Source organism: Manis javanica, chromosome 10, assembly GCF_040802235.1.
Source record: "Manis javanica isolate MJ-LG chromosome 10, MJ_LKY, whole genome shotgun sequence".
Classification (NCBI taxonomy): Eukaryota; Metazoa; Chordata; class Mammalia; order Pholidota; family Manidae; genus Manis; species Manis javanica.
Window position 1 is genome coordinate 16,468,105 of NC_133165.1, and position 144,179 is coordinate 16,612,283.

General features: G+C 36.4%; 1 protein-coding gene, 2 non-coding genes and 1 pseudogene across 3 annotated transcripts; 1 reads left to right on the plus strand and 3 right to left on the minus strand.

The window, feature by feature from the left end:
• The first annotated feature begins 5,657 nt into the window (after window positions 1-5,657).
• Window positions 5,658-108,335, plus strand: PAWR (pro-apoptotic WT1 regulator). Its single transcript, XM_037010684.2, has 7 exons — window positions 5,658-5,876; window positions 6,227-6,862; window positions 74,890-75,021; window positions 84,962-84,996; window positions 99,513-99,660; window positions 101,287-101,391; window positions 103,522-108,335. The coding sequence occupies exons 2-7, from the start codon at window positions 6,362-6,364 to the stop codon at window positions 103,606-103,608; spliced, it is 1,008 nt and encodes a 335-aa protein (XP_036866579.1). The 5' UTR covers window positions 5,658-5,876; window positions 6,227-6,361; the 3' UTR covers window positions 103,609-108,335.
• Window positions 39,004-39,111, minus strand: LOC118970982 (U6 spliceosomal RNA). The gene has a single exon (XR_005059209.1). It is a non-coding gene; the product is annotated as a U6 spliceosomal RNA (small nuclear RNA).
• LOC118970983 (U6 spliceosomal RNA) lies at window positions 39,317-39,422 on the minus strand. The gene has a single exon (XR_005059210.1). It is a non-coding gene; the product is annotated as a U6 spliceosomal RNA (small nuclear RNA).
• Window positions 82,210-83,723, minus strand: LOC118970951 (large ribosomal subunit protein eL36-like; annotated as a pseudogene).
• Window positions 108,336-144,179: the final 35,844 nt, after the last annotated feature.

Sequence of the window (144,179 nt, forward strand, 5' to 3'; positions counted from 1 at the left end):
CCAATTATCAGATGTGCAAAATAAGCAGAGAATTCTGTTTTTGTTGACATCTAGTCAAAACTTAAGTTCTCTCCAATCAAGGTATACTTGATAAAACAGTACAAAATTATAATTGCCGAGTACATTATTTTCTTTTTTGATTTTAATAGTATGAAGTAGAATTTATCAGATGTCTTATATTTATGGTACACAAATCTATTTGTACCACAAATAGAGGATACATCTGTGTGTGAAGTCAGATATTTTATACATCAATTGACAATAATAATAAAATTAATAATAAAAAAAGCAAATAAAATAGTATAGAAATTTAGGTTTTTCTGGATTTTTGTGATGTTTATGGCATTTTCAATTTGTTAAAATTTATAATTTTTAAATCTTTCTTGCTCATTCTAAGTATTTATATTTTTGTATTCTCCATAAAGAAAGTTCCTGAGTTGTATAAGATTCAGGTACTAAACTTAGATCTTTCCTGGATAGGCCACAAATCTGGCCTAAGATTGCCCGCAGTTAATTGGAAAAGGGTAAGCTCACTAGCTTTGTAATACATAGTTTTACTATGGCTAAAAGAAACTAGTAACAAAAGGGATTTACAGCTATTCTTATTATAAATGTCAGACATTTTTTCCTAGGTTTTTAATAATAGGAACGTTATATAATGTAATGGGCCACATTTTCATATACAGCCTAGAGAAAATAAAACACATTTCACAGAACTCTTTCTAATAGGGTCAGTCAGTAGGGGCTTGTGATGTAATTCAGTGAGGAGGGACATAAGATGTACAGGTCTTTACTTATCTGGCTTCATCACAGATTAGATTTCAAAGTATCTGAAAATTTGCAAAATGGGGAGATTAGACTTCCTGTTAAACAAAACAGATTGACTACACATGTCTCTCTACTCCCTCAAGGAACTTCAGTACAAGTAAAATGATAAACTAGTAACAAAAATAGAATTGAAGATGAGAGTAAAATAGTGGAAACGGAAGATGGAAAGCAGACTTCGACAGAGCAGAGAAAGGTGAATCCTAACTACCTGCAACGTGCAAAGCTGACAAGAAGTAATCCTTTCTGTCCTGAAGAAAGCTCAGAGATTGGAGGCAGCAGCACGTGCCTCTGAGAGGAAGAAAACAGGGTTAGTTGAAGATCTACATTAGGAACAGTCAGATTCTCAAGTCCCCTCTGTAAGGACCAATAGCAAGGAGGCTGTTTCTCCTGGTCCCCACAGAGGACTGGAAGTTCAGCCTCTGCAGTTGGAGAATCACAAATGTACTGAACTTGAGTACAGAAGGTACACCGAGCAGGCACTGAGTGGAATCTGCATTTCGAGTAATGAGACTTCCTTGTCCTCTTTCCTTACCTCACACCTGAAACAGCTGACCACTGGCAACCTGGGCAGAAAGATTTTCTCAAGAAACTGATCTGGCCAAGAGAAACTCCCACTGATACTGACATTTGAAACATGCCTCCACAAAATGCCTGGGTCCAAACACCAGGGGCCTAGTTAAGGACTCTAAGGCAACAAGCTCTGCCTTTACGCAGAAGAGTGTCCGATCAACTTTTCAGTGCTTCATTCTTAAATGTGAGTGAATAGCAGACTGATGAGGAAATCCTCTATGATGGAAGATGAGGAATAAAAAAGAAGGAACATAGAAACATGGCATAGGACCAGTAGAAGAAAAGTTAAAGATATTTCCTTCAGGAGAGAAAAGACAATGAGTCTACGACACAAGAGTAAGATGATATGGAAAGAGAACATTTAGAAAATAAGAAACAGATCTTAGAAAAAATGGTGGCAGAAGTAGAAAACTCAATGGAAAGATTGGCATATGAGGTGAAGGAAATTTCACTGAAAGTAGAATAACATGCCAAGGAGATGGGAAGTAGGAGGGAAAAGATTAGACATTTATTAGAGAATGTTTAAAAGTCCAATATCTATTTAACAAGAGTGCCAGAAAGCAAGAACAGGGAAAATAGAAGGCAAGAATTATTAAAGACATAGGACAAGGAAATTTCCCAACTGAAGGGCAGATGGCAGATTGAAAGGGCCCATTAAGTGCCTAAAATAATGAATAAAGAACAAATCAGGGCAAATCCTCAAGACATTCCAGAAATCTTGGTTAAAAAGTTCCCAACTTTCAGAGAGAAATACAAAGGAATCAGAATGCCATTGGTTTTCTTAATAGCCACTCTGGAAACTAGAAACTGTGCAGTGGTGCCTTTGAAATTATGAAGGAAAATTATTTCTAATCCAGAGTTTTGTGCCCCACCAAATATTAATCAAATGTGAAGATAAATTTAGAATGTTTCCAACACGTAAAGTCTCCAAGAATGTGTAATTCTATCTCCAGAACATCCTGAAGATGTACTCCACTAAAATAAGGGAAAAACAAGAAAGAGGGCAAGATGGGATTCAGGAAATGTTTCCCACAATGTTAGGGAAGCATAATCCCAGGATGACCACAAAGTGATACACCTTAAAATCAGTCCAGACAGGGGCAGGGGATAGAGGGCTCCAGGAGAGATCTCCAGCGAAAAGAGAAATAGAACTGATAGATTCCCTAATGTGATTAACTGAATTGAGAGGAGGAAAGTTTGGGTTTAAATTTGTCACTGATACAAGGAAAATTAGCAGATGATTTTTTTAAAAAGGCGAGTTTTAACAGCAGGAAAAATAAATTGTGCAATTACAAAAAGAAATTGTAAAAAACGCAATCATAATACACTGTGTGGCTAAGCTGTGAAAAATATTTGCATGGTCATAACACTATAAACATTGTTTATTCAATGAAAATTGTGATATAAATATAGCAGGAGTTTAAGAGTAAGAAAAGAGTATATGTAGTTAGTGTAAGAGCTCAATTTTCTTCTATATTAGGAAGGCAATAAATTATGTCTAAAAATGGAACTCAAGTAGAACAGCAGAGAAGGGCATTAAAAAATAAATATGTAGTTCTTTGTTACCAAAAACAGTTATCAGAGTTCAAAGTTCTGGTTAGTATTTGGAAATGGGAAGGTTAGGTACGGAATTGCTGTCTTTTGCTAGAATCCTTGTGTAACTAAAAAGTATTTAATTTTTAAGACTATGTATGTATATTATATTGATTTTAGAGGGTTAATGGAATATGTTCCAGAAATACTTATACTGAAGGCAAAATGGTTATTTCTCAATATCTAATTAATTACTTCAATACATACAAATAGGCTAATTCACATCATGGCTAGTTCGGGGCCTGGAAACATTAAGTAAGAGTAACATTTAGAGTGAGTTTCACTCTGACATAGTAAAATGAATTTTTGTTTTAGCATCATCATACTTACCTTTATCATTAAGGGCAAGTGTACCACCACCATTAGTTATTTTAGGCTAGCTCACAGGTTCTCAACTGGGGAAGATTTTCCCCTCCAGAGAGTATTTGGCGAAGTCACAGCTGGAGCTGGGGGACAGCTACCGGTACCTCATGGGTAGAAGCCAAGGATGCTGCAAAACAGCCTACGATGGACGGAACAACCCCCGACATAATCATCCGGTCCCAAATGTGAATCGTGCCATGGTTGAGAAGCCAAGCTCTGAGTCTCGGAGGAATATTTCCTCAGAACACTGTACACAGAGATTGATGAGGCTCATTTTGCTATTTAGGACTGACTCAGCTGAGGATCTTGGTGCAATGTTGGAAGAAGTCTGGCTGTGAAATGTATGTTTGAGAATATTGAGAATGGTAAAGACAAAAGGTATAATAAATAATAATAATAATACACAGTGCTTTGCACCTTAATAATCTCTTTCATCCATGGTTTCTAGGGCATTTTATAGACTAATAATAACTAGTCCAGTATCCATATACTACATTTTACCCAAGGATCTCAGGCACTTCCACAACATTCTCACAGTGTAGGAAGTATTATTATCCCCATTTTATATGTAAGTAAATGGAAGCAGAAAGTTAGGCAACTTACCCAATGCCACACAAGTCAGTAGTAGCCAACATTCCTGACTCAGAGCCTATTGATACTGAGGGAATTGGTCTTAGAAACGCAGTGATACATTTATGTGACATAAGTTTTATCTTAGTTCATTCAAAGCCTATCATTTTAAAGTTAGTATTGTTTATTCAGTACTTTATCTTTTTTGTTTGCCTTTCTCCTCCCCCTCCCACTTCTTGAGACCAAGGATTCTGTATAAAAGGGACTATATTTATTGAGCACCTTGCATGCATCAAGCACACGTTGTCAATTATCATAACAGCTTTAAAAAAAAGTAAAGAATGCTGAGTTTCAGAGAATTTAAACATGCCCAAGATATCTCAGCTACTCCTTTGGTAAGTTACAAAGCATACTAATGGGAATCTGTTTAATGCCTAACCCTCTTTCTCCCCGCCTAAAGCTAAGAACACAAATTGTATAGAATCAATAATTGAGGAATTTCAGGTGGCACATCCAGATTGGTTTCAGCTAGGCTCAGTCTCTCAAACCACTTCTCATGGAAAGCCTTTATTTTTCTACGGATTTTTCCAGAACTCTCTCCTGTTTACTCCCATATTCACCCCAAAAGCCAGACCAAAGGCCAGAACCGGGTGACTTTCCCTCAGAGAAATAAATTGCATGTGTATCACTCTCTCCCTTCTCCTTCCTGTTGCAGGCACACACTAACTGCCCACCACCCACCATGTGCCACCTGGGCACATTCCTCAGCAAAACAGAAATACTAAATAGAAAGAAAGATTTATGGTAGGTAAGAGTGACTCAGGGCTCACCTAATTTTTACAAAATGATGACCAGGCATTTGTAATCTGCCACGGTGATGTGCCCCTGGCATTACTTGGATATCGGGAGGTCTGTCTGCTCAGGCGCCTGACAGTGAGACTCCACCCAGCCCTGCTCCAGAAATCTTACATGACTTGCATCTTGGGGTAAGATTTACCCGACGACGTGTTAAGAATAGAAAAACAGAGTTGATCACTGCTCCGCTCACAAATCAGCATCGATGCTGCTTGTGTACTTCCGTAGGGAGCTTTGCTGTGAACTCACCGTCTGTAGAGGATGCGTAGAGACGGTACTATGAGAAAAACTCCAAATAGGGCTGGGATAGCCAATACAACACATTGTCCAAAAGAGTTTCAAATTTTCTCCTGCAAGGCTAATATAATAGGAAGCCTTTGGTAATTCACGGACATTTATTGCTCTCCCTTCAGCCGATCCCTTCACCAGGGAACCGCAGAAGGGTTCAATTCGCAGAATGGGTTTGCTTCAATTCTTTCTCCTCTCCGGCCTGCCACCCTAGTAAATCTGAAAAGGGGGCAGCGACCTGGAAAAGTGACGCGCGAGTGTTTTCCCATCCTGGCAAGTCAGGCCCTGAATCATCACAAGTTGACTGCACTTTCCCCTCAGCCAGCAGCATTCAAAACTTTTTCCTCGAAGAGTATGTCTTGTACTTAAAAGGAAGAGTGGTGGGAGCCGGGAGAGGCAGAGAAGAGGCGCGGGCTGAGGCGCGCAGAGGCCCTGCCCTCCGGAGCGGGGGCCGCAGCCCAGGAACGCGCGGTCCGGCCGCGTACGCGGGGCGGGGCGGGGCGGGCGGCGGGGCCCGGCCGCGGAGCCGCGCACCTGAGCGCCGGGGGCGGGGCGTCGGCGGCACTACCCCTCAGCGGCCTCGCCCCTCGCGCGCCGCCTCGGCCCTTTCCGCCGGCGCTTCGGCGCCGCTCGGCTCCCCGTTCCCCTCCCGCCCCGCGCTCCCTCCCTCCTTCCCTCTGCTCCTCGCTTTCCAGAGCGAAAAGTCGCGAACTCCACGCGGCCAGTTTGCCGCGTCCCTTGCTCGCGGCCGCGCCGGCTCACCTGGGCGCCTCTCCCAGCCCCACGCCGCGTTCCCCCGCTCCTCCCGGGTAAGGGGCTGCCGGGCGCCAGCGGCGGCCGGGCACTGGGCCGGGCGCTTCCCGCCTCAGCCGGGAGCCGGCTGGGAGCTCCGCGCCGCGCCCCGGGAGTGGGCGGAGGTGGGCGCCCCGCGGGCCGGCAGGTGGCGGGGCGCGGGGCCGGGCGGGCCGGCGGGGTGGGGCAGCCCCTCTCTCCTCCCCCGAGGGGCGGTGTCCGGCCGGCCCGCGCGGAGGTGCGGCGGCGAACTTCGGAGGGTGGCGACTGGCCGCCGCTGCCCGTGGTCTGGTGGGCGCGTGCGGGGGCTGCGGGGCTGGCGGGACCTGACGCGTGCCTTCCCCGCCCCCTTCTGTGTTTCCCCCAGACCCGCCGACGGCCTGTGGCCGCGGTCGCCCAGCGTCCGGAGGTCGCGCCCTCGCATCCTTCGTCCCGTGCGGGGAGGTGGTGGCCGGAGCCGGGCGGGCAGCCTGAGGTGAGAGCGCAGCCGGCCCCCGGGAATATGGCGACCGGTGGCTACCGGGCCGGCAGCACCACAGACTTCCTGGAGGAGTGGAAGGCAAAGCGCGAGAAGATGCGCGCTAAGCAGAGCCCGCCGGGCCCGGCCGCCCCGGGCGGGGGCAGTAGCGACGCGGCCGGGAAGCCCTCTGCGGGCACCGTGGGCACCGCCGCCGCCGCGGCCAGCGAGCTCAACAACAACGTCCCGGGCGGCTCCGCCGCACCTGCCGCCCCCGGCTCGGGGGGCGCGAACTGCGCGGTCGGCCCCGCGGCGCTGAGCCGCCCCGCCCCCGGCCGCCGCGGGCCCGAGGATGAGCCCCCCGCCGCCGCCGCCGCCGCCGCGGGGCCGCCGCTGGCCACGGGCGACGAGGAGGAGCGGGACGGCCCGGCGGAGAAGGGCAGGAGTGCGGGGCCCAGCGCTAGGAAGGGCAAGGGGCAGATCGAGAAGCGGAAGCTGCGGGAGAAGCGGCGCTCCACCGGCGTGGTCAACATCCCCGCGGCCGAGGTGAGCGGGCGGGGCCGCGGCCGGACCTCGCGGACGGCCGCCTGCTGGTCTTCCTCCTCGAGGCGCCCGCGCCCTTCGGCTCCGGGGCCCGGGGCCCCCACGGAAGCCCACGCTTCTTCCCCCCGTACTGAGTTAGGCGGGCAGAGGGTGGTGTTTTGCCCCGAGTTAGGCGGGCAGAGGGTGGTGGAGTTTTCCTCGGAACAAATGCTCCTTGGGAAATTCCCCAAACCCAAAGTAGGGCTCGTGCTTTTAAGACATCCTGGCTAGTCTCAGACCCAGGATCCTTCTTCACAGTGGGAAGACAGCTTGTGGCTCCGGAACTTGCCCACCTAGAAGTGTTTGTCTCTGCTTGATCAGTTAGAGATTAATTAATGGCGATGACGACTTTCTCTAGTTTACTATTTGTCCCTCTTAAATGATCAGATTGTTTCTCTCTCTCTTCTCTTTAACAGTGTTTAGCACCTGCAAAGAAACTTGGCCTTCCCCACTATCCAAGACAGCTTTATCTTTCAGTGAACCCAAGATGAGCATACATCCAAATGAGTATATGCACAATTTCATAATATGAGCCAGTTTTTTGTAATGGTGCACCCCAACACACACACACACGAGTTCTGAGTGATTTTTCAAGACAATAGGAACGCTGTAGCAGCCCACAATTCTTTTTGCTAAAAGGGTCTGTCTTATTAAGCATTTGGCTCTGTGTATTTTGCAGAACACTTGTGATAGGGTTGTTTTTGTTTTCGTCAGTCTCAAAACATCTGTAGGCCGCTGCATCTTCCCATTAGAGTGACTGGTAAAACGTTTTTACTTAGTGTATACTGCACCTCTCAGTAAAACAGAACAACCCTGAACAAGGTTGAGTTACTTTAATCGTAGTAGCTCACGGGTTGGGGAAGTGATTGAACAACCTTGTTTCATCCAGAGTAGTTGGATCTTTTTCTCGTTGGTTTGTTAGCGTTCCCTTTTTTTCTTTTTTTTTTTTTTAACTCTTGGCCTTATAATTTACTCAATTTTGACACCCAGTAAATAAGAATTTAGTAACTTTAAATGTGGTTCAGGTCAAACTATTTGCTGTGTTAGGGCGTGTTTAAAACATACCCAAATTTTTAAGTTTGAAGTTTTAATTTTTAAGATACCCATATCTGGGAAGTCAGTTTGTCTTTGGGGGGTGTATTTTTATGCATGTTTCAGAGAGATTTTTATCAGCCAGCAAAATTGTCCTCTGTGGTTTGCTACTTGCACAAAAAGATCTGTTATTCATTAAATTGCTTTAAAAGGAATTCGTGAGAGTGGTAATCAAATTTCTAGAGGTTTTTTTTTTTTCTTTAGTTAAAAATATGAAGATTAAGGGGAAACTGAAGACAAGTCTTTGGAAAAGTTACATTCCTCAACTTTATTTTTAAAAGTAGCTGATGGTCCAAGTAAAAGAATTTGTCATTTTCAGTCTTTTACTCATTGTTCATCTGACAGGGGTCTTACTTTGGGAGATACTTGGCTGATGTTAAAGTTCATTTTTTGTCCAGCTGCTTGTGCTAAAATTGTTATTTCTCAAGTATCTTTTGTTTTTGCTTTTTAATGAGTAATTGTTACTGGGGGGAATAAGTGTGGTGTATCTTGTGAGATCCTAAGAACATCCTTTGTTAATACTGCTGCTCTGGGTAAGAGAAACATACTGCTGGGAATGTAGATGACTTCCCACTACAATTGAGTCTAATACTCTGGAATGTTTTTCGTTTGGGTGTTGGCAACTCCTAAATTTAATCTTCCTTAAAAACAAACAGCCCAGGGTACTATTTTTTGTGTCTGTGGAATTTGAACCTTCTTTATTGAATAGGGAATTTAGGGCTGCTTTCTTTTTGTGGTAACTGTGGCTCTATCTGTTTTATGCTGTAGGACCCAACACAACATGGTAATGTTTTAGCACAGTATGTTAATTGGCAGGCATACTTCTTGAGTGCCTTCTCTCTATCTTTTCAGTGTCTTTAAAAAACAAATTAAGGTATTTTAATAGCAGAAAAATCTATAACACAAAACTTAAAAGGTGAACCATTTTCATATTTTCAGGTTGTTGCTTTTTTAGAACTGAAAGCCATTCATTTCTCTTAGTTTCAACATTGAGAATGCCTGTTGAGTTTTTTGTGTAATACCACTTAGCACTCTTGCTTTAAAAAGTCATGTAATAGTTTATAAAATTTTCAGGTATGGTAATACTATAAAAGCAGAAAATCATCAATCTGTCAATGTTCAAAAGTAGACTTGTATTATATATAGTGTTGAGTAAGACTTATTTTCAGACAGGTTTCCCAACCAAGTTTAATTAGTAGATTAGAATGTAACTTGTATACAAAGAACCTACTTTAAAACACTGGTTGATAAAACATTAAGTTCCTTCAAGAAATATTTATTAAATGTTAGTGTGACATATTCATTGTGACTTTCATTAACCATTTTACTAATTACAGAGTATTATAAATTTTCTTGAATGTATCTGACAGCAGGTAAAGACACCAAAAGCAACTAGAAGATAGTTGTAGTAATTAAGGAAGCAGGTCAACACTGGAAGTGGTGGGTGGGGGTGGGATTACTGTGTCATGATGCCTGTAGTAAAAAGTGCAGATATACAGATGCTTATTAATGAGACAAACTGTTCTCATTTACTGAGAAAACTTTTTCAAAGCTCTTGTCTAATTTTTGGCTTTGTTTTGGATAATAGTCCACAGTGGATAATTTGGAAGTATGTACTTCCTGCCAGTAATTTCTGTATACATTTATTAGTCAGTTGTTCATTACATGTCTGTTCAAGGCACTATCATAAGAAGTGTATAGAAAATAAGAATAAAGAAGTGTATATTCTCAGTGAGCTAGACAAATCTAGAAAGAAGGATAAGGCATAATCACATGAAAAAAACTTGAAGTAATGTTATAACAGTTTAAAGGCTATCTTAATGCAGCATGTAACTATTTATTAGAAATAGTGTGTCTTTAAAGGGAAGAGATAATTGGGTTGAGAGAAGTTACTGACGGTGAGGAGCTTGAGCTGAGACTTAATATTTCTATACCTACACATTTATACATACATTCACATGTACCAGTATACAAACTTGTCTGTTTAACTGTGGTAGCACATTAATATCATGTGAGGATCTTAAAATGTTCCCTCATTCTGGTTACTTGCATTCTTCCTCCTGACCCCATTGTAATTTATTGGGTCTGGGATGAATCCCAGGCATTAATATTTTGATAAGCTTCCCATGTGCTTGTAATGTCGGTCAGGGTTAAGAACTATTGTGCTGCAGTCTGGGGTACAGAAATTAATAGACACAAGCCTTGCCCACAAGAGGCTATCAGATAATACAGGGAACTGTGGTCAGAACACTGTTAAGTCCAGCCAATTTCCTGAGCTGGGTACCTAACTCAAGAGGAGGAGGGTAGCTGAGGAAGGCTTCCTAGACAGTTATACCCTCATTTTCAGAGTGCTTGTGAAGTTACTGCCATTGAATAGGTTTGCATGAATGGGTTAATAGAGATGGTTACCATAGAAAATAGAATCTTTCAATAGGTAGAGGTCAAATGAAACTGAAGTTTTGATTTAAATATTAAAGTTAACATATATTGAAACTTACTGTTTTTACAGTGTTTGGCCATAGTTTGTGTTGTCTTAATGAGTGCTTAGAGCAATCTTATGTTTTTTTTTTTTTTTTGTAGTAATATGTGCATCTAGGGGAAAGGGAGTTCTTAAGAATTAACTTGTGTTATTTGCATTATTTGGTTTATTTCTCTGGATTTTTTCTGTAATTATTAGAGGTTATCTTAAACATCTGAATGGGGAAAACGGTGAAAGTGTGGAACTGAATAGATGTTAAGGTGAAATTTGTAGAGTCAGCAATTGTTCTGACTCACTAACCTGTGGGTTTGCTTGGCAAAATTTTGAACAGAGTATCATCAAAATACAAATCTGTTTTTGGCTAGCAGTTTGAAAATGTGCATCTTTGATTTTAAGTGGTACGTTGTTTTTCTGTCAAGATTGTGTTATAACACCTACTCCATGGTTTGAAGAGCATTTGATATATAGAAAGCATTTGTAAGAGAAAACAATTTAAGTCATAATTATTCAGCATATTTATTGAACATTATATAGGGCAAGTCCCACTTAGTAAACCTTATAAATCCAGGTAGATTAAGAAATGCCTTTCTGTATGCCCATTATATTCCAGACTGTCTACCTTTCTATGTGATGAGTCAGGAGAGGAACTAATAGTGACTCAGAGTTGGAGAAAATTGGACTTGTGAATAGAGTAGATAAAGCATAACACTCAGGCTTGTTAATACATTAAACCCAACTTTTCTAGATGTTTGTGCTCACTGATAGTAAACTGAAAATTTAGTATTACCAAGATTTGTAATGAGTTGTCTAAGTTGAGATGCCTTTTTCCATAAAAATAATAATTATGTAATTAAAGGAGATGACATTTATGGTGTGCCAGTTAAGTACCAGCCACTGTTCTAAGCACTTTACATGTACTGGTGCCTTTAATTCTCACCACAATCCTATGGGAAAATACAGCAAAGAGGACAAGTTACTTGCCTGAGGTCATACATGTGGTAAGCAGCAGAGTAGAAATAGTCTGCCTTCAAAGCCTAGTGCTTAATAACCATCTTATTGTATTTTAATATATATACTATATACCTAGTTTAAGAAAGCAAAGTTTATTTTAGTAGTAAAATACAAGATACTAATATAAAATAAAAGTATATTGGAGTTTGAAAATAGCCCTATTATGAAAGGCAGATGAAGTGGGACTTCATATAAAAAAATTTGAGAGCAAGTAAACAAAACAGTTGCATTAAAATTCTTAATCATTACGAAGCTAGTGGCCTTATTTGTATTCTTTATTATTTCTACATTGGTTTTTAGAGCCTGTGATGTAGGCCAGAAAATAATTAGCTATTTAATAGTATTTCTTATATGATATCTTAGAAATTTCAAATTGGCATATATTAAAGTTTTAAATTTTCTAAGTGCTTTTTTTCCTTTTTAAAAAGTAAGATATAATTGACATACCATAAAATAGACTCTTTTGAATCAAGTGTACTGTTCAATGATTTTAGTATATTCATAAAGTTGTGCTCTAAGTGCTTTTATGTTCTTATCATGTTCCTGGAATCTGTGGTCCCTAAGTTTTAGCTCCCCACTGCAGCAGTATTCAAACCATGAGAAGTTATTAAATTAAAATAATTTAATTTCAGCTTTTCCTGCATTTCACAGAGAAATTAATGGTAGACTCTCCTTAGTTTTTTGAGTTTCTTAAAACTTGGATACCTACTACCATTTGTTTGTACTGAAGTTTAATATAAGAGGTATTTGTCTTTCATGGAGGACTGCTCAGTTCTACCATCTACACATTGGGGAACTTTGTTTCAGAGTAAAAATGAGTTTTGACCACTTACAGCCTTGGTCATGTTACTTAACACAGTGTGCTAAAAGATATGGCAGGGAGGGGGGTGGGCACCTGTACCAGTATCACCTGTTGTTTATTTAAAATGCAAATTGCTGGGATCTACTTCATTCTGGGGGCAGGGAGGAGGGGATACCTGAGACTTCATTTTTAACATATTCGTGAGTGATTCTTGTGCACATTAACGTTTGGGAAGAATTGGTTCCTGATCTGTCAAATGAAATTGATACTCATTAACGGGATTGTTATGTAAATCAAATCAAATAATGTTTGTGAAATTGTTCTAAAAATAACCAAGTGATAAATTATTCTTTAGGTTACATTGATAACCATTTGCTAGTGTCAAATATCATTGAGATGTTAAACATTCTCATTTTTTCTTTCTAATTAAAAACTTTATATTTTAACACAGACAAGTTGAGCTACATAGAAATTCAAATACGTTTATGTAACATCATATATTTAGAGCAAAGTGTTGTATTTGTCTTGCTTCTTATCCGTAATTTGTTAGAAGCTTAGAATGTAGGGAAAAAAATCCTCTAACATTTAATGTGTAATTTGAACTTTATTTTCACTCATTTTTCATTTTTACATATCTTTAAGGAAAAGTGTATACTTATGTTTATAAATGTATTTAATGATTTAGGAGTTCAGCTCTTAAAATAGGTTTTGTCCATCCTACCAAAATATTCTCAAGTGTGAGACTTTCCCTTTTGTTTACTACTTTAGTATTTTATGAGATCTGTCAGTGTCCTTGGCTAGCCAGTTGATTCTTAAAATATTTGGTTATTGCTGAGGCAACATTCAGTTTAAATCTTAGGCATTTGTATTTATAGTCATTTACCTACTGTTACAGAATTGAGCCTCAGCCATCAGTTACGTTCTACTTAGGTTACTTAAAAATATGCTAGGGACCATGTCTGAATGAAAGTGTTAGAATATTTAATTTCTAAAAGCAGCAAAATTATGTACTTTGAAGGTAGAAACAGCTACCAGTGAGTTCAGAACTTAGCATGGGACTTGTCTCATGAACATTTACTCTGTGATAGTCTCTAGATATTTCCTTTGCCAGATTTTTACGGGTTACAATATAGTTTTCAATAATAGACTCAGTTGTTTGTTTGTTTTTTTTTTGAAATCATTGTTCAGTGTTTAATGGTTCATTTTTTTTTTTGAGAGGGCATCTCTCATATTTATTGATCAAATGGTTGTTAACAACAATAAAATTCTGTATAGGGGACTCAATGCACAATCATTAATCAACCCCAAGCCTAATTCTCAACAGTCTCCAGTCTTCTGAAGCATAACAAACAAGTTCTTACAGGGTGAACAAGTTCTTACATAGTGAATAGGTTCTTACATGGTGAACAGTGCAAGGGCAGTCATATCACAGAAACTTTCAGTTTTGATCACGCATCATGAACTATAAACAGTCAAGTCAGATATGATTATTCATTTGATTTTTATACTTGATTTATATGTGAATCCTACATTTCTCCCTTATTATTATTATTATTATTATTTTTAGTAAAATGCTGAAGTGGTAGGTAGATGCAAGATAAAGGTAGAAAACATAGTTTAGTGCTGTAAGAGGGCAAATGTGGATGATCAGGTCTGTGCCTATAGACTAAGTATTAATCCAAGCTAGACAAGGGCAACAAAACATCTATGGATGCAGAAGATTTCTCTCAAAACAGGGGGGTGAGGTTCTAAGCCTCACCTCTATTGATCCCCAATTTCTCACCTGATGGCCCCCCTGCAACTGTGCCTGTCTTAGGTTGTTCCTCCCTTGTAGACTCAGTTGTTTTATATAGGTGAATTTAAAGAAGAAGGGCTGTTGTATTCTATGAGTATTTTGTTAGGGTTTTTGCTGGGAAAAAAAACAATTTATGTTGTAGGTTACAGTTCTCTTATAGCTAAAAATGTGTTTTGTATGCTCTATGTAAACTCTAGGGGACTGACTGAATAAAATAAATAAAAAGAACATACAGTTTGAAATAGAGGATAAAAACATTTTGTAATAAAATTAACTTTGAAAGATATTGTTTAATCTGTGGCATGTAAGTCAGCTATTTAGTCTTATTTCTTTGAGAAATTTGGAGGTTATATAAAATATGAAATGATTTTTCTATTAATTTTGGAATCTGCAGAATATTTAGTAGTACTTAAAAGAATGAAATTTCAGTTATGAAGAATGAAACTAACATTCAGAATATAGTACTTGAGTAATATGAATAAGAAGTAAAATTATATTGGCTGAAACAGTAAAAGAAGTTACTTTAAGTTTCAACTTCTTGACAAGACTTTTAGATATCCTATAGTGCAAGCAAAAGTTGATCCAAACCAAATTTATATAATTATAAATTCATTCTTTTCTACTGATAGAAGTAATGTGTTAACACAAAAGGTAATGTGTTCATTATAGCTTCCTTGTGGAAACACAAGAAAAGATAAACTTCTCTGTCACCTGTTAATACATATTACTGTTTGTCTCTAATCCTTTTTCTGTGTATTTATCTGCAGAATGGAACTACACTGTACAGATTTGTGTATTAGCTCACTCATCATGAATAGTTTTATGGTATTATTCTTCCAAAACAGGGGCGGATGTTTTTTACTGTGGTAAAATACACATAACATAAAGTCTTAACTATTTTGAAGTATACATACAGTGGTATTGAATACATTCACACTGTTGTGCAACCATCACCCGTCCATTCCTGTAACTCTTTTCATCTTGTAAAACTGAAACTCTATACCTGTTAAACAATAACTTCCCATTCTACCCTCCCCCTGGCAACCACCATTATACTTTCTGTCTTAGGGATGGATATGTTTGTGTTATTTGATACTAAAATACTTAAGCATTACTTGATTGAGAAAGGAACCTACTGCTTCTGTGCCTTCTTATGTATCTTTCTGATTGGCAGATAAGTTGCCTTAAGATAAACAGCTGTTTATTTCTTTACATGTACTGTGTTTCCTATAACATTCTTTAAGAAAAATGTGGGTCATTTAGAATGTCTTACAGGTTCTAAACCTGATAATTTGTGAAGGAAGCCCAGAGTTGTTTGTGTGTATGTTTTTTTTTTTAAATCACCTCTGTAGCCTTTGATCTCAGTGGGAAATTGGTGATCAGAGCTGCAGTAATTTTAAGTGTGTATAAGCTATAACTCAACATACATACAAGTTCCTAAAACTCATCAGGGTATATAAAAATCACACAGCAAGAACCACATATAAAAAAAATGGAGTTTTGAGGCCTAACACTCAAAAGCTTTGTTTGTAACATGTGAAAAGATAGAAACTTAATAAGGACTAGCACAATTGTATATGCTAAATGGTTAAGAAATATGTAAGTACTACAATAAATATGACACTTTACCTTGAAAAAGACCTGAAGTTTGCTTATAAATGTGGTTGTTGGGTTATCTGAAATTGGACCAAAAATGTAACACCAGATGTGGATGGGTGTGGCTCATAACATGGCAGTGCACTGAGCTACCTTACCTGGCAGATGTTTGAGGACCTAGTACTTCTTGCAGTTGCACATAAGCAGGTGTCAAATTTGTGTTATGCTCAACTTGCTCCCTAATGTATCAGTTGCTTTGGAACAAATCCGTTTTCTAAACAAATACAGTGTATATGTATATACCCATAAATGTACATCTGTCTGTATGTTTATCTGCACATCCATCTAAAATACTAAAACAGTGGCTTGGGAAGATTAAGGAAGTAATGAACTAGAGGAAGGGCTATGGAGCAGACAGTGACTAGAGATGAGCAAGCCCATTTAGGAGTGCAGTGGTGATAGATAAAGAAATGGATGGATTTGAGAGGTATTTCATTGGTATTAGAAAATTACATAGCTGGAAGTTTTGAGCTGGAAAAGTCTTTAGAGATCATCTAGTCCACTATAAAGAAGTATTAACTTGGTTTTCCAATACTACTTTTATCTCAAAACTTAAGTTGGATTTTAACTTTAACGTTTCTTCTAGCTAAGTGTAGCATTCTTCCCTGCCAGGGCTAACTCTACCATGATTCCTATTATGTTCCAGAATCTCGCATATTTTATTCCTTCTTAAAATATTTGGCTTTTCCCTCTTGGTTCAACTTACTATGAAGAATGTTCCTTTAATTCTGCTTCAACTTCAGCGTAACTTTTCTGTCCTTAATTGCTCAACCTAAAGGCATTGTTTTCACCAGCTAAGTCCCATTTCATTGCTCAATTCCTACTACTTAATTGATAATGATTTTCTCCAAGGTTGCTTGTAACATAATTGCCAAATGTGACTGCTTATTTTCTGTTTTCATCCTGTTTGACTTCTCTGTAGCATTTTCCCTTGTCATTCCTCTCCATTGGTTGCTACAGAATTTTTGTTAGATTCCATCTCAGTTAGTTTACTCAGAAACATTTGAGTGTCTTCTCTGTGCCCCAGATTCAGTGCTAGATGATGCAAGTTGAATCACGGTTATGGAACTTCCAGTCTTCTCTCAGGGAAACACATATGTCTTACTTCAGGCTGCTGTAACAGAATACCATAGACTGGGTGGTTTATGAGCAGCAGAAGTTTATTTCTGTAGTCGGAAGGCTGGGATGTCCAAGATCAAGGGAGCAGCAGAATTAGACTCTGGTGAAGGCTTGCTTCTTGGTTCACTCTGTGTCCTCACGTGATGGAAGTGGTGAGAGAGCTCTCTGGGGTCTCTTCTCTCAGGGCACTCATTCCTTCGCGAAGGCTCTATCCGCACAACCCATGCTCCGCCCGAAGGCGCCCCCCCCTTCTAATATCACATTGAGGGGTAAAATCTCAACATAGAAATTTGGGGATACACATTGAGGTGTAAAATCTCAACATAGAAATTTGGGAATACAGAAATATTCAGTCCATAATAGATAACAAATAATTAGAATTTTGCATAATAAGAATTATGATGGAGAAAAGAACAAAGTACTGAATTAGCTCAGAAAAGGGAGCCCTCAATTACCTAAGGGAGTCAAGGAGGACTTTACACAAAATGAAGTGGTCCTAATCTCTGGATCTTGACTGATAAGAAAGACTTCCCACAGGGAGAGGGGGACACAGTGAATTCCAGGGAGAGTGAATAGCATGGTGAAGGCACAGAACTAGGAAATAATGGTATTGTATTGCATGCCTGCTGTATACCCAGCACTGTGCTGGGGCTTTTCATGTATTATTTCTAATCTTCACATTATCTCACAGGTACATTTTTTATATTCTTCATTTTACAAGATGAGGAAGTAGAGCCTCAAGGAAGTTGTGAATTGCCCAAAAGTCATATGGGCAGAATTTGGATTTGACTCCAGATTTGTTTGGGTGCCAGTGCCCAGCATTGGTTATCATTGTTGAAGGGAGGGAGGCATATATTCTAACAGAGGAAACGGTGGAGTGTGGAAAATTTATGGTGGGGAGTGGATGGAGAACAGCTAAAGAGGAATGCTATGGCCCAGTTTTGATGGATCTGAATGTCATGTCAAGGAATTAGGCCTTTATTCTGCTCTTTTTTGTTAGTATTGTTGGCTGGGCATTTCCTCCTGTTCATACCTGTTTATACAGTAACTGTGACAGCTTCTGGAATGGAAAAAGTTTTGCCTGCCTAATTTGAAGTTATAATTAGGATATTTTTCAGAGACAGGTATCGAAAGAATAGTAAACAATACCCAATCCTGTAAAAATAATATGCATTTAATAGAATTAATCATATTTCCACATGGCTAAAAAGAAACAGGAGAATAGGCTTTAAACAAAGTTGTACCAAGTGATTCTTTTTATTATAAAAATACTGTGCTGAAGATAGATGTGGAAATGACGTTTGGAGGGAGCAGGTGATACTAAATTGCCACATCTGCTCTGAGTGTAACCATGGAAAGGTTTATAGGTTAATATTGTCTCTGGATTTAGACTTTGCCCTGTACTTGATATTAAAGCAGGTGCTTAGTCTGTTCCCAGATTCTTCCAGTTCATCTTGGAATACAGGTACTAAAGAATGCGCATTGCCTTTGAATCTTTTCCCACATACTATTCATTCATTTCCTGCACTTTTCTTCCCTCCTTCCTTATGCCCTCTGTTACCTTAGAGGAAGTCAAGTACCCCTGCAAACCACATTTTAGGAATAGTGTTTATTTTTCTTTGATGATGTAAATTAATACCTTCTTAATTGTGGAAATTTAAAACAGTGAAAACAACTGTGTAATGATCAACTGTAGCTTGCTGTTATCAATTTGACATATGTTCTTACATCTTTATGCATTGGGATTTTATTCCATGTACATTTTTACAATTTTAAACTTGACATTATGTATCTTTCTAAACTTTTTTTGAAAGCAGAGATGTTAATTGCTGCATATTTTTTGTTTTGTAAACATAATTCCCACTATCCAATGATAACTTACTTTATAGTTTTGGTATGCAATTCTTTTTTCATGCATGCACGTAAAATATGTATCTGAAAATTTAATCATTCTACAAATTCCAATAACCTTTTTGTTATTAATATCTAATGACCATATTTTTGTCAGTAAATATTTATCTGTGTTGTTATTCTTAAAGGCTATAGAATATTCCATAATTTGGATTTCTAATAAGATTACAATACATTTGCTACCTTCTTAGTTCATATTACATCTTAGACACTGAACTGGGGCATTTGAGTTGCTAAATCTATTCTGTTACCAGCACTGCCAAGATTTGAATGAACTCTAACTCATGGTTTTGTTCATGAGCAATTTGTAATCTAATATAAACAAAATTGAAACAAAAAACCCCATTATTATAAAGTGTTAAATGTTATGCCATACTGTTAGTATGGAAAAGTGAGAGATCCCTAGAGGACTGAATGGTCCAAGAAGTTGCATGGAGGGAGTGTGAGATTTGAGCAGATCTTGAAGGACTGATAAGACATGGATGGATGAAGAAGAGAGTTGTATTTCAGCCTGAGAGAGCAGAGTGGGCAGTGGTAGAGAAGTTAGAGTTAGCAACCTGATTGGAATAGAGGGGTTATATTAGGAAATAATAGTAGGTGAAATTGGGGAGCAGAATTGGAAAGGACCTTAAAACCTTGGCTGAAAAAACAGAAGGAACAAAATAGCAGCAGATTCACAAAGAGAAGGGACTAGCAGTTACCAAAGGGAGGGTCGGTGGGGAGGGAGGGAAAAGGGGATGAAGGGGCACTATAATGCACACTCACAATACAGATAGACCACGGGGAAGGCAGTACAGCACAGAAGTAATGACTCTATAGATTCTTACTACACTGATAGTGACTGCAATAGAGGGGGAGAGGACTTGATAATATGGGTGAAATACTGAAACCACAGTGTTTATGTGAAAACATCATAAGATTGTATATTGATACTTTAATTAATGAAAATTTAGGTTTCTGTGTCAGCCTGTTAGAGGACTTGGACAGGCTATGTTCATATTTGTGAGATCAGGATTTTAACAAGATCAGCTATTGTAGGAGAAGGTTGTGCACAGTAGGTCAGAGGAAGGAGAGAACAGGCAGGAGCTGAGTCAGGAAGTTGCTGTCACACTGGTTGGGGAGCATGTGAAACCATTAGAACACAGTAATAGAATATAGTTCATTAGCATGTTCTCAGTTTTATGGCTTAGTTTAATTGACAGTGTCTTCAATTGGAGTGCCTAGGGAAGCTTACTATTATCTGAGTCACATGATAATCTCAAAGACAATAATTAAACCAGAAATCACTTAGTACTACAAGCTGGCTTTTAGAATATTTTATTGCTTTGACTATAGGTGGAAGAGGGGTATTTGTCTTAGCCATATTAATAAATAGATAACATTTGTGTGCTTACTGGGCCTGGAACTATTTTATGCTCTCTATGGGTATTAACTCATTAAATTTTTAGAAAACCTCTAGGGAGGGCAGTGCTATTCCCATTTTACTGGTAAGGAGAATGAGGCACAGAGAGGATACGCCATACTGAATTTCTGATTTGGGGAATTAATTGCCAACTTTGTCTCTGCCTCTTGATGTTCATTTCCCCCCATGCTTCCACCTTCACAGTCGGGTCAGCACTACCTTTCAGCACTAGCGTGAGCAAAGCTGATATCCTTATATTTAGCTTGCTTTCAGGTTTTTAATGAAATATTTTTGTTTTGGGAGTCCTTCTTTTCCTGAGGTGAAAGCTACATGCAAGAGAAGAGTAAGGAAGAGGCATAGTAAAAGGTTTGAAAAGACACCTGTACACTGGTCGACAGTGTTATCTCCAGATGGTAGAATTAAGGAGATTTTTGTTGTCAGAATGTTCTTTGTGGGATCTTTCTTGTTGAGATTTTTCTTCGTGACCTTATGCATGGGAAGTTTCTGTTGTTCCAGGGTGTTTGAAAAGGTTCTGTATTTTCTGGGTAAAGAATTCTGAATATTTTCTATTAAGCCAGTTTCCCAAATTGTGTTATTTAAATCCTCTAACCTTACTTACATCTGCTCTCTTTGATCTGTTGTTTTTAGAAGACATATTCATGTTTACTACTGTTGGCCTGTCAATTTCTTCTCGAACTTTTGATAGAATTACATTTGATAAGCTGAAGAAGCTTATTTATTCAAAACAAAATACTATAAAATCTCAACAATTTTTGGTTAATATTTTCATAAAATGGGTACAAATTCATTGGGTGTATAAAAGCTTTGAGAAGGTACTGTTGCTTATTTGATCATGTCAGTTAGAATATGTTGTTAAAATGAAATCACATTACTTTTTAGTTCATATTTGTAGGGTTGTTTTTTGTGTGTGTGTGTGTGTGTGGTTTTCCGTTAAATACCTGATCAGGTTTTTTCACAGAGAAACAAACCAAAATCTATCTTTAACTTTCCAAAGATCCTTAGAAAGGGATATTCATTTTTTATTGACTCAGTGAAACATCAGAAGGGTAAACATTCAGAGCGTAAGTGCTTTCTTTCTGCCTGGCTTTATTAATAAATAGTGATATATTTGAATTCAGAAATGCTACTTCCACTTTCAGTACACAGAACATAAGGCCTGTGTATCTAGCATATTGATTAAAAGCTTTCCTGTGTTAATGAAATCCATCCAAATGATTGTCCCACAAAAGGGATTCAATCTTGAGATTGGTGGAATATTTTAAATGGTAAATTGATTAGAGAAAAGGACTTCACTTAAAATCCTCAACATGGCTTTATTTTGTTGAAATCAGGTTTAAAACACAAAACAACTGTAGAGAGTATAGCTGGTTCTCAGATGGGTGTCTGAATGTCATGTTTTCTCTTTTTAAGCTTAGTCTTCCTTGAGAGCCCTTACCTTAGAATCCCTTAACAGTTCATTGCTTGCTATGCGGAATTAAGAATGTTTGTTAAGAATGTTTATTAAGAATGAGGCAAATATGTCTTGATGGAGAATAGATTTCATTTAAATTTTATTTTCGCCTAGATTCCTGCTCTAAAATAAAAAAATCATAAAAGGAGACTTAAAATTTGGAGTTATTGTGAATTATGGTTTTTAATATTGTTATTCATTCCAGTAAATAGTTGAACATAACAAATACTAGAAAATATCTGCCAAAAAATGTGTGTGGTTATAAAAGTGTCAATTATAGTAATTGCTGTTACCTTGATATTTTGTAAATTACTCCTTTGCAACATTTGCATATCTGAAATCTTTTTTTATATCAAATTGAAATTTTTCTGCATAAATCTGAATAAAGGATATTTTTAGCATTTTTGAAACCCACTGATTTTTCTTTTTCTTTTTTTTTTAAATTTTATTTTGGTGTCATTAATCTACAATTACATGAAGGACATTATGTTTACTAAGCTCCCCCTTCACCAAGTCCCCCCCACATCCCTGTTCACAGTCACTGTCCATCAACATTGAAACCCACTGATTTTTCTATGGAGAATTTTCACTCTAATTGGAATCTTTTGTTCAAGGAAAAAAATTGTAATAGTAGCACATAAAATGGGCATTCTAATGGTAACATGTATAACCTGTTTAATTTTATTTTGGTTCCTGGAACAGACTTGATAGTTTTTTTAATAGACTTTATTTTTTAGACTACTTTTAAATTGATAGCAAAATTGAGTGGCAAATAGATTTCCTGTGTATCTCCTGCCCCCATACCGTAGCCACCTTTATTATCAAGTTCTTGACCACAGTGATACATTGTTACAGTTGATGAACCTACACTGACACATCATTGTCACCTAAAGCCCATAGTTTATATTAAGGTTCATGCTTGCTGGTGTACATCCTTTGGTTTTGGACAAGCGTACAATGACATGTATCTATCACTGCAGTATTGTACAGAGTAGTTTCACTGCCCTAAAAATCCTCAGTGCTCTATTTCTCATCTTTCCCCCAACCCCTGACAACCACTCTTTTCACCGATTTTTTTCACTTTTCATTAAAAGTTTTGGTTTTTTCATAAGTCATACAGTATGTAGTCTTTTCATATTGGCTTCTTTAACTTAGTAATAAGCATTTAAGGTTCCTCCATATCTTTTAATGGCTTGATAGCACGTATCTTTTTTAATGCTAACAGTACTCCATTGTTTGAATGTACCACTGTTTACCTACAAAAGAACATCTTGGTTGCTTCCACATTTAGGTAAGTAACAGCTGCTGTAAACATCCGTGTGCAGGTTTTTGTGTGGACATAGTTTTCAACATCTTCAGGTAAATACAAAGGAGCAAAATTGATGGATCATATAGTAAGTATATGTTTAGTTTTGTAAGAAACCATCAAACCAGCTTCCAAAGTGGCTGTTCCATTTTGTATTTCCGCCAGCAGCGAATGAGAGTTCCCTTTCCACATCCTCAACGTTTGGGGTTGCCTGTGTTTCTGAATTTCACCACTCTTCTTTGGTGAAGTGTCTGTTAAGGTCTTCGGTTGATTTTTTAATCAGGTTGTTTTGTGATTGTTGAGTTTTAAGAGTTCTTTGTGTATTTTGGATAAGAGTCCTTTATTAGATGTGTCTTTTAAAAATATTTTCTCTCAATCTGTGGCTTGTTTCTCATTCTCGACAAGTGTTTTTTGCAAAGCAGACATTTGTAATTACAAATTGTGTCTTTGGTGTTGTATCTAAAAGTCATTGCAAATCCCAGGGTCATCTAGGTTTTCTCCTAGAAGTTCTAGGGGTTTTAGAAGTTCTACATTTTACATTTAGGTCTGTGATCCATTTTGAGTTAATTTTTGTGAAGGTCCGTGTCTAGATTCTTTTTTTCTTTTTTGCATGTGACTGCCTAGTTGTTGTAGTACCATTTGTTGAAAAGACTTTGTTCTATTGTTTTGCCTTTGTTCCATTGCTTTGCCTTTGCCTATGTAAACTGTGTTTACACAGCTCTGTTTCTGGGCTCTCTCTATGTTCCGTTGCTTCTGTCTCTATTCTTTTACCAGTACCACACTGCCGTGATTATTGTAGCTTCCCTGTCTTAAGTCTCAAAGTTAGGTGTTGCCAGCCCTCCAGCTTCGTTTTTCTCCCTCAATATTGTGTTGGCTATTTTGGGTCTTTTCCCTCTCCACATATATTTTAGAACTTGAAGGATAAATAAATAACTCCACATAAACAACTTGCGGTATTGTGATTGGACTTTCATTGAATTCACAGAGCATGTTGGGAAGAACTGACATCTTGACAATGTTGAGTCTTCCTCATGATGAATGGGGAATATCTTTTCATTTAGTTCTTCAGTATCTTTCATAAGAGTTTTATAGTTTTCTTTATACAGATGTACATATTTTGTTTGATTTATACCTAAGTATTTCATTTTTGGGGTGCTAATATTAATACTATGTTTAAAATTTCAAACTCAACTTATTTATTGCTGATATATAGGAAAATGATAGATTTTAAAATATTAATCATGTGTTCTGCAACCTTGCTCTAACTGCTTTTATTAGTTCCAGGATTTTTTTGGTTGTTGTTGATTCTGGTTTTCTATATATTTGATCATGTCATCTATAAACCAACAGCTGTATTTCCTCCTTCCCAATCCATATACATTTGATTTCCTTTTCTTAATAACATTAACTAGAACGATAGTTTCATTTCTTAAGGTTAAATTACCTGATTTCATGGTAATCTTTGAGAATATAGTTTTTTTTTTGTATCTTGTTATCATTAATCTATGATTACATGAGCAACATTATGGTTACTAGACTCCCCCCCCATCATCAAGTCCCCACCACGTACCCCATTACAGTGGCTACATCAGCGTAGAAGATGCTATAGAATCACTATTTGTCTTCTCAGTGTTGTACAGCCCTCTCTGTGCCCCCTCCCACATACATTATGTCAGCTAATTGTAATGTCCCTTTTTTCCCTTATCCCTCCCTTCTAACCCATCCTCCCCAGTCCCTTTCCCTTTGGTAACTGTTAGTCCATTCTTGGGTTCTGTGAGTCTGCTGCTATATTGTTCCTTCAGTTTTTCCTTTGTTCTTATACTCCACAAATGAGGGAAATAAGTTGATACTTGTCTTTCTCTACCTGACTTATTTCACTGAGCACAATACCCTCTAGCTCCATCCATGTTGTTGTAAATGGTAAGATTTGATTCTTTCTTATGGCTGAATAGTATTCCACTGTGTATATGTACCACCTCTATCCATTCATCTACTGATGGACACTTAGGTTGCTTCCATTTCTTGGCTATTGTAAACAGTGTTGAGATAAACATAGGGGTGCATATATCTTTTTCAAACTGGACTCCTGCATTCTTAGGATAAATTCCTATGAGTGGAATTCCTGGGTCAAATGGTATTTCTGTTTTTACTTTTTTTGAGGAACCTTCATACTGCTTTCCACAGTAGTTGAATTAGTTTACATTCCGGCCAGCAGTGTAGGAAGGTTCCCCTTTCTCCGCATCCTTGCCAGCATTTGTTGTTCCTAGTCTTTTCTTTGTTGACCATCCTTACTGGTGTGAGGTGATATCTCATTGTGGTTTTAATTTGCATTTCCCTGATAATTAGAGATGTGGAGCATGTTTTCATGTGCGTGTTGGCCATCTGAATCTCTTCTTTGGAGAAGTGTCTGTTCAGCTCCTTTTCCCATTTTTTAATTGGATTATTTGCCTTTTGTTGGTTGAGGTGCGTGAACTCTTTATATATTTTGGATGTCAAACCTTTATCAGATATGTCATTTATGAATATATTCTCCCATACTGTAGGATGTCTTTTTGTTCTATTGATTGTGTCCTTGACTGTACAGAAGTTTTCAGCTTGATACAGTCCCACTTGTTCATTTTTGCTTTTATTTCCCTTGCCCAGGGAGATAGGTTCATGAAGAAGTTGCTCATGTTCATGTCCAGGAGATTTTTACCTATGTTTTTTTCGAAGAGTTTTATGGTTTCATGACTTACATTCATATCTTTGACCCATTTTTAATTTACTTTTGTGTATAGGGTTAGACAATGATCCAGTTTCATTCTCTTACATGTAGCTGTCCAGTTTTGCCAACACCAGCTGTTGAAGAGGCTGTCATTTCCCCATTGTATGTCCATGGCTCCTTTATTGTGTATTAATTGACCATGTATGTTTGGGTTAATATCTAGACTCTCTACTCTGTTCCACTGCTCTGTGGGTCTGTTCTTGTGCCAGTAACAAATTGTCTTTGTTACTGTGGCTTTGTAGTAGAGCTTCAAGTTGGGAAGCGAGATACCCCTGGCTTTATTCTTTCTTCTCAGGATTGCTTTGGCCTTTTGGCGTCTTTTGTGGTTCTGTATGAATTTTAGAACTATTTGTTCCAGTTCCTTGAAGAATGCGGTTGGTATTTTGATAGGCATTGCATTGAATCTGTAGATTGCTTTAGGCAGGGTGGCTATTTTGACAATATTAATTCTTCCTACCCAAGAGCATGGGATGAGTTTCCATTTGTTAGTGTCCTCTTTAATTTCTCTTAAGAGTGTCTTGTAGTTTTCAGGGTATAGGTCTTTAACTTTCTTGGTTAGGTTTATTCCTAGGTATTTTATTCCTTTTGATGCAGTTGTGAATGGAGTTGTTTTCCTGATTTCTCTTTTTGCTAGCTCATCCTTAGTGTATAGGAAAGCAACAGATTTCCGTGTATTAATTTTGTATCCTGAAAATTTGCTGAATTCAGATATTAGTTCTAGTAGTTTTGGAGTGAAGTCTTTAGGGGTTTTTATGTACAATATCATGTCATCTGCAAGTAGTGCCAGTTTGACTTCTTTACCTTTCTGGATGCCTTGTATTTCTTTGTGTTGTCTGATTGCTGTGGCTAGGACCTCTAGTACTATGTTGAATAAAAGTGAGGAGAGTGGGCATCCCTTTCTTGTTCCTGATCTTAGCTGAAAAGCTTTCAGCTTCTCGCTGTTAAGTATGATGTTGGCTGTGGGTTTGTCATATATGGCTTTATTATGTTGAGGTAGTTGCCCTCTATACCCATTTTGTTGAGAGTTTTTATCATAAACGGATGTTGAATTTGTCAAATGCTATTTCAGCATCTATGGAGATGATCATGTAGTTTTTGTCCATTTTTTGTTGATATGGTAGATGATGTTGATGGATTTTTTAATGTTGTACCATCCTTGCATCCCTGTGACAAATCCCACTTGATCATGGTGTATGATCCTCTTGATGTATTTTTGAATTCGGTTTGCTAATATTTTGTTGAGTGTTTTTACATCTATGTTCATCAGGGATAGTGGTCTGCAATTTTCTTTTTTTGTGGTGTCTTTTCCTGGTTTTGGTATTAGAATGATACTGGCTTCATATAATGAGTTTATAAGTATTCCCTCCTCTTCTATTTTTTGGAGAACTTTAAGGAGACTGGGTATTATGTCTTCTCTATATGTCTGATAAAATTCAGCGGTGAATCCATCTGGCCCGGGGGTTTTGTTCTTGGGTAGTTTTTTGATTACTGCTTCAATTTTGTTGCTGTTAATTGTTCTGTTTAGATTTTCTGTTTCTTTCTGGGTCAGTCTTGGAAGGTTGTATTCTTCTAGAAAGTTGTCTATTCCTTCTAGGTTATCCAGCTTGTTAGTATATAGTTTTTCATAGTAGTCTCTAATAATTCTTTGTATTTCTGTGGTGTCCGTCGTGAGTTTTCCTTTCTCATTTCTGATTCTGTTTATGTGTGTAGATTCTCTTTTTTTTCTTAATAAATCTGGCTAGGGGTTTATCTATTTTGTTTATTTTCTCAAAGAACCAGCCCTTGATTTCATTGATTTTTTTTCTATTGTTTCATTCTTCTCAGTTTTATTTATTTCTTCTCTGATCTTTGTTATGTCCCTCCTTCTGAGTTTGGGCCTCATTTGTTGTTCTTTTTCCAGTTTCAATAATTTTGACTTTAGACTATTCATTTGGGATGTTCTTCCTTCTTTAAATAGGCCTGCATTGTTATATACTTTTCTCTTAGAACTGCCTTCGCTGTATCCCACAGAAGTTGGGACATTCTGCTGTTGTTGTCATTTGTCTCCATATATTGCTTGATGTCTGTTTTAATTTGGTCATTGATCCATTGATTATTTAGGAGTTGTTAAGCCTCCATGTGCTTGTGAGCCTTTTTGTTTTCTTTGTACAATTTATTTCTAGTTTTATGCCTTTGTGATCTGAGAAGTTGGTTGGTAGAATTTCAATCTTGTTGAATTTACTGAGGCTCTTTTTGTGTCCTATATGTGGTGTATTCTGGAAAATGTTCCATGTGCTCTTGAGAAGAATGTGTATCCTGCTGCTTTTGGGTGTAGAGTTCTGTAGATGTCTGTTAGGTCCATCTGTTCTAGAGTGTTGTTCAGTGCCTCTGTGTCCTTACTTATTTTCTGTCTAGTGGATCTGTCCTTTGGAGTGAGTTGTGTGTTGAAGTCTCCTAAAATGAATGCATTGCATTCTATTTCCTCCTTTAATTCTGTTAGTATTTTGTTTCACATATGTCAGTGTTCCTGTGTTGGGTGCATAGATATTTATAATGGTTATATCCTCTTGTTGGACTGACCCCTTTATCATTATGTAACGTCCCTCTTTATCTCTTGTTACTATCTTTGTTTTGAAGTCTATTTTGTCTGATACAAGTGCTACAACACCTCCTTTTTCTCTCCCCATTGTTCGCATGAAATATCTTTTTCCATCCTTTCACTTTTAGTCTGTGTATGCCTTTGGTTCTGAGGTGGGTCTCTTGTAAGCATCGTATAGATGGTTCTTGCTCTTTTATCCATTCTGTTACTCTGTGTCTTTTGACTGGTGCATTCAGTCCATTTACAATTAGGGTGATTATCAATAGATTTGTACTTATTGCCATTGTAGGCTTTGGATTTGTGGTTACCAGAGGTTCAAGGGTAGCTTCTTTACTATGTAACCGTCTAACTTAACTCTCTTATTAAGCTATTATAAACACAGTCTGATGATTCTTTATTTCTTTCCCTTCTTATTCTTCATCCCCCATTCTTTCTTTGTTAGGTGTTTTATTCTGTACTCTTTTGTGTTTCCCTTTGACTGCTTTTGTGGATAGTTGATTTTATTTTTTGCCTTTAGTTAGTATTTTGTTGGTCTGCTTTCTTAGCTGTGATTTTATTTTCTCTGGTGACATCTATTTAGCCTTAGGATCACTTCCATCTAGAGAAGTCTCTTTGAAATATCTTGTAGAGGTGGTTTGGGGGAGGCAAATTCCCTCAACTTTTGCTTATCTGGAAATTGTTTAATCCCACCTTCAAATTTAAATGATGATCATGCTGGATACAGTATTCTTGGTTCAAGGCCCTTCTGTTTCATTGCATTAAATTTATCATGCCATTCTCTTCTGGCCTGTAAGGTTTCTGTTGAGAAGTCTGATGATAGCCTGATGGGTTTTCCTTTGTAGGTGAAGTGTTTTCTCTCTCTGGCTGCCTTTAATACCCTGTCCTTGTCTTTGAACTTTGCCATTTTATTTTTTATATGTCTTGGTGTTGTCCTCCTTGGGTCCCTTGTGTTGGGAGTTCTGTGGGCTTCCATGGTCTGAGAGACTGTTTCCTTCCCCAGCTTGGAGAAGTTTTTAGCAATTATTTCTTCAAAGAACTTTCTATCCCTTTTTCTCTCTTTTCTTCTGGTACCTAATACGAATATTGTTCTGTTTGGTTTGGTCACATAGTTCTCTTAATATTCTTTAATTCCTAGAGATCCTGTTGTCTCTCTCTGCCTCAGCTTCTCTTTATTCCTGTTCTCTGATTTCTATTCCATCGACAGTCTCTTGTACCTCATCCAGTCTGCTTTTAAGTCTTTCTATTGATTGTTTCATTTCTGTTATCTCCCTCCAGACTTCATCCCTTATCTCTTGCATATTTCTCTGCTGGTCCGTCAGCATGGTGATGACTTTTATTTTGAATTATTTTTCTGGAAGATTGATTATATCCACCTCATTAGGCCCTTTCTCTGGGGTTGTCTGAATAATTTTGACTGGACCAGATTCTTCTGCCTTTTCATGGCAATAGAATTGATCGCCAGTAGGTGGCTCATGTGTCAGCTGGGAGAACAAAGTCCCTTCCTGTTTGCTGGTCACCTTTCCCTTCTCTGCTGCCTGTGCTGGTTACCTGCACAGAGGGAGCAGTCTCTTGGATAATCTCCTGAGGTGCCATCGGCAGTGTAGCCCGGGATAGCCTAGGGCACTGCGGTGGTTCATAGATGCACCAGGTGTGTTCTCCTGCGAGAATGACACCCCTTTGTGCCTTCTGGACCTTGGGCTGGTTTCCTCTGTGCCTTAGAGCTGTGTGCCAGCAGAGCCTCTGGGTCTGTCCGGGTTAGCTGCGCAGTGGGGGAGGCCTCTGTGTCATTGCTGTGGGCCGTACTGCTTCCTGGCTGCTCTGCAGCTGTGACGGGTCACCTAGTTTGCTTGCAGCGCCAGGAAGGATGAACAGCAGGCTGCTTATTGGTGTGAGGGGCTTTGGAGGTGCGTTACCTCCCCGGGGTTAGGACGCCTGAAGTTCCTTAAGATTCCAAGCCTGCTGGGCTGAGTGTGCTGGGCAATGTTGTCCAGCTTTTAAGCCCTCGTCCCTTTAAGACTTTTAAAGCACCTTCTTTTTTTTGTCCCCGGGGAGCATGCTGTGGGGACCTATTCGCAGTGTCCATCTCGGATTTTACTTTCTGTTTCTCTAATATCCAGTACACCATGCAATGTGTGTCTGTGCTCCTGGTGCAGATTTCTAGGGGTGATTATTTAGCAGTCCTGTGCTTCCACTCCCTCCCCACTCTGATTCTTTTCCTCCCACTGTTGAGCTGGGGTGGGGGAACTGCTGGGGTTCCACTGGGTCACAGCTTTGTATCTTCCCCTTTTTTTTGAGATGCTGAGTTCTTGCAGATGTAGATGTAGCCTGGCTGTTGTACTGTATCTTCTGGTCTCTCTTTTAGGAATAGTTGTATTTGTTGTATTTTCAAAAATATGTATGGTTTTGAGAGGAGATTTCCACTGCCCCATCATGCCACCATCTTTAGCTGTCCACCTATGGAGAATGTAGTTTTAAAAACAAACAGAAAAATCCTTTCATGATTTAGTAATGTTCCTTGCATTTTTCTTTTAGACTATGCTTTCATACTATCCATTGGTTCTAAAAAATTTTTGTTCTTAAAATTGTTCACATTGTTAGGGGAAGATTGTAAAAGGGGAAAAATTAAAATTTGCCTTGTTTCAATGAATGAAACAGTGTAGCGAACAACTTTATTTCTTTCTTTTTAGCTTTTTGGCCACCCATAGCTTAACAATACTGACATTTTTTTCTTAGGAAAGTAAGCCATTAAAAACAATAATTGCTATCTATACAGAATAACTCAACAGTTTCCGTATGTTTCTCCATTTATTCACTTGAGTGGAGTGACTCAACTAAGTAGATGACAAAAATGCTTGTTAGAGTTGCTCCTTTGGAGAACTTAAAACTGAACTCTTTGAAGATGACTATTAGGCATGGAGATGTTATTAAATATGTCATAGTTACTTAAGTTCTATAGTTATGATGATTGTTTTTCCCAAACCAATCAGAATATAAAACCTGATGGCAAAATAGGATATTTGAAATTTGGATGATCCTAGAAAATTAAACATGTCCCTCCTCTGTGATAATGGCTTACCCTTTCCTGCCATGCAGGGAAAGTTCTGAGGCCTCTGTGAGCCATAAATCTATTATGCAAATACTTACAAAAATCCTCTGAAGGCCATTGTGGAAGAAACCCTCCGTTGAAGATTGGTCTTACATCCTGGGAATCCTATATATAGCTCAAGCTGATAACTTTTAGGGCTAGTGTTTCAATGTCTCTAGGACTGAAGACTTTCAAACCAAAGTGTAAAGATTAATCGAAGTCTTTGACATACTTGAAACAGAAAAGGATACAAGTAAATTATTCTGAGATGCACTCATTCCTTCCTTCCTCTGGCTCTTTTGAACTCTTCTTTCACTGCAGGGTGTGGGCGATAACATAGCACAGAATCAGTGTGTGTGTCTGTGAGCATGCTGGTATTTGTTCTTCCTGATTGAATGTATTTCCTTTTTGTGTGAAATCTCCAATTTACATTCCTGATCCTTAGCCTTATATTTGTCTTCTCTGTAACCTTGCTTTCTTTCCAGTTGTTTTTGTTTTAATATACTTGGAGGTGAAGAGTTCAGAAGTAAGGTGCTGGAATAATCAGAGATAGATCTGTTCAGTGCTTCCTTGTGAAACAAACAACAAAACATCAGGCTTAATGGGAAGAAACACTGGTTAGGATACTCTTCGGTTTAAGGATAATTGATTCAGTTTACTTGTAGAAATAAATGTTCTTCTAACTTGAAGCATTAAAAAACAACATTTATTATATAAAAAAATCAGACAAAGGTAAACAAAACAGTATAATAAACCTGTGTATAAACATACTGCCCAGGTTCAATAATTATCAACTGTGGCCAGTCTTATTTTATGTATTTCTCCAATCCCCATTATTTTGAGGCAACTAGAATCATCTAATTTCATTTGTAAATAGTATACATTTATAAAAGATAGTGGCTCCTAATGATAGCCACAAAACCACTGTGACAAGTAATAATTCCTTAATATCATGTACCCCAGTGTTCAGATTTTCATGATTGCCTCATATGTGTTTTTTTATATTTTTCCCAAATAAGGTTTATGTACTGCAATTGGTTGCTATGTCTCTTTAGCCTTCTTTCAATCTTCACAGTCTCCCTTTCTCTTTTATTCTTTTGTAAATTTATTTCTTGAATAAAGTTGATTGTACTGTCATGTTTCCTGCAGCCTGGGTTTTGCTGATTGCATTCCCCTGGAGGTATTTAATGTAATTCTCTGAACCCTGTTGTCTTGCCAGTGGATTACAGCCCCCAACAAGTTTACTATGAATTCAGTGAGACTGAAAAATGACAATGGAACGTCTTTGGGTGAAAGGGCTTATACCCAACTTTATTTCCATAGTGGCAGGTCAGTCACTAGAATTGCATCCACTCAGAGCAAATCTGCATGCAGCAAGCCGGTCTCTGCCTCTGGGCCTCTCTAACCTGCAGCCGTCTCAGTCTCTGTCCTTGGCGCTGTCACCACTCCAATCTCCGCTCTCCAGCCATGCCACCATGTCACCCAGAGCACTGGGTGGAGCTCTTTATATAGAGTTGATAACAAGTATTGCCCACATGTGTGTAGTGAGCTAGCCCACCAAGGCCAGGTGAGAATCCTGTCCATAGGAACCTTCACTTTATCCACACCTATTATTTCTATAAATTGGTAGATTTGGATTTAATCCAGAAGTTTGATCGGATTCGTGTTCATTTGTATTTAATACTTCATAGATAGTATTTTGTACTTTGATCAGGAGGACTCAAAATCTGGTCAGCTCTCTTTAAATGACGTTATCAGTTACTGATGAATTACCAGAGCATCAGCTGTTACCAAGCTTTTTAGTCCCAGAATGACCCCTTTTATTCTTAAAAATTATTGAGGATCCTAAAGATTTTTGTTGATGTGTAAATATTTTAACTTCTGGTGTTTACCCTAATAGAAATTAAAACTAAGAAATTATAGATATATCTGTTACTTATTTTAAAATAACAATAATAAGTCTATTTCATGTTTATGTAAATAAAGTTTTTGTGAAAACTATTTTCCAAAACAAAAACTTAGAAGGGTGGCATTGTTTTACATTTTTGTAAGTCTCTTTCTAGTCCAGTTTAGAAGAAGAAAGCTAGATTTTTCATAGCATTTAGTGTGCTGTGATAGCACATCATGTAGTCTCTGGAAACTTCATGTACACTCATAAGAATATGAGAAGGGGGAAAGCAGGTGACATCATAGTATTATTGTAAACAGTTTTGACTTTGCAGATTCTTGGAAAGAAAGGGTTTTGGAGATCTACAGGGGTGCTCAGACCATGTTTTGAGGACTGCTGGTCTAGATCCATTTTATTGGGGGTTTTGAAGTGGTGGTATTCTAATGCCATCATTCCCATGTAATTATTAGCTGGATATTTTAATAAAGAGAATGTTTTCTTTTATTTAGTTATTACCTTTGTAATTTATTAGCTTGATATTTTAACAAAGAGAACTTTCTATTTATTTAGTTACCCTGAAATATGGTGTGTACTAATAAGGTAGGCTAAATGCTTGGTTCTTTCACTGTAGGGAGATAGAAACTTCATTGCATTTATTTTACCATGTGAGAGAGGACTTGAAGCCATTTCCAGTTAGAGACTTTTACAAAAGAAAGGAGGCCTTTAGCTAATATGTTTTTGAGTTGCCTTCTTAAATTATTAAGGTGCAGTTTGTATCTTACAGGTCGCTTATTTTAGTAATATATCAAACATTATTCTTTAAGAAACTGAGGAATCTAAAAAATGATTTGAAGCTTCCAAGTTATCTGATGCTTTTATCTGCTTCCTTATAGAAATGTTGTAAAGATTAAACAGGATAATGTCTGTGAATAGGTTAAAACTTGTACATTGTGAGCTATATTACTCTTAACTTCATAGATGCAAAAATAGAGGCTCTGTTATGAGATGTTAAGTTTTGCTATAATTTTATTTTAGAAAACTGAACTGTCTAATCTACTTCTGGAATTGCTTCCAAAATTTGAGTATTCATGAAGCAAGACTGTTGTAAGCTGTCATAAGTGATAAAATCCAGAGACTAAAACTTGGAATGGAATGAAGTCTGGGGAGAGGAGATGTGTGTCAGAGTAGTGTAGGCAATAGATTAATTAGGCATAATAAAATTTCAGTTTCTGGTCTTAAACACATATGAAAGGGGAAGCTTGTCTTAATTCCTTACTTGTGTATATTTGAGATGAAATGTGGAATCAGTTTTTCTGTATACTTAACAATTTTTATTTCAGTTGACTTTTGGAATTTTTACAATACAGTAGAAGTATGTTGAGATGAGCTTATTGAGCCAACTATCTATAGATCTTAAAATATTTGGCAGTTTAAATAGTTACTTAATGTGGGTTAGAAATGAGAAGGATGTGAGTTGAAGGATGAATGGAAGCTGAGCCAAATAGAATAACCTGTCAGCAAAATAAATGTTTTCCATTTAGACTTGTTATTTTGGGATCTCATGAAAATTATTTTAGGGATTAGAATCTAATAGCCCAATTATGGTTTGAAGTACCCGTATTAGTTTCATATTTGGAGAGAAAAATAAAAATAAAATTTAAGTAATTTTTGCATTCATAAAATTTCTTTGAAAATTTACATTTTTTTTGAGAGTCTTGAGTAGCCACCATAGAATGATGAATAGTTTCTAGGTCTAGTAATTTTTAATGGGCAATTTTTTGTATAAAATGAAGAATTAACTATACTTAAGCTGCTGTAGACTGAACATGTTTGTCCTGTCCCCTCTACTTGGCCAGATTCATATATTGAAACCTAGTCCCCAGTGTGATGGTATTTGGAGGAGGGGCTTTGGGAGGTGATTAGGTCTTAAAGGCAAAGCCATTATGAATGGAATTAGTGTGCTTATAAAAAGCGTCCATTGAGCAGCCTTGCCCTTTCCACCATGTGAGAGCAGAGAGCCCTCCACTGTGAACCAGGAGGTGGGCTCTAACCAGGTACCTAATCTACCAGTGCTTTAATCTTGGAATTCCTAGCCTCCAGAGCTGTGAGAAATAAATTTCTGTTGTTTATAAGCCACCTAGTCTATAGTATTTTGTTATAACAGCCCATAGAGACTAAGACATGAGCTATTGCTATCTCTGACAATTTCATATTTGCCAACACTAAGTACTTTTTCTGGAATGTGTGCATATACTTTGTAGTTAAGATTTATTTTTGTCAATTTATTATATATAACCAGATAGCCTCCTTAATCATATCATACTTAAGTTAATTGGGATGTTAGTAAATCACTGCATATAGTATAACTTTTAATTTATTTCTCTTATGAGTTGCTGTATCAGAGGTTCACATGAGGTGACCCATGAATCTGTATTTTAAAAATTTCACCAGATAATTTTGATGAAAGTAGAGTATCAATGTCTTTTGAGAAACATTTGATTTATAGGATTTATTAATAGCTTCATGTTAGCTAAAACAGATTACCCAATTCAAGTCTGATTATTATTCGTTGACCTTCATTTTAAAAAATCCAGCTTTTTCTTAAATTTCTTAGCATTATTAAACTCTTAGTATTTAGGATCTGAAGATGGAGAAAAGAACCATTGAGAAAATGTTATTTAAAATGCTAATCACTAATGATAAAGAAATAAGGAAAATGATACTATGCTGTCATTGTAAGTAAAAATAGCTACCACTTATCTGGAGGATTCCTATGTGGTAGATATTTACATTTATTTAATCCAATTAAGTACTTTTATTTAATCCAAATCCTAGAGATAGGTGAGTAAATCTGCATTTTACCAATGAGAAACCTGTGTACTTGCCCAGTTTTACATAGCGAATAACTGGTGGTGCCCAAATTTAATCCAGGTTTATCTCACTCCCAAATCCATCCTTCTTAATGATTAAGATAATTAATAAATAACACTCAATAAGTATTAAGGATTAATATTAAAGATAAACATTAAGAATTAGTAATTCTTAATAATTAACGATAATTTGTGTGATGGAAAAATGAGTGAATAGGTGTTTAATAAGGTGAGACTTGCTCCCTTGGTGTTGCCATGGAACCCTAATCAGTTAACTCAGTATTTACTCTTTTTCAGATGGGCTATAGAGATCTGCTGAGATAATTGTTGATTTGTTTTTCTTCTCTGTCTTAGGGTTTTAAGTGTAGACTCACATGTTTTATAACTATTTCTGTATTTATCTCTTGTCCTCTGTCTTCTCAAAATAGACCTGATGGAAATGGGTGCCATTTTATGGCTTACAGTTTGCAGATTCATAAACGGACTTTGTAGGATTTGGTTTTAGCCTATGTGTATTTCTTAGGCTGGAATCCATAGAAATAGGCTCCAAATTTGGTCTTTATGTGTGAATGGTACTTTTTTGCCTTGCAGAGGGGATAAAGGGAAACAAGCTGAACCAAATTCTAGCTCAGTTTAGCAATGTGGTCCATTAGTGAATGGGCCAGAATGAGGATGTGAATGGAAGCAAAAGATTAGTATTTCCATGTTATTTAGATTTCCCCATATGGAGATATGGTAGAAAGTCACAGGCTAAGAACTAAAAAGTTTTTTTTACTTTTCTGTAGTTGTACGACTCTGAGCAATTAACTAGTTTCTCTGATCTTTGATTTTGTTGTTAGACTACAGCGCAATGTAGTTATGTGAATAACAGCTTGATTTTGTGGTTATTGTGAGAATAAAATGAAAGGTTATCTGTAAACACTGTTTGGTCAAATGTGTAAAGTATTATACCTATGAATGATTTTCATTTTGATTTCCTGTCCCAGATATCTGGATCTTGTAAGCTCTACTAAACCTATTGACCGAGATTTGTCTGTAATTTAGGTAACATTTCCTGCATTCCAGTAGGGCTTTTTTTTTGGAGAGGACTTTTTCAGTTTGAGAATCTTATTTAGCACTTTCTCAAGTAGCAACATTTCGGTTGTCGTTTGAGGTGGTGTTATTTTTGTTTTTTATTGCTTTTCCCTTTTACTTTCTGAATATGATCACAACCTAGGCTATAACCCTCCTATAATTCCCTGAACCCCATGGTCTCTGAGCCCTGTACAGAGAACACAAGAACTTTTCATAGATGCTTACAGAAATGTGTTTTGGAGGAGTGGTAAGGGGCACACTGTTGGGGGTTGGGAGAGGGGGCTATAATGTACATAATGATGCAAAGGTGGAATTAAACTTTATAGTTAACAAATTTCCTAGTTTTAATAGGGCTTTACGTTTAAGTGTTACTGATATGAAAGTTATTTTAGAAAATAAATTTAAAAACTATCTTCTTACAATTAAAAGTGAAATATTACCTTTAATGTAATATATTGAAATCTGTAAGTTTTCTAGTTAGAAATTTTATTTATGGTTAAGAGTTTGAATATAAGTTCTTAAGGATAATTTTTTTCCTTAGCTAGAATGATATTTTACAATTGTATATTTATTATCTATTTTGTATGATTTCACTTTTTTTAAAGTATAATAAAATGCTTTTGGTGAGGTGCAGTGGGGTGAGGTGTTCTGGCCAAGAGGAAAAAAGTAGTTAAATAAATTTGGTAGATCTTTATGTTTTACCACTCTCTCTTGGAAGTTTCGGAATACACACAAACATGGTAATGGATTTCAGAAATGCCTGAGGAAAGAATCATGTGTTGTAAGGGAAAGTTCTGTCTGCTGCCTTGAGGAGTTGCAATAAAGACTGCTTAATTTGCAGACTGGCCAGGGGAGGTCTCGGGTGTGGAGTGGAAGTGGAGTGGGGTGGGGGTGAGGGTGGTGGTTTGCCACTTACCAAAAGGAAAGTGGTCTGAATTTATGACAGAAGAAACTTGGTACCAGCATAAAGGGCCTTGTGTAGTTTCGTAATTCTGAAGTCAATTTGCCAGTGTTTGAGTTCCAGCCAGATTTGAGTATCACTAATACTCATATTTGTATTTTTTATAGACTAATGTTAAACACAGTAGGTACTTAATTAATGAATTTTCACTTTCACCAAATGGTCATTTTTGGTTTTCTTATTGTTGATGTGCCACTGAATCTTTTTAATTTTGCTAGTACAGAGGTTTATACCTTTTGCGTTTATTCTGCTGATTCCTCACATCTTTTTGCATTCAATTTCAGTTTTACTCTGATAACCAATAAAAGGAGAGGGAGTAAATAAAGGCCCTCTCTTCTCGTTGCTTTAGCAGATTACATAGGCTTGAACATCAGGAATTTGTAGCCTTCAGGTCAGCAAACTCGTTTTTTTCGCCATATTGGGTTTCCCTGTCTAGTGGGATAGTTGCTACCACAGGTGGTATTAAGCACCTGAAGTGTGACTAGTCTGAATTGAGATGTGTAGTAGGTATTTTATACTTTCTGGATTTTTTATACTGGTATTTTATAGTGGATTTTGAAGACTTTGAAAAGACGTTAATATTAAATAATTAAAACATTAATGTTAAAATATTAAACATTTATATGTTTTATATGAATTACATATTAAAATTACACTTTGATCTATTTGGTTAAAGTGTATTATTAAATTATTTTTACCTTTTTCCTTTTTACTTTTTTTATGTGGCTACTAAAACATTTAAAGTGACATGAATGACTTACAGTTTATTTCCATCAGACAGCATGGATCTCGGGGAAAGAGAATCACAATAGCAGCATCCAACTTCATTTTCCCCTAGAGAAAAAATATGGGATGTTTCACGAGTTTACATGTATGTCATTCTTGTGCAGAGGCCATGCTGATCTCTGTATTGTTCCAGTGTTAGTATATGTGCTGTAGAAGTTAGCACTCCAAATTTTTTTATTGAAGGATAGTTGATATACAATATTACTTTGGTTTCAAGTATACAACGTAGTGATTCAACAGTTAAACACATTATTAAATGCTCACCCGCAACTAGTGTATTTGCTGTATGTCTACTTAGAAGGATGTTACAGAATTATTGACTATATTCTCTATGCTGTACTTTCATCGAATCCGGTGACTAATTTATTAAAAACATGGGATGCTTCACAAATTGCATGTCATCCTTGCTCAGGGGTCATTGTGCTAATCTCTGTATTGTTCCAGTTTTAGTGTATGTGCTGTTGATGTGAGTGCAGAAACATCCAACTTTTAATTCCCTGGCATTTGTCCGTGGATGGGAAAGAACTTTGTATGAAAGGGAAGAAGTGAATCAAATAATGTTATGAAAAGATTGATGTAAATCTGTTTTCTTTACATTGGTTGGCAATAAAAATTTGCATAGGTATTCTAAAAAAATACAGTGGTAGAAAATCTTCTATAAATCTGAATTACAAAAGTGACTTGGAGAGAAAAACAACTATTTGTTACATGAGCCTTTTCCTCAAGGAGGTGAGTTGTAGTTTTTAAAAAACCAAGCAGATATTAGTACTTATTTATGTAGACAGGGCTTGAAGAAAATGCATATATGCTATTGATTTGGTCATACTTACCTTGTTTTTGGTGATTGTAGCAAAAGACTTAATGTTATGCCATTGATAGGTTTATTATACAAACCAGTGCTTCTCCCACTGCCACCAAATGATTCCTGGGCAGAAGAGGGTACAGTTCTATATACCAAAGTAATTACCCAGTTCTTTGAAATCTCCCATTCGGTTTCTCTCCTAACCCCCATTTTTTAATATGTTTGGTGCTCCAGGAATAGTCATATATGTATTGTGCCTCTGCATACCAGGATGTCATGGTTTATTTCCAGGAAGGGCATGTGTACCCTAAAATGAGAAATATAGCCTCTGAGAAAGTACAAATTGATAAGTTATATCTTGAGGGGCTGTTTTGTAAGTTGCTGGATATAACATAGGAGAGGATGTTCCCCCTGCTTTCTTATCTCTTTTACAGCACTTTTCTTAACTATTCTTCTCTGGAGGTTAATTCTGTAACACAGTGTCTCTCCCTGTTCCCCATTACATAGACAATATCTTTTCCTGTAAATAAGAAGACTTAATAAGCAATCATTTATCAATAAATGAAATGAATGCAATGCCTATCAAAATACCAACAGCATTCTTCAACGAACTAGAGAAAATTGTTCTCAAATTCATATGGAACCACAAAAGACCCTGAATAGCCAAAGCAATCCTGAGAAGGAAAAATAAAGCTGGGGGGATTATGCTCTCCAACTTGAAGCTCTACTACAGAGCCACAGTAATCAAGATAATTTGGTACTGGCACAAGAACAGACCCATTGACCCAATAGAACAGACTAGAGAGCCCTGATATAAACCCAACCATCTGTGGTCAATTAATACATGATAAAGGAGCCATGGACATAGGGAATGACCTATTCAGCCTATTCAGCAGCTAGTGTTGGCAAAACTGGACAGCTATATGTAAGAGAAAGGAACTGGATTATTGTTTAACCCCATACACAAAAGTATACTCAAAATAGATCTGTGAATGTAAGTCATGAAACCATAAAACTCTTAGAAGACAACATAGGCAAAAATCTCCTGAAAATAAGCATGAGCAACTTCTCCCTGAATGCATCTCCTCGAGCAAGGTAAACAAAGGCAAAAATGAACACATGGGACTACATGAAACTAAAAAGTTTCTGTACAGCCAAGGACACCATCAACAAAACAAAAAGGCATCCTACAATATGGGAGACTATATTTGTAAATGACATATCTGACAAGGGGTTAACATCCAAAATATATAAAGAACTCACATGACTCAACACCCAAAAAGCAAATAACCTGATTAAAAAATGGGCAGAGATATGAAGAGACAGTTCTCCAAAGAAGAAATTCAGATGGTCAACAGGCACATGAAAAGATGCTCCATATCACTAATTATCAGGGAAATGCAAATTAAAACCACAATAAGATATCACCTCACACACCGGTTAAGGATGGCCAGCATCGAAAAGACTAAGAACAACAAATGCTGGCAAGGATGTGGAGAAAGGGGAACCCTCCTACACTGCTGGTGGAAATGTAAGCTAGTTCAACCATTGTGGAAAGCAGTATGGAGGTTCCTCAAAAAACTAAAAATAGAAACACCATTTGACTCGGGAATCCCACTCCTTGGAATTTACCCAAAGAATTCAACTTCTCAGATTCAGAAAGACATATGCACCCCTATGTTTAACTCAGCATTACTTAAAATAGCCAAGATATGGAAGCAACCTAAGTGTCCAACAGTAGATGAATGGATAAAGAAGATGTACAAGTACACAGTGGAATACTATTCAGCTATAAGAAAGAAACAAATCCTACCATTTGCAGCAACATGGATGGAGCTGGAGGACATTATGCTCAGTGAAATAAGCCAGGCAGAGAAAGACAAATGTCAAGTGATTTCCCTAATTTGTGAAGTGTAACAACGAAGCAAAACTGAAGGAACAAAATAGCAGCAGACTCAGAGACTCCAAGAAGAGACAGTGGTTACCAAAGGGAGGGGTGTGGGAGGGCAGGTGGGGAGGGAGGGAGAAGGGGATTGAGGGGTATTATGTTTAGTACACATGGTGTGGGGGATCACGGGGAAAATAGTGTAGCACGAGAAGACAAATAGTGAATCTGTGGCATCTTGCTGCACTGATGGACAGTGACTGCATTGGGGTATAGGTGGAGACTTCATAATATGGGTAAATATAGTAACCACATTGTTTTTTCATGTGAAACCTTCATAAGAGTGTATATCAATAATACCTTAATAAAAAATCTTAAAAAATAAGCTAAGGTTTATAAATTGTAACTTTAACAACATTTTTAATTAACAGCACTTTGAGTATAGATAAAGTAACCACATTCAACAAATACTTGAATCAAGTAGATATAATTAATTATAGATCCCTCCCAGGTCCTAAACCCTTTCAGCCTCAATTTCCTTGGTTGTAAAATGGTACTAATATTCATCTCTCTGTTGATATATGGATTAGTAGTAATAATGGTGACATAGTAGAAGATGGATTTTATTGCTAGACATTCTTATAAACCTTGTGTGGTTGGTATTATTATTATATCAATTTTATAAATGAAGAAGTTGGCCTTATTTGGAATTCAGAACTATGCACTATTGTGTTAATTGAGTTTTACAGCTTGACACTCTTGATCATGTTATTTAGCACACAGAGCACTCATTAAATGGTAGGTTAACAATAAACACAAACCAAAATAACTTTGACAAAAAAACTGTCTTAATGAAAAGAGTAACAGTTAAGCAAGAGGTTAAAAGGCTAAACTAATTTGCCCAAGGTCATTCTACTAGGAAACAAGGTAGGAAACCTGGGATTCTAACAGAGGCCCATCTGACTCTTAAGGGCAAGTGATTCCATCACTTGTAGCCTAGTTTACTTATCTGTAAAATGCAGAAAAGAGCTATCTGGAGTGGTTGATTAAATGTAACTGCTTTCTGTAGTGTCTGACTCATACATACCTAATGAATTTTCTCTATGATGATAATTACAGTCACAGATACCTAATGGCATTATGTTCATAAGAAATTCTCTTCACTGGAATTCAATTTACCATCCTTCCACTTGAAAATACCATGTTTTTAATGATGTAAAATATTCATTTGTTTTTTCTTTTACTTCTCTTTTGCTTTTTCTGCCTCACTGTCTCACACATTTCTATGGTTTATGACCTCCCTTTGAAATTAGTGCTCAGTTACTGCCATTCTCATTAAGACTTGGGCCATTTTGGTAAATATTTGTAATTCATATTGTGTTTTTGTTTTGTGTGTCTTCATACTTTTGTTGTTCGTTTTAGCATCCCTCCCCCCTTCTGAATATATTCCATGTTTTTACTACTAGTTTTTCAGTAAATAATATTTGGGGACTATGAAATATCAGGCATTGTGATGAGTGATAGGCATATAGTGGTGGATTTAACAGAGCCTCTCTCCTCCTAGATGACAGATACTTATAAATAAATGGTCATGAGTGGGATGAGTGTGACAAAAGGGTAAGTATAGAGCTTTTAAGGTGTGGTTCTGGGTCTAGTTGAATCTTCACCTAGGACCTTGTTAAAGATGCAAAACCTTGGGCCTCACCCCAAACCCGTTTTACCAAACTCTCCAGGTAATGCTAATGTGTCCTAGAGCTTGAGAACTTTGGTGTTAGGTTTTTATGAAAGTATATAACAGAGGAAAGTATTCTTGTGTAGTGATGGTGGTGGTGTAGTGGTTGTGGGGTATATGTGTGTATGAAAGTTATCCCCAGGAAATATTTTTAAAGCTCTGCTCTGTTTCATTCTCTTCTCTCCATTCCTCCTCCTAGCATTTCTGCTTATGTCTCTCTCTCTCATTCTGAATTCTCCTGTGGTAAGGTATAACTATTTTCATTTTCTGCCTCGTAATATGTTCAGTTGATCAGGAAAGGAGCAGGTATCTGTCAGTGCCACTTTGAAATTTACCCTAGGAAAAAGCATTTTATCTGTGCTGTTTCCTGTTTCCCTCATTTCATTTCCCGTGGCTACTACTGATCAGGGTAAATGCAACAGAGACTTTAGGCTGCTCACTGTAGCTGATTGCAGAGCTCCAAGTACTTGTGTCTGTGATCTACTGTATCTGGTAGATGTGCTCAGTGCCTTTCAGTGTCTAGTTACATCTCCCAAAGTGTTATGCTGGGCCTAGCACTACAGGTAATAAGGAATATATTGTTTTCAGCTTTTTATTTTTATTGTTATTTCTGACAGCCTTCTCTACTGAGAAGTTGGCTAAGAAGAGTGAATCTTTTCTTTCCGTGTCTCCTCCTCTATCCCCCCTTCAACCTTTCTTCTTTTGAACAATTTGTAAAACTGCTTTTGGGGGAGTTTTCTTCTGATATTTTCTTTTGTTAAATATCATAGGAGAGAATGGAGACAGAATGGGCCACAGACAAAATCCTTTCTAAGTATCATAGAAAATAATTAAAAATTTTTTTGATGATGTCTTTTGTTTTTTTGTATGAATGTGTAGTCTCAAGCTAATATAGCTTATTTCTCTCCTAAGTTATATAAAAATGCACTGAATATTCTGAGTGACTACAGATAGAAATGTATATAAGTTGTAAAATGGGGTATACTGTGATAAACTTCCTTTAACATTTTGTTAAGGATTTGTCTTCTTTAAGGATTGTTTGGTCTGGACAATACATGGACTAGTGGGTTTTCTCCAGTCATATATTACTACTGTACAAATGGAGATGAGGCTACTAAGATGAAGTAGAGAATGGGGGCAGTGTTTTTAATAACAAGAACAAAGCCTGTTCATGTTTGTGTGAATGTGTATGACTGTATTTGACTTTCTACATTGTTTTATTTTATCCAATATAAAAAATGCCCCTTCTACAAAATACTACAGAGACTTTTAGCTTGAGTTAAAACTTTTTTTTTTTAAAGTATGTTAAGAGTTAAGGCACTTAACATGATTCCATTTTATAACTTCTTTTTTCATTTTGGAATATTTACTAAATTGAAACTGCATAAGCACTTAAAGGAAGCAGTTAAACATAACTACTTTTTGGTGTTAATTTACTTTGAAGGATGACTAGTTTATTTTGGGGGGATTTTAGTGTTATGTAGTTCTGCATTTGTTTTGAAGATTGTTCACAACATTTAATTTACTGAATTAAATTCTAACATGTACTGATGATGTATATCTGCATATGTAAACAAATTTTTATTGTAAAATGAGGCAAAAAAATATTTTCCTGCTTGGTTTTCTGATAGGAAGAACATAAATAACCATATTACTCATTAAAAAAGAAAAACTGGAAGAATTTCAAGTATTTAGTTTCCTATCAAACTTAGATGGGAAGATAAACCTCCAAGTTGGACTTTCCTTAATGCTTAATGAGTATGTGCATTAATAACTCTAAGCTTGATTCTGATTTGATCTCCTTTAACTACTCAATTAAGGACAGTTAATTATTTTTGTTTATGTTGAATATAGCATATTAGGAAGGTGCCAATGCCAGATGGAAGAACGTGTTGGCATCTGTGATTTGTGGTTTTTCTTAACTGACAAACCTAAAATAAAACTTTCACTATAATTCTTAGTCTTTCTCGTTACAATGACACAAATTATTGGATAAAGAACAACTGTCTTGGTGTTCTTTCTCCTACACCATGTTGTCTTTCTCATAATTTTTCTTTTGTACCTTGAACTTTTTTAAGGCTTTATCTTACATTTTACATTGTAGATTGCTCTTTCCTTGAAAGACTCTCCAAGAAAAAGAGCTATTTTTCCTTTGCTTCAATGATGCCACACTTCCAGGTGTCTCCTCCAGTTCTTTGGACATCCCTTCACAGTCTCTCTGCTTTATTACTTCCTTAATGTTGGCTTTCTTTATGTTCCTATCCTAGGTTCTTCTGAATCTATATATGATCACTTAGCAATCCCAGCCAACCTCTAAAGCTTCAGTTTCCATGTATACACTGATGGTTTTAAATCTTCTATTGAAGGAAGATAAGTCAGGTCCTTTTTACTCCAGCTTGGTCAGAAGTGGATGTCATTACTGTTAATTTATGAACCAATGCCTATTTTCCACATGAGGTGTATGTGCCAGTTTGCCTACTAAACATTTATGCATTTATTTCTAAAAGTTTATAGTCTTTTCCTGCAAATTTTATTTTCTGTGTTCCCTAATTTGTGAGTAGTATGACCATCTACCTGGTTTTTCCAAGTTACTGATAGAAATGTCCTGCATTACCATGAGTATCTTCTGTATTACCTTGCCCCACATCCAAATCACATCCATTCATTCACACATATTGTCAACTTTAGTTATTATTATTGTTCAGATTCATCTATTTTCCCATCCTTATTACTACTATGCCAGTTCAGGCCACCAGTATCACTCGAAACACTATAGTAGCTCCTAATTAATTTATGTGCCTCCATTTTGTTTTCCATTTTGCAGACAGAGCTAGATTTCAGAACACAAATCCATACAATTTTCCTATTAGAAAAGGAGTTGGGAAAAGTCCAAAATGTTTAAGATGGTTTACAAGATTCTTTGTGTTTTGACTTTTACTCACTCTGCCCCTTCATTCTCCCTTAGATTCTCTTTCCTTCACATTGTGGACTTTCAGATGTAGTGAATACTGGTTCCTCAGATGTGACCAGGTCTCTCTCACTTCTTCTCTGCCCCTGAATAATTTCCATCCCAAATGTGCTCATCCCTTTTATATGTTACTTAAGAAATCTTCCTTCATCCCAGATCTGGGTTAGGTATCTTCATCAGCACTCTATTTTAATTGCTTGTTTCCTTCACCTGTTAGGTGATACATTCCATGAGATTAGGCGTTTTTGTATTGGTTTTGTCTAAAACATGACACATATGCAAATATTCTGACACCTGTGTGAAACAAGGTCTGACACATATGTGGAAAGTCTAAAACAATGTCTTACACATATGTGAATTTTCAGCGATCATATTCACACTTGACTATTGAGTAAAAGATGTTGAGAGCAAAACCTCAAAATCTCTGTTTTTGACAACCTGTTCCTGAGTCATCAGACAATATGAATAGGAACCTGGTTGTTCCTTCTCAGAGTCTTAGAAGTGCAGTATCTTAGGCCCCTCAGGTTAGAGTTGCTGAACTAGAACCTGCATTTTACAGATACACAGGTGGCGTATGGGCAGGTGAAAGCGTGAGAAGCCAGTCTCTATTGGTTATCCTTTTCAGCTGAATGTTAAAGTCATCTTGGGAACAGATGCTCAATATTTAATTCAGAGTGTGGATCCTGAACATTGATATTTTTTGTAATATTCCCAGGAGGATCCTAAGGAGAGCCAGGAATAAGAGCCTATACTTCTACTCAAGTCCTCTTTCATTTTAGTCCAGTTGTGGAAAAAGAGTCAGTTCATATTCAGATTTTGAGCTGCTTTCACACTCCATTCTAAAGCTTAAAAAATACTGGAGTGTGGTGACATATAGGTAGGCCTGGGTTAACTGGGGGATGTCAGGTTGGCGGTGTGACCGCTGCAGACCAGTGCCTCAGATTTTAATGTGCTTGTTTGTCTTTCTACATTGTTTTATTTTATCCAATATAAAAAATTACCCTGCTACAAAATACTACAGAGACTTTTAGCTTGAGTTAAAAGTGCATATGAATCATTTGAGGCTTTCGTAAAATGCATATTTCGTTCAAAGCATCCAGAGTAAGGTTTGAGATTCTGCATTTTTAGCAAGCTTAAAATGCTTTAGAAAACTAATAAAGATGTTAAATGACTTAATAAAATCTAACTTTGTATATATCCTTCTACTTGCTTAGTTTTTCCCTCAGAGTCCAGTAGAAACACTTGACAAGTTGAAAGGATTCCTTGATTGTTACTGAACAGAAGAAAGCATTTCACTGCTGGAGCTCTTGGTATCCAGGTGGTACCTCCCGTTCCCGCCAGGTGCTCCTATTCAGCACACAGAATTAGGCTTTCTGAGCAGCTTTGCATGTTAAGAGGGGGAGGAAACTTCTAGAGCCTTCCAGGGTTGGTTGACGTATGGGAAGGAGGAACTGCTTTTGCACAGAGGGACAGTAGGGCTTTCTTTTTAGCCATTGTCTTAGAATTGATGCAAAGCTTTGTCTGTTATATGGGAGGGTATCCCCTCTTTTTAGTATTTTGATCACATGTACTACCTTATCATTATTATAACTGGTATTAACTTGGTCTTGCAACCACTGGATCAACTCATCTGTGTCTTTGTCCCCCTACAAATATACACTTTGCTGTGCTTTAGTGGAATAGACCTCATAATTATGTGATGATAATTATCTAATTAGGATAAATTTTAAATGCAGCCATAGTTAACCAAACATATTATTTATGCAAATGGTGGTGCTACCATTGTGGATAGACTTTCATTCATTATTCTAATCACTGTTGTGCCCATAAGGATTCTATTTCCTTGAGCTATATGACTGGAATATTCTTCTGGTATTATTCCAAGGATCTTTTGGTTTTCCTCCTTTCTGTTCTTTAAGGACTGTCATTTCATTTTTGTTAATCTTTTCATATTGTTCTGTTAAATTTACAGCAGCTGTTTTAACATGTTTGACTACTTAAAATAAGTTGATCTGACAGTTTGGCTCTTACAGGAAGATTTGATATCATTCAGATAATACCTCTAGTAGTACTTAATTTTTTGTGACTTACCCACTACAAATAAGGATCCTTTAGAGCAATTTGAGGCTTTGGGGCTAAACTAAAGGTTGCAAAATTAAATGAGTGCCTATTGTCTATAGGTAATAATTTGTCAAACTTAAAAAAAATAATTTGAAATAAAGGATGAATTTATTTTTAATAAGCATTGATATATACAAGTTAAAAGTGTTTGGGGAGATTGAAATCACATCAATTAAAGAAAACTATCTTGCTTTCTAGTAGAGAACTCCTGTTTTTCAACAGTAGATCAGTTAAGTTTTTAAATGATGCAATTGAAACAGGATTTCCTGCAGTCGGAGTAATTTAGTCTTTTTTGCTAAAAGTAGAAATGTGATTTCAAATATTGTAGATAGATGAAGCTAACACAATAATATGCAGAAAACCACCAAAACTTAATTTTAATTGAAATTCTGTATTGCTTCTTTACTAATGATGGAGAACATAAATGTGAAAACTCATGATAGAACATACTAAGTTCTTCAGAAAAAGAAAAAGTCTTTGTCAAATTCTAAATCCAATTCTTCGCTTTTAAGCCAGGTTTCAGTCCCTCACAAACTAATTTTAAATCCTCTCAGGAATGCACAGTGTCCCTGCCAAAGGTTTTCACATGGTGATTGATGAAAAGATTTGTTGCAAAATATGCATTCTTTGTAAATACATTTCAGTAACAGGTTAACATAGAGGTTGGAAAATGATGTAAGTGCATCATGGTCCATATTTTAAGAGACATTGCCTACAGAACCATAAATCTTGAATGGTTTTCGTTTAAAAGATTTAAAGTGACTTGTATTGAAAGCCTTTCTTTAATCAGCTCAGATCCTCACATTTACCAGTTTGTGGTCTGTGTTAGAAGGTATATTTACCCAATAAATATTTTTGCATTACTTAGTAAATTAAGTATTTAAATTCCACTAATGCTTTTGCAAGTCTTTTGCAGTTGTGCACTTAATCGTTTTTTCTTTCCCTTTTTTTGTATTGTGGTGAAATACACGTAACAGTACTCACCATTTTAACTGTCTTAAAGTATACAGTTAACTGGCATGAAATACATCTATACATTGTTGTGTGGCTACTTTTTCATCTTCCCAAATTGAAACTCCATTAAACAATAATTCCCCATTTCCCTGCCTTCTCTGTCCCCCCACTCCTATCATTCTAGTTTCTTTCTCTCTTGACTTTGACTACTATAGGAACCTCACAGAAGTGGAATCATACTGTTTTTGCCCTCCTTTTGTTTTAAGATAATGTCTTCAAAGGTTCATCCATGTAGTATGTCAAAATTTCCTTAATATGCTGTTGTGTGTGTGTGTGTGTGTACATATGTATATATATATTTATACTGCTTTTTTTACTCATTCATTGGTCATATGACATTGGGTTGCTTCCTTTTCTTTCCTTTTAGAGCTTAAGCTTTAAATACTGATCATATCAGTCCCTTGTAGTGTTTTACAAATAGTTCAGAAATCCACTATAGAAGGACCAAGGGACTTAAACCTCGGGACTATTCCTTTCCTCCTTGATTTTCTCATTGCTACTTGAGTCTTTGTTTTGCTAGCACAGCCTGAATCTGAGGATAGCCTGATCCTCTGACCAGATCTAAGCTTAGGTACCACATGAGGCAGCTGTATTGAGAGACTGAGCTGAAATATGGAAGACTAAGATCTGGGATCCAAGATTCAGGTTTATAAGGGAAATCTTCAAATGCAAATTATGCCCCATAATTTCTTTAACCAGTTCTTTCTCTTTGGCTGTAATTTGCATTTCTTTGAGATTGTACATGTTTACACTTACTGAGTGTTTGTATTTCTTTTCTGAATTGCCTGCCTGTTTATATTTATGGTGTTATTTAGAGTGAAAATTTAAGTGTGAAGAGAAAAATACTCTTAATTTCTTAAATGTAATATTTTGATGTATTTTAAACTTTTTATTTATTTCATGTGATTATGCTTTGTGCATAGAAAGCACCTAGTTCTTTCTATTCAAGATAATTTACTCCAGTATCCAAGTAGATTTACAGATAGCATATTTGTTACTATAGAATGTGTTTGTGTGCCGTTATTTCTTTTTTTTCTTTTTTTGTTATCATTAATCTACAATTACATGAAGAACATTATGTTACTAGTCTCCCCCCTTCACCAAGTTCCCCCCACATACCCCTTCACAGTCACTGTCCATCTGCGTAGTAAGATGCTGTAAAATCACTACTTGTCTGTGTTGTGTGTACCGTTATTTCTTCTCATCATCTTCACACTGCTGTGCTGCGAGTCAGTGAAGGATTGCTACGACATATAAGTTTGGTTTAGGTCTCACCAATTTTCTTTCCTTAACATACTTCTATTGTAACGTGCAAATTGACTGTTCACATAATACATGGAAAGCATGGATGTATAAAAATCAGCCTCCTGTAGTACTCAAACTAGAGAACTAACATCTAGGCCTGTTGACTAGGTAAATCTTGACTCTGGGTATGGACTCAGTTGGAAACACAGTAAAAAGGAATGGATGTTGATGATGTTTAAAGTATTAATTCAACCCTAGAGTTTTATATAAAGGGATAATTGAGATAATACGATCTCTTATTACCCTATATAACAGGAAGATTTTTTACGTTGAAATGTGATTGGCTTCCAGTTAGGGAAGAATGTTTATCTAGAGCCAGTGGTATTTACCAACTGCGCCTGTAAAAACATTCCTTTTTACCCTCACATGCTCACTCAGCCTTCTGTTTTCCAAGTGACATTATTATAGCCTTTAGTAGTCAGGAAAATTAAAAGCACATTTTAAAACCATGAATATCAGAGTCTCCCTTCAGTTTCACAAAATCACCACTTTTTATGATACAAATATGGGAGGATTTCTGAAAACTTGGAAAATTTAAATTTAACTGCTAAATATCCTTTGACATTTTAAAGACACATCATAGAAGTATAAAGCATATGGTTTTTTTATTGGTGGTAGTGGTGTTTTGTTGGGCTGCTCAGCAAACTTCTGACTTTTTTTTTATTGAAAAGCAGAAATGTGCTTTTGCTTTGGACATACTTTTTGCTTATGACTCTTCATTGGCTGAACCAGCAACATAATTAAGTCCTCAGGTAGGATAAGATGAAAGTGATGAATTTATTCTATTAAGTAGAAGGTTTTTCTGGGTAAATGCCTCCTTGGAATGTTAAATGAAGTAAGTCTAATTTATTGGCCATTTGTTTACCTTCTAGTTTTCAGTCATTTATGTATTTTTAATGGATTTTCAAATGTTAGAAAAATAAGATTTTTCCCCCTCTTTTCCCTTTCCCTTCCCAGCACCTGGGACCCCACATAAATTACTTAACTTCTGAGCCTTAGATTTTTAATCTATAAAAGGGAATAGTGTAAGAAGACTGCCTGTTTTGATTGTCTAACTCAGTGCACAGAAGTTTGGTACTACATAGTAGAAGCTCAATAAATGATAGTTTGCATTAATACAGCTTCTAATTCTCCTCTACTTCATCCAAGTGCTTTCTTATTTCTTGAATTAATCTATTCCGTTTTTAGAATTTTAAGTTACTGTTTCTCAAACAATAAATTTTACCCAGTGTTATATTCTATCTTGGGAGAATGTCTCTGAAAAAGCATCTCTGTGGTCAACCTACATTATGTCAATATACATCCACAACACATCTGCTTCCTAAAGTATGTGTATTAAAAATGCTTCTGGAATCAGATTTGAAGGACCCTTTGGTGTTTGAAGGAATTTTAGTGTATCTGACCTTAGATTTACCACCCAATTTAGTTGTCTCTGCAGTAGTGTGCTTCAAAGTTCAGACATTTACATGTACTGCCATTTCTGCACAGTGCCTGTTTTAACATTTACTTATTACTTTTAAACTTAGCCTGGGCTAAGCAATAGTATCTGTAAAATTTTAGGTTCAGTATACTAGCTGTATTTTTTCTAGTGTATATTAAAATAGTACAAATGTACTATTTAAAATTGTATTGAATTACCTCTTAATGTATAAAATATTGCAGACAGGATGAGCATCTAGCCTTTACTAAAATAATTCTTTCTCCTTTTTCTTTTCTTTTCTTTTCTTTTCTTTTCTTTTCTTTTCTTTTCTTTTCTTTTCTTTTCTTTTCTTTTCTTTCTTTTCTTTTCTTTATAAACTTGAATGTAATAAGTCTTTCTTTTTAATAGTGAAATATGGCTTTTTTGTGAACAGGAACCATTGTAAATACTGTATATAGCAAATCTGGTAAGTCTGAAAACATAGGGAATGTTTACTTGTTATACTATTTTCATTTTAATGTTTTGAGATCCACATGGGAGAGGGGACCTGGGAATGCTACAATTTTATATGTGTTCACTCCTTTTCTCAGTGATATCTCTGCACCTCTACCCTTGACTATTACTGACGTCTCAGAGTCAAGTACCTCTTTGGTTCAGTATTTGTAGAGTAAACTTTCCCAGTGGGGATAACGTAGTTGCCTTACTGAGGAGAGCAAGGATCTAGGTACCTTAACTTCCTCTTATGTAGATTTTTCACCATTCCTCCTGTTTTTCCCAACCCTTCCCCTTACCTTTTAGGGGCTCTGATACTTTTACTTGCTAAGCCTTTTCTCCAATTCCTTTGTATAAATTTATTTCCCCTTTTTTGGTTGACCTGTAGATTTCAGGCTTCTCTGCTCTGCTAAATAAGCAATTGTCCATCTGCTTTCTATATTCCAAAACTTAGCTGTCTTTTCTCATTTGGCTATCTCATATTTTTGTTTATTATGTGCTAATATCTTTTAAACATTTTTTCATTATCTAATTAGTGAAAAGGAATAAGAAATAAGAGTAAATACATAAATTCTCATTTTATCTGCCTCTATTTACTAATACAGTTCCTTGCATATAAATATTTGAAAGAATGATTTATCTTTTAGGTTGTTTGTATAGCAGGAAATATCTTACGAAGTGTTTTAATCATGATTTCATTTGAACATCACTAAAAATGGTTATATAAAAATGACCCTTTTATGGTTGAGGAGACTGGGCCTCAGGAAGTAGAGGGACGTAGTTAAGGCTACACAGTAGCAGAACCTGACTGTAGCCCACCAAGCCCAAGGCTTGGTGCTGAAAGCTGCTGCCTCTTGCAGTTGCTATAACTAGATCAACACTGAGCTGGCTTCATGGGCCTTCAAATTATATAAAGAACATTAGATTGGGATAATGAGGATATTAGTATTTCAGATAGAGCTATGAAAGTATTTTGGAGAAGTTCCGTCTAAATATCGTCACCATTAAAATTGTATATGTTTTACCAAGACCCATGTTAATTTGTTGAAGAATTTTGGTCTTTATTATAAGAACACTAGTTGTTTTTCCTAAGTGCTGAAAGAGGAAGGTTAATTTGTGCAAGGCTAAATGAGGACAGAGGAACAATTTACCCTGGACAGAATTACAGAGGAACTGGTCTCTGGAGCCAAAAGGTGAATTTCAATTAAGGCAAGAAGGAGGGTTGGAGAATGTTCTTTGAAAAGGTAAGGACTTAAGACATTTATGTGAGTATATTAGTGCTTACATAGTAACTTTATATAAGGTCTTCTGATGGTAACATAAACTAGTCAGATAATGGTTCATTAAGTTTAGCGACAGTTCCAGTGGCAGCTCAGCTTATAACTCATATCAGAAGCTTCCCAAACTTTATCAATTCACCAAACTCTTAGTGTGCCAGTAATTTTTTCATGATGCCTTTAAGTCCAAAAGAAATGCCAAATAGTTCCATTTACTTAGTAGTTACATCTAAATAACTTAAGTAACTAAAATTTTTAAGTCTAGATTTTAAGTAACTGAAAAAGAAAACTTCTGCTTATGGGATGTGTGCATCTCTTGGGTACTACATACCTTCTTAAACCTTAGAATCAGATTGGACCTTCTACTCTCACTTCCTATTCCATCCTCTGTGGGTTTTTTTGGCCGTGTTTTTCTTTGTTTTTTTGTTTTTTAAGGACAGAGACTTAGTTTTGCAAAGATAAGATAGTGTAGAAAGGAATGCAGCAATATCTAATTTTGAAACTGTACTACTTTGTTCACTCAGTGTCCCACTGATGTCAACAATTGTGTATGTGTGAGGAGCTTTAAGTTCACAGTACATTAGTACACTGATTGGGGACCATCTTCCTTATTTAAGAGCTACGAGGAATAGAATGCGTGAATTCAAATATATTTGATATTTAAGGATTTTAAGTCCTAGTTTCAAGTAAGATATCTTTTCTTAACTTTGAGTTTTCTATCTTTAAAGTGAAATATTTTTACAAAGAAAATAACGAATACAAAGTTTCCTCTCTTTATTCACAGACTTTTTAAAAGTGCATCACTGATGTAAGTAAAAGTTCTTTTTAACTTTCTGAAGAAAGGCACTACTTAAATGCCAAGCCGTTTGGTAAAGGGAATAGGAAAACAACCAAGGCATGGAGAAACGGGGTTTCTGTTACCTGGGGTTCCTTAAGTCTTTCCCGTAAGTGAGTTGGTCAGTGGTAAATGTGTTCTGCACACTGAAGGAAGGTATGTAAATGAATGATTCATGCTTGTAATCGTTAGGCATATAATTTGAACTGTGTAATGGGAAAGGCTTATTATTATCATTCTTTAAAAGGCTTTGAAAAGTATACTGCATGAGAGCATTTTTCAGTAAATGTCAGAATTAAGACAAAATGAACTTAACCATTTTCTGTAGATATTTAGTTTTCTCATAAAAGTCTTGTTCAGTTCTTATGACATATGAGATCAAGAAGTTTGGATCCTTGTAAAGTAAACTAAAACTCAGTGATACGGGATTTTGGCAATTTAAACAAATCTTAAATTTCAATTGCAAAGAAAATAAACTACACAAATATTTGTACTAAAGGAATGTTTTCCTTTTTAAATAACTTGTTTGTTAATGTTCATTGATTTAGATGTGTCTAATCAAAGTAGTGCTACTATCTTACCATTTGTTTTCAAGCTAAATTGTCTAAATTTATAGAGAAGCATGGACATAAATAACAGACCAAAAATAGCCCACCTTTATTCATATATCAGTTATTCAGTCCAGTGCCCTTGAAATACTTTTCATATAATTAAGACCCCAACCATTTAGATACTGCTTTATTTTTGCTGTGTATATTTTGATATTTCTTGACAGTTAAAAATAACAGATAACCATTTACCTGTATTTCTTTTCACATAGCTCTAACTTACTTGGAGCCACAAAGATGATAAATCCTAAATGAGCTGACTACTAAGTGGATGGTTTCGGAATATCTAGGGTTTAGAGTAGGTATTATGTATGCATGCTATGTTTTATGAAGGCTTTCTTGGGAGTGTGAAAGGAGATAAATTTTTTGTCAAAACTTCTTGTTAAAACAGAAGAATCAGCTGACTTCATAAGCTGCCTTTTGAACTAGATGGCTTACTGGTAACTGTATAGGTCTCATAAGCTTTGAGAAGTCTTTCAAACTGTTTCTGCTTTCAAATAGCATTTAAATGCTCATTCAGGGGAGGCTGAATGTTTTTTCTTAAAATTTTCTTGGTTCCTGATTTTATGAGCTGTGATGTGAAGATAAGAACTATTCAAAGTCTGTTTGTTAGACCATAACCTGCCATATGTATGTTTGTACCTTCCTTGAATATTAAGTATATTTTGGTTAAGGGGACCAAACTAAAAGCAGATAAGAGTGCTGTACTCTAAACTAACAAATACATCTAACTTACTTTCTTCCTTTTTTTCTCCCTCTATTCTTCCTTCCTTTGATATTCATTGAGCAGCTACTGCATGCCAGGCACTTTGCAAGGTGCTACTGAATCAAAGGTAAATAGTGATTCTTATTTTTCATACTGAGAATAATGTGCAAATATTGCCTGAAAGCTAGATTTGCCTTTGTAATATAAAATGTGAATTGATTCTAGAATAATGTAGCAGGAACCAAATATAAGGACACTTCCTTGAGCCTTAAACAATTTTTAAAAGTCCCATAATTTATTTTGGTCTCGAAGAGCTACTCTGTTTTTTTTTTTTTGAGTTACTGAGCATAATGAAAAAATGACTTTATTGAATACTGTTACCTCAGCAATAGCTTGCTATAACAGATGCAGTGTTTTATATTCTAGGAATAGGTTCTACTATGATCAACTATTTTATGTTGTTATGGACTGGATTTTGTACCCTCAAATTGATACATTGAAGGCCTAACCCCCATTATGACTATATTTGGAAATAAGACCTTAAGAAGATAAAGTGAGATTATAAGAGCACTAATCCGATATGACTGGTGTCTTTATAAGAAGAGAGAGACACCAGGGATGTGCATGCACAGAGCAAATGCCACGTGAGGCCACAGGGAGGAGGTGGCTGTCTGCAAACCAGAGAAAGTGGCTTCAGAGGAAACCAAACCTTCTGACACCTTGATAACGGACTTCCATCCTCCCGAACTATGAGAAAATAAATTACTGTTGTTTAAACCACCCAGTCTGTGGTGTTTTGTTATGGTAGCCACAGCAAATAATACATATACTGTAACCTAGATGTATGTTTGGTTGTCGTGAAGTTCTCTACAGCCACAGTTAAACTCCTCTATCCTAGGTTGTTCTCGAGTCTTTAATTTCTTCTACATATGTAGACTTCCAGAATAACGGCAGATTTCAAAAATGCTAATTTTCTTATATATGATCTCATCTATTAAGCAACCATATATTGAAGGTATCATTGATAAGTGACTAGTAGATTGACTTAGTTATACTTCTATTCACTTTTTACTTAAGGCTGTTAGTGTATTATAGTTTGGCAGAATTTTCTTGCTCATCACATGAAATAATGGTATGTTTTCAATGAGTGCATCTTAGGTTCAATAAAATATATTTCTCATTTTTACCTCCCTTCCAAATTTGCCTCATAGCATTTCAAATAAATATGTATTTATCATTCCTGAAAATGCCCAGAAAAGGAGTTACTATGCAGTTTCTCCTGTTAAATCATTAGACTTTCTTAGTCTTTTTAATAATCATTGTATAAAATATCTGCTATATTTGACGCCTATTTTTTCAAATCAGTAAAAGCAGAGAGCAGCCTAGCCACCACAGAACAGTAAGTGTGGCCTAGTGGTTAAGAGCATCAGCTCTGTAGCCAGGTTATCTAAGTTCAAATCACAGTTCCATCACTTGTTAGCTGTGTGACTTTAGGCAAGCTAATGCTTCCACATTTGTAAATAGGGATAATAGTACCTACCTCACAGGGTTGTTCTGAAGATTTTAAGTTACACTCTGAAAAGCATTTAGAACAGTACCTGCCATGTAAGTGCTATATAAATGTTAGCTGTTATTGTTACTATATTTGAGTCAGCATGGGTAGTATTCTCTCTAATGGAAGTTAAAGTGAACCCACTATTTAATGATGGGTATTATATAGTAATTAGAAAAAATTGAGGTTAAATTTTTAGTTCTCTTTTTACTTTCTTTACTGTCTAGCCACTGCCAGTACAATTTAGTTATTCCTCCTAACCTTAGCCTCTCAGAGGCACATACACAAATACTTAATAAGCCCTCTTCCAAGATCTCTATCCATTAAACTGTTAAGGATTGAAATCCTTTAAGCTTCATCCCTGTGCTCCCAACTAACCAGTTTTCTCCTAGGTCCTTTCCTTCTTTCTGCCTGAGAGATGTGTGTTCCAAGTATTAGAAAGCTTGAGAAAGCAGACTCTCTCTTGGTCATGCAGGTTGGATTGCCTTCCTGGGCCATACTATGTAGGTCTAGGATAGAGAAAGAACAGCAGACATGACTGAGTCCTTGCATTTGGGATGGAGGGGTGGGAGAGAAGTGGAGGATTTAGAACTAAGGGAGTGCTAAGGAAAGACCCTTGGTGGACAGGGAGCATGTTAGGCTGAAGTGAATTAGTTTACTTGTTGACTTGTTCATTTATTTAATATTTAAGTACCTGTAGTGCTTAAGTACCTATCATGCTAAGTGATAGCCTATATTTAACATGAGTTATACTTTGTTTTATGTAGACATAAATTTTTTGTTTTTTAGGAGAGGAACTGTTTTTAAAAATGGAAGTGTATGTTAATATGAATGATTGGTAGGATAAGTTTAAATTATTTTCAGGTTGACTGTATGGGGTGGGGAGACCATGTGCATGGGAAACAAGGACATTTAAACAGAAAGTAAAGCTTCTTGTTTGGGTCTAGATGATTGTTCTTAAGGGGACAAAAGACTGAAGAGGAACTTTACAGACACTAAACCAAAAAGGTAGGTCCAGCTTCTACAGAGCTTTGTGCATGTGAAAATCTTAGCAAATCTGTGGCTCTCAACCTAGTCTTCACTAAGATGCCTTTTCCTATAACATTCCCTTATTAGGAATGACTTTTTGGTAGTATTAACTAAATGGTGATGATTGAAATTTCTGTCCAAGGAGACAGAGAAGCTGTTTGGTGGTTTTGTTTGTCCAAGAGTAAAAGAAATTCCAAAATAATTGCTCAGTTCCAAAGGTTTCAGTGCTATCATTCCATTTATTCAAGTATGTATATAAATTATTCTGTCATTGTGTTCATCCAAATATTTTGAATTCTCAGAAGAAGCAAATTGCACTGGAGGAATCTCAACCTGTGTTAGATTGCCTTCTGTTCTCTCTCCCTGCCTCCCAAAATTTCAATAGGTGGATTGACTATAGGAAATTCTGAGTGTTTTTATAAATAAACATTCCCATGAAAACTAGTAAAACATTACTTATTAAAAAACATTGTAGGGTTTCTGCTTGCAATCTTTTGAGACTTAATTTCAGATCCTCTGAATTTATTAATCACTGCTTTTCATTATTTGGAGGGGAGAGGTTTGACATACTTGACATTTAAGACATACACACATTTTTGCTTGTTGAGTGTGAAAAAAGTGAGGCTTTACTATAATTGTATTATGTTTCCTAAAGCATACTGTATATGACAGTTCTTGAAAATCCTGTGTTTCTCATTAGAATCTATTGTGAAATTGACTGGAATAAAATGGCAAGTAGATACCAGAAGTTATTTCTGTTTACATGAGGATTTTTCACACTGTGTTTTTAAGCAGAAATAATGTTTTTGATTAGGTGAGAATAAATTTGCTGTTAAAATTATTTAAGATTTTTATATGAAGATCTTAGAAAATACTGAACCAGGGGATATGCATTTGTATTTATTAATTTCCATTATGTAGGTATAGCAAGAGACTTAAGGATTCAGAAACAATACTGAATGTGGTCCCTGCCTTTCAGAACCTTAAAATCTAATTAAGTAGATAAGATTTGCAAGCATGAACAAAAGAAACTGCATATAATATGTAATCAAGAAGTAGAATGAGTTGGAAATTAAGAAATTGAGAAGTTATAATCTCACTTTTACATTTGAAATAATCAGATAAGGTTTCATTGAAGAAATTTCAGTAAATAGTATATGGGAAATTTGTTGGATTAGCATAGAGAAGAAGTTTGGAGAAGCTGGTTCTAGTTGAAGCAATTGAACAAAGAAATCTGTAACAGTACTACCTACTTGTGAGGATTAAATGAAATCCAAAGAAAGTGTTGGAGTAATGTGCATGGTGAGTGTCCAGTAAAAGTTAGCATTGTTATTATTAGCATGTTTATATGAGTATTCTTTGAAGGGAGTTAAAATAATATAACATGTACTAAGTGCTGGGTGTGTCACTGAGATTTTTGCACTTTATTCCCTTTAATCCTCAATTTTCTGGGGCCTAATTATTGCTTTTACCCCCTTTTACAGATGAGAAAACTGAAGCATAGAACAGTTAAGTTTATAGCCCAAATCTAGGAAGCTGAAGAGTAAGTGTCATGCTATTAGATTGCATCATTGGATACAGCTGAAGAAAGGCTATGAATACTGGATTGTTTAAATCTGACAATATTTGAAAGCTAAATCTGTATATTTTGGGTCATTTCTTTTCTTTGATTATTCATATCATTGCTTCTCTAGGAAAAACCAGTAATCTGTGAGCTATTGAACTGTAGAGTGTGATATTTATTTTTCTGAACTCAGCACTAGGCTATGAAGAGTTATCGTTATTAGTATATTTAATATAGAATATATTTTACTTATTTGTTTTGATAGTCATTTCTAAAGGGAGTCTCTTTCCTTATAGGAGTGCCTAGTTTGTTTCCCTCACATTGTTTGTGTGATGCATATTGTGGAATTTTTATGTTATAAATACCCAAGATTACTACTCCCAAATACTAAGCATCAAAACAAGTCTAATTAGGTTGAGATCCGAGTTGTAGGTAATAAAAGAAAGTATATAATATAAAACTGTGGAAAGAATTTTCACTTAACAACTAGTATGATCCAGGGGTCTTTCTAACTAAGCTCAGTAACTTCTAAGAAAAAAAATTCCAGTGGGTGGAAAGTCAGATACTGATGGAAAATAATATTAACAAAATTATTATGTTCAAGTATAATTGCTCAGTTAAATATCCTGTTGGTCAAGACTTGCTTCTGAAATACCTGTTTGAACAATTAAGGGACATGGAAAGACCCTCCTCACTCACTCAAGAATAACTAGACAACTTGCTGAAAATATTGATGAATTAGTTTTCATAGTAGAATTGGACTCACAGCAGTAATAAGCTTTAAATTAGTAATTACATATTCCAGATTGGTGCCATTTTGAAGTATTGGGGCTCATTTTGAGCTAGACCCTCAGCACTTGTGTGGACATTCTTTACCTATTTTTATTTTCATATTTCCTGCAATAAGTATTTTAAACTTCTGCTTACACCATTACATTATTCTGAAATTCTATCCATGATAGTCAGCATAAGAGCACACTATTTTTTTATTGAAGTATTATTGATAGTACAATCTTATATTGGTATCAAATATACAGCACAGTGGTTCAACAGTTACCCATATTATTAAAATCCTCACACCCCACGACCAGTAGTGCAGTTACTATCTGTCAACATAGAAAGATGTTACAGGATCATTGACTATATTCTCCATGCTGCACTACTATCCATGTAACCAACTTATGTTATGCTTGAGAATTTTTGTGCCCCTTTATCCCCCTCTCACTTCATACCAACCCCAACCCCACCCCCTCCCCCATGGTAACCATTAGTCACTTCTCAATGTCTCTGAGTCTACTGCTATTTTATTCATTCTGTTTTGCTTTGTTTTTATATTCTACTAATACGTGAAATCATATAGTATTTGTCATTCTCCACTTGGTTTATTTTACTTAGAAAAATACCCTCTAGGTCCGTCCATGTTGTTGCAAATGGCAGAAGTTCTTCTCTTTTTAAGGTTGAGTAATATTCCATCATGTATATGTACCACATCTTTATCCATTCATCTATTGATGGACACTTTTGTTGCTCCCATATCTTGGCTATTTTAAATAATGTGATAAACATAGGGGTGTATATATCTTGAATCAGGGATTTTGTTTACTTTGGGTAAATTCCTAGAAGTAGAATTCCTGGGTTGTATGGTATTTCTATTTTTAATTTTTTGAGGAACCTCCATACTGCTTTCCATGTTGGCTGCACCAATTTAAATTACCACCAACAGTGAAGGATGGTTCACATTTCTCCGCATCCTTGCCAACACTTGTTATTTCTTATCTTTTGGGTAATAGCCATTCTGACTGGTGTGAGGTTGTATCTCATTGTAGTTTTGATTTGCATTTCTCTGATGATTAGTGACGTGGAACATCTTTTCATATGCCTGTTGACCATTTGTATTTCTTTGAAGAAATGCCTGTTCAGGTCCTGCCCATGTTGTAATCAGGTTATTTGTATTTTTGGTGTTGAGGTGTATATGTTCTTTGAATATTTTGGATGTTAACCCCTTATTGGATAACTCATTTACAGATAAATTCCCCAATCTGGTAGGTTGCCCTTTTGTTCTGCTCACCGTGTCATTTGCTTTACAGAAGCTTTTTTATTTCATTTTATTTTATTTATTTATTTTGGTATCATTAATCTACAATTACATGAATGACATTATGTTTACTAGGCTCCCCCCTTCACCAAGTCCCCCCCACATCTCCATTCACAGTCACTGTCCATCAACATAGTAAGATGCTGTGAAATCACTACTTGTCTTCTCTGTGTTGCACAGCCCTCCCCGTGTCCCCCCCTACACTATACATGCTAATCGTAATGCCCCCTTTCTTTTTTTCCCACCCTTATCCCTCCCTTCCCACCCGTCCTCCCTAGTCCCTTTCCCTTTGGTAACTATTAGTCCATTCTTGGGTTCTGTGCTTCTGCTGCTGTTTTGTTCCTTCAGTTTTCTTTTGTTCTTATACTCCACATATGAGTGAAATCATTTGGTACTTGTCTTTCTCCGCCTGGCTTATTTCACTGAGCATAATACCCTGTAGCTCCATCCATGTTGTTGCAAATGGTAGGATCTGTTTTTTTCTTATGGCTGCATAATATTCCATTGTGTATATGTGCCACATCTTCTTTATCCATTCATCTACTGATGGACATTTAGGTTGCTTCCATATTTTGGCTATTGTAAATAGTGCAGTGATAAACATAGGGGTGCATCTGTCTTTTTCAAACTGGAGTGCTGCATTCTTGGGGTAAATTCCTAGAAGTGGAATTCCTGGGCCAAATGGTATTTCTATTTTGAGCATTTTGAGGAACCTCCATACTGCTTTCCACAATGGTTGAACTAATTTACATTCCCATCAGCAGTGTAGGAGGGTTCCCCTTTCTCCACAACCTTGCCAACATTTGTTGTTGTTTGTCTTTTGGATGGTAGCCATCCTTAGTGGTGTGAGGTGATATCTCATTGTGGTTTTAATTTGCATTTCTCTGATGATTAGTGATGTGGAACATCTTTTCATATGCCTGTTGACCATTTGTATTTCTTTGAAGAAACGTCTGTTCAGGTCCTGCCCATGTTGTAATCAGGTTATTTGTATTTTTGGTGTTGAGGTGTATGCGTTCTTTGAATATTTTGGATGTTAACCCCTTATTGGATAACTCATTTATAGATAAACTCCCCAATCTGGTAGGTTGCCCTTTTGTTCTGCTCACTGTGTCATTTGCTTTACAGAAGCTTTTTAATGTAATGTAGTCCCATGTGTTCATTTTTTATTTTGTTTCCCTTGCTCAAGGAGATGTGTCCAGGAAAAAGTTATTCGTATTTATGTTCAGGAGATTTTTGCCTATGTTTTCTTCTAAGAGTTTTATGGTTTCATGTCTTACATTCAGGTCTTTGATCCATTTTGAATTTACATTTGTGTATGAAGTTAGGTAGTAATCCAGTTTCATTCTCTTGCATGTAGCTGTCCTGTTTTCCCAACACCAGTTACTGAAGAGTCTGTCTTTTCCTTATGGTATATTCATGGCTCCTTTATGGCATATTAATTGACTGTGTATGCTTGAGTTTATATCTGGGCTCTGTTCTGTTCCTTTGATCTATATGCCAGTCTCAAACTGTTTTGATTACTGTAGCTTTGTAGTATAGCTTGAAATCAGGGAGTGTAATCCCCCCAGTTTTGTTCTTCTTGCTCAGGATTGCTTTGGCTATTCAGGGTCTTTGTGGTTCCATATGAATTTTAGGACTGTTTATTCTAGTTCACTGAAAAATGCTGTTGGAATTTTGGCAAGGATTGCATTGAATCTGAAAATTGCTTTGGGCAGGATGGCCATTTTGACGATGTTAATTCTTCCTATCCATGAGCATGGGATAGATTTCCATTTATTTGTCTTTAATTTCTATTATGAGTGTCTTATAGTTTTCAGAGTACAGTTCTTTCACTTCCTTGGTTAGGTTTATTCTTACATTTTTTTTTTGTTTTTGATGCAAATGTAAATGGAATTTTTTTCTTGATTTCTCTTTCTGCTACTTCATTTAGTGTTGAGGAATGCAACAGATTTCTCTGTATTAATTTTGTATCCTGCGACTTTCCTGAATCCAGTTATTAGTTCCAATAGTTTTTTTGGTGGAGTCTTTATGGTTTTCTCTGTTTAATATCATGTCATCTGCACATAGAGACAGTTTAACGTCTTCCTTACCAATCTGGATGCCTTTTATTTCTTTGTGTTGTCTGATTGCTGTCGCTAGGATCTCCGTACTATGTTGAATAAAAGCGATGAGAGTGGACATCCTTGTCTTGTTCCTAATCTTAGAGGAAAAGCTTTTGTTTTTTCATGATTGAGTGTGATGTTAATTGTTGGTTTTTCATATACAGCCTTTATTATGTTGAGGTACATACCCTCCATGTGCATTTTGTTGAGAGTTTTTATCATGAATGGATGTCAAATTTTGTCAAATGCTTTCTCATCATGTATTGAGATGATCACACAGGTTTAGCCTTCTTTTGTTAATGTGGTTTCTGATATTGATTGATTTACTAGTATTATACCATCCTTCCCTCTCTGGAATAAATCCCACTTGATTGTGATGGATGATCCTTCTGATGTATTTTTGAATTTGGTTTGCTAATATTTTGTTGAGGATTTTTTTTACATCCATGTTCATCGGGATATTGGTCTATAATTTTCTTTTTCTGTAGTGACTTTGCCTGGTTTGGGTATTAGAGAGATGCTGGCTTCATTGAATGAGTTTGGAAGTACTCCCTCTTCTTCTACTTTTTGGAATACTTTAAGAAGGATGGGGCTCTTCTTCAAATGTTTGGTATAATACAGCTGTGAAGCTATCTGGACCTGGACTTAAGTTTTTTTGAGAGTTTTGATTGCCAGTTCAGTTTCATTGCTGGGGATTGGTTTGTTCAAATTTTCTGTTTTTTCCTGAGTCAGTATTGGAAGGTTGTATTTTTCTAGGAATTTGTCCATTTTTAGGTTGTCCAGTTTATTGGTATCTAACTTCATTTCATTCTCTAGTAGTGCTTTGTATTTCTGTGGTATTTGTCATGACTGTTCCTTTTTCATTTCTGATAGTGGGTATTTGTGTCCTCTTTTCTTTTTCTTGATGAGTCTGGCTAGGGGTTTGCCTATTTTTTTATCTTCTCAAAGAACCAGCTCTTTGTTTCATTGATATTTTTCTTCCCTTCCCTCCCCTCCCCTCTCCTCCCCTTCCCCCTCCTCCCCCCCCCTCCCCTCCCCTCCCCTCCCTTCCCTTCCCTTTCCCTTTCCCTTTCCTTTCCCTTTCCTTTCCTTTTCTTTTATTCTTGTCTATTATGTCCCTCCTTCTACCAAGTTTGGGTTTCATTTTCTTTCTAGTTTCTTTAATTGTGAGTTTAGACTGTTTATTTGGGATCATTCTTATTCCTTGAGGTAGGCATATATTGCTATGTACTTCCCTCTTAGAACTACTTTTGCAACATCTACAAATTTTGGACTGTTTTTTGTGTTCATTTGTGTCCACATATTGCTTTGATTTCTCTTTGTTTTTCATTGATCTTTTGATTATTTAAAAGCATGTTGTTTAGCCTCCATGCTTTTGTGGGCTCTTTGGTTTTCTTCATGTAATGTTTTCTTACATGTTTTTCTTCTTGTAATTTATTTCTAATTTCATACCATTTTGGTCTGAGAAGTTGCTTGATGCAATTTCAATCTTTTTTACTTTATTGAGTCTCTTTTTGTTTGCTAATACATGATATCTTTGGAGAACATTTCATGTACACTTGAGAAAAATGTGTAATGTGCTGCTTTTGGGTGGAATGTTTTATAGGTATCTATTAAGTCCATCTGATCTAGTATGTTTCTTTGTTAGTACCTCTGTTTCCTTATTTATTTTCTGACTTGGTTGATCTACAAATTTTGATGTGAGTCTGTTGATGTGAGTGTTGTGTTAAAGTCTTCTAAAATGAACGAGGTTGCCATAAAGTTCATAGGTACTTTCCTAAATGCATAGCAGTCTATAGTTAGCTGATAGTCACTCTATTTTGAACAGTCTGAAGGTACTACTCCACACTTTATATATTAGATGTCATAATCTTCATTTCTTGTGTATCCTCTTGAGTGGTTGTGTGTGTGTGTGTGTGTATCTCCCCTTGAGTTGGTTTTACTACTTTTGTTTTGTTTTAATTTCTTACTTGCTTGTTAAGTAATTGGCCTACTAACATTACTGTGGGTTTATTTTCACTGGTGAAAAGTATTTAGGCTTATGATTATCTCCATCTGAAGAAGTCCCTTGAAAATAGTCTGTAATGCCAGTTTAGTGGTTATATATTCTTTTAGCCTTCATTTATTTGGGAAATGTTTAATCTCTCCTTCAAATTTTAATGATAATCTTGTTGGGTAAAGGATTCTTGGTTGAAGGTCCCTCTGTTTAACACATTAAATATTTCATTCCACTTCCTCTGGCCTGTTAAGTTTCTCTGGCTGCTTTCAATACCCTCTCCTCATCCTTAATCATTGTCATTTTACTTATTACATGTGTTGGTGTTGCCTTTCTTGGGTTCATTTTGTTAGGGGCTCTCTGAACTTCCATGTCTTGGGTGTCTATTTCCTTACCCAGGTCAGAGAAGTTTTCCACAATTACTTCGTCAAAGAGACTTTCTACTCCTTTGTCTCTCTCTTCTCCTCCTGGTACCTCTGTTATTATGTGAATATTGTTTCGTTTGGAGTTGTCTCACAGCTCTCTGAGCGTCCTTTCGTTTCTAGAGAATCTTTTTAGCCTCTGTTCCTCAGCTTCATTATGTTCCTCATCTCTAGTTTCCATCTCATGAATTTCTTCCTCTACTTGTAGCAATCTGTTACTCATTCCCTCCATTGTATATTTCATTTCAGTTACTGCTTTCTTCAGCTCTGAGAGGTACTTTTTTTTAACTCTTCTGTCTCTTTCTTGATGTCCTCCCTGAGATCATCAGTGCTTTTCTGTAAATCAGTGAGCATATTTATGGCTGTTACTTTGAAAACTTTATCAAAATGATTGGTGATCTCCATTTTATTTAGCTCTCTTCCTCGTGTCTTATCCTGTAGTTTTTGTTTGGAACATATTCTTCTGCCTCCTCATTTTGTCAGGGTTTCTGTGTTTGTTCCTGTGTATTAGATGGATCTGTTATGCTTCCTGGTGTACAGAGTAATGGCTTCATGGAGGTGTCCTGTGGTGCCCAGAAGCTCAAGACTGTTTACTCTCTAGTGTGTGGTTTTCCTTTGTGTGGAGCCCCAGTTGCTGTTGGTACACAATGGATGGGGCTACCTTTCTGTCTCTGCTGGCAGTTGTTTGCCTTTCTCAGTCTGCTGAACAGACAGTTTTCCAAAGAAGAAATTCAGATGGCCAATAGACACGTGAAAAGATGCTCCACATTGCTAGTCATCAGAGAAATACAAATTAAAACCACAATGAGATATCACCTCACACCAGTAAGGATCGCCACCATCCAAAAGACAAACAACAACCAATGTTGGCAAGGTTGTGGAGAAAGGGGAACCCTCCTACACTGCTGGTGGGAATGTAAATTAGTTCAACCATTGTAGAAAGCAGTATGGAGGCTCCTCAAAAAGCTCCAAATAGAAATACCATTTGACCCAGGAATCCTACTCCTAGGAATTTACCCTAAAAATGCAGGATCCCAGTTTGAAAAAGACATATGCACCCCTATGTTTATCGCAGCACTGTTTACAATAGCCAAGAAATGGAGGCAACCTAAGTGTCCATCAGTAGATGTAAGGATAAAGAAGATGTGGTACATATACATAATGGACTATTATGCAGCCATAAGAAGAAAACAAATCCTACCATTTGCAACAACATGGATGGAGCTAGAGGGTATTATGCTCAGTGAAATAAGCCAGGCGGAGAAAGACAAGTACCAAATGATTTCACTCATCTGTGGAGTATAAGAACAAAGCAAAAACTGAAGGAACAAAACAGCAGCAGACTCACAGAACCCAAGAATGGACTAACAGTTACCAAAGGGGAAGGGACTGGGGAGTATGGGTGGGAAGGGAGGGAGAAGGGTGGGGGTAAGAAAGGGGGCATTACAATTAGCATGTATAATGTTGGGGGAGGCACGGGGAGGGCTGTGCAACACAGAGAAGACAAGTAGTGATTCTACAGCATCTTACGCTGATGGACAGTGACTGTAATGGGGATTTAGGGGGGACTTGGTGAAGGGGGAGCCTAGTAAACATAATGTTCTTCATGTAATTGCAGATTAATGATACCAAAATAAAAAAATGGCAATACAAATTATTTAAAATAGGCAATTGGTATGTTGATTGTTTTCTCTGAATTTTGTGGAATTCTACTTTATAAAATTGATAAGGAAAAGCTACCATAAAATAGATCCTTTTTAGTTATTTGAGTCTTAAACCATTACATTTTTAATATATTCAAAATCCTTTAACTATAAAAATAGAAATTTTAGTAGTAGGAAATTACTACCTTAAGATTTCCAAGTCAAGTTTAATTGAGTGTTTCACACATGTATCTCTCTAAGGTTAGTCATCCAAAAGCAGTGTGTTAGGTCTATTCAACAAATTAAATGATGTTTTCTTTGTAATTAGGACTTCAAATCTTTGACTTCTCCTTACCCTCAATGTCCTTTGTAATTTGGTCCAGTCAATCTAGTCTCTCCACTACACATTCCAGTATTTAGTTCAGCAAATATTTATTGAATATGCCATGTTTTATAATAAAAGTATAATATACTGTAGAAATACTGCTATTGTGGTGGTTCAATCTATTGCCTTAAGCAGGGTCTTAGAGCTATAAAAACATAGTACAGTGGTTTTCAAACCTTCTTTGGACTGATAAAAGTGTGGTTTGTTAGTGAGTCAAATGCCACAAATAGTTTTATAGTATTCTGTTAAATGGGATCTTCCAAACTATTGAGCAACTTTTTTATTAAGTAAGATTACTAACAAACAAAAATATATTCCCTGGGTTTACATGGGAAGTTCTTTTCCTGAGAAAAAATCTGTATATTTTTAAACCCTGCAACCTTGACTCCCTCTGGTTTTTAGAGCAAGGTGTTTTGTTTCAGATAATTATAAATAGATTTTTCATCTGTTTTACTATTCAGTATCACATGCTACATTTGAATGGGATGTGGATCAGTTCTTTCCCAGAGGGACTAATTTTTCAAATTGCAAGATACGCATTCCATGCTTCTGATCCATAAATTAATATCATCCCTTAATCATTGGTATGATAAGTAAATATCTCCACAAAATTCCATGACTTGTAGGGAGTGATATTGACTGCCTGAGAATTCTTGGTCAAGAGCATTGTGGCCAAAGGAGAGACTTGCTCCAGAGAGGTAGCAGAGAGAACAGTAACCCTACCACGTGGTCCAGAGGTGTAAGAGACATTACAAAAACAGTTTTCAGTTAAGAGAGAACAGGGGAAAGTGCTTTTTCGAGGAACCAACTAGGTTTTACTCACAGCTGAAGAGAGCAAAATGTTAATGAGCAGGAATTCCAGAGGGCACAGTGAAGTAATTTGGAAGGTAGAGAGGGTGCAGGATTGGGATCAGGTTGGGAATGTACAGAGCAGTACGAAAACAAGAATCTGTATAGTGATGGATGAGACCTGGGGTAGCTTGGTCTCCTGTCCATGACTGAACTAAACATGGAAATGAGGCCTGTTAGAATTCCTTCAGAAAGTCCCTTTAAAAAAAATAATAAAAATGTTATACACAGAACAAGAGGAGGTGGACCCTTATATAACTATCATCCATCTACACAATCTCAGCTCATAGCCACTCCTTTTTGCCTGCAACTTCAGTAATTCTGTTACAGAGTGACCCAATACGCTCACAGGAGTGAAACAAGTTTCACAAACATGCTCCTTATAAAAATTCTGGATCTCAATGCACAAAATGGATTTCATGGCTGATGAATAGGTTATGCCTGGCAGTCGGAAAATTGTGCTTGGGGTTTGTACTTCCGACTTCACTCCTCAATGCTTGTTGTCCTTAAGCCCTCTTACGTGATTCTAATCCTCAGATTCCTCTTCTATAAAGTAGAACCATCTTAAGGTTTTTGTGAGAATTACATGAAATACTGGATGTTAGTGCTTAACAATGCTCTTCACACCTAGAAAATATTCAGGTAGTAGTTGATGTCACTACTATTTTAAGTGACAGACCTGGGATTTGGATCTAGGTCTCTCTGATCCTCAAATCAGAGTTCTTATCTTAGGATTTTCTAACCTAACACGTTTATAGACAACTATAAAGAAAAAAATGAAAAAACTAATCTAGAGATAATGTGTATTTTTCTTCATAGTATTTTTCACTCTACATTAAATTTCCCAATTCTTTGAATATAGATTTCAAATAATATTCCACCACTTTATTCTCTAGAGGCAGAAATATTATGTTACTTAGAATAAAATGTTTACCTAGTTATAGTTAATGCAAAATTAAATTTTATTGCTGTTTTTAAGACTTTATTATGGCAATTACAGTCATTGTAAAAGTAAGGAGAATGATATAATGAAGTCCCCCACATACCATCCTTTACTCCTTCAGCTTCAACAGTTATCAACTTTTTTTTTCTTTTATTGAATTATTGTTGATATACAATCTTATGTTGGTTTCAAATGTATGACACAGTGGTTCAGCAGTTACCCATATTAAATCCTCATCCCCTCTAGTGCTGTTTGTATCTGTCAACATGGGAAGATGTTACAGAATTATTGGCTATATTCTCCATGCTGTACTACTGTTCCCGTGACCAACTTATATTGTGATTGTGAATTAATTGTGCCCCTTTATCCCCCTTCCTCTCCCCACCCCAACCTGTCCCCCTTGGTAACCACTAGTCACTTCTCAGTGTCTATGAGTCTACTGCTGTTTTGTTCCTTCTGTTTTGCCTTGTTTTTATATTCCACAAATAAGTGAAATCAACAGTTACTAACTTTTGGCCAGTTTCGTTTTATTTGTACTACCACATACTATCCATCCTCTTGCATTCTTTTGAAGCATATCTCAGATGGCATGTTATTTGTTCTTAAATATTTTAGTATATATCTCTAAATGATAAACATTTTTAAAACAAAGGAACAGTATCACTATTATAACTAAAAAAGTTAAAAATAGTTCCTTAATCTCATGAACCTCCTGAGACAATGTCATCAGATATTCATTGTTCTAACTATTTCTTAAATAATAATTTAAAAGATAGTTTCCTTGAATAAGGACACAAATGAGATCAATATATTGGTATTGTTTCATATGTCCCTTGAGTTTCAAATGTATGGTCCTCTTCCCCCTTTTCCCCCTCCCTTTCTCCTTGCAGTTTTTAGTTTAAGAAACCCAACTGTTGGTCTTGTGTAGGAGAGGTCAGCAGAGGCTTGTTACTGTATGATGGAGAGATAAGAATGCTTTTTATATTTTTAAAGGGCTGTTTAAAAAAAAAAAGCGACAGACCTTACTAGATGTTAGTGCTTAACAATGACCTTACTAGCCCTGGAAAACTAAAAGATTTGCTCCTTGGAGTTTTACAGTTTTATGACACCTGCTTAGTTTCCACGATCTAGATTTTCATGATTGCATCTCCATGGTATTGTCTAGTGTTCTTCTTTCCCTTCTATTTCCTGTGAGTTAGTAGTTGGTTCTAGAGGCTTAATCAGATTTAGGTAGTCTTCTATTTTTTTTTTTTAACTCATGGCAGTTCACTACCTCCACAAATTTCTTTTTTCCTGTCTATTTATCAAGGTGTCATTTACGTACAATTATATGCTGCTGTCTTAAGAGTGCAATTTGGTGAATTTTGACAAATGCACACAACCGGGTAAACCACCATGAGAATCAAGATTAGAACATCTTCATTCCTTCTGCTCTTCTAGTTAGCCCTCCTCACATCCAGCTTCTGGCAGCCTGATTTGCTTTTATGTCATTGTGATTTTGCCTTCTATGGACTTTTATGTAAGTGGAATCTTACAGTATATTGTCTTCATTTTCTGGTGCCTTTCACTCAGCATAATACTTTTGATATTCAGTTATTTTGTTACTGAACAATATGCCATAACATGGATTTGTTAATCTGTTCACCATTTGATGGACATTTAGACAATTTCCACTTTTTGGCTGTTATGACAAAAAGCTGATTTTTGTACAAGTTTTTGTGTATGTTTTGAGTGAACATGTTTCAATGTCTCTTGGTGAATAATTAGGGGTACACTTGTGGGCTGATGAATGCATATGTACATTTATTACATATATAAACTATGTAAGATGTACTGTTTTCAGTTTCCACCAGCAACAGGAGATACTCATTTGTTTCAAATCCTCATTAACACTTGGTATTGTCAGTCTTTTCCTTTAGTCATTTTGATAGATGTGTAGTTATAGTTCATTTAGTTTTTAACTTGAATTTCCCTAATAATGATGCTGAGACCCTTTTCATGTGTTTATTTGCCATCTCTGTCTTTTCTTTGGTAGAGTGTCCAAATTTTTCTCATTTTTAAATGATGTACTGAAACTTATTCTGGTATATGGTGTGTAAAATTAACTCAGTTTCATCTTTCTCAGTACAGCTATCTAGTTATCCCCAGACCATATATTAAAAGTCTCTTTACCTTTTAGTGTGTTTCCACTTTTACTATGAGCTCAATTTGTCTGTGTATTTGGATACATTTCTGAATTTTCTATTACTATGAATTAGTTTTTGAGTCCTAAGTAAAACGACTTAAAAATATCCTAATTTCCATTTTATTTGTTTACTTTGTCAGATCTATAATTTGAAATATTTTCATATTAGTGATTTTGTTTTCTGCTGGCAAATACCCAGAAGTGGAATTACTGAATTGTATGGCAAAGCTATTTTTAGTTTTTTGAGAAACCTCCATAATACTTTCCACAGTGGCTGCACCAATTGCTTTCCCACCAACAGTGTGGGAGGGCTCCCTTTTCTTTACAACCTCCCCAATACTTGTCATTTCTTGTCTTTTAGAGAGTGGCCATTCTGACTGGTATTAGGTGACATCTCATTGTGGTTTTGATTTGTATTTCCCTGATAATTAACGATCTTGAACATCTTTTTATGTGTCTGTTGGCTGTTTGTACATCTTCTTTGAAAAATGTCTATTCAGGTCCTCTGCCCATTTTAAAATCAGATTATTTGTTTTTGTGTGTTGTCTGTATGTTGAGTTGTCTGAGTTCTTTATATTTTGGATACTAACTCCTTATCAGATCTATATACTTGGGAACATATTCTCCCATTCAGTAGGTTGCCTTGTTTTGTTGATGGTTTCCTCTGTTGTTCAGAAGCTTTTTAGTTTGAGGTAGTCCTACTTGTTTATTTTTTCTCTCGTCTAGAGAGACATATCCAGAAAAAAATTGCTAATGCTAATGTTCAAGAGTTCACTGCCTATGTTTTCTATTAGTAGTTTTATGGTTTCAGATATTATATTTATATCTTTTATCCATTTCAACTTTATTGTGTATGGGGTAAGACAGTAGAGTCCAGTTTCATTCTTTTGTAGATAGCTGTCCAGTTTTCCCAACACCATTTATTGAAGACACTGTGTTTTATCCATTACATATTCTTGCCTCTTGTCAACCATTAGCCTTATAAGTGTGTACTTGTTTTTGAGCTCTTTATTCTGTTCCATTGATCTGTGCCTTTTTTTTTTGCTGTTACCATACTGTTTTGATTGCTATAGCTTTATAGTACAGTTTGAAGTGAGCATGATACCTTTAGCTTTCTTCTTTCTCACAATTGCTTTGGCTATTAGTGGTCTTGTGTGCTTCTATACAAATTTTAGTATTATTTGCTCTAGTTCTGTGAAAAATGCCATTGGTATTTTGATAGGGATTGCATCAAATCTGTAGATTGCTTTGTGTAGTCAGGCCATTTTAATAATGTTAATCCTTGCAGTTCATGAGCATGGAATATTTTTCTATTTATCTTTGTCATCAGTTTCTTTCATCAGTGTCTTACTGTTTTCAGAGTACAGATCTTACACCTCCTTGGTTAGGTTTATTCTTCGATATTTTTTTTTTGATGCAGTTTTAAATGGGATTATTTTCTTAATTTCTCTTTCTACTAGCTTATTATTTGTATATAGAACTGCAGTGGATTTCTGTACACTGACTTTTATATCCTGTGACTTTACTGAATTCATTTATTCTTGCAGTTTTTTGGTAGAGTCTGTACAATCTTGTATATATGGTATCATTTCATCTGCAAATGGTGACAGTTTTACTTCTTCCTTACCAATTGGATGCCTTTTATTTCTTTTTCTTGTCTGATTGCTGTGGCTAGGACTTCTAGGACTGTGTTAAATTAAAGTGGTGAGGGTGGGCATCCTTGCCTTAAGTGAATCATACCATATTTTTAACCAAACCCCATCACTGATAGAGCCTAGAGAAAAGATGTGTTGGCAGGGGTATGAATGTGGAGGTTTAGGTTTTAAGCAGATAATTTAGTTAACAGGAGTTAAATGTACATATTGCTGTAAAGGAACATGTTTATTGTGCAAATTAGTTTCTGAATGCATAAATAATTCTTTAATGCTATCAAATGTACATTCACATACTATCAAAACATTCTGTTAATATTATGTGGAAATAAACTAGAAACTATCCTTTTTTTCAGTGCTTAGATGAATATGAAGATGATGAAGCAGGGCAGAAAGAACGGAAACGAGAAGATGCAATTACACAACAGAACACGATGCAGAATGAAGCTGCAAGCTTATTAGATACAGGCAGTTCCTGTCTATTACAAGTAAGTATTTAGAAATACCAGGACACCACTAGGTATTTTAATGATGATTTTTAAGTTGCTGTTAATAATTTTCCATTCTCATTTTGGTTGCATCAGTTCCATTTAATTATTTTCAATGTATTTAACCACTGATTTTCCTTATGTACCAGTACTTTCTGACTTATGCAGTCTTTTGTCCCTAGCTGGTAATCAGTTAATGTTTGCTAACTGACTGACTGACTAATCAGGTTTAAACAGAATCAACCTTAAAAATAACCAGGAAAAATTATTAGCTTTTGCTCTTCAAAAAAAGTGACAATCAGTAAGCTTAAAATGGACAGTTTTGTTTTAGGCTGGTATTTGCATAAGAATTACATTACAAAGAGTTAAACAAGTTTCTACAAACTCAGATGTTTAACGTAACGATAAAACACAATATGTAGTATTGTGAATTGTCTAAAACATATATTTCTGTGTAGTTATAAAATGCTTTCTGAAATAAAATTTAGGTCAGTTTGAAATTAGCCTTTTTTTAGGTTCTTATGGTACAGGAAGCTGGACACTGATGCTAGTGGAATGTCTCATTACAAAACAAATTCCTGTGCAGAATCATTTCATATAAACTAACTTTGGAATGATCTTGATGTATAAAAACCTTATCTTAAATTAACTTGATGATATTTTGAAATCTGAAGCCACTGGGTTATATTTTCAGAGTTCCAGTTTTGATTTTTTAAATGCATTTTATTATGATACCACTTTAAAAGGAGTTTCCATAGAGTACACATATCTCCCCATTTTATTGATAAAAAAATGAAATATAAACTTGTGTATTAATTTGTAAGGCTATGATAAAAGGCATTGGCAGAGAGAAGCTCAGTATTATGAAATGGTTTGGAAATGTGGATGCACAGCTTCTTTCTCCCACACTCTTCAAGACAGACATGTTAACATGAAGAACCGTGGAGTGATGCAGGTTATCTCTTCCTGTACCCAAGTTGCTGCTTCTAGGAGAAAGAGTACCCTTTTATAATACTGTAAAAGCTAAGAAACAGTGTTTTTCTTAGCATCTTTAAAACTGTTTACAATCTAAAATATTCTTTATAACCTTTGTCTAACAGTTGGAGTTAAATCTGGGCCTGTTTCCAGTGAAGATACAGGCCTAATTTTTTGAGACAGAGACAGTATGTCATTTTCATTAAGAATCTAGACCTGGTTTCAGTTCTTAGTCATGTCATTTACTCTGCCATATTCAAATAATAGCAGACCACAGTTTGTAGAAAGAGGGCTCATTTCTTTCTGTTGAACGAAGCCCTTACCTAGTCAAAACTGGGAAGGCTACTGTTAGAACGCTAAGTTTATTCCCAAATATATACCCAGATGGAGAACAGTCTCAGCTGATCTGGGCTCTCTGAGGTGCATTCTATCTCATCCAGTTTATCTTCTTTCCTGTAGCTTTTCTGATTTCTTCCCACGCTCTCAGTCTTCCTTTCTCTCATTTTTTTTTCCCATTAGGAATTAGTGTGCGACGCAGTGGGACCCCTGATTCCAAGTGTCTGCTGTGCCAGTCTGTGTGCTTAGGATGAATGTGAGGCTAAGGCTGTCCTGTGGGTCCCAGATCAGCTTCCTGAAGCTGGGGTGGGAATAGGAGCTCGTCTGTCTACATAGTTGCCCTCTCTTTTGAGTTGCTATGTTAATTTATATATTCTATTACTCGTGGAGGATAAGTAATTATTTACAACTCCAGCTTGAAAAACACAACAGAGAGAGAAGATATTGGTATCATTGGTTATTCTAATTTTTTGAATAGGACAGAAAGAACTACTTTATTTCTTAGCTTTATTTGTGAATCTGAGCCATTCAGTGGAACAAATCTTTAAAAATGAGGAATAAAATGGGAGTATGAATTTGGCATAACAGTATGCTTTGTGAAAGCTTATTTTAAGTTTTAATATCTTTCAGATGTAGATTAGTGGTAATAAAATTAAAAATTTTTATATTTTCAACTGACTTACCCATTTTTTTGGAGATAATCAGTTTTTAAACTAATATGTTAATTCTTGATTAAATAATATATAATGGAAAACATGAAAAATAATAAAAATGTAAAGAAAGAAGAAATTAGTTTGGTCTAATTATTTCTTTATGTAATTTTATGAATTTGTTTACTAAATTTTTAAACTTTATTAAAGAAAAAGAATGTAGTCACATGGTAAAAATACAAAAAACATTAGAGGGCATATGGTAAAAAGTCTCCCTAAGCTGCCTTGCTTACCTTCCTTGGAGGCCACTAGTGCTTTCTTTTCCTATATATCCTTCCAGAGCTAGTCCGCAAACAAATTTATATCTACACATATATCTGTATGTCTATATGCATATTCTTTATTTTAAGCACTCTTATGTACCTTGTTCTTTTCATTTAATACTGTAGAGAGGCTTCCACAATAATATATAAAGAGTGCCACTCTTTTGCAAATGCAGAATATCCTATCTTACAGATATAGCATCATTTTTTTAACCAATTTCTGTTTATGGCCATTTAGGTTGTTTATAATCTTTTGCTCTTACAAACAATCTAGTGTTGGAAAAGTCTCAATATATGTCATTTTGTCTATTTGTTTATAAATTAGTGAGTAAAATCCTAGCACTGGAATTTGTGGATGAAAAGGGATGTGCATTTGTAATTTTAATGGTGTTTCCAAAATGTTCTTTTACTTGCAGCATGAACATCTTTTCATGTTATTCAAAACTCTGTGTATTTTGCTCAGTGGCATAGGATTTTCTTTTTTAATGTGTATAATAGTACAGATTTCCCATGAATGGAACTCTTCAGTGGTTGAAATTTTTTATTATTGTAAATACACTGAAATTAACATCTGTATAGATAAAGTGTTTTGGGTTTAGAATTATTTTCATAGACCAGATTTCCAGAGATAAACATTTACTGGGCCAAATAAAAATAAAGCATTTTCAAGGTTTAAAAACTTGATACATATTACTTGAATTGCTTATGATAAAAGGTTTATCGGTTTATGTAATCAATGGAATTTTATGAGAGGACATTTATGAGTTTTATATTCCTTCTCTTTTTTGATTTATTGATTTTCCTTTTAAAACAATCCCAAACTTATTTCTGAAAAGTTCAAGTACTGTACAGAGAGAACTTACCCCCCACCCCAAAATTTAGAATAAGTTGCTAACCCAATGCCCTATGACCCCTCAGTACTTTACTCTGTATTTTCTTATTTTCTACAAAGAACTCAACTCTTAAAAATAAGAGATTAAAATTGACATATTCTTACCATCTATGATATTCAGACTTCATTCACACTTCAACAGTTGTCCCAGTCAGGTCTTGAAGGAATAGCAGAAGCATCTAATTCTGAATAACATGTTGCCTTTAGTTGCCATATCTCTTTAGTCTCTTTCAATCTAGAATAGTTCCAGTCTTTTCTCAACTTTCTTGATCTTAACACTTTTAAAGAGTAGAGGTCAGTTATTTAGTGATAGGTTCTTCAGTTTTGGTTACCTAATGATTACTTAAAATTAGATTCAGATTTTATGTCTTTGTCAGGAATATTACAGAACTGATGCTGTGTTCTTTTTTGCATTTCCTTTCAGCTGGCACATGATATAATTTGTCCCATTGCCGATAATGATCACTTTGGTCATGTGATTAAGGTGGTATTTGCCAGGCTTCACATTCCCTTCTTAATAAGTATTTTATGGATGAGTGCTTTAAACCATGTAGGAATCTTACTCCTCATCAAACTTTGTATCCATTTATCTATCATCTCTATCTATTTGTATCTGTGTATCTGTATTCTTTCACTATTACCTTTTTTTCTGATGGATACTCTGTTATCATCTGTATTAGTTTTCCATTGCTGCTGTAACAAACACCACAAACTTGGTCTCTTAAAACAACACAAATTTATCGTCTTACAGTTCTGTGTATTGGAAGTCCTACATGCGTCTCCTTGGGCTAAACTTGAAGACTGATATCAGGTTTGCATTCCTTTTGGGGGACTCTGTGTAGAATCAGTTTCCTTGCCTTTCCAGCCTCTGGTGGCTGCCTGTATTCCTTGGCCAGTTGGCTCCCTGCCTCCTGCAAAGCCAGCAACGGTGGATTGAGTCATTCTTACATCACATCATGCTGACCTTTATTCATAGTGATATCTTCCTCTGCCCTTCTGCATCTCTCTAACACTTTTAACGACTCTGTGATTACATTGGGCCCATCAGATAATCCAGGATAATTTCCCTATTTAGGGTTATGGATTAGAAACCTTAATTTCCCTTTGCCTTGTAACCTGATATATTTGAAGGTTATAAGGATTGGGAAGTGGACATCTTGAGAATCGTTCTGCCTACCACACCATCATTATTTTTTGATTTTCCAGCTATCCCAGGATATCCAGTGGGAGCCCCTTTAAGCCTTCGTATCCTTCACCACATCTCCATCATTGCTGGAATACCTCCTTGTTTTCTGGCATAATAAAATGGTATGGGTTCATCTTTAACTTTCCTACTACAGCCTTGGAAACAGGCGTCTCTCCAAGGAGCCCTGAGTCCTGTTACTGGAAAATGATATTTTGAATCCAAGATCTGGGCTTGTAGGTATGTTTGTGTTACTGAGATGCCACCATTCCTAGTCCCACTCTTATGTACAAATTTATAAAATGTATGTCTGTATGTATTTACGTATGTATACACATCTGTCTGTTGCCTGCCTAGCTATATCATCTAAGTAGATACTGAAATTAATTTATACTAATACCTCAATTTTAATCTGATAACCATAGGGTTTATTTTAGTATTTGTAATTCCCTTTTGTGACATTGAGAAACCAGATGTCTGTTATCCTTAATATGTTTTCTTATTTGTTTAGTTCCCTTGTATGTAACCTGTCTTCCATTGTCACCCCTTCCCCACCCTTTAAGGCCCTCCTCACCACAGGTGGGTGGGCTTTGACATCCCATGTTGGCTCTCTGGTGTGTGAACACTACTCTCCTCATACTTTTTAGGCTTGGGCATCCTCTGCATCCCCGCGGGGATGGGCATCCCATCTTAACCCTGCCTTGAGTTAGGACTCCCCACTCCAAATCACCTGTCTCCATGGATTCCCTCCTCACCCTGCTGATCTTCTGCTATCCTACGACAGGCTGCTTTTCCCTGTGGCCTTTCTTTGTTCCTGCTTAGACTCTGAGACCTCATGCTGCTTTGCTTCATCTTGGGGGCTCCTCATCAACCTAATTGGGTTCTGGCACTGTGTGGACAGTGTCCTCTCTTGTTGGGCTCTGGCAGTCACCCCTGGTCATCCCTCTGCAGAGATGCTCTCCATTTGCTGCAAAGGCTATGAATTCCCCATGTCAGGCTGCTCGTTGAGTGTATACCTTTGGTGCTTTAAAACCCATTTGGGCCATCCTAATGAATGTATGAGCATCACATTCTGCTTATCCCTTCCTGGGACTCCTTTTCTTATCTTGCCTCAGGACCGATCACCTGCTTTCAAAGTTTTACTGCTTTGTAGACACTCTCTCCTCATTCTGCTTCAGTTCTATTTCACTTAGGCCCGGCCAAGTCTCCTTGCTATATGGATGCTCTCCTCGGTTCGCATGGACTTGGATTCTCATGCCAGCTAGTTTTTCTTCATGTAGGGCTCCAGAATTCTGATACCCTGGTTTGGGCCGCTGTGTTTCCTCCCCACCTTACCTTGTTCTATCTGACCTAATGACTTTAGGACTGAATTGTTAGAAAAGGAAGGGGAATGATGTATTTTTTTGTTTTTAATTTTTGTTAATTTGATAAAGTTCTTGTTTTATTTTCTTAGCTAGTTTATCAATTTTACATTACAGTACTTTTTCATTCATCTTCAACAATGTAGCTTGCTACATTGTGTATACCATATAGATATTTTAAGTTAGTTATGAAGAACAGTTGCCATGTTATGCCAGAATTTCACTGAGGGCTCTGACTAGTATTAATTAGTTTATTTGAAAAACTTTGGTATTGTTCTGCTGTATTCTACTGGACTTAGATTTGTCTGATCTTATTTCACATATGCTTTTGTGTTTGCTTATACTTGACGAGCTGTGCTCTGCTGCTGCTTCTGCACAGGCGGTGTTCGTGGGATTTCCTTATTGACCATCCAAAGCTTGAATGAAGCAGAATATTTTATTTAAATTTACACACAACACTTCATTCTTCGCCAACATTTTCTAAGCTCTGCATAGTTCTTTCCCCTGCCCTTCAGTAATATAAACTATCCCATTGCAAAAATTGTTTCAGGAAAAGTGTATTTTAAATCAGTTGTATAACAGACTTTGGGGTTATTAGAAAGTCTAATTACATAGTCTGAAACTTTTTAGACCAATAGCAGTCTTAACAGTTGTATTTTTTACAAGCAGTTTCAGTGATACTGGTATTTCTCCTCCTCCTTCCATTTAAAATTGCACTGTCAACTTAAACAATTACAGTAATTACTGTCACTCTTTGTTTGCAAATTTTTGTGGCCATAAAAATATAGAGGCTTCTAGTTAACAAATCTAAGGTGGAGTTTATATTTACAAAGAGTTTTACTATGTAGAGACATCAAGCATTTCCTACTTAAAATTAAGAGACTTTAGCTGCATTGCAGGCTACCACTGCCCTCCCAGTCTTTTACCAGTAACATAGGCTGTCCAGTTCAGGGACATAACATTGTTTAGAAATGTAATTTGATTAGTAGAATCACTGTAAAATAACATTTAACTACAAAATGTATAACCTAATAAAAGACCTATTAAAATCTGCCAATAGAGAATAAGCTTCAAGTGTTTGCAGCAGACTCTTAACTATTAAAATAGTAGTTATCTAGAAATAAGCTTAAATTCTAATTGTTACATATCGTGTATATGAGTGTGGAGTGATTTGATCAAGTATAGCAGAGGCGTAATTTTATCAGTTGCACCAAACTAGCCATACAGAAAATATAGTGTAAAATTCGAGATATTTTTAAGTGATATGTTCTTTAAAAAAAAATCTGTAAGAAATGCAGGAAACTGATACTATACAAGTTCCTATTATAAGTATACGTAACTGAAAACTTGTCTTGATACTTATTTTCAGTCACTTATAGTTGGCTCAAAGTATAAAATTAATATAATGCTACTATGTATATATATATATATATATATATATATATATATATATATATATATATATATATATATATACTGTTGCTGAAAATGCCATCATTTCACATTTCTGAACTTGTTAAAATTCTGCCGTAAATCCATATTAGTCAGTCTTACCATATTAGGAGAAATGCCTATTTTAAGTTTAAGAAGTATTACTTATTGCCGGGTTGTTCATACCATCTCAATCAGTATATCAGTAAACCACAAATCAGTAAATCTAACAAGGGCTATTCTCATTTAGCAATTGCTCTTACTCCAGTTCAGTAAGAGGTAGGCTGAGTAATCAAGTAATGGCATGTTTTTGAAATATTTCAATTATAACCAACATGAGATAGAGGTGATTTTTTGGCATTACTAACATTTTTTTCTAATGCATACTTAGATAACATTTAAGGTATATGCCTTAGTTTTCGTTCATACAGAATAAGATTAGGGAATTTTTAAAAGAAAAAACCTTTAAAAATGTAGGTTGTAATACTTTCTGTGAAACTTTGAGGAAAGAGTTGAATATGAATTTATCAGCATTCAATAAAAGGTACTTATAATGGATACATGTAAGCTTGATACTGCTTTCTGATTTATCTAAATTTGTCTAAAACATTTTAATCAAGTTACTATGGTTTCGAAAATAATTTAAAAACTAGATTTTTATAAGTATGCTTTTTGTGGTTATTCGCTTATGTATACCATATTTTTATAAAAAGGAGACCTGTTTTACATGTTTGGTGTATAAAGTACAAAGATTCATTGACCTCATCTTTAGGGACTGCCACTTCAATGACAGGCGGGTAAGAAATAGTTTCCTTGCTAGGCTTTTGTTACAGTCCCCGCTGTAAGGACAGGTGAGGCCCAAGGGAGGGTTAAAATGCCTTAGAACCAGCTGTCAAAGCATAGTTTCCCCAGGGGTGATCCTGTTAAGGGGTCGAACCCACAACACGTGGGCACCTCTAGAATCCTTTCACCTGGTGACTTCCTGCGACTGGTTAATTTCAAAGTAGTGCTTTTTGTTTCTTTCCTGTTTTTTTTTTCCTGAAAAGGTTTTAAGGACAGACACAGGGTTGGGATTTCAGCCCTTTTTGGCTGCAGCGTTCTTCATGGCTGCCAGGATGTTGCTCAGCTCCTCTCTCTTCCTCTTGGCACGGATGTGTGTCCCCACCCTTCTCTTGATGATCAGGGGGCCGCTTGCCCTGGGAGACCTTGAGCGGCTCCATGGCACACCGCTCGTCCGGTCGAAGCCGCATACCTCTTGGTGATCCTGTCCCGCACAAACCTGGAGTGGCGCCCACAGCGGCAGCTGTGCCTCGGCCTGCTTCCACCCTTGGTCACCTTGTGGCGTTGGTGAGGCCCATGGCCATGGGGTAGCCAGGAGCCCTGGCTGCTGCTCTTCAGTGGCTGCTCGTGGGGAGGGTCAGTGATGCTTTCTCTGTTAACTGGAGAGTGCTTATGGACATTATTTCCGTACGTTGTCAGTACGTATATTTACTGCATCCTATTTGAACTGGAGCTTTTGGGGAAGAAGGAATCAAATATGGGAGGCCCCATGTCCCAGAAGCTTATGTTTTAGTTAGGGTGTAAGACATATGAACAATTGAGATGAAGTTGTATTTAAATAGGTGATTTAGGCTGTTGTTAATGCACATTTATTGACTTGGATAATTAAGACAGATTTATCAAAATTCCACATAATAATCAATAAAGGTTTTTCCATACCCCAGGCTTTTCAAAAATTTTAGCTATCAAATTTACATTGTAAGCCTATTATAAAGGAGGGAGTTGTGCTTAGTTTTTCTCACTTGTCATTTGATCTCTCCAACCTAATAAAATAGACAGTGTTGTTATTTCTATTTTAGAGTTGAGGAAACTGAGAGGATAAAAGTTGAGTGACTTACCCACAGTCTGGTAGCTATTGAGTGGCCTATCAGGTCGGAACTTGGATCTAAATCTTACTCTTAACCATATGGTTTCCTACATTGATATGTCATTTATTGCACCGTGCAGTCAGTATTTTCTGTTTTAGTCTGGAATTGGGTCATCTTATAAAGTGAGCTTATTCTTTGATTTTAGCCAGATCAGAAATTCTTTAATTATAGGGTCTTTCTTGTAGACTTAATGGCTAACTAGAAAGAAGTGTTATTATCAGTTTTCAGAAAGACGCATCATTTAATTTTGACTGGATTTATTAAAATGAAACTGCAAGAATATTTGGAGAGCCTGGGCTATTAGAAGACTGAACAAAAAAATGGCTCCCTGGTTAGTTGCAAAGTAATAATTTTCCCACCCCAGTGGTTAATGTTAATTTTCAAAAATTTTTTCTATAGCTTAGAATAAAAAGTACTTTCTCACTTTTTCTTTTTACTGTCTTTAAAAATAGGCATCAGTCATTAGATGCTATGGTGAAATGTAGGTTTTTTTTTTAACCTAGGGCATACTAAAGACTGGAAGGGGGTTTTGTTCTTAGGTATAATGTTGTGTTTCTTTGTGCTTATTGACTTGCGAAAAGATTTAAGTTGATTGGTGAATGATGCTCCCATTGTCCATTTTCTGAGCTTTTAGAATACTTCACAATTAAGAATACAATTTACGAAAAGATTGGTTTTGTCTGAAAAATCATATAGAGTCTTAATTTTGTTTGACTAGCAATGTGAATTTTTTAAAGTAATGGTAATTGTTCCAAATTAGTTTCTTTCAAAATTAGACATTCTCTATCAACTGTTTTATATAATCTGGAATTGTGTTTTCACACACACCCAAACTGATATGTCATTATTTTTACTTTACAGGAACCATCTAGAACGGTTTCAGGCAGATACAAAAGGTAAGAATCCTTAACTTAAGACTTAAAACATTTAGTAGACGTGTAATATTTGCCTGACCTTGTCTGTCGTAACTAACTAGAACTGTTTCAGTCAGCTTTCTGAAAAATAAGAAACCTTAATATTGTGCTATTAAAAAGAAATTACACTGTAGGCAGGAGTATAGTGTCTGTCTGACCATGATTTATTCTAACATACCCTGTAGACTTTGAAAACTACATACCATAAATTTGTATGCATCTGATGAAAACAAAATAAAAACCTCAAGTCACTTTCCCTTATGTGTTTAAATATGGAAAATAGTGTACAGCCTGTATTAGCTTGGACTGCCATAACAAAATACAGGGTGGCTTAAACAGGAGTTTATTTTTCTCACAGTTCTGCAGGCTGTAAAGCCTAAGATCAGGGTACCAGCGTAGTCGGGTTCTGATGAGGGTCTCTCCCTGACTTTCAGGCGGCTGCCTTCTTGCTGTGCCAGGTGACCTGGAGTGAGAGCTGCTTCTCTTTGTCTCTGTTGATCATCACTAATCCCATCATGAGGACCCCACCCTCATGACTTCATCTAAACCTAATTACCTCCCAAATGTTACCATTATAGTCATGGGCTTTAGCATATGAATTTTCGTGGTATACAATTCAGTCCTACCTTAGTTTGTTCAGGCTTCTATAACAAATACCACAGACTGGGTAGCTTACAGAAAACAGAAGTTTTTTCACACAGTTCTGGAGGTGGGAAGTTAGAGATCAGAGTGCCAGCCAGCAAGGTCATGCTCTGGTAAAGGCCCTCTTCCATCTTATAGACTAACAGACTTCTTGCTGTGTCCTCGCACAGTGGAAGGGGCGAAGGAGCTCTGTGGAGCCTCTTCTATAAGAGCACTAATTCCCTTTATGAAGACTCCACCTTGGTGACCTAAGCACCTCCCAGAGGCCCCATCTCCTAATACCATACCATGCACTTTAAAGTTTCAATATACTAATTTTGGGGAATACAAACATTCATACCATGGCAAGTACATAGCACCACTCTACACAATGAGTGATGTTTTTACAAGAAAATGTGTTTTGAGTGTATGTATATAGGAAGAAAATCAGAATTAGGTATGAGAAGTTGTTTAATGGAGATGCTTGGAATATTAGCCTCCTCCTTTCTTGTTGAAGCCATAAAGGCTGCAGAAGATGTGGTCAAACTTGTGCTAATAATCAAAGGAAAATGGTAAATCTTACCCAGTGCTTATAATATCCAGGTACTTTATCTATGTGGAGATCTTGTTCAATTCTTAGTTACCTTATAATATAGGTACAGTAGGCACAATATTTACTATTATTTTGTAGATGAGGCAAGAGGGGTTAAAGAGGTAGAATCCTTTCACTCAGGTTTTTAAGACTAGTAACCACGGAATCTAGATTTAAATTCAGACATGACTGCAGAACCCATAAACAATAAAGAATATAAAAGAATAATGAAGACATGTTTATACAAGACATCTACCTTTATATTTATATGTGTAAAACCTATGTTTTCCTTTTATATGTTGAAATTTAGGATACTTGATTAAAATTTTTGGTTATTATATTCCATCTAAAAGAAAACTTTCATTAAGGGAGCTCTAATTTTAATACTAAGTTACATATAAATAAACCTCTATTTTTATCATGAACCATAATATCTATTAGCGATAGAAACAGAACAGAAAGACAAGATAATCAAAACTGAATGAGTAAGTCTAAAACCGTTTCCACTGAACACTTGATATGTCTGCTACCACTACTACTTTTATCCTCATTTATGAATAATTTTGATTTAGGTACAGTGAAACCTGTGATTCTTTCAAGCTTCTAATATTTATACATTGCTTGGTAATTTTTACTTAACATGAATAGTTTAAACTTTCCAGAAAGACTGTTTTTAGCGAGAAACTGTTGCCAATCAAATAGCTTTAATTTGGCCTGTTTCCAGGCCACATTCTCAAACCAAAAAGTGTTTTATCAGTTTTTGGTTTGGGGAATAAAGGTAAATTTGGGTAGCTTATCAAGTTTGTTGAACTTGGTTGTACATGTTTAGTTCTTATTGATAAACTTTAAGTTATGATTGGCATTTTTTGGATTTGTGTTCTATAATTAGAATCAGTAAAGGAATAATTTTCTTCTAAATCCTCATCAAAAGCTTTATTTTGGAGAAAATTGTTTCCTGATATGGTGTATTTTTTTAAGCTTTTTAGACCATTATTTTACTTGTGACCTGTTCATATACTTGTTCTTATTTTATTTTCATAGCTTTAAGATTTGTTATTTTTAAGCTTTCAAATGTTTAACCCTGTTTAATACAAAACAAAAAAATTTATTTTTTCAGTTTCTAGTCATTAGTCACTGGCTCACATCAAGTCATAGTTTGAATACTGTCTAAAAAGAAAAACACATGCAAAACAAGAAAAATATAAAACCTAAGATCTGTATCTGAAATTATCAATTCCTTATCTACAGGAATTTGTTATATTGTATATCAACAGTTGATTAATTTGATTAATCTGTCAGCAAGTTGTAGCAATAACTAGAGAGTGGATGTTGCTTGGTGAGGTATCTGCTGGCTAACAGGGATAAGAAAAGGAGGATAGAAATATGGCATCACATGTTAGAAAATATTTCACTAAAACAAGTAACTTCTGTAATAGTTCCCCCTTACCTGCAGGGTATATGTTCCAGGACTGCCCAGTGGATGGATGCCTGGAGCTGTGGACTGAACCGAATCCTATAAATACTATGTGTTTTTTCCTATGCATACATAACTGTGATAAAATTAAATTTATAAATTAGGCACAGTAAGAGATTAACAACAAAAGGAAAATAGAATGATTATAACAATATACTGTAATAAAAATAATGTGCACATGGTGTCTTTCTCTTCCTCTCTCGAAGTATATGGAGTTACTCACACTTGTTCTTGTGGTGCTGTGAGAAAATGAAATGCCTGGGCAATGAGATGAAGTGAGGTGAATGACGTAGGCATTGGGCATAGCTTGAGGCTACTGCTGACCTGGCAGTACAGCTGAGGAGATGATACGCTGCCTGTCTGCAGTGACCTCGGGTGACCAAAACCACTGATGAAGGGGGCCCTGCTATGTATAAAGCTAGACAAACTTTCAAAAAGTCCTTACAGAATACAGGCACCCACAAGGCTAGTTTGTGTGTTTGCTCTTATAAGTTACAGATTAAATGCTTGAGTTTTTCTTAGAAATATCAAGAATCTACTTTTTGAACATTGAGTGTGTTAAGCACTCACTCTCATCATGCTATCATTTTACTGAGTCATCTCTTGTTTATCTAGAACATATCTTACATATTCACCGAGTCCCTTTTTAAAACATGATTAAATAACTTTGGGCAACTATTTGGAGGTGGGCATCATGAATGTTCTAAAACAAGGCTTAGGAAAGAGATCAGAGTCATGTATTAATGGTTTTTTTCAATGTGTAATTTTTCTTAATAGAATACAATACTTGGTTAAATTTATAATGCATTGGATAAAATAAAAAAAGGTTTTAAGGGCAAGTCAGAGTGTAAGATGTGTGGCTGTATATACCCTGCTTGATGTGGTATCTTCATATTTCATGCGCTTAAAAAAAGGGCAGTATAGTTCTGAATGACTTGAAAAGGCAAAGGGCAGGATTAACCATGGTGTATAGTTTACCATTTCTATTTAAGCATGTAATTCAACCATCAAGAATGGCACTGATAAAAAAATATGGAAAACAAGACAAATACTGTTTGGTCATTTTCATATAGTAATTGGTCCTTTTGTCTTCATAAATATATTTAATACAGTATTGATTATTAACATTTATGCAAAGTCATAAGTGCTTCTTAATTGTTCTCCTGTCCACTAACATTAGTAGGTTATGCTTTTAATAGGTTTATAGAGCTTTTAATGGTATGCAGAACATCTGTACCTTCATCACCTGTCAGGCAGTAGGGCAAGCATCTTCTCTCCAAAATGAGGAAAAGGACTTTTATAGGGTGAACCCTTTATTATACCACATTTCCTCTGAGTATAAATTAGTTATAAGAGAGGAAATATTACAAGTTTTTGTATTTATAAGGAGCATGGACACATCAGGATATGAATGGTAGAAAGAATTAACATTGCCTTAGCTAAAACGTAGGTGCAAAAAATCTTTTTTCAAATCTGTAATGTTTCATGTTAGTATTATACTTCTTTAACTATAATTATAATTTGTGTTGTTTTATTAGGAATTTTCTTCCCCTATAATTTTTTTGCAATTACTTAAAAATGATCAGGGTAGAATTTTTATACTATCATCTAAAAATTGTTACCTTAACTTTAAAAGCAATCCTCACTATTGAAGCCTTGGATTAGAAAAACCCACTTAAGCCCTAACACCCAAGTCAATCACTATTATTTACTTCCAATTTCTTTTTCTAGGCTTTTTATTTGTGAGTATAATGGATGTACAATTTTGCATTCTGCTTTGCTCCTCTAATGTAACAAGAGTCTCTGTACTTTTAAGTTGTATAAAGAATGGCTGCTATCAACTGGGCAATTTCTGCTTTTCTCCTTTTCAGTGAAGTGCACTGTAAATGTACAAGAAACCCTCATTATAACTGCTTTAGGGGACCTGGGTTTCTTTATTTGGTTACAGTGTGATTGTGATTCTTAAGAGGTAACACTCTCTTCCAAAGTCAATTCTACTATAATGCTTGTTTTAAAAACTTGAATTTGTCCTAATTGATAATAGCAGGGAACAATTTGACCATAACACATATTTTGCATTTGCTTATGCACAATTCTGTTCATGAGAAACACTTCGTAAATACAGGAAACTGTCCAGCTTAACCAGGCCACATCAGAATACCCAAAATGCACACCTCATGCATTTACCCGCTTACTTCAATAGGAGCCACAGCTGTCCACATGCGGTGTTACAATTTCTGCCAGATTTCAGGTAACCCTCATTTTGACACTTCACTTAGTGTGGGGCAAAAAAAGAGAAGGATCACCTTTAAAAGATATTTATTTTGAATTATCTAAGATCTGCTGTGTTTCAACTCATCACACAGAAGTTCAAACCTTCAGGTGTTACTTGATTCTTTAGGTCTTTCATAGGAAATTGAATAGAACCTTTGTTTAGAAAGTGAATAAGTTATATGGAAACAGTTTTCATGCAAAGATTTAAGATGTTACAACATAACTTTTTTCTGAAGGGAACTTTCTTTATACCCATTACTTTAAAACCAGTAGTTCTTATTTGATTGCACATATATTTGGAGAACCACTGTCGCAAGAAACTTCTTGGTTTGTTGATCAGGAGTCAAACCAAAAAAAAATCAGTCAAATTTTTTACAGATAAGAATTCTAAAGACAACCAGAAGTATCTGCTAATAGTTGAAGAGAGACCAGTCTTCTGGGGCTCTGTCTTCTAAAGAAGTCTGTTCTTTCTCAAGAGCTTTTATTTTCTATATTAGCACGTTAGCTTTATGTTTTACTGAATGCTGTAGGGCATACCATAGCTGTGGCTCTTCTGGTTAATGGATTTTGCAAATGTACATGAAAATCACAAAATAATAATTTAAAAGTAACTGATATACTGGTACATTTTGGGGACTGAATTCTTTTCCCTTATGGATTTGTGAATTTTTATCTATGTTGGAAGATAAAGATTAGCTACAATTTATGTAATGTTTATTGTGTGTCACACACTTATTTACAGTACTTCCCATGTGTGTTACTTCAGTTAATTTCCCAGTAGGCTAATGAGGGAAATGTTCTATTATCCCCATTTTACAAATGAGGAAACTGAGACATGGTGCAGTTTAATAACTTGTATGAGATGAGACAGATAATAATTTGCTCATTTTACCAGCATATGTTGCTTTACTTCATGGTAACATTAATTGCCTGATGTGGGTAGAAGGTAGGGTGTTTGATTCAGAGTCTGATTTAGCTTATTTTGACTCCAAGAACTGGAAGTTACCAGTAATTGAATTTTGTCTTTTTCACATGGGTTTTTTTGTTTTTTATGTTTGGAAAGTAACTTCTATATATGTGGCCCTGGATTTCAGAGTCTCCTAGCTATCATTAATTTGTTGTAGGTACAGTGCAGTATTGGGAGATAAGTTTCGTTCTCATGATCTTGAAGTCTAATAAGATCTAAAGTATCTTCATAGTCATAAAATAAGTATGTAAAAAATAATATTTGATACAATTTTAAGTGCATTTTATGCATTATATTTCTTGGAAATTAACCACTAATCTGAACATGCTACTCTATATTTAATCTCTTCCTTAAGAGCTTTATTGAGATGTAATTCAAATATCATAAAATCATCTTTTGAAAGAGTACAATTAAGTAGTTTATAGTACTTTTACACTGTTGTAAGACCATTAGCCCTGTTTAGTTCCAGAACTCTCCCCACTACCTGCCCCAAAATGGGGGAAATCCCATATCTCATTAAATAGTCAATCCCCAGTGTTCCCTTCCTCATAGTCCTCAGCAACTTGTAGTCTGCTTTCTGTCTATGGATTTGCCTACACTGGATAATTCATACAAATGCATCATACAATATATATTGCCTTTCTGGCTTCTTTCACTTAGCAAAATGTTTTCAAGATTTATCTATGTTGTAGCATGCATGGATAATACCACATTTTATTTAACCATTCACTAATTGATGGACATTTGGGTTGTTGCCACTTTTTGGCTAATACAAATTATTATGTTAGAATATATAATACACAGTGAACATTCATGTACGTTTTTGTGGGATCTCTATTCTTAATACACAGAATTTTTCATTTGCTTAGTTGAAGATTTTTCTGAAAAAAATACTGAATAGTACTGTGCTTGATTGGAAGATGCATGTAAGATAAAAATGAATGTAATCTTTTCGTTGTTCTTACCAAATGCACTGACCTACATCTAGAAGAATGTTTTCTGGATTTTTTTTTTGTCTAAACTCACAGGTAGTAAAATTTAAACACCAGGTATATTTGATAACTATCATATTTGATCTCTTTAGGATAGTTCACTATATTTAATATATCAGAAATGAACATGTATGATAGTCCTTAACTGGAAAAATTTAAATTACTAACAGTGAGGTAGGTTATAAGCTGTACATACTAATATAAACAGTTATAAAACAGACATTAAGCTGATTTTGTAGAAAACCAAAATTATTACCTATTTATATTAAATGGGGAGAGGGAGAGCTATTACAAAAATATGATACAAAGCAAATTCCATCTAATATATATGAGGTGTTCTTAACTTGAAATCTACTCATGAACCGCTAAAATTCTATGTAAAAGAATATAATGATCAGGAAGAAGAGCTTTATTTTTCATCAGATTCTCAAAGGGATCTGTAATCTCAAAAGTTTAAGAACTAATGTACTGTAAAATGTATCTGCAGTTATCTTTGGGTTGGTGGTATTAGGGGAGATTTATTTGTATTTTCTGTTTCTTACAATGAGTATGTATCACAATTTTAATCAAGAGTCTGAGAGTTGATTTTGATAATTAGTTGGTGTGTGTGTGTGTGTGTGTGTGTGTGTGTGTGTGTGTGTGTTTAAAGGAAGAAGAAAGAAGACCTACAGAGAAGAAGGGACTGTTTTGAGAAGTAGGAGTAGTGGTGGAGAAATCAGTAGTGACACATACTAAAAATGTGGAGTCCAATCATGTACTTGTTGGTTGTTTAGGAATTTCATGATTTATCTAAATTTCTAAATATTTAATATCTAATCTAAATATAGGATTTTACTCATGAGTCTTGTATCCAAATTGCTAAGCTTTAAAATATCTATTTTAGTGGAAAATTTCTCTAGTTGTAATCTCAATGCTGCCAATCTTGTTCTCATGATAGTTCAGAATAACAGTGTTTTATGCCCCAATACAATACATCCTACTCTTTCCACAGACAATGTGAAAATTCCTAGAGGGCTAAAGAAAGCTTCCAGTAAATAGTGGTATTTGATGATACTGTTTATTTTTTTTTTGCTTTTCTGAGCATTATAATTAAACTTTGTAGCTAAGGGCAGGGCGGGGGATTCTTTTTGGAATTGTATTAGAGATTTGTGTTAACATTCTGGAGTAAAATGTTACAAACTTTTTGGAGTTAGAGAAACAATCTTTTATTCTGGGTATTTTTGCAGTGTACCTATCCTCCCCTCAAAATAGTTTCAAAACATTTCTGTTTTTAGAATACTAATAGAGCTGAATTTGGGAATAAGATCAGGTAGCACAGTTATTCACAATTATGGCAGTATTCCTTACAAACCTAGTAACGTAGTGGGCATAAAGCATTGTTTTTGGGAGAAGGTTTCTGCCTTGCTTCTTATACTGCTATCTTTTTCCCAGCATCCCGATAAAGCACCTATTTTGTTTTTTTTAGTAATAATTATTCCTGTTTTGAATTTGTATAGTAGTATCATTTATGTATAAACAAGCCTAATATGAAGGGTTTTTAAATATTAATAGTTGAAACTTTTTGAAATACTGTTTTAAGCTTGTAAGCAAATACAAACTTTTAACAGAGATCCATATTGCTGGTTTTATTTGTTGTCAGCATTCTTGTTTCAACTTGAGTAATTGTGTGTTTGATGCAGGTAACTCTTCTTTTTTTATAAGTAAAAAGAGGTCTTGTAAAGTGATTCTAATACTCTTCTGTAATATGATATCACTTGATTCTTAATTTTTTTCTTACCACTTTGCTTATATTCCCCGGTGTTATTGCAGTTCTTCCTTTTCTGTACTTGTTCTTTGTATTGCTGTTACTCACCTCTCATAGACTTTATTCTCCTTTTGTTCTGTGTATTTGCATCAGAAATGTCCTTCACTGTGGTGACTTCAGTTACTATCTATATATATGCTGATGGATCCAAATCATTAGCTCTGTAACTGTATAACCAACAACTTTTAAATATCTACTTTTAGATTTTTCAGAATGATCTGAAAGTCAATATCTTCAAAAGAAAATATGTGAAACTTGGTGGCTTTCAGTAGTTGGCATCAAAATCCACTATTGTTCAAGTCAGAAATCTAGGTATTTTTTGTGATCCTTCTTACTGTTAAGAATTCTTTGTATATTTTGGATAACAGTCCTTTATCAGGTAGTCTTCTGTAAATATTTTCTCCCAGTGTGGCTTATATTCTCACTGTCTTAACATTGTGTTTCACATAGCAGAAGTTTTCATTTTAATGACATCCAGCTACCAATTATTTCTTTCATGGATTGTGCCTTTGGTGTTATATCTAAAATGTCATCACTATACCCAGGGTCTTCCAGGGTTTCTCCTGTGTTAGTTGTCTCTTCGGAGTTTATAGTTTTGCATTTAACTGCAGGTCTTTGATCCATTTTGAGTTAATTTTTGTGAGGGGTGTAAAGTGTTTGTCTTAGTTTTTAATTTTTTTGCATGTGGATGTCCTGTTCCAGCTGATTTTGTTCAAAAAGACTTCTGTGAGTCTGTTTCTGGGTTCAATTATTTCACTAATACTACATTGTCTTGATTATTGTAGTTTTATAGTAAGTATTGAAGTTGTGTAGCATCAGTCCTCCAGATTTGTTCTTCAATATTGGGGTGGCTATAGACATTTTCCCTCTCATTATGTCAATATCCACAAGATAACTTGCTGCAATTTTTAATTTTTTTGGTGGTGCTATTTTCTGAGATGGGAAAGAGTGGTAAAAGCACATTATAAGTGTCAGGGAAGATGAATTTTGCTCTGTTTTTTTTTGTTTTTCTTTTGGTATCATTAATATAAAATCACATGAGCAACATTGTGGTTACTAGATTCCCCCCATTATTAAGTCCCTACTACATACCCCATTGCAGTGCTACAGTCACTGTCCTTCAGCATAGTAAGATGCTGTAGAGTCACTACTTGTCTTCTCTGTGCTATACTGCCTTCCCTGTGCCCCGCCCCCACTTTGTGTGCTAATCATAATGCCCCTTACTGCCCTTCTCCTCTTCCTGCCCACCCTCCCCAGTCTCTTTCCCTTTGGTATCTGTTAGTCCATTCTTGGGCTCTGTGAGTCTGCAGCTGTTTTGTTCCTTCAGTTTTTGCTTTGTTCTTATACTCCACATATGAGTGAAATCATTTGGTACTTGTCTTTCTCCGCCTGGCTCATTTCACTGAACATAGTACCCTCTAGCTCCATCCATATTGTTGCAAATAGTAGGATTTGTTTTCTTCTTATGGCTGAATAATATTCCATTGTATATATGTACCACATCTTCCACATCTTTTTTATCCATTCATCTACTGATGGACACTTAGGTTGCTTCCATTTCTTGGCTATTGTAAATAGTGCTGTGATAAACATAGGGGTGCTTATGTCCTCTTGAAACTAGAATCCTACATTCTTAGGGCAAATTCCTAGGAGTGGAATTTCTGGGTCAAATAGTATTTCTATTTTTAGTTTTTTGAGGAACCTCCATATTGCTTTCCACAATGGTTGAACTAGCTTACGTTCCCACCAGCAGTGTAAGAGGGTTCCCCTTTCTCCGCATCCTCACCAGCATTTGTTGTTCCTAGTCTTTTCTCTGTTGGCCTTCCTAACTGGTGTGAGGTGATATCTCATTGTGGTTTTAATTTGCATTTCCCTGGGTTATATTAATTGTGGAGCATCTTTTCATGTGCCTGTTGGCCATCTGAATTTCTTCTTTGAACAAGTGTCTGTTCATATCCTCCGCACATTTTTTAATAGGGTTATTTGCTTTTTGGGTGTTGAGGCATGTGAGTTCTTTATGTATTTTGGATATTAACCCCTTGTCAGATATGTCATTTACAAATATATTCTCCCATACTGTAGGATGCCTTTTTGTTCTGCTGATGGTGTCCTTTGCTGTACAGAAGCTTTTTAGCATGATGTATTCCCGTTTGTTCATTTTTTATTTTGTTTCCCTTGCCCAGGGAGATGCATTCAGGAAAAAGTTGCTCATGTTTATATTCAAGAAATTTTGCCTATGTTTTCTTCCAATAGTTTTACTTGCTGTGATTTTGATTGGGCTTGCATTGAACCTCTAGATCAAGTTGGGAAGAACTGACATACTGTCATTATTGAATTTCCTATTCATTAACAGAAAATATCTCTCTATTTATTTAGCGCTTTGGTATCTCTCAATCAGTTTTGTAATTTTCATCATATACATGTAGTACATATTTTGTTAGATGTATACCTAAGTAACTCATTTTGGGGAGAGCTAATATAAGTGTATTGTGTTTTTAATTTCAAATTCCACTTGTTCACTGCTGTTATGTAGGAAAGTCACTGACTTATATATGTTAACCTTGTATCCTGCAAGCATGCTGTGATTACTTAATAGTTCTGGGAATATTTTTGTTACTCTTGGATTTTCTGCATAGGAAACCATGTCATCTGTGAACAAAGACAATTTTATTTCTTCCTTCCCCATCCGTGTACCTTTTACTTCCTTTTCTTGTCTTAACTGCGTTAGCAAGGGCTTAACAGTAAGATGTTGAACAGGAGGGGAAAGAGAGAAGGGATGTCCTTGCCTTGTTCCAAGTCTTAGCAGCTTTGAGTGTCTCACCAGTAAGGACGATGGAGGTTTTTTTGTAGATGTTCTTATTCAAGTTGAGGATGTTCCCTTCTGTGCTTAGTGTGGCCAGACTTTTTATCATGATTAGGTATTGGATTTTTTCAAGTGCTTTTTCTGTATCTTTTGGTACGATTATGTGAATTTTCTTCATTAGCCTGTTGATGTGATGGGTTATATTAATTGATTTTTGAGTGCTGAACCAACCTTGAATATCTGGAATAAGTCTGACTTGACTTTGGCATGTAATTCTTTTTGTACATTGTTGAATTTGATTTGCAGATATTTTGTTGAGTGTTTTTGCATCTGTGTTAATGAGATATATTAGTCTAGTTGTTTCTTGTGTATGTTTGTCTGGTTTTGGTATTAGGGTAATGCTGGCCTCATAGAATGAGTTAGGAAGTATTGCTTCTGCTACGGTCTTCAGGAAGAGCTTTTAGAGACTGATAAAATTTCTTCCCTAATGTTTTGTAGGATTCACCAGTGAGCCTGTCTATACCTTGTGCTTTCTGTTTTAGAGGGTGAATAATTATTGATTCAATTTCTTAAATAGATGTAGGCCTATTCAGATTTTCTGTTTCTTGTGTGAGTTTTGGCAGATTGTATCTTTCAAGGAAGTGGTTCACTTCATCTAAGTTATCAAATTGTTCACACTATTTCTTTATTATCCTTTTGATGTCCATGGACTTTTAGTGATGTCCCCCATTTCATTTCTGATATTAGTAATCTGTGTCCTCTCTTTTACACAGCATGGCTAGAGGTCTATTGATTTTATTGGTCTTTTCAAAGAAATAATTTTTGGTTTCATTGATTTTGTGCATTGGTTTTCTGTTTTCAATTTCATTTATTTCTGCTCTAGTTCTTATTATTTCATTTTTTCTGCTTACTTTTGATTTAATTTACTCTTCCCTTTCTAGTTTCCTAAGGTAGAAACTTAAGAGTCTTGATTTTAGACCTTTCTTTTCTAATATATGTATTTAGTGCTATAAAATTCCCTCTAAGCATTGCTTTCTTTCACTACATCTCACAGTTTCAGTTGTGGGTTCATTTTAGTTCAAAATTTCTTTTAACAAAAGAAACTAATTTTTTAAAACTAATTTTTATTTTAAAATTTCTGTTGAGATTTCTTCTTCAACTTATGTGTTATTTAGAAATGTGTTGTTTAATCCCCATTTACTTGGGTATTTTCCAGTTACCTTTCTGTTACTTATTTCTAATTTAATTCTGTTGTAGTCTTGAGAGTAGACATTGTATAATTTATATTCTTTTAAATTTGTGAAGGTATCTTTCCTGGCCCAGAATATGTTCTTTCAGTGAATGTACTGTGTGAGCTTGGGAAGAATGTGTATCGTACTAAATGTGTGTTATTTTTATGTTAGTCTTTTGCAATGTAAAATGTATAAGAACTGAAGAAAATGTAAACATTTACTTAAAAATCTGCATAAAATTTAATCAGACTTTTATTCTTGTTCTGTAAGTAAAATAATTTAAAAATAAATATAGAATTATTAAAAATAAAACAAGCAAATAAAGAGTAAAAATCATTCTTTTCAACTTCTGCTTTTGTTGTGTAAATCAAGGAAATAGAATTTATGTTCTTTATTTTTAGCCCTAACTTACATGGTAAAACAAACGTTCCTGGACTTTTCTTTTTTGGTAAGAGATACACCTTTTCTGAATGTGATCAAATGATTTCAAAGAGATACAGGCCAAAAGAGTTTGTGCTAGTTTTTTGGGGAAGCTTTGTCTCTCTTACAGTGAGTTCCATTTTTAGCCATAATTGATAGGAAAGTGCTAAAACTACAGTGGGTTATTTGCAGTGATACGCTGGCTACTAAAAACATTAAACCATCAAAATTTAAGTGGCATTTATATTCATGACATGAATACGTTCACCATCAGAAGTGCTTCATTTGAAAGAAAGAATATTGTACTTAAGCTGACAGACACAGATCTTCAGGATTTCATATGTAATCATTAGTGCTTTGAGTTTTTTTTAAAGTCTCACTTCCAGTTGCTGACATTAAAAACTATACACAAATGACAAGACAAAGATGTTTGCTTGAAGATGTTGGGTGAATCTGTAGCAAAGAAAGTAGTTCATGATATAAAAAACAAGCATGCTCACTTATTACATTAAAAACTTTAAATATTGACATATATGCTATTCAAAGTGTGTAAATTGATGTTTAATGTGAAGAATTGCTATTACATTCATAGTTCATGTTGTGTTGGAATAATGATTAATTTCTTTAGCTATAAATAAGTTATCTCCTATAACCATGTGTCCATAGTTATTATAGCTGTTTCTATTATAATTGCCTATATGCATACTTTCAATGAAACATACACAGTTTTATGTAATTCTTTTTTTCTGTTTATTCTAATTGTGTTTTTGAAATAAAATTTTATGGGTGTGAATCTAACATTGGGGCTTGTATTTTGTATGGACTTTTTAACTTTTATTTTTCCAGTACACTTTTATATTTGCTCTTACAAAAGTAGTGGTCGATGATGGATTGGAATTATAAAAAAAGAGAAGGAAAGTGGTTCTTCACCACACACAGTGTATATTAGGTCTCCTGTTATAGTCCTCATAGTATGCTACATTTAGCTTATTGTGGTGGTCATCTTGTGCTTTGTTACAATTGGTTATATTAATGAAAGCTCTGTGAGGAGCAGAGTCACATCGGTGTTTGCCATTACATCTTCAGTACCCAGAACAGTGTCTGGTACTAGCAGCTACTTAACAGTAGACATTGGTCAAAAGAATTTTCATTGTGTTGGAATAATGATTACTTTGGATAGTTATAAGTAAGTTGTCTACTATAACCATGTCATGTGTCCTCAGGGGAGTGATAATTATTTATAGTCAAAAGAAAATACTCTTGGGATTCTTCTGGCTGAATAGTAGGTATTTTTTTAATATATATTTTTATTTCCATAGCACAGCTACTGCCTCTGAAGAAGATATTTCAAGTAGATATCCCCGAACAGAGAGAAGTGGGTTCAGCAGATACAACAGGGATGCAAGTGCTTCAGGTAGTTTGGTCTCAAGTAGCACATTGGAAAAGAAAATTGAAGATCTTGAAAAGGTATGACTTACAAATTATTTAAGATTGATAAAATTAATATACCATTAGGATTCCTTTTTTACTTCTATAGCAACTGAAATTTGTAGGAAAGACAGTGCCCAAAAGGAAAAAGAATGAGAAATAGTAACGGAAGATCTCATTTAGTGTTCATTGGTTTCCATAGCTAGTTAAGTAACAGCTTTTTTGTCACTGTCTCAGGTATCTATTTTCTAGATGCAAAATTCTAGGAATTTTCTGATTTCCTTAATACTTTCCAATTCAGTTATATTGACGTTAATGCTTTTAGAAATAGAGCCAATACAAAGAATTCCTTTTATTTAATGGATACTCATTCTGCCAAGTGTTATCTCTAATGTATTGAAAATAGTCTTCGCCTTTGAAATGGTTAGAAGTCTATGCTAGCAATGTGTACTGCTATGTGTTTATTATATGAACTGTATAGATTATCATTTGTAGACTTTCTTCTGGATTCTAAGTTGGAGCCCAAGGTCATTTTTGGTGAGGTTTTTTGTTTTGTTTGTTTTGTTTTCCATCTTTGGTGTTTGAAACAATTTAAAGAATAAACCTGGTTAGGAGTATCTTTGAGAACAACTCAAATGAATATTGGCATAGATTTATTAACCATAGGATCGCAGGTTTGTTCTTTAGGATTTAACCCCTAAAATTGATAATGGTGCTGAATTATTTCTGTTTGTTGAAAATATATTTTGTTTTGCCAACTTGGAATTATTCCCCATGATGCAAAGATTGTTTTAAGTAGAGATTTAAATTTAAGTCATTTGTTTTTATAACACTTTGATTATTTTAAATTCACATCTGAGTTTAACACTAGTTTCTATGAGTTCAAATAAAAAAATTTAAGGAATATATAAGCTAATGCATTTCAGAAAGGCGTTTAGTTTTAAAAAAGCACAAGCATTTGAATTAAGTTGCTAGTAGTTGGCGGAAGCTGATTAATGAGACTGCTAGCTACTTTCTCTGAGGACTGCTAGGAAAAAAGCTCACTCTGGGCAAGACCTTTATATAGTTCTGCTTCTCTTTTGCCCCCAGGTGACTAACCCAGCCTAAGGCCCAGTATTCTAAATGAGATTTCTCTGAAAAAGGTGTTGAATTGTTTCAAGGAAAAAAAAAGTTTACAAACCAGTAATCTATTTCAGTTCCTTCATTTTATCCATTAGCGGTTAACTGGCAGAGCCAGAAGTAAAATTGAGGATCATATTTTTTCTGTTTAGCATTTTCCATAGGGCCATCTCCTTCTCGTAAACTTTGTATTTTTAATAAAAATTTTGAATTTTGAATTTCCTCAAACAGGATATTATCTATTAAAAAATAAGATATCTCATTACTAATGGTGATAAGTTTAAAGAGGGACAGTCATTGAGTATTAGTATTTGTTAAAGACTTGTGCAAGCATCAGTTTAACTAGAAACATACCTTACAACCCCTGCATTCCTCTTATTTCTGGTTCCTTCCTGGGATGGGGTCCTCCCCCATCACCAGGTGACTTAAGGTAAATTTTCGTATGTCCAAGGTATTTTAATTTACAAAACTTGATAAATGGGTGCCATTTAAGATTATAAACAAACTATTACTTCCCAATTAATATTTTGTAATTATATCTACCAGGAAGTAGTAAGAGAAAGGCAAGAAAATTTAAGACTTGTGAGACTAATGCAAGATAAAGAGGAAATGATCGGAAAACTCAAAGAAGAAATTGATTTATTAAATAGAGTGAGTATTCACATATTTCAGTTTCATGGTTTCCTTTTTTTTCTAGCAATTGGATGAAAATACATAAAATATGAAGAAATTATTTAATTTCATTATTTAGTTCATTCTTTTGTTAATGAGATTGTAATTTGTTGGTAGTACCATATAAACTGATTTCCTCTGACCAATTATCAGTTTTTTTCACTTAATATTCCTTTAGGGATGAGCTGATGAATGGATTTATTCTGTGTTTTGTTAGAGTCTGGGAAGAAGATGCAGCTTGGTCAGGCCACACAGAAAAACGGCACTGGCACAAAGTTGCCTTTGTGAAAAGAACTAAAATTGCTACTTTCTTGCCATAACAAACTCCAGATGTCTTCGTATTTTTACTACTTCTTTTTCCTCCAATTATATGTATACATCCCCAACTTTAGTTTTAGCCCTCTACCCCCAAGGTTTCTATTACTGCTATTTGTAGCTCTTTATTTTATTTTTTGCTTTAAGCCCTAGAATTTATTTCCGGCTTAAGAAGCAAGTGGTATTGATGCTAGCCATACTTAGGTAATGATAAGAGATTCTGTAGTTCTGCTTTGAAAAGGCATCCAGTAAGATGGAGGAAAGAAATAACATTGCTTCAGGGAAATAAGAACAAATTGCTAATCCAATTTTTTAACTATGACTAGGAAAGAGAAAATAGAGAGGTTCCATTATGTATAGACCCATTTCTAATGAAGCTATAGGCATTAACTGTAGGTTACAGATGAAGACACTGAAACTCAAGATTCAGCTTGCTTGTTCAGTCCTATGAAGTGATCACATAGTAATCAGCGAGCCACTCTTTGCCCTCAGGTAGTTGGTAGTCCTAATTCTAAATCAGTTTTTCCATCCCTGTAGGCTGCCTTTCACCTTGCGTCAACATAAAGACATTCTGTTGGTTCTGGCATATGATATATCAGCAAATATTTTTTATGTCTGTGAAGTATTAGCACTATCTTAGGTAATGTATACATCAAAATAAGAATGCCTGCCTTCACAGTTTATAATCTAGTAATGCTACATGAATGTATTTTATCATTTACCTTTAAATCTTAGGAAGGTCTCAGTTGTAATTTTAGGAATCCCATTATTTTATTGTTGCTGGTTTCAACGTACTAATTTCCCATATCATTAATTTAGTTTGTGAGTAAATGCAAATTATTTTTGTACATTTTAAAATCATTTACCTAATTGTTCGATGACAGTATGCGAAATTTAGACTGCTGCTGTCCAATAGCACACTTAAATTCAGATTGATGTTTCCAAGTTTTGGTATTCTGAATTGCAAGGATAAATCTGTAAATGTCTGTTTTTCCAATCATCAGTAAATAGTCTGCCTTGAAATTATGTTTTTTCTAACTAAAACTAATGGTATATTGTTCTCATATTTATCAAATGATTGTATTTATGGCACTAGAATTAATATAGGAAACATAGAGCTGAAATCATGTAATTTTAAAGCTGGAGGGTGATTACCTACTTTAATGACTTCCAGTTTTTTAAGCTTTAAAACCTTTTCCTCAAACAAAATATCATAGAGAAGCTTGACATATACATTGAACCAGATTAACTCAATCCCCGGATCTCTTTTCTGTCTGCTCCAATTCCGCCACCTCCCAGATCCTCACCCGCAAGCAAGCAGCGGAGTACATCCAGAAGCTGGGCTTGGATCTTTTTGATGCCTAACTTGACACAAGGTTGCAGTCGAGGCCCAGAGAGAGCCTCGTATTGCCACATATGTCTTTTGTTTAGCCCTTAATCTTGGGGAAGGGGGAATTTGTTTTTAATTTAAAATTTTAATTATTTACAATAATTAAAAATTTGGAAGATTCACAACTAAAGAAATCTGACTTCTGGCTTCTCTTGAAAATCTGAAGGATCTGGCAAGAGCTGCCCTCTGATGATAACAGTGAGGAGCTGAGTAGTGGATGCTCCCTTTAGGTGGGGCATGCTCCACCTGAAGTTGTTTTCAGAACTTGCCCATGTTTTAAAATTAATTGCTTATATGAATTACCTTTGTGTACTTTTTGAAGTGTTTTTAATCACTTTTATCACTGTCAGAATGTCTCCTAAGTATTTTGAAAACTCACATATTTTCCTTTTGGTTTTCTTAAGGACCTAGATGACATAGAAGATGAAAATGAACAACTGAAGCAGGAGAATAAAACTCTTTTGAAAGTTGTTGGGCAGCTAACAAGGTAGAAGATTCAAGGCTCAATGTGGAAAAAATATTTTAAAACTACTGATTGAATGTTATGGTTAGTGCTAGGACAAAATTCCTATGCTGCAATACATTAAGTATGTATATTTATTTCTAGAAAATAGTGGATGTTTATTTTCAAAATATTTCTGTTTCATTATTAGTTTAGAAAAGTTATCAACCTTATATTTCACAAATAAGTAACATCTTTCAGTTATTAAAATAATAGCTTATGCCTTTTTTGGTTTTGTGTGTTATTCAGATAATATATGGTTTAGAGTCACAACCATATGAATATATTTTATCTATGGTAATGTATTTTCTCCCTTAAGAAATATACATAGTCTTTGTTTACATGAAGTCAAATATTTTTGGGGAGTTATCTGCAAATGCCTTATTGCTGATGTGAGTAACCTTCTATGTGTTGATGATTTAATCATAAAGGTCTGTGTCTACTGTCATTTGTTCTTTCAAATAATTCTAAGCAATTTAGAGTAAAAGAGAATCACACTATTGTGTAACAGTCATCTTTAAAAAGGAAAGCTATTATAAAAAGTTACTTAATATCATGTACTAGTTGGCTGAATATAAAATTTAAGAGAATACTTGAATTATGCTATAGTAAATTAAAATGTACTATTTTGTATTTGAATATTGAAAAAATTTTAAATCACTGTAACTTCTGAAAAGCATACAGTTATAATTTTAATATAAAATTTCTTATATAGGTACTACCTTTTCTGTTATTCCAAGGTTTATAAGTGAGCATGGGATATTTTTAAAGTTCTTTATTCACAAGCTGGAGAATGTATACAATATCAGTGTATAAGAAAAAAACCCATACTTTTAATTATCATACGCATTAAAATAAAAACCAAAATATTTATCCATACTTAAAACATTTATACTTATATTAACAAAACAGTACGTAAACAGAAATAGTACTGAAATACTTTGCTTAATTTCTAACTTGGAGAATAACACTGTGTCACTGTTGTTCTCATATGAGAGAATTATTCCCCTACCTCACATTTAAGGGATTGTCTTCTTAACATTGAATATTTAAAAACTTTCATTTTGAAGAATTACACAGATTTTCTTTCCTATTAAATATCATTAGTGTTTAGAGTTGTCTTGATGACATTGTCATGTTGAGTAAGAAGACCCCTGTCTTTAAAATACATTAACAGTAAGAAATGTCTGCCTTATGATTGAATCTCAAATAGTATACAACAGTTTTGTTTAATTAATGTACATAAGTGGTCTTAACGTAGTAAAACCTATTTTTGGTGCCCTATTGACTCTTTTCTTCACTTGGCAAGCCCCTTCATTATTCACTATTAGAAAAATAGGGAAGGTGAGACAATTGGAAAAAATGTGAAATAATTGAAAAATATCAGATGTTGGATTCTAAATCTCCATAGTGACCTAGCTTGGCTCCCCCACCTTCCCACTTGAAAGTTTCAACTTTGGCTGATCATCAGAATCACTTGTGTTGCTTGAGAAGAAGTTTGGCTCTAGTTTATAGATAGGTTTAGGCTGAGATCCTGGACAGAATTCTTAAAGCTTGCCATCTGGTCACTCTGACCATAATCTGGGTTTGGAAACAGCTGCCCTTACCTCTTTCCTCCTGTGGCTTCCTTTGGAGACTCTGGAATTAACATAATTTTATCCCCTGGCATTTTTCCCCCTCTGAGTTTATTTAATAATTAGCATGGTCTCTGGAGGAATTTTCATATGTCCATGTGTATGTATCAAAAAGTTCACTATTAGATTACCAAATTAGAGAGCTGCAGCATTATTGCCTTCAAGCATCCTTTTTGGAGAATATTCCCTGGCATGGGAACAGAGATCTGCTGCCCACATGCCACATGGTATGACAAGTTGAGTCATCAGCTTTAGTTACAAGATACTCATCTCCCTTTAGCTACCCTTATCTAGGAAATGCTAGTATTGCCCAGTTGCCCATCCACACTTTGAATGTTGTGAAAATGCTGTCAGTATTCAGCCTTAAAATTTATTAATGTATTGATTTTTCAGTAAAAGATTTGAATTTTCAATTTAATGCAAATGTAAGTAAAGGAATATTTCATTTTCCCTTTAAAAATTACACCAGTTGTTAATGCTTTTAAAGACTGATTTGTTAAAAAAATTTTGCTTTGTTCAGTTTATTGGGAAAATTTCCAACAGTGATCTTTTACATAATGGTACCTAGTTCAAACCCAAGAGCTTGACAACTTAGACAGAGTGCACAAGTAGCCCTTCTGTTCTTAAAACATATTTTCATATTACATACAGATTTTTAAACTGAACATTGAAAAATAGAGTAGCATCTGCTACAATTTTCCTTTAATATTTATCAGAAGCATTGATTTTTTTTAAAAGATAACTTTAATATGTACACTACCCTAGAAAACTTGGGTGTTGTCAATAAAGTGCTACTGTTTGTGAAATTTTTAGTCACATTTAGAGATAATATTTCTTATGTTCCCTGAGAATTTGTGGCATAATAAAGCATATTCAAAGTTTTTATGTGTTTATGATATTATTTGCAAAATAATAAGTTTATTAACTTTAAAATGAACATGACTTCTCTGTTTTCTGACATGCATTAACTTGAGAATTGCTAAAGTAATCTCTACTTCATTTTTCTAGAATTGTTTTTTTATTGCAGTACAGTTACCGTTAGAGAGGAAGAGGGAGGAAGGCATTAGGGTGTGTATTTCTAAATGAATTTAAAAAGTATAGTAGATAGCACTTTTACACTGGCTCAAGTAGTTCAAAACAGAAAATTAAGTATTGGGCAGACAAATGAAAGGAGTGTATTATTTTTTTCTTTAAAATAACTTTTTAATTGTGGTAGAAGCCATGTGTTCTTCAGGTAAAAAAGCCATCTCAACTACATGTGGTTTATATTTTCTGGATTAATCTGGATTTGTATAATTAGAAATCAAAATGAAAAATTTGAGTCCACTTTGTTTTGTTGAATATAATACAAATCAGTGTAATAGATACATTCATATGTTAAACAGTGTAAGACAAAATAGAAAAGACTTTGATACAGATTTGATGTCCTAGACAATATCTGTACATACAGTGTTAGTCATCTTTTTATCAGTTTTGTAGTTTTATGACCTAAAGTCAGTACCTAGTAAGTTTCATGCGGTGTTGGCACTTAATGACTTCATGGTTTTGTCAATAACCTGTTAATAAGATTAAGGCATATATTTTCATCTTATTCTATAAGAAACCAAATATACCAGCTTTTCATTGGGGGGAATATATTAAGTGAGAAAGAACTAGCATTCAGAAATCAGAACTTTAAAATAACATGTTAAAGTCAATGCTAAATACTCTTTTATCATATGTGAACCCCATTCCTATTATATAACCCTAAACTTGACTTACTTTATATTGGAACTATGCTCACCCTCATAAATAAAGGACATCCTATTGACCAGGATTGTAATTTCTATTACTTACGTGAGAACTAGTGACACTTTTCTTTTGTTGTTCCATTAAACTGAAAGCATGCAGACAGACGGCAAACATTTTGCTCACTGAATGCCTCAGCACAGCACTTCCCCCTTCTGTTCAGTTTCATTGATGTATAGAAGTTAGTTGTTTCATTCTCAGTGTAAAGACTTTTAAACCATTACCCAAGAAAACCCGAGCCGATACTGTTTTTTACTTAACTAGAAATTCATAGCAATGTCATATCTCCATCATAAAAATAATTACATGTGAGTATGTGAAAGGAGTATGAAGAAGGGATGACTAGATTTTCATACCTATTTTTTTCAGCAAGTATTAGTTAACTGGGTATACCATTATAGATAGTAGAGAAGTTTTGTTTTGTTTTTTTTAATGGTAATGGACCAACCCTTCCATCCAGCAGAGTACAGTCCATGTAGTGTGTGCCAGGAGCACAAAGTTAAATTTTAGGCAGCATTGGATAGTCTAACCTGAATAGTTGACTCAAAAGTATTTTTTTGTATTAACTGTCCAGCTGTTGTCTTTTAGGTCTAGTTAATAGGTACTATTTAATTTGCTGCAGCACTTACTGAATGGTGGCATGAAAGACCTGATGCATATTGGGAAGTATATTACCATATTCTTTTAGATGATTATGCATTGTGAGAAGAACATTCAAGAAATTAATGAAGTAAAAAGATGTATGTCAGATACACCAGATTGTTGGTGGTACTCAAGTGTGGTTTTGTTAGTCTTTCTGTATATGTTACTGATTATCGGTTTGTTTTTTAATTATTTAAGTCTCAATAAGTGGTTCACAAATTGGCACATAATACTTTGGTAATAATAGAATGTTAGTGATGGACATTTATTACATGTCTGTTTTGTTTTATTTCTTCCTCTGATACGTAATTAGGTTTTTTTTTTGTAAACTTGTCTTAAGATTTGGCTATATTATTCAGGGTTTTTGATTATTACATTTTCCTTCTAAATTTAAGTATTAGATGGCTTTTGCTGCCAAAAAAGACCATATGAAAGCTAAAATTTGCTGTTTTGTTGAAAATCAGCTAATTCAGGTAATCCAAATATTTGTAGAAAAGCATCAGGATAATTAGTGTGATATAGACAGCTTTCATAGTTCCCATTGCATAGATTTTCACTGTGGAGTAGTCAACTTTATACTGATTAACTTCTAATGAATGTGCTTTGCATGTAAAATAATATTAAATAAAAATAAATTTTTCATTTATTTTCACACTAATTATTTTTTCTTCCCTCTACTATTTGTAAAACCCTGACCATAATTTTACTTACAGAGTTGAAGGATAATGTTATGTACTTCTGATTGAAACAGTTTGCAGTATTTTAAAATCTTTATTTGGTATATTGTAGAAGGAATTTTGTTTTTTCTTAAGTGAGGAAGTACATACATGTTCAGCCTGACTGAAAATGTTGTCTTTGTGTTTTAAAACTACATGAATAATTTCTAAATTCAAAATTTGAATTAACTAAATCTGATGGTGTTCAGAGAATTTCAGGTCCTTGATAGTTTGAAAAAGATAAGTAGGGGTCTGGGAATGTAAAATTCCAGTCTTTGTGTTTTTACCTAATGGTTTACATAACCTTTTGCTAATGTGTCATTCTTCATACACCTGCAGAAGCTAATCAGACTTCTTTACTTCAAGAACTCTAAATTAATCTTCTTAGTAATGTCATAATGCCTAACAAGTGAACACACATTCTTCAGTCAAACTGTTTAGATAATGTCTCAAGTCTTTATGTAACAACATACTCTTAGCAAGCCTATTGAGAAAATTTGCTAGATCTCCTAGTCTGACTTGGAACTGTACTCCTTTATCTTAACTTCATCAAATCCCTGTTTTTTCTTCTAGATTCACGCTGTGCATACACACAGTTCTATCAGTAGCTGTAAACTACCCACATATTTTCTTAATCTCATACCTCTAGTTTCTTTTTTTCACCTCTACAAGAGGTTACATTTTATTGCTGGCCAACTTCTTGGAAAGAATTTACATATTATTGGACTTTCATGTTAAGGATATAGGACTGGTGATATCCTTTACAGTCCATCCATTATATTTTTATGTCTAGCCAGATGAGGTTAAAAAGGATGCTAGAAAGCAAACTTTGTCTCATAATACTGGAACACGTGCACAATTTTCTCTCACTTTCAAAAAACTTGTGACTGAATAAGATCCTTCTAATAAAGGAAAAGGCTTTCTACTCAATGTCAGATAGTTGAGCAATATGAGAAAAAAAATAGGAGCCAGGTAGAAAAGTAGAATTGGACTTTGACTTAGTACATGTGAAAGAAAAACAAGTTTTTCACATAAAGTGTACAAAATTATTCCGTATGTATTACAGTCTCAAACCATTTAATGATCAGTCACTAGCCTTGCTTAGGTATACCATGGGACCTAAAATTCACTGTCTTTGTTATGTTATAGTCTTATACAGAGAATTATTTCATTCCTTTAAAATGTGAGCTTTTACTGTGGTTAAACAAAAGTTGATGTCATTGGTGACATTTTAACTTTGTGGAAGCAAATTATTAAGAAAAATCAGTAGAAAGGTATTTATTTTATTTTTGTAGCACAAAAGTATAAGAAAGCTATCAGTAAAAGGCATAGAAAATCCCATTTGAAGGACCTACTATTTGTTCTTGGTAAGAATACATTTATTTGATACAGTGTTAAGTTGGAAAATTAATTAGCCTTCTGTAGAACATTCAAAGTTTCATGTATGGATGGTTAAAGGCAATGAAAAATATCACTAATTTAAAATAAATTTATGCCTATAGAAACAGAAGCACTGAATAATACATTAGATCAGATGGACTTAACAGATATCTGTTGAACACTCCACCCAAAAGCAGCAGGACACACATTTTTCTCAAGTGTACATGGAATGTTCTCCAGAGTAGATCACATACTGAGTCACAAAAAAGCCTCAACAAATTCAGAAACATTAAGATTTTTATCAAGCAGCTTTGCAGACTACAATGGTATGAAACTAGAAATAAATTACACAAAGAAAATAAAAAAGCCTACAAACACTTGAGAGCTAAACAACATGCTTCTAAATAATGGCTCAATGACCAAATTAAAACAAATCAAGCAATACGTGGAAAAGTATGAAAACAAAAACATAACAGACGAGTATTTGTGGAACACTGCAAATTCAAATAGTGAATTTCCCTCTAACAAGAATTAGCATTGTCAAAATGGCCATCCTGTCCAAAGCAATTTACAGATTCGGTGCAATTCCTATCAAAACACCAACAGCATTTTTTAATGAACTAGAATAAATAATCCTAACTAAAATTCATACTGAATCACAAAAGACCCTGAATAGCCAAAGCAATCCTGAGAAAGAAGAACAAAGCTGGGGTGGGGGGATTACACTGCCTGATTTCAAGCTATATTACAAAGTTACAGTAATCAAAACAATTTGGTACTGGCACAAGAACACACCCAAAGATAAGTGAAACAGAATAGAGAGCCCAAATATAAACCCAAACACATATATGATCAATTAATATACAATAAAGGAGCCATGAGTATACAATGTGGAAAAGACAAGACTCTTTAATAACTGGTGTTGGGAAAATAGGACAGCTATATGCAAGAGTTTCATTCTCTTGAAATGAATAGTAGACTGGTGGCTTCCATGGGGGAGGGATTGGGGTAGGTGGGTGAGGGGGATGAAGAGGCACTCCATACAAAAAGTAAACTCAAAATGGATCAAAGACCTGAATGTAAGACATGAAACCATAAAACTCTTAGAAGAAAACATAGGCAACAATCTCTTGAACATAAACATGAGCAATTTTTTCCTGGACACATCTCCTCAGACAAGGGAAACAAAAATTAAACAAGTTGGGCTACAGCAAACTAAAAAGCTTCTGTACAGCAAAGGACATCATCAGCAGAATAAAAAGGCAACCTACAGTACAGGAGAATATATTCCTAAATTATTTCTCTGATAAGGGGTTAACATCCAAAATACATATAGAACTCATATTCCTCAACACTAAAAAAACATATAACCCAATTAAAACATGGGCGGAGGACCTGAATAGATATTTCTCCAAAGAAGAAAAACAGATGGCCAACAGACACATGAAAAGATGCTCCACATTGCCAGTCATTATGGAAATGCAAGTCAAAACCACAATGAGATATCACCTCACACCACCTAGAATGCCACTATCCAGATGACAAGACATAACAAGCGTTGGTGAGAATGTGGAGAAAAGGGAACCTTCCTACACTGTTGATGGGAATGTAAATTGGTACAGTATGGCGGTTCCTCAAAAAACTAAAAGTAGAAATACCATTTGACCCAGCAATTCCATTTCTAGGAATTTACCTGAAGAAAATAAAATGCCTGATTCAAAAACATATAGGCACCCCTGTGTTTAGTGCTGCATTGTTTACAGTAGCCAAGATACAGAAGCCACCAGAGTGTCCATCAGTAGATGAATGGATGAAAATGTGATACATATACACAATGGAATATTTAGCCATAAAATGAAAAGAAATCCTGCCATTTGCAACAACATGGATAGATGTAGAGGGTATTATTATCTGTGAAGTAAATCAGATGGAGAAAGACAAATACCATATGATTTCACTTATTTATGGAATATAAGCACAAAGCAAAACAATAAAACAGCAGTAGACTAATAGATATTGAACAAGGATGGTGGTTACCATTGGGGAGGGGTTGGGGTAGTTTGGTGTGGAGTGTGGGCTTGAAAATTCTCATTCACAGTGTAGGTTGGGCATGGGGATATTACAGCATGGAGAACACAGCAATGGTTCTGTAACGTCTTCTATGTTGACAGCTGTAGTACTGGGGGTGAGGATTTAATATGAGAAACTTGAGCTACTGTGGTGTATACTTGAAACTAAGACTGTATACCAATAAATAAAATTTATGCCAGTAATTTTCATATTGTATTTTTTACTATTTCAAAATGTATCAGTGAAAATTGTAATGGGGTGAATAAGTCAACACTTCAAAAATGCTGCTGATGATCATAGGAGGTCTAAACTTGCCTTAGTCCGTGTTAACTCTTTTAAGATCATTATACTTTAAGAGATTCAGCTAAGCGTTGTGACTCACTTAATTTAAATGTAACTTTAATCCTAAATTAGTATAGCATAAAAACATTCAGTAATGAGTGATTAAGTAGCCATATGTGCCAGGCTTTATGTTAAATGTTTTACATGTCGGTTTTATTTGATTCTTTAAAGGTGCAGATTGGGATGGATAATTTGCCCAAGGTGACAAAGCAACACTTTCTGCCTTATGCCATGACATACTCACTTTAATGAAATAATTATTATCCTATTGAATATTTTGCCAGTCTTTCTCAGAGTATGGTCCCCACATTAGTAGCATTGTCTTTCACTTAGAAACCTGTTAGAAATACAAATTCTTGGGTCCCACCCAACACTTGAATGAGGTGAGGCCCAGCAGTCTGTTTTAATGAGTTTTTTCAAATGATTCCTATGCAGGTCAAAGCTTGGAGTTTTGCATTATGCATTTCTATTTTCAAGCAAATATCTTGGTCTTTCTTTTTGGACTTAACATAAATCATATAAGACAAACTTGTAAAGTAAAAAGTGATCTTTTCATTGTTGCTTACATTGCAAAAGATTGTATCAGGAAAAGCCTCAGCATGATTATTCGCAGCTCGACATAAGCCCATTAGTTTAGTGTTATCTCTGGAACTCGAGTGGATTCCTAACTCCAAGAGACTGTGGAATGGAATCTTTGTTTTTCTGTGTCAAGGTCAGTCTCTGTTACTGCCTGAAGGTTTTTGTTAACAATAATGCATTTTTGTTAAATTTTAAAACTTGATTTTATAAATAAATGTATGTTTCATCAGAGCTGTAGTTTCTTTTCTGTTCTTTTTTTTTCATGTATGGACACTGGGGTGGTCCCTGGGGAGATTGAATCTTCAGATTTACTCTCTGTAACCTCAAAATTTTCTAGCTAAGTTCATCACTGAGGAGAAATCCACAATATTGGATCCCAGTGAGTATAAAAAAAAAATTTAAGTATATGCTTATTTGGAATCCTTTTTTTCTTATATGATGAGATAGTTAAGCTACTTTTTTTGGTTTTGCTTTACTTTTTAAAAGCTTTAGAGCAGTTTTAGGCTACAGAATTACTGGAAGATACTACAGAGTACTCAAAAACCCCAAGTTTTCCTGTTATTAACCTCTTAAACATTAGTATGGTGCATATGTCACAATTAATGGACCAACATTGATACATTGTTACTAACAAGTTCATACTTGATTCAGATTTCCTCAGTTTTTCCTGAAGTTCTTTCTCTGTTCCAGGATCCAGTCTTAAGAAAACACATTATATGTAGTTGTCATGTCTCATGCACCTCTTTGTTGTGACAGTTTCTTAGGTTTTCCTTATTTTTCATGACCTTGACAGTTTTGAGGATTACTGGACAGGTATTTTTCATTTCTTACTGTAGACATTTTCACATAACACAGAAATAGAGAAAATAATCTGTATCTTGTCAATCTTATTTTGTCCTTCATGTTATCTTTTTGCTGGGGACTTTTAAAGTTATATTTCAATCATTCTGTCATTCCACCTGTAAATACTTGAGTATGTGTCATAATGGAAAAGGACTTTAAGGAAGTAAACACAATGTTATATCTAAAAAAGTAGTGCTAATTTTTTTTGCCTTTTATTTTATTAAGGTATCGTTGATGTACAATCTTATGAAGGTTTCAAATGAGCAACACTGTGGTTACTACATTCACCCCTGTTACCAAGTCTGCCCCGCCACATACCCCATTGTAGTTACTGTCCATCAGTGTAGTAAGATGCTATAGAGTCACTACTTGTCTTCTCTTTGCTATGCTGCCTTTCCCGTGGCCCCCCTACATTATGTGTGCTAATCATAATGCCCCTTACTCCACTTCTCCCTCCCTTCCTGTCTGCCCTCCCCACCCACTTCCCTTTGGTAACCAGTAGTCCCTTCTTAGTGTCTGTGAGTCTGCTGCTGTTTCACTCCTTCAGTTTTTGCTTTGTTGTTATACTCCAGAGATGAGTGATACCATTTGGTACTTGTCTTTCTCCACCTGGCTTGTTTCACCAACCATAATACCTTCTAGCTCCATCCATGTCATTGCAAATGGTAGGATTTGTTTTCTTCTTATGGCTGAATAATATTCCATTGTGTATATGTACCACATCTTATTTATCCATTCATCTACTGATGGACACTTAGGTTGCTTCCATGTCTTGGCTATTGTAAATAGTGCTGTGATAAATGTAGGGGTGCATATGTCTTTTTGAATCTGGGATCTTGTTTTCTTTGGGCAAATTCCTAGGAGTGAAATTCCTGGGTCAAATGGTATTTCTATTTTTAGTTTTTTGAGGAACCTCCATACTGCTTTCCACAATGATTGAACTAATTTACATTTCCACCAACAGTGTAGTAGGGTTCCTCTTCCTCTGCGTCTTCACCAGCATTTGTTGTTCCTTGTCTTTTGGATATTGGCCACCCTAACTGGTGTGAGGTGATATCTCATGGTGGTTTTAATTTGCATTTCCCTGATGATTGGTGATGTGGAGCATCTTTTGACCATATGAATTTCTTCTTTGGAGAAGTGTCCAGATCCTCTGCCTATTTTTTGATTGTGTTATTTGCTTTTTGGGTGTTGAGGTGTGTGAGTTCTTTATATATTTTAAATGTTAACCCCTTGTTGGATATGTCATTTACAAATATATTCTTCCATACTGTAGGATGCCTTTTTGTTCTGCTGATGGTGTCCTTTGCTGTACAGAAGCTTTTTAGTTTGATGCAGTCTCATTTGTTCATTTTTGCTTGTTTCCCTTTCCCAAGGAGATATGTTCAGGAAGAAGTTGCTCATGTTTATATTTGAGATATTTTTGCCAATGTTTTCTTCTAAGAGATTTATGGTTTCATGACTTATATTCAGATCTTTGATCCATTTGATGATGTCTCATTTGTTCATTTTTGTGTGGAGTTAGACAGTAATCCAGTTTCATTGTCTTACATGTAGCTGCCCAGTTTTGCCAACACCAGTTGTTGAAGAGGCTGTCATTTCCCCATTGTATATCCATGGCTCCTTTATTGTATATTAATTAACCATATGTGTGGGTTTATATCTGAGCTCTCTATTCTATTCCATTGATCTATGGGTCTGTTATTATGGCAGTATGAAATTGTCTTGATTACTGTGGCTTTGTAGTAGAGCTTGAAGTTGGGGATTGTAATCCCCCAAGTAGTGCTAATTTTTTAATATCATCTGTTTGGGTTTTCCTGAGAGGCCTCGATGCAAGAGATACTTTGGGGAAAAACACCTGTGAGGAAAAATGGGGCAGGAGCGAGGGGATGCTGGCAACTTCAGTACAAGTCTGACAGCTGTGAAGGAGAGACAGAAGGAGGATGGTTGAGCAGGAAGTTTTAATCCACAGTGCAGTTTGAAGAAAGTTTTAGCAAGACTGTTAAAGTCCTCCAGCCAAAGGTGCCGTGCCCATCAGAGTAAACCAGCGTCTTACAGGAGTGGGCTTGCCTTTGTATTCTTGCTCTGCATCTCCCTGGTTGATGGAGCAGCCAGCGGAAGCAGGGCTCAGCTGACCACTGCAGTGGAATTCAGACCACAGCGGCTGAAATGACAGTTAATTACTCATGTCACAGTAGGAGACTGGTGAGGCCCATTTGGTGGCTGCCACATAATGTAACACTTTGTGTTCAGATTTCCCAGATACTTCAAAAATGTCCTTTTATTGTTCATTCAAATAAAGATCCAAAGGAAAATCATCCATTGTATTTGGTTAGTATATCTCTTAAGCCTTTTTTAACTTATAAATTACACATGCCCTCAATTTTTTTTTTATTTTGGTACCATTAATATACAATCACATGAGCAACATTGTGGTTACTAGATTCCCCCCATTATCAAGTCTCCACCACAATACCCCATTACAGTCACTGTCCCATCAGTGTAGTAAAATGCTATAGAATCACTGAAATCAGATAATCTGTAGCATTTCCCACAGTCTGGATTTGATTGATTTCATATTTATGATGCTGTTTAACTTGTTCCTCTTTCCCCTGTTTTTTAAGTAAATTGTTGATTAGATGTTGAGTTGTTACTAGATTTAATGTATATACCTTTTGGACAATAATTCATAGGTCGTGTTTATTTCCTATTGATTCACATCAGAAGGTACATAATATCAGGTTGTCTTTTAATGATAGCATTGATTAAGAGGTTAACAGGTGCTATTAGTTTGATTGCTCTATTTTAAAGTACCCCATCAATTTTTTATGTAATGGTTTCAGTAAATGTTGATAATTATTGCCCAGATCTTTTGTATCATTAGGGTACAAAAGTGATAGCTTTCTAATTCTATCATTTTATTTATATCAATAGTTGGAGTTCTTTAGAAAATAAACTTTTCTTCATCAATTACTTGGCTTCCCTAAAATATAAGAAAGATAATTTATTCTTCCTCTTTATTTACCAATTTTACAATAAAGAGCCAGAGCCTGAGCCACCTCCAAAGGTAAGTCATATGTTTTGTTTTACATATTTAATCCACTGCAGTCATTATTTCTTACGTCCAAATTGTCTCATGTTTGGCCAGTGAGAGCCCCTTTCCAAACTGACCTGTGTCCTCCTTTTCGGTCATTCTTGTTTTATAGCATAAAGCGTTGTAGCCTCATCTTGTACATTTCCTTTTTTAGGGTGTGGAATCAAGAGCTAACTTCATTTTTCTTTTATTTCTTTTGTTGAAGTATTGATACACAATCTTATATTGGCTTCAAATATACAACACAATGGTTCAACAGTTACCCATATTATTAAATCCTCACCTCCACTAGTGCTGTTATTATCTGTCAACATAGGAAGATGTTACGGAATCATTGGCTGTATTCTCCATGATGTACTACCATCCCCATGATCAACTTACATTATGAATGAGAATTTTTGTGCCTCTTCATCCCCCTCACCCACCTACCCCAATCCCTCCCCCATGGTAGGCACCAGTCACTTCTCAGTGTCTGTGAGTCTACTACTGTTTCATTTATTCTGTTTTGCTTTGTTTTTAGATGCCACAAATAAGTGAAATCATATGGTATTTGTATTTCTCTACTGACTTCTTTCACTTAGTATAATACCATCTAGATACATCCATGTTGTTGCAAATGGCAGGATTTTTTATGGCTTAATAATACTCCATTGTTTATATATGTACCACATCTTCTCACTTAGGTTGCTTCCATAACTTGGCTATTGTAAATAATTTGGTGATAAACATGGGGTGCATATATCTTTTCAAATCAGGGATTTTGTTTTTTCCAGGTAAATTCCCATAAAGGGAATTACTGGGTCAAATGGTATTTCTGTCTTCAGTTTTTTTAGGAACCTCCATACTGCTTACCACAGTGGCTGCACCAACTTACATTCTCACCAGTAGCATATGATGGTTGCCTTTTCTCCACCTCCTCGCCAACACTGTTATGTCTTGTTGTTTGGATAGTGGCATTCTAGCTGGTGTGAGGTGATATCTCATTGTGGTTTTGATTTGCATTTCCATGATGACTGGCAACGTGGAGCATCTTTTCATGTGTCTGTTGGCCATCTGTTTTTCTTCTTTGGAGAAATATCTATTCAGGTCCTCCGACTGTGTTTTAATTGGGTTATATGTTTTTTTAGTGTTGAGGAATATGAGTTCTTTATGTATTTTGGATGTTAACCCCTTATCAGAGAAATTACTTAGGAATATATTCTCCTGTACTGTAGGTTGCCTTTTTATTCTGCTGATGGTGTCCTTTGCTGTACAGAAGCTTTTTAGTTTGCTGTAGCCCAACTTGTTCAATTTTTGTTTCCCTTGTCTGAGGAGATGTGTCCAGGAAAAAATTGCTCATGTTTATGTTCAAGAGATTGTTGCCTATGTTTTCTTCTAAGAGTTTTATGGTTTCATGTCTTACATTCAGGTCTTTGATCCATTTCAAGTTTACTTTTTGTATGGAGTGCCTCTTCATCCCCCTCACCCACTTACCCCAATCCCTCCCCCATGGAAGCCACCAGTCTACTATTCATTTCAAGAGAATGAAACTCTTGCATATAACTGTCCTATTTTTCCAACACCAGTTATTAAAGAGTCTTGTCTTTTCCACATTGTATACTCATGGCTCCTTTATCATATATTAATTGACCATATATGCTTGGGTTTATATCTGGGCTCTCTATTCTGTTCCACTTATCTGTGGGTGTGTTCTTGTGCCAGGACCAAATTGTTTTGATTACTATAACTTTTGTAGTATAGCTTGAAATCAGGCAGTGTAATTTTCCCCCAGCTTTGTTCTTCTTTCTCAGGATTGCTTTGGCTATTCAGGTGATTCCGTATGAATTTTAGTTAGGATTTTTTATTCTAGTTCATTGAAAAATGCTGTTGATGTTTTGATAAGGATTGCACTGAATCTGTAAATTGCTTTGGACAGGATGGCCATTTTGACAGTGTTGATTCTTCCTATCCATGAGCGTGGGATAGGTATTCATTTATTTGTGTCTTTAATTTCTCTCATGAGTGTCTTATAGTTTTCAGAGGACAGGTCTTTCACTTCCTTGCTTAGGTTTATACTTACATATTTTATTCTTTTTGATGCAGTTGTAAATGGGATTGTTTTCCTGATTTCTCCTTCTGTGAGTTCCTTGTTAGTATATAGGAATGCAACAGATTTCTATGTATTAATTTTGTATCCTGCAGCTTCACTGAATTCAGTTATCAGTTCCAGTATTATTTTGGTTGAGTCTCTATGGTTTTCTCTGTGTAATATCATGTCATCTGCAAACTGTGACAGTTGAACTTCCTTACCAGTTTGGATGCCTTGTAGCTCTTGGTCGGATGGCTGTGGCTAGGAGCTCCGTACTATGCTGAGTAAAAGTGAGAATGAACATCCTTGTCTTGTTCCTGATCTCAGAGGAAAAGCTTTCAGCCTTTCACCAGTAAGTATGATGTTAGCTGTGGGTTTCTCATATATGGCCTTTACTGTGTTGAGGTACATACCCTCTGTGCCTATTTGGGTAAGTTTTTTTCATAAATGGATGTTGAATTTTGTCAAATGCTTCTTCAACACCTGTTGAAATGATCATGTGGTTTTTGTTCTTCTCTTTGTTAATGTGATGTATGATGTTGATTGACTTATGAATATTATACCAAATTTACTTTTGTGTAATGTTCTTTGTAGAAAATTAAAGCCTTGATAGCCATCTAAATTATCAGATGATATAAGTACCAGAGGGCATTCATAGAGCTCTTGTAACTGTAAATACTCCAAGAATATATATATACATTTTCCAGCTTTTACTGGAAAAATTCAAGGTGACAGAACTCTGCTTGTTTTTTGCCATTTCTGACTTTTCACTCATTTTCTGTGCGAATGGAAGCAGATCTTAGATATATGTTGATTTAAAAAAATATTAAATTTGTTCATGCATTTTGAAACCTCAGAAGATTATGAAAGTGAAGTTTTTTTCATGTAGTTATATCACATTAATATGTTCAAATTAGAGTGCAGCCACATAACTACATAAAAATTTATACATATTCATTGTGTTGGATTTGAGAAGACATTAGAGCTTATATAATTAAAAACTAAGTTAATTAAGCTAAATTCACTTTTAAAAAGTGGGTGCCCAAACAAAAAAGAAATAAGTGTTGGTGAGGATGTGGAGAATGGGAACTGTCCTTCACTGTTGGTGGGGATGTAAATTAGTGTAGCCACTGTTAAAAGAGTATGGATGTTTCTCAAAAACCTAAAAATAGAAATACCATGTGCAATTGTATTTCTGGCAACTTAGCTAAAAAAATCAAAATCACTGATGTAAAAAACACATATGCACCCGTGTTTATTGCTGCATTATTTACAATAGCCAAGTTATGGAAGCAACCCCATGTTCATCAGTAGACGAATGGATAAAGAAGATGTTATTCATATATACAATGGAATGTTATTCAGCCATAAAAATAAATTCTGCCATTTGTAACAATATGGATGGACCTAGAGGGTATTAATGCTCAGTGAAATAAGCCTGGCAGAGAAAGGCAAATATCATATGATTTTACATATATGTGGAACTAAAACAAAACAAATAAACAAAAAAGAAATAGTCACAGACATTGAGAAGTGTCTGGTGGTTACCATGGGGGAGGAGTTGGTCTGGTTGAGGTGGTCGTGAGATAGCTGATGTGGATAAAAGGGCACAGAATCTCAAATCATTATATAAATTAGTTATGGAGATGACAGTACAGTATAGAGAATATAGTAAAAAATATTGCAGTATCTATATTGACTGTAACTACACTAGTTGCAGTGATCATTTAATGTAAGTACTGTGGAATCACCTTGTTGTATACTTAAAGCAACATAACATTGTGTATCAACTATGCTTAAGTTAAAAAAAAAGTGTGCAAGTGTGCAAATTGTGGTCTCTGCCCACCGCCCCCTCAGTATTACAGTGTGACCCAGATTCTCAGTATGGTATTAATTGAGATGAGACACTTAACCTATAGTTACGTCCATGCAAGCCTGAATGCAGAGTTGCCAGCCCTTAGTAAGTTCCCACAGCTGGTTGTGAGGAGGCGTGTTGGATGATGGCCAGAGGCAGGTTGTGAAGTTGCACTGTGACTGAGCAGGAAGAGTCCTTGCAGTGCTTAGAGTACAGCCCAGTTGCTTGTAGCCATCACCTGGATGACCACCTCATAATATTGGCAAAAACCTCCACTCCTATGAGTACCTCCATCCGCAAAGGAGGATCCACTCCTTTTCCTCCAGAAAGTAGAAATTCCTCTAGAATTCTTGCATTTTGCATCGTGCATTGGTTCACAGATATTGTACATAACATTTTTTAATTTATTTAGTTATCATTAATCTACAATTACATGCAGAACATTATGTTTACTAGGCTCCCCCCTTCACCAGGTCCCCCCGACAATCCCCATTACAGTCACTGTCCATCAGCATAGTAATATGCTGTAGAATCACTACTTGTCTTTTCTGTGTTGCACAGCCCTCCCCGTGCCCCCCCCACATTGTACATGCTAATTGTAATGCCCCCTTTCTTTTTCCCTGCCCTTATCCCTCCCTTCCCACCCATCCTCCCCAGTCCCTTTCCCTTTGGTAACTGTTAGTCCATTCTTGGGTTCTGTGATTCTGCTGCTATTTTGTTCCTTCAGTTTTTGCTTTGTTCTTATACTCCACATATGAGTGAAATCATTTGATACTTGTATTTGTCCACATGACTTATTTCACTGAGCATAACACCCTCTAGCTCCATCCATGTTGCAAATGGTAGGATTTGTTTTCTTCTTATGGCTGAATAATATTCCATTGTGTATATGTACCACATCTTCTTTATCCATTCATCTACTGATGGACACTTAGGTTGCTTCCATTTCTTGGCTTTGGTAAATAGTGCAGCAATAAACATAGGGGTGCATCTGTCTTTTTCAAACTGGGCTGCTGCATTCTTAGGGTAAATTACTAGAGGTGGAATTCCTGGGTCAAATGGTATTTCTATTTTGAGCTTTTTGAGGAACCTCCATACTGCTTTCCACAATGGTTGAACTAATTTACATTCCCACCAGCAGTGTAGGAGGGTTCCCCTTTCTCCACAACCTCTCCAACATTTGTTGTTGTTTGGCTTTTGGATGGTGGCGATTCTTACTGGTGTGAGATGATGTCTCATTGTGCTTTTAATTTGCATTTCTCTGATGACTGGCCATGTGTACACAACATTTTGCTAGGCTCTGTTCTGTAGAAAATGGAAGACAAATCCTAACCAGCATTTTATTGTTTCTTGCCCAGTAAAAAAGTTGGTACAGGGTTGAGGAGTAGTTGCTTCTCAGAATGTTCTTTGGACCTTAAAATATGAGAATTGAAATCCACTTATCTTTTGACAGAAATAGTAACCTCACTATATGTCACAGGCTATAGTCTGTATTATAAAAATGCTTACAAGGCTCTTTTATGGAAAAGACAGATTTGTTTCTCTAATCTGGAGAAACTGGGGGTGATTGGGGATTTAGAGCATAAATTCATATTTTTATTATGTGAATTGTATTTTTGCCCCCAGATTATGTCATTAGTAGCCAAAGTTAAGATGTCCTCAGTGGGAGTTAGGGCCCCACATTTTCCAGAACATCCTGATCTGAAGCATTTGTAATTTATTCACAGTTAATTTCCAGCTTAATTTTACAATGAATTTCTAGATATCTGTATTCCTATAGCTCATAAAATTCCCAAAGTCACCCACAGGTAAGTAAAACTATTTTCTCCTTTGTTTTTCTTTCCTTTGAAGCTTTGCGTCCCCTCTGCTGGAGGCTTTCAGGTCCCTTTTTGTTTACTTGAGTGGTCAGAACACTTTATCCTTTTCCTGTGATCCTTTCTTAAAGATTTATTTCATTTGGGAAGAAGGGGGAATTAGATCCAGTTTTGTGGACTTATCCCCTGATTCATTTATAAACTTAGAGTAGCATTTAGCCTTTTATACTTAGATTTTTAAAAACTTAAAAGTAACTTAAATTGGTAAGAGCTATTTTCCCTCCCAGGAAAGTTGATGGTTCATTTATTTGGTCTCCAATGGGTTTATAACATCTTCCTAAATTTTTAAAAGTGAATTATCTCTTTGTAGATGGGGAAATAAGGTTGTATTTACCCTGAGGTCACAGGGTGGTGTAAATAGAATAAAAAATCCTGCTAGTACCTGAAAATTGAGGTGTCTGACCACTAATAAGATTAGTCTGGAACACAGATCTGTTCAGAAGGAACGTTAGAAGTTATTACAAAATACTATAAAACCATGATATATAAGAAGTTAGAAAAAATTTTTTTGAGTGGCATGAGAATAGAAATTTATTTTATCCTAACCTATTCAGAATATGATTTCAACTCACTGTTAATAGTTGGAGTCATATTTCTTTTAGGTGTGATAGTCCCTCTACACCTGCATCAGAACCACCTGGAGTCCACAGGAATATTCAGACCTGTGGTTAAAGAACAGCCAGAATGTGCCCAAGCAGAAAGGAGGGAGGGGCTGAATCCTTAAAGGACTGAGGGAGACTTCTTGAGAACCTAGCATTTGAGGCAAGCTTTGAAGGGGTTGGGGAGGGAGAGTTGGTATCAGTATAGTCAGGAAGATTTAGGAAAAATATCCAACATCTGAAGGACCATTATTATTATATCGGAGAGCTGTGTCTAAAGTCCTTTGTATACATACCACCTTAATGAAGTAGTGGCTTCCAGGTTAGACCTACTTGAGCACTAGTTTACAAGTAAGACTGATGACAATTCAGATCCTAGCTGTACCACTACTAGCTTTGTGGCTTTGGACAAGATGCTTTATAATTGCCACATCTGCAACAAGGACAAAATAATGCCCAGCTCGGCTGGGTCATTGTGAAGAATAAATGATATAATGCATGTAAAACGTGTGGCACAACACTGGTTTACAGCTATGAAAGAAGAATTGCAACGAAGTACTCTGTTTAGTGTGATTCATATAATGAAGTAATTGAGAAGACTTTAATGGTTATAATTTCCTGAAATTATTGATGATTTTCTGAAATTAAAAAAAACTGGTATCAGGAAGCTGTGGATAAGTAATAAACTGCCATCTGGTCATACATTTCTGCTTTTCTGGGGAGTCTGTCTGTCCTTAGATGTCCAATGGAAGCAAGTCAGAATTCTGTTCTCAGAAAGAATGCAGTATGTGTGGACACAAATGTAGGGTCTCTAGGCTCTCATAAAATTGTGCTTCTCAAGAAGCATTGAACAAAGCCTTGGTTAAAGGAAAGCATCTTTTAACCAAAAAGCTTCTTGAGTTACTTGAGTCTCAAAGTGTTTCCTAGTTCTGTCTCTCTTCCTTTCAAACCCCCAGGCTCAAACTGGGCCTGTTTTATGACTAAGAACTGTCTTTCCCCAGACTCCCAAACAAATATATTCCAGGGCAGTATCATTAACCAAGCTGATATGGAACTAAACAAACAAGGTCAATCAGCTTGAATTCACAAAAGCTGGATCCACAACAAGTGGATTTCTTTCTCTACTTCTCTCCTTGCTTTTTCAGCATACCTGATGACTAATGGCTGGTATGTCCTGATAGCAGCAAGCAGGAAGCGAATCAAAGCAGGAGGTTGTTTGTCTACTGACCTGTTTCTGCATAACAAGTAGTTTTGTTGATTTGGATGTGGGGACTATAAGGTAGCAGGGCAGAGGATGCCAATCGTAGGTGTTGGTCCTTGAGAAAGGTTTCCCATTGCTGTGGCAGAGTGCCACTGTGGTGCCTGAGAGAGCTGGAACAAAACATTTTTCCTCCTGAATTGTGCAAGTTTGAAAGAAATGTTTGTCTTAGGACCTCGAAAAAGAGTCTTTAACTGGAATGTGGCTATTTCATTCATTGAATTATATGTATTAGTTTGAAATTGTAGACATCGTCTAATTCCTTTTGTTGTTATTTTCTCTTCAAGTGTTATATTGGATCTCATACTTCTCCATTCTTAGACCTTACATTTATGATGAATTTCACTCTAGTAGGATAACAAACACTCTGCCCAGCTTAAACATGGGTGATTTGTCATTATATGAAATTTGTAGAGTATAAGAAAATTTAATAGCTATTTTAATTAAGTTCTGAAAGAGTGGGAACTTTTTCCCCATGAGTGAGATTGATGAGAAAAATTAAATCAGGCAATAGACTTTTTCAACGAAAAATACTTGGGACTTCAATTTAAATTGGTGACTGTTATCAAAGATAATATGGATTTGAGGAGCTAGATGGAGTTTCTTAATTTTTGAAAGATGTGCACCTAAGCCACTACAAACAGAGAGACTGAATAGATACCTTTAAAAAATATTCCCACTGAAAAAAATTTAATGTACAAATTAAAAAACTATTCTTAAAATACTGAAGTGCTGCTATCTCTTGAAATAAAATTAGGATATCCATTTTCTCTTCTAGATTTGTGCCCTTTCTAATGGCTACTCCAGGACTACACGGTAGGCGGAAGCTTTTCCAGAACTGTCAACTAATGCTACAGAAATTTTATCATTTCATGTCTGTGCATTTTTCTTTTGAAAGTCCATAGGACGTTTTCAAATAATGTGTTGGATAATTGAATACAAGAATGAATGAGTGAGTGAATGAGAGACTTTGGTGGCTACTTTAATCTAACTCTCACTCTTACTTATTACAAGTTTTCTGACCTTTTAGCAAGTTACTTTACCCATGGCTCTGTTTCCTTGTCTACATGGTGGACTTAATGACACCTATCAGATAAAGTCCTGAAAAGTGTTCTAAATTAATCAGTAGATCCAGTTCAGATACACTAAACCCAATTTTCTGGATATTTGCCCTTTTAACAAAATCTACTGATGGTTCTTATGCACCCAAAGTTTGAAAACCACTCATTTAAACTCCACTGTTTATTGGACAGGGCACTATGGTAACTGCCCAAGGCAGTCCTAAAATGAATCAGACTCTCTGTCTTCAAGAGTTTACATATAAAAGGATAGACATAATGTGAAACAGTGCAGAGGAAGGAGAGATTAATTCCTAATGGGCTGGTGAAATGTCTTAAGGATTTAGCATTTGTAAGGAAGGATTAAGTAAAAACTTAAAAAAAATGGCTTGATCAATGTGTGTCTTACAGTACATGCAGAACTGTATACTGGTATTGTTATCCCCATGTATGCTTTGTCTACCCATTCCAAGCATTCATCCCCAATCTGTAAGGACTGTGTCTTAGTTGACAGTCTCCAGCCAATTTATAAATTTCTTTGGGTGACCAGACTACCTTTTCTGAAAGATGTTTGTGGTTTTTACTGTTCTGCCCTGGTGACAGAGTTCAAACAGGTGTGTTTTTTCTTTCTTTTTTTGTAAACCATCTGAATGCATTTTCTCATTTCCATTTTGTGACTCTATGAAAATATTTTCATGAAGTCAAAATATTGTTGCAAACTCATGTAGCATCCTGCTGTATATCCTGAGACCCATTATATGGTTGAAGAATATTCACTTTCAAAACTGTAGAAAAGAATTCCATTTAGTGAACTCTCATTTAGTCAGGTTTTTCTGGCTTGTGGATTATTCAGATTCCTTGCTTTGCACTTAACAGCTTTCCTTTTATCTGTTTCTTTTCTTGTTAGGCCTGAATAGAGAAAAAGAAAGAAGCAGATCTGGTAAAAAGATTTAGCATGGGAACAGAAAGAAACTGACGGCTAAAGTACGTCTCAGCTTAGAGAATTCTATTGCTAATAAAGAGGGTGTCAGAGTTCTAGCCTGTTAGCAGAGGTGTAACCTAATGATCCTGGTGTGATTACGATATTAGTTGTAGATTTTGACCTTTGATCCTGCTATTAACTTACTGTGTGTAACTTGCGTAAACCAGTTTATTTGTGTAATGGAGAAAATGCTTACACAATTTGGGATTCATGGTCCAAAGAGATGTCAGTAAAAGGAATTTAAAGAATTTACTGAATGTGAGCACAATATTCTAGATACTGAACAAGAAATCTAAAAAAATACACCTTTCTCTTAAGATGTTACATGAACGGAAACTGAAAATGGGCTTTTTTCTCTCCCTTTTTAGAATATGTATACCAGAGCTAGATACTATATAAAATATTTCAGAATTGATGATTTGGTATTGCTAATAAAATTTAAAGGACAATTTTTGTACCTATTTAATAGTGTGTAAAACTGTGGCACAGAACTTAAGGGACTTGCCCGAGGTTATCTCATGAAGTAATGCTGAAAGGGGGCTAAAATAGTTTTTCTGATTTCATTCATCAAACGCCATGCTGTCACTGAGAAGAGAAGCGAACATTTTTTTTCCTATTTGCAGAAGTCTGATAAATCTGTAGCCTGCTGCTATCATGTTTAATTTTTGTTTTTAAACCAAACGGGGCAGATGATATGCTGTTAAAGCAAAACCAGAGATTCAGCACTAAGCAAAGTCTTCAGAATCACAGGGAGGACCTCTTAATGCATTTATAGCAGAATGCAGACAAAAGCTTAAGTTTTAAACTTAAACTGAGGAAAAGTAGAGAAGAACACTTATCAGGTACTTTTAAGATTTGAATTCACCACTTAATAAATAATCTCAGATGTGTCATTTCCCCCTCCTGAGTCTCCACTTCCTAATCTATAAAATGGTCATAATATCTCTCCTATTACGTAAGGGTAATTTTGAGAATCCAAAATTTTATGTAGTTGGTAACATGAGCTATAGCAATGTTAGTGGCTTAACACTAGTATTAAACTATATATACCTGTTAGACAACTGAAATTGTTTTTATCCTTTAGAGGTAAATCTTGATTTCGAAAGGTTAAAAAAAAGCATAAAATCCTTTTGATGAAAAGAATCCAAGGTTGCAAGAATCAAAAGGGAGATTTTAAAATCAGCTTCTAAATTACCAAAACATTAATTCAAATAAAAAATAAAGCCGTGTTCATAGATCTTACAATCTGCAGGAAGAATACTGGAGGCAGCGGGGAGACAGGCTTCAGTGCAGAAATGGGCACCAGAAAAGCAAATACTCTGCTGAGGTCTCCTGCCATTACCAAGTACGTGAGTTTACAGGGTCTCATTGTATATTAGGTGGTCAATAAGTATTTGTTGAATGAATGAATAAACGAATGATGAGTAAATGCAAACGCATCTGTTTCTCCATTGGCTGCCTTTCCCGTTGGAAGATTTGATATTTTATCATTTGAATTTCATAAGAAACATCTTAACCAAGTTATCTTTGGGTCAGCCTGTTTCCAGGCTTGTTTGTGTTTTTCACATTCCTTTTTTGGCCTGCAATATTATTCTGTGACCTCTTTCATAAATTCCAGTAGGTCGTTCAGTTGGGACTCAAGGAAGTCAGTAAATTAAACTTGATTTGGAATGGAATACTTAGGGTGTGTGGCTTGGATTGGAATCAAATTAGGTCTGGTTAATCTTATTTTGCTTTAATCTATGTGGGAAAGAATAGAAATAGAGGAAAGACAAATAAACAAAAATAGGGGAAACTATTCTTGTTTAATGATAAGCAGTTTCTGTAAGGAATAGTGCTGTGGGCCAAAGCCTAAGTTATTATTAGAAGTTCAGGGACAAAATTCAGCAAAGGAAAGATTTAACTTCTTTTGTCATCACAGATGGTGTTTACTTTTCTAGCTTTCCCAAGCCAGAATCTCCAGGCTTTTAAAATGTTGATGCTTCGTAGACAAGACATATTAAATTAATTTAGTTTATGCTTTTTAATTTTCTCCAGGGCTCTGGAAATGGATAAGCCCAATCTTTGGTAAACCTCAGCAACTAAGAAGACAAAACAAGTTTCTGACACTGTGTTAATAGTCAGATTATCCAGACTCAATCATTTGTTGCTTACTGTACTTTCTCAACATTTCTTCTGTTTAGTAAGTTCCTGCAGTAATTATTTAAGCTGGCTTTTTTCCCCTTTAATTATCTCTAACTTGGAATGTGTGAGACCACTGAAGACTTAATCTTGGAGCTCAGAGTTCAGGAAATCCCCTCTCTAAACTGCTGAAATCATTTGAATAAAATGGAAAACTCCTTCAAAGCTACCTGGGAAGCAGGAAGCCAGAGGGGAGCAAGTGAAGCCGAGCCCTTTAATTTGAAGTTGTGACTGGGGCCTGGGGAGTCATGAATAGGACTGTTCCTTGAAGAAAATTTCATGTGATTGTCTAGTAAGTTCTTACAAAGGAGAGAATCAAGACTTAACATTCAGGAGTTTCTGGAATTCAACCTGACAGTTGAATTTCCTCTCCCATGGAAGTGAGTATTTTGCTCATTTAATAGAAGAGATTAAGTTTTCATTTAAAAAGGGAGAAAAGTCATCAACATGGACAGATATATGGAATTTTTTCAGTACTTGCTGTCTAAGGTCCTAAGTACCCTGCATTCCAGTTACTGCCTGATGTTGGTGAATATTTCACTTAGCTAAACAGAGAGGAATAATAATGATTTTTCATTTGCCTAGGATAGGCAACTGCACTCAATGATTTTTTTATACAGTTCTTTTCAGCATTCAGACTAATAATTCAAAAGCAGCAAATGAATCTTGGCCTGGGTTAATATTTCAGGAGCAAGTCTAGTTAGCGGCAGTCTTAGTAAAAGTAAAAATGACTTCTGGCTGCCTAGCAATCCTTAAGTATTTAAAACATCATTTTGTTTGGTAATATTTTCTGCATGAAAAATTACACATAAATATACATTTACAAACACATACATACCATACATATTATGTACTATAGATACATATGTGGAAACTAAAATAGGATCAAAGTACATACAAGCCAGCTTAAGGAATAATATACTGTGCACTTTTTTTACTGGAGTTATGAAAGTCTTAATGTGAATGCTTTCTTTGAACAGAAAGGATGCCATCATTTCATTCTCTGTTTTAGATGGAAAGAGATGGTTACAATTTTATTTGTTCAGTTCTGATTCTGTTAACAGGCTTTTTTGTTTTTTGTTTTTCTTTTTGGAAATGGCATCTTAAAAACGTAAATTTACTGGCTCAGGCACTATTGATAATGTTTCGCCAAAAGTAATTGTTGCTAATAGGAAAATGGCTAGATTAATAAGCCACATGCCAGAATCTTCTTAAAGGGTTTACAAAAATATGGACACATGCAGGTGCCTTATTTTTTGAAAAAGGAGATTAATGAAAAAATAAGGTTTCAAAGTGCTCTCACCTTGTTCAATTTTAAAAGGGAGGACATAAAGTCGCAAATTAGTACAATAACAACTATAAATCATAGTAGGAAGAAGAATTAAACGTATCTCTGGGTGATAATGTTCTCTGTCCTCTTTTACTGTCATGATTCCCAAACTTTATTGAGCATATTTGTTCTTAAAATGGAATTTTTTTTTTATAAAAAATGAACTGTTGCTTCATTTTCCACGATCCAATTGTATTTCTAATGTACTCCTGCCACCTTGTGCTTTCTGAAACCCATTACAACGATCAACAAAAGAAAAATACTTAGTAAGGTTATTCAAGGAGATAAATTTTTATAGTGTAGGAGGAGGGTGGGAAGGAAACATATTTCCAGTACATGGAAGATGTATAACTGTTTGTGTGTGAGACAGAGAAAGAGAAAAATCTTTTTAAAGATTTAGAGGATTGTTTACTGGATTACATCAGTATAAAAATTATATTTTATCATTAGGACCTGCAACCTGGTAAAGGAGGAGAGTAAAGACCTTGGTTTTAGTGCTAATAAGCTCCTTAAGTAATGTTTTAAAACATTTTTTGATAGTTTCTATACTTGCCTGTTCTTTAAATATATTCCTTTCTGCATTAAAAAACTCAACCACTTGTGCCCAGAAAGCTTTTGGTGGCTTGTTAAATGTTTTTCTTTAAATTAAATTACCTGCTGTGTTTACAGTTTCTGTTTCCACGTTATCATTTCAGACAACATTCCATTCGTTCAGTGCTTCCAACTATGTGTATGGTCTGCTGCCCTGGAGTTATGCTGAGCTCTAGAAAGGAGAGTTTTTACCTGGAACTTTGACCTTCCTGCTTGAGTGTAAACAAGCCAGTTTGATGACTTGTCTGAGGAGTTCTCAGATCTTTCTTTTAAGGAATCAATTTGAATACATTTTATTTTCTTTTTGGGAATTGATTTAAATACATTTGATTAAGGAATGGTATTTAAAGAGCCGTGGGACAAATGACTTACATTTGTTATCCCCTGCAACACTTACTTCTAGGATGATAGTGGAAGACTCTTTCCTAGCCCACTGAAATGCTGACCGTACCGTGCCTGAGGCATCCTTCCCTCCCTATTGGTGTCATGCTTGCACTGAAGAATTACGACTTTAACTACAGAGTTACAATCTCAGAGGGCTTAAATGATACAGAAATTACATTTACTGAGCACACACTATAGGGCAGGACTGGTTCAAGGCTGTTTTTTTTCACATGTGTACTCACATACAGCCCTCAGTGAAAACTTTTCAAGGAACTGAATTCAGAGATGAAATGATTTGTGCAAGGCCACACAGCTTGGAAATGGCAGAGTGGGTGTTTGAGTCCAAGTGTTTCTGGCTCTTCCAAGCCAATCTCCCCATCTCTTCACTTGATCAACTTCTAGCCTGTTCTTTGCACTGCATTTGGAACATCTCTGAAGAACAAATCAGGTTTTGTTTCTCCTGAGCTGTAACTCTTTCAAGGATTTCCTGTTATAATTAGGAAAAAGTCCAAATTCTCTGTCATGGCTTATTAGCCCCCTTCTTTCCATAGCCTCACTTCTGTCCACTATCTACCACAAATACTGTGCTTCAGCTCAGCAAGATTACTTACCATTCCCCCAGCACAGGCACAGCCTGCTGTCTCTTAGCATCTGTCACTCTTCCTCCTTTGTCCCTTGTCCTCCTACTTGTCTGTTTTTGTCTCTAACTCCCTCTCCAGCTCCGTTCTATATGTGTCCAACATCACTGTTCTCACGGGGCGCTTGTCATACTGAATGATAATTAACTCCTTTTATTAAGATACAGTGCACGTGCCATGAGAGTCACCCTTTACAATTAAGTGTTTTATACTTTATTTACAAGGTTTTGCAGCCATCACCACTATATAATTTCAGAACATATCATCACCCCCAAAAGAACACATGCATTGATAGCCACTCCCCACTCCCCTCTTCCCCCCACTGACAACTACTAATCTAATTCCTGCTTCTATGGGTTTCCCTATTCTAGGCATTTCATATAAATGGAGTCACATGATATTTGTCCTATGCATCTGGCTTGAACTAAGCATAATGTTTTCAAGGTTCATCCATGTTGTAGCCTGTGTCAGTTCTTCATTCCTTTTTATAGCTGACTAGTATTCCATTGTGTGTAAATGCCACCTTGTGCACCACCTATTGATCAGTTGGTGGACATTGGGGTTTCCTCTTTTTGGCTGTTAGGAATAATGCTTCTATGAGCATTTGTGTATAAGTTTTTGTATGAGGATGCATTTTTTAATTCTTATGGATGTGTACCTAGATGTGAAATTCCTGGGTCATGTCATTACTGTATTTCCATAGCAGCTATACCATTTTACATCACCACCAACCATGTATGAGAGAGTTCTTATTTTTCCAGATCCTGCCAATACTTATTATTTTCTGTTTTATGGTTTTTTGTTTGCTTGTTTAAAGATAGCCACCTTAGTGGGTGAGAGAAATGATAATTGCCTTTTAACTAGCTTGTTTCCCTGATGATTCCAAACTCTGTGAAGCGAAAAACTATGCTAAATCCTGTTCATCATTGGATTCAAATGCCTAACACATTGAGTGGTTTTCAATATATGCAAAATGAGTGGGAAGACCTGACTAAATCTTTCCTGTTTGCTTTGCTTCTATAAACCCAGGAAAAACAGGGGCTACAAAGGGAAAGATGTTCTGGCTACTGATCTGCACACTTTTCACCAGAGTGCCATAGGATTTTAATGACCACGCTCAGTAGACAGTTCCATGGCTTTAGCGGTCTAACCGGAGCAGTTCCCTGCCCAAGAACGGCATGAGTTCTCATTTAACCATCTCAGAATGGGGAACATACCCAACCCTGCTGGCATTTTACTCTGTGATTCTGGGGAGCCTAGCCTTTCTATTCCAAACACATTTTCTGAGGGCGTGTGAACATTGCCTAATGAGAAAGCCATTCATTCAGAATGAAAGTGGAGAAGAAAAGAGCAAAACAAGTTCCTTTACTGGAGACCACATTGGTTATACATTCAGAATAATACAAGTTGAAGCCAAGTTGTCATGTTCTGAAACAACTCTGTTTAGCCAAGTTACAGCTGGGCTCTCATCTACTGTTTATCCTTTCCGAGCTGTTTTTATTTGTCCCGGTGTGCCAACGTCATGGCCTTGTACAGGTGAGCTGGAAGCAAAGAGATGCTCGTTCCCTGACTTTCTGTGGTGCAGTCCTGTAAGGAAGGGGCCTGCAGACAGAGCCACGATGCCTTCCTGGTAACATCTGGGGACGTGGGGGTGGGGCAGGGCTGAGGGTCCATCTCCGCCCTGTCAGCATCCCGCCTGGGCAGGTTTTCCTCAGTCCAGAGGGATCTTCCATAGCATTTTCTCCTTTGTTTTTCCGTACTCTTTCTCTCTTTGCGGGCTGTGACACAATGTAGGCCCAGCCCTGGGAGCCTTTTGTGGAAATGTAATTTTAAACCGTGAGGCTAGTTTTGAGCTCCATCTTCCCCTCAGTAAATGCGGATTTGCTGAGCTACAGTCCCCACCTAATTTCAATAGACTTTTCCCTCTTATTTTATTTTCCCCCTCAAAAACAGAAGGGGAGATGGGGAGGAGAGGATAGGAAAGGAGAAGAGAGACCTTTGGGGAAGTCTTAGATAAATAGCCCTGACCTTATGTGAAGAGTGTTAATGTTATTACATAGCAGTGAAAGTACAAAGGAGAGAAAAAAATAACAGCAATCTTTGTCCAAATATGGCCCACTTGAACTCTGGATGCTATTTCAGCACTGTAGGAAAATTCCAGAAATCTCTGGCTGCAAATGTTTTCCCTTACCTTATCTGCCTTTGCTTATAAACTGAGGATGAGCTAGATATCAGCAGGTGTCAAAAGGAAAGCACCAGTGCTGGGGCAGCAATATTTATGCCCGTGGTCTATGCTTTATCTGATTTCTTTAATATGCCCTGATTTACAGTTTCATCCAGGTCTTCAGTCAGTAAGTTAGTTTGCATGGCTTCTTAAAATACTAATCTCAGAGCAGTAAGATAGTAGCCTGCCTCTCTGCAAGGGTGTAAGGTCTATGCCTGAGAGTACTAGTTAAACTCACAGAAAGGGGAATTCCGTCTGTGAAAAGCCCAAAGCTTCCAGCAGCTCTGCTTTCTTTGGCACATTACCTAGGACCAGATTTACTGGGCCCCAGTTTACATTCCCGGTGCCTCTAGCAGAGGGGAACATGTGGCGTCTTGGTCCCCATGTTTGCATACATGACTAATCTACTGGTTACTTTTGATCAGTTGGGTAAACCTGCTTTTAAGCAAGCAAAACACTTGTAACTTGAATATGGAAACAAAACAGTCTTGTACACATAGGCTGTCCTGGGTTATCTAAGTCTTCATTGATTTTTGAAAAGTTCCTTTTGCTCTTGAGGACAGCCTATGAGAGAAATTCCAAAATTCAGAACACGCAGGATAAAGCGCTGGATTCTGAACTGTGTTACAGAATTGAGCAAGCGTGATACCAGAACCCAGCTTGGGCCACTTCTGCTGTGATGTGCATCTGGATGAGTTCACGCTGAGGTTGTTTATTCACCATGAGAATTGAAGGAAAGGTTCTGAAACATCCTGTCACAGGATGCGCAGACCGGCCTGTGTGCTGAAGCCAGAGGGAAGCAGGGAAAGACTTGATCAGCAGTGGTGCTGCCCTCGTCATTTGTCTGAGTCTTTAATGATCAACTGCAGTTGTACCCCAGTTCTCCAAAAAACTGACCCAAATAAACTGCCAGGTTGTGTGTAGGAAGTAGAAAGGGGGGAGGAGGAAGAGAGGGACAGGGAGAGAAAGGAGAGGGAGAGGATGCCTGCCAGAGCAGCTCATCTCAGCACATCGAAACTCTATGGTCAGGCTTTCTGCATAGGGCTCCCAAGATCCAGTTAGGTCCTCAGTGGAAACATTTTTCCCCTCAGTGTTCCAGCAAGTGGTGCTAAAGATTTTATTAAGGATTTGTATAGGGCCCTGCCTCCAAATCTTTGTACCACCCCTGGCCCACATTCCATTCACTAACCATGCCGTGTGGAGGAACCCTCTGCTCCACACACAGCTCCTGCGGACCAAGCTCCCTATTTTGCACCAGCCACCATTTGTGGGTTTCTTTCAGGCCTTGCTGTCATCTCTCCAAATATTCTTGCTGCTCTTTGCACTTAACTTCCTGCTGCCTACCACACGAGAACTCATGGCCCAGTTCTTCAGGTGCCTCTGGGGGAGAATGTTTGGAGAGCTGCCTCAGTCCTTAGGGAATGACAGGAATGCTGAGAATTTCAGGCATGACTTTGCAGACCCAAGGGAAAGGAAGCTTTGGCTCCACAGTGGGGGGTAGGGGCTTGACAAACACCCCAGATCACATCACCTCAGGCTGTGGGACTGGCCCAAGGCAGAGTCACCCTGGAGTCCTCCCGTCTGCCAGTGTGGGAACAGAGGCCTCCGGGAAAGGTGATGGTTGTGTAGTAAATTATTGGGATGAGCAAAATTAATAAGGCTCTGTCTTGAGATAGGAGTTATTTGTTGTAATATTTTAATTGTATTCAACATAACTGGTTAACTGAGGCAATCTTGTAGGTATCGGTCTTTCCAGGGTTGAGTGTGTAAGGTACTGTTCCTGGGCCTGCTGCATCCCAGGACTCCTCCTGGAGTCTTACCTCCTCACAGGGGAGGAGGGGAAATAGTGAGCTTGAGTCAGAACTATCAACCAGAGTCTCTGACTCCATCCACGTTAACTTCTTAATTTGGTTACTTTTTAATATTTTGCACTTTATTCACACAATTATGATGACCATCAACTTCCCCCTACCCCCCAAACCCAACAACCTTTGTGACAATTAGACTCTCACAAGGGAAAGGTGACGTGGTTGCTTTTGTGATGTGGGGCTCCTGTTTTGAATTATTCATGATTTTATTCTGAGGCATATCTGGCTCTTGATGAAGGCTTAATATTACCCTCAAACACAGCAGCCACCTCACATCTTCATCTCCATAAAAACCTCTTGGAAACAAATGCATTACTTAGGACATGTAACACTTGAACCAGCATTGAAAGAGTGCACACCTAAATGTGTACGTAGTTTTGTGAGAACCTTCCCTTGAGTTAGGGTATAAACATGAAAGGGTTTTATTTTTCCCATTATTGCTACTAACTGTTCTATCAAAACTCTGTTTGCCTGCTGGGAGTAAACTTCCTGAATGGCATCTCAGCCCAATTCCATGTATGTTACTGCCAGTTTATTAAAACAGTGTCACTGAGATTTTAAGACTCAGTAGTGTTCATTTTAACTGAAAGATCATTTTCTATTCAAAGGCTTTTTCCTTCTCTTGTCCACCCTAAGAGAGACAAGGAATTGTAAGTGCCGCAGGGTAGGCTGGGAGTCTTGGTCTGCCCCTTTCCCTGGGTTTCCCCTGTGGTGTAGAAACTGGAGCAACATTGACCCTTCTTACTGCTGCTTCTAGAGAGGGTGTCTGGTACTTGCCTTTCCCGCCTTTCCCTCTGTAGGCTGTGGCTGCTTCTCTAACTGGCCTTTGCTTGATTCTAAGAGTCTGTATATGTTTTCTCTCTTGGGGTACATGAGCTAGTTCTTCTGTGGGCTCTACACACTCTTCCTGACCAGGTTGCAGGTGGAGATCTCAGGCACAGTGTTCTCTTTTGTACCATGGGACGCAGAGCTTTGTGGGAAAGCGTGATGTCTTAAGGCCAGTCCCCTTCCTGGGAGTCTGTCAGAACCACAAGAAAGCCTTGTATGCTTTTCCAGAGAGCTGTGGTGCAGCCTGCCTTCAGCATTTCTTGTCAGCTTCAGCACCTCTCCACTCTCCCGAGCATCAGGTGCTGTGCCAAACCGGTGATTTGCCAACTTTCAGACCAGAGCCAGTATCTCCGGTCCTCAACTCAGCAGTGTGGTAGGAAGAAACATTTCAGTCTCAGTCTTGCTGTATGGAGGGAGGGCCCAAGTTGAGTTCTAAGCTTCTAAATAGTGAGGGGCAATGCAAGGGGTAGTTACCCCTCTGCAGAATGCATTACCCCCAAGAGGTGACCCTTGTCTTTCTCCCATTCTTCCTCTTTCATCAAAGATACTGGTCTGCTGAAACGTTGACTGTCTCCAGTTCCTGCATGAAGGTGTCTGTCTCCTACACCTGTAAATTCTCTAGACGTGGACTATGAAGTAGAGGTTAGTTCTTAGCTATAGGCCTTCCTCAACAATTCTTGATAAGTAGAACCTGACAACAGTCTATTATACAGCGATGTGCTTCTCAGCTCTGGCTTCATGTAAGATTCATTCAGTCTGGAAGTGGAACCTGAGTCTTGGTAATTTTAAGAAAAAAATCTAGTAATTATGTTGTTCAATGAGGGTTAAGAATATGACCAGTGGAGGCCGAAGGGCTCTGAAGGAACAGCATTTAGAATGAATTCTAAAGTGAGAGGTTAGTGTAAGAAAACTGTGTTTCCTGAGATGCAACTGAAGGAAAAACAGGCTTTCATATGAGTGGTTTGAAGAATGAAGAATTTGGGAAGGAAGTCCTGCAGTAGTTCTGTATCCCAAAAAGATTTATTGGAGTTTTTGCTCTTGAATATTTTCTTAACACTGCCAATGGGGATGCACAAGGCACTGTGTCTGAGACCTTATTTTAGGCGTAGTCCTGTGGTATAATAGAGAGTAGAGATAAGATTACTGCGAATAGTTAACACCAAGGAGCTGTTGGTCTCTTTTAAGAGGCTTATTAGCTCCTGGCTATGAGAACAATGATCGCTACTTCTTCCTATGGCACTAAAATTCTCTCTACTTGGATATCTATCTTTTTCTTCTTTCCAAGCCATCTTTTTCACTTGCTAAAATAGTGCCTAGTGCCTTACAGTAAGCCCTCTGGGTAGGTGGTTGACCTCAAAGTCCAGAGGAAGAGGGGGAACATCTCCTTCTTAGGAGTGAAAATTTTCTGTTTCCTTCCATATCTTGGTGATCAAGATTGGATAATACGTCTATTTTTACACCAAAGAAGGGTGAGGGGAATGGCATTCTCATAGGTGGATTGGATTGTTAGCATGGAGTAGAATCAATACTGGGAAGTCAGCCACCACGAGTCCTGCGCTCTGCTTGCCTCTCTCACGGTGCTTTCCACACCTTTCTGTAGTATTCTCTTTACTTACCTCTTTCCTCTAATAGGTCAAGGATCTTATTTATCTTTTTCTTCCCACGTCCTCCAGGAGCTTAAAATCTCTGGCTAGAGATAGACTATCACCCACAAACGGAGTATACACATAGATACATTAAGTAGATCCCAACTACACTCAGTGGTGTGGTTACGTTCTTGGATTTGGGTTCCCTAACTGAATCACATTATAAAACGTCATTATAGCAAAGCCCACTGGGGATGCATTTCTATTTAGTAGATTGGCAATCGATTTTCCAATTTCTTCAGACCCCCTGAAGTTCTGAAATGCCTCCAGCAGGATCTGCCTCTAGCTACCTCCTGATGTGATGAGTAGGCAGTCCGCGCTGGATGCAGTAATGTTTACGAGGCTTTTCATAAAGTCAGAAGACTTCTGTGGGTCTCTTACCGCCTACCGGACTTCATTCTCTGTTTCCTTGAAGGTGCCTAGAGCTGTAATAAAACAGGCTTTGGAAGATTTTCTGTGATACTCTTTCTTGTTCCCTTTGGAAGGTATAGAACCATCATTTGAACGGCTTTTGTCTGGCATCATTGATCAGTACTGCTTGCCAGAATACAAAATAAATGGAGAGAGACCACATTGGAATAAACAAGACACTTAACTCAGAGTAGCGTGGCGGAGCTTCAGCGGCTGAGAGAGTGTAGTGTAGTCTGCTGGGCTCAGGGTGTAGGGGGATACGTGTATCTATCAATTATAGGGAAGATGCATATAAACATTTATAAAATGATTATGGAAAATAATTCATACAAATAAGCTTAAAAGAAATAGAGGCTACATGGAATGACACTAAGTAAGATACCTGGGAACCAATACGTTAAACGGTAGTACAGTCAGCCAGCGTGGGGAGCCTGTTCACTCAGGTCTCCTTTCGCAGACATGAACCCCCAGAACTGCTGAAAGGGTGGATCTAGGTGGAGATGTTTGTGCCGTGGAACCCCCCCTGCTCCCCTGAGATCGTGCCTGGGAGATGAAAACCTGACATAAGCGGAGGTAGATTTTCTTTCTTAGTTTCCCCAATGACCCCAAACCTACAGTCAGGTTATAATGAGTCCGACGCAGTGTCCCTGTTGCGTGTTTGTTAGGATTAGGGTTGACTTTAAGCAGAAATTACAAGGCCTGAACAAGATAAAATTCATTTTCCTAATGCATACACGCAGGAAGTCCAGGGCTCACGTGGCAAGCGCTTTCATGGCCGTCGGGGACGCAGGTTTCTCTTGTCTTACTGCTCTGCCATCTTCAACAGGGATATGCTGGTAAACTGGCTTTCTTGGGGTAGGGGTAGGGGGTAGTTTGATTTGTAGCATTTGTCTCCTGCCATGTACAATTTCAAGCTACCAATAATAATCAGCCTGCAAAATTCCCGAATGTTCAGCAATCTGGTGTCCTGAGCCTATAGAAGCCACCTCTAGCATGCCACTGCTTCTTTCTCATGGTCCAGCTCCAGACATTAGAACTGCATTTCAGCCACTGGGAAGGATGAAATTGGAAGAGGAGAACAAAGTCCCTCCTCTTTTAGGGTATCTTTCAGAAACTGTGCCCAGCCCTTTCACTTAAATCCCACTGGCCAGAACTCAATCACATGACCACATCTACTTTGGAAATGTATTCTGTATTTTGGGTTTCCATGTGCCCAACCAAAAATTTGGGTGTTTTGTTACTAAATAAGAAAGGAAAATAAATTTCGTGGAAAATTAGCAGTCTCTGTCACTAATGGTAACACCCATTTCCACTTAAATGGCCAGATTAATGAAGAACAAGAAGCCCATGTTAAAAAGAAGTTAATTTTTCAGAGTGAGAAGAATTGGAGTAGATTTATAGCAGGGACTATAAATATGTAGCTCCAAATGAAGGAAAGAGAATAGCTGCCTATCATTAAAATTTTGGGGTGCCAGTGATAATACCCTTTCTTTCTCTCATGAGTTGGAAGCAGCTGAGGGACAAATAAGGCAGATGGAGCTGGAAGTGTCACCTTTGTAACTGATCACAGTGTTTGCAGAGCATTCACCCTGCAGGAGCAAGAGCCCATTGACTCATCCCCCAAATAAACTTGCCTGCCTGGTCAAAGCAGAGCTGAGAAGCTGCAGAGCTGCCCACCTGCCTGCTCCTGGCACCTGCCCTTGATCGCTTCCTAAAGGCCCCCAGAAAGAAGAGAGGAAGGGGCTACACTAGGTGTGTAGTTTCTTCTCCCAAATTCACCCATCAAATAATTTATTGAAATCAATTGATGGGTAGGGGGAGAGGCCAGGATCCGTCCATTCATATTGAAACATGAGGAGTTAAGTGTTCTTGTCTAATACTTGTGACCTTTCAAACCTGTTAGGGTTTAGCTAATAATCCTGCAATTGGGTTACATGAAATCCCTCTGAATCCTTACAATTATCTCAGTTTATTTAAACACGCACAGATGGTTTCTCTTACAGCACAATGGTCCCTAAGAAATGTAGTTAAGGGCCGTATTGTATGTCAGATGCTGAATGCTGTAGGAGTTCACAAGGAAGTTTATAACAGAGGGTTGGAGCAGACAGAGGATTTTTTGTAAAAGTGGTAAAACTTGCTCTTAAAGTGTCTGGGCAGGGTTTTTGATAGGCTCAGGGAATGGAAAGTGTTTCAATGAATGGGAACGTCACACATGAAGTGAGGATGGGGGAATGCATGTGAGGTGGTCAAGGCGCAGAGAGGGAACTATCACAGATTCTGCTGAGACGCCCTTGGGAGAGCAGTTGGGAAATCAAGCTGGGAGGGTAGCCTGGGACCGCGCTATGGACAACCTAGCGGACTTGGAGACAGGAGATTTGCAGGGTGGAGGAGGGGATTGCAGCTACTGAAGGAACACAAAACGTGATGTTTTCAACAGGTTATTCTGGAGGAAGTGTTAGTTCCTGAACTTTTTAGGGGGCACAGTCCAACCGATTCCCTTTTTTTGTTTAATCTGGTTAAAATAAATATCCTTGACTAGCATATTTCCCTTACGGAGCATAGGGAAGTGATTCCTAAACTTTTGTGTGCTTTATAATAAGCTAAGATACAGATTGCTAGGCCCTACCCCGTGATTCCTGATGCAGCAGATATAGCAAAGGGCTCAAGAATTTTCATTTTTAGAAGGTTCCAGGTGATGCTTCGCCTCCTGGTCCTGGGCTCACACTGGGAGAATTACTAGCATGAGTGCTGGGCTCATATGAATCCTGTCCAGTTTTTAAAAAGTGACTGAATGAGTGAGAATGAATTCCCTAAATCATGAAATGAGAGACTAGATGATCTATGAGGTCTTTTTGACTATGTTCTTCTATAATTCTAAACTAGAGGTCACCCCATTCATATTTTTTTCCATGTAACAGAAATCTCAGTGTTTAATGAGATCGCATTTTTCCTCTTTTTGTGTATTTACCTGAGGGCTTTTATCATTACATAGATGGGAAACTGCAGGCATGTGATTGGACTTGAGATGCTTTCTCAAGAAGGAAGGCCCTCCTAACATAGGCCTTCCACACTTCCACCCTCAAGGAAACAAAAAGAAAAACAATACAGCTATTTCAAATATTGCCCATACTGCTTTAAAAAATGAAAAGGGATAAACCCTTTTTCTCTAAAAGAAAAGTACATTTTACTCAGCACCCAAAGCTTTGAAGAGCATTCACTCAAACCGTTACAAATGTTCAGCCTTAAGAAAAATAGATACTCCATTCAACTCATAATTGGCCTAAACAGTTGACTGGATGTCTGGCCAGAGGGGTCAGAGGCTTCCTAGTGAGCTCCGACTCAACAGAGAGGACCATGTCAGGCTGATGTAGCCACAGGTGGAGGGACATTTGTTAACATTTCCAGTGGCCCCAAAGCTCTCCCTGTCCTGACTAGCTGAGTGAAGGCTGGCCTAAGCAGGAGCTGGGACCGGCAGCCATCTAGGGAGCTCTACCCAGACTAGGGTTTTCTGAACTTCACTTTGAGTGCTCTTTATGTGTGGCCCCATATCAAGGAAACAAGGTTGGGAGTGATGTGCTGCAGGCAGCCAGGTGATGGGCACATGCTGCCCTCAGCCACAGAGGCAAGATCTTGAGGGGTCAGTAGGACAGTGAGGCTCCCTCGCTTTTTCCGGTAGGATGGGTTTTGTGGTCAGAGCAAACCAGGAAGTGGTCACCCTTCTCGCTGAAAACTCTCCCACACGATTTAAGCTGTGGGGGAATTGTGTGATCAGGACTTCTTCTGTGGTAAGTTAGTAAATATGGAAAATGTAAACTCCTTGAGTCTGTGTTCCAAGCTGGGATAGCCTGATCTCTGTGAGTTGAGCTTATTCAGTCAGTTGAAACATTGCGATGGAGCAGAAGGTTGCCACTGTTACCCACTTGTCTCTCCTAACTCAGACAGGACTTCATAACACTGACCTCATTACTCGATAGGATTTTAAATGATCTACGAAGCATTGCTTTCGATTTGGAAGCTAGTGGCTGGCTAACTGTATGGCTAGCTGGCTTTATATCCAGTTCACACTACCTTCTCTCTTCCTCATCAGTCTTTATTCTCTTACATTACATTGCATACACTTATATCTACACCCATTACAGCATGAATTGCTTTTCAGTTGAGTGGTGGCTTACCCTTTTATTCTGCACGGTGAATATCCATCCATAACACTCTCAGCTGCTATCTGAGCTCTAAAACTGAGCACTGATAGTTGTGAGCAGAGTTCATAATCCCTCAGGTCAGGATCTTCTGGAGAGAAGAGAGAGGTATGTTAAAAACCATGCTACTAATATAATGCTTTCACCCCACCTTTTCTTGCTCACTTTTATCCCTTTGCTTAAAATGTCTTTTAACCTTGATGGCTGATAAATTCTTCCTCATCCTTGAGAACCAAGTTCAGTCGCTGCCTCCTCTGAAACTTTCCCCTTTTTTGTACTGATCTGTCCTTTAAATGTTCTTGTTAATTATTTCATGAATGAAATGAATTGTTTGCATGTTTGTGAACTACGAACTCATTGAAAGGAATTGTCTGTTTCTGAAGTTCTTAACTGAATTGACTTAACCGCAGTGTAGGGCCAGGCTGGCAGCTGCTGGGCAGTATAATTGCATGGGTTCAGGGAAAACTCCCATGTACTCTCCTACCTTTCACTTATTCTTGAAAACATAGTGTAATTCAAAGCTTTGATTCCTATTTGTTTCCTTAGCTCCTGGAGAAAGGTCATCCTTGCAGCTTCTAGCAGAGGTTTATTTTAGTACTAAGGAATTCAGATCTCTTCATTGGAGCTGTTTTGATAGGGAAAGAACTTGAAAGCTTAAGTGGGACAGGGGCATGAGGGAGGGAGGAGAGGAAGGGTTGATCTCCAGTCACAAAAGATAAACTTTGCCTAGTTTCTAATTTCGCTAAGGGTTGAGGCTCTCAGAATTAATCCAGGGAAAAGCCCAATATGAAGTGGAGCTCAAATTCAACTCATTGAAGCTAGAGAAAGGAAAATTAATACTATGCCCATCCATGATATGTTGAAACTGGGTCTGAAATGGTTTTAAAATCTTAAATGGCAAAGGGGTGGAAGCAGTGAAACTCTTATGTTGAGTGTTGCTATGTTATTAGAAATCAGGCTGCGCTTTGATGCCTTGGAGACCCCAAATTGCAATGCACTACATCCTAAGAAATGTTAAAATTTTCTGGCTTTTCTGGGAGAGGTCATTAACTCATGCCTGCAATTGATCTCATAGAAACTGAGCCAGTTGGACACTGATTACGTTTTGATTCAATGTTGCTCGTAAGTATTGGCAGCTTTGTAACGGACCTTTTTCCTAGGCAGGGGTCAAGGAATATTTTAGTGAAAAATATTCTTTTCCTTTTGAGAAAAGACAAAAAAAGGAAACTGCCTCTTCTAGTTTCTGTGGCTGCATCTCTGTGCATCCAGATATAGGAAATGATTTATATTTAATTGTCTCAGTTCTGGGTCTGACCAGAATGAAAGTTGTGTTTTGTGTTTATGATTTTTATGTATGTCACAGTGTCTGCTCACAGGAGTGCATTACTTAAAAGAGAAAATTGTTGAATAGTTTCAAGTCAGCTGTGGAAATACAGTGATGGGAAGGTGGAATATGGCAGAAGAACAAGTAAACCATCAAA

Bases quoted from the DNA above. Each gene is read 5' to 3' on its own strand.
- PAWR (XM_037010684.2), top strand. From the start codon at position 6,362: ATGGCGACCGGTGGCTACCGGGCCGGCAGCACCACAGACTTCCTGGAG. The intron at 75,022-84,961 runs GTAAGTATTTAG...TTTACTTTACAG, and splicing joins GCAGTTCCTGTCTATTACAA to GAACCATCTAGAACGGTTTC. The intron at 84,997-99,512 runs GTAAGAATCCTT...TTATTTCCATAG, and splicing joins GTTTCAGGCAGATACAAAAG to CACAGCTACTGCCTCTGAAG.